At 46.0% G+C, this 144,179-nt stretch overlaps 1 protein-coding gene across 2 annotated transcripts; it reads right to left on the minus strand.

Moving 5' to 3' along the window:
- Positions 1-21,600: 21,600 nt before the first annotated feature.
- On the minus strand, positions 21,601-106,087 carry PAX2 (paired box 2; the record flags this gene model as incomplete). 2 transcript variants are annotated; one of them, XM_080347753.1, is made up of 10 exons in its annotated part: positions 105,388-106,087; positions 101,493-101,661; positions 100,034-100,231; positions 71,360-71,445; positions 69,155-69,274; positions 47,195-47,370; positions 45,234-45,360; positions 30,222-30,323; positions 24,110-24,196; positions 21,601-22,775 (listed from the first exon to the last, which is right to left on the minus strand). In XM_080347753.1, exons 1-10 carry the CDS (start codon positions 105,428-105,430, stop codon positions 22,654-22,656), a joined length of 1,230 nt encoding a protein of 409 aa, XP_080203879.1. In that variant the 5' UTR covers positions 105,431-106,087. The 2 variants fall into 2 exon arrangements, with proteins under 2 accessions (XP_080203879.1, XP_080203880.1); XM_080347754.1 differs by having other exon boundaries at positions 22,718-22,794.
- Positions 106,088-144,179: the final 38,092 nt, after the last annotated feature.

The raw sequence follows: 144,179 nt of genomic DNA on the forward strand, positions 1-144,179 counted from the left end.
CATTACTCGTGGTTTCTAGGCATTCATGGTTCTTGTTATAAAGAAGTTATAATCTAGTGAAAATTATGTTAATCGAGTGTTCAATTCTGAATATTAGCTGTAACTTGAGAGAATTAGCTTGTAACATAATCCCCATTCTGAATATCAGAAATACTAGGGGTTTAAAGGCCAACAAATGACAATTGTATACCTAAGTTTCACTTCTAAAATCAATTGTTTTCCCTGTCACTTTTCAGATGAAGCACAGGAATTGAATGAACAGAACTAACAGGGATCTCTGGGGTTATTGACTATGGGTTTTTTCCATGGAAAAATGACTGGTTTTTTCTTCTGACTAATACTATATTGTAATGGTGACAAAAAGTGATGGGAGTCGTTACTAATTCTGCATGCATGCTAATACTCACACTGTAGGCAGTTACTTAAGAATCAGTGGTAAAAATTGCAGCAGACTGTACATCCTGCAGATCAGTTAAAACCATTTTTGCCCTTGTACATCACTCATTAGCTGGAAAAAAAAAAAGATTCTTTTCCTCTTCTCACGTGAAACTAAGGAACATAAAATATTTTTCATCTAAATTTCTCTAAGAAATATTGGTTGCTAGAGAGAAATGAATGCTAAGAAGCGCACTTAAAGCCTGATTGAGAAACACCACTACAGTTGATCTTGGAAGGGATTTGTGAGGATCCCATGTGACTTAAATAGCCCTTTGTCAACTGAACTTCCTAATCAGGCTGTATCTTCCATAGCAAACTAAGATTTATCCATTACTGGATAAGTACTGAGAGAGTGGAGTCATAAATAGAGATATAGATGAATTAATAAATACGGATTGTCATTGGATCAGATGTTTGCTTCTTGGCTTTTGTTGTTTGAGACAGGCTTTTTAGAGAGTGTTGGCTTTTGAGAACAGAATAGATATCTCCCCCTGGCTTGTGTAAAACTTCCCTCTTTTAAGGAAACTGGCACAGTTATTCTGGTTTGTCAGCTGGCCTGTGGTGTTGTGGAGTTGTGATCTTGAATGGTTGCCTCTGGAATAGTGATGGATGCAGGAGAGTGTTCTAGGATATCCCTTTGAGGTGTCCTCAAAGCTTTTGAAGGATCTGGCTGGTAGCTCCAAATCAGGAGGATGTGTTTTGGAGTTTGTAGTATTAAACTAAATCTAATGTGCTGGAGGGTCTATCTGAACTGCTAGATCTGTTCTCCCCTATGTGTAATGTGACAGGCAGGGCAAGGATTTCTTGCCTTTTTAGAGCAGACCATGGTGGAGTTAGGAGAGGTAGAGGTGACAGCATTTTGCCACGATAGAACTGCAGTGATTCACCAGCTCAGACTTCTGCTGTGTTTTGTGTGTTCTCATTGTGCTGATAAGCATGGAGAGACAGGTGTGTATGTAGAGAGACATCTGCAGAAGAAACACACCTAAGCCGCGTATTTGAATGCTCCCAATGGTTGGGAAGATCCAGACCAGGAATCCAAACTTTGAAGTATAGCTCTGTGTCTCAAGGCACCAGAGTGAATAATGTGTGGTCTGGAAGCATTCTGACACTGCAGATCTTCACTGGACATCAGTAATGATGTGCAGAGGAAGAGATGTTTCTTCTTCACTAGGCCACTTGAATCAGCAGAGTTTCCAGTGGGAGGGCTGAACTCTGAAGCACCAGTGCAATAGCACCACTCCTGGGATTTCTTTATGTTCTTCAGCTTTTATATGGAAGATGAAGTTTTGGTTCTACTGACCCAATTGGAAAATATGCATTATCTTGGATTAAACCAGAATGCATCCTGTTGTTTTCCAACCAGATAAGAGATTGTGAAAAGCAACCTATGCATCATTTTTAAATCTCTGCCATGTGGTACAGACATATTTCTATCTCTTGTTTAAAGGTGGAAATGTATCTCAAGGCCTGACTTGATGTTTTCTGTGAGGCAAGTGAGTGTATTCAATCTTAAAGCCACAGCAGTGGCCAGTATGGACAGCTGAGGGAATAGAGTAAGGAGCAGTGAGACGCTATCGATCAGCAGGATGGGCAGTACTCATAATACATCAGCAGCCTAACTGCTGTCAGGTTTTTGCAAGCATCATGGCTAAGGAGAATTTGAAGGAGGATAATGAGGAAGCTTTGCAAATGAAATCTCCAGGCTCCCACCACCTCTGCTCCAGAGCTGGGCAGCAGTGGGATAATGATTTCCCTCCCACCTCTGGCTGTTCTCGTGTCCCTGCCCAGCGCTGCCCACTCTCTCTGAGGGCACAGGTGGTGATCCTGCAGACTTGCTCCTGGCCTGCGCTGCGGTAGGATGGCAGGAGACAGAGCCAGGAGAAGGCCTGGCTCTCTATCCCACATGCTGTGGGATCTCTTCCAGTGACAAGAAGTAAAGTTGATGAGTCGGTATTGAGACAGTGAAGTGACCCCCGTGCTGCTCCACATAATTAATAAATAAAGCACTGGGGGAGTTTTTGCCATGCCGGCTGCTATGACAGGGCTGTCTACGGTGCACTTAAGCATTAAATGACCAATTTCTGTCAGACTAACTTCCCAAGCCTCTCTCTCTCTTTCACACACACACAAAGCTAGCTTCCTCGCTCCCTGCACTTGGAGTTTTTCAGCAACTGATGGCTCCTGGTTCATTTCTGTGGAATTAATTGGTCCCTGAATGAATTCTGTTGACAGGGCAATTTATCATGTGTTTGGGTTGACAGTGTTGGATACCGGTAAAGGGGGGGAGTGGTGTGTGAGTGGGATGAGGGGAGATGGACAGGGTGGGGGTGGGTGGGAGGATGAAGAAGAGGAGGAGTAGAAGAAAGAGGAGGTGGAGGAGGAGATATTGAAAAAAAAAAAAAATTAAAGAAGAAAAATTCTATTTCTCTTTGGCTCTCGCCAGTCCAACTCAGTGCAATGGAAAACGCACAAGAGGCATGGGGAGAAGACAGGGGAAGGAAGGAAATGCCACTTGTCTCATGATGGGACTTCGGATGTTGCTTTTCTCCAATTTGCATCATGGTTTGGGGACAAACAAACAAAAAAAATCAGTAAAAGCTAGTAGTTGTTGTGTGGTATCTGATGTGCAGCCAGAAGCCTCCATTTGTAGTGCCCACATCTCTACTTTTTCCTCATACCAAAGTGAGTGGGAAGCTGGGGACAAATCCGGTTAACCTTCAAATTGCTGATACGTGCCCATACATTTCAGTAGGTACTGAGTGGTGTCCAGCACCTTCCAATGTGTTGGTATCTGCCATTGTGTCTACTAGTCAGGGACATCCAAGAAGGAAGCACATATTCCAAAACAACATCAGTGATTTGGGTTCCCGGTTTCCCCTCAGTGTGGGTCAGAAAGGGGTGTGTGCCTCCTCTCCTATGTGCCTTTGGCAGTCTCAGGTTACATCATTGCATATTGTCCAAGGTAGGGACAATGAAGGACTTCCCAATATAATTAAAATTACATTACAATTACATTATCATTAAAATGTTGTGACCCTGGCTTATGGATTCAGTTTCTAGTCAGCGCAATCTAGGTGATCATTTTAGTCCCTCTGGCTTCACAACTTTTAAATGAAGAAGTGTGGGTATTTGTGCATGTACTACAGCATGGGTTGTGTTAAAGCAACCAAAGCCAGAAATAAATTCACTTTGGATGAAATTAAAGTATTTGAATAAAGATTAAATAGATTTTTAAAATTATGTATTTTTCTAGAAATCTTTGAGTAAACTAAAGAGGTGTACTGAAGACTCGGTCAGAGGGAGGTATGTCTGTGAAACGTTTGTTGCATGCATGTGCAGAAGACAGACTCCATGACTGTCACCTTCACCTCTGTCTCCCCTCCCAGCCTTCCCTACACCTCACATGGGATGTTCCAAAATACTTAGTGCTGAGACCAGAGTTACCAGTAGCTTTCCCGGTGAACTCACTGGGAACAACATTAAGTCAGAGCTCAGCATTTCTGAAGTTGCCAGCCAGAGCCTTTCTTTAGCTGCAGGCTAGTGGGACCTGCCTTTGTTCCTCAGGGCACTGTGGCTCAGTTTACCATCATTCAGTCATCATCTTCGCCTTGGGATGAAAGGTTTCATCAATTCAGTTGACAAAACAAATGCCCATATAGTAAACAGCCTGGAGACAGAACTGAACTGGAGGGGCAGGCCCCAAACTAGGGGTGGTGAAACACGAGTGGTGCGGTGGTAGATGATCTCTCTGTTATTTTGTTCAGCGAGATATAATGAAAATGCAAATATAATGCTCATCTGGTAAAAATGGTGCAACTGAGCATCAAAGAGACTGATTGTTTATGGTTGTTTAAGGTGGTCTTTACATTGTTTTTACGCTGGGTTGGGTCAAACCACTAGCCTGCATCCTGCCTGAGAACATCTGAGCATCAGATGGAGCAGATGGGTGAGGAGATATAGGAAGCAGAGAGCTGGCACAACCGAAGGACTGAACTGCAGAGGATATAAGAGGAGACATTTTGTAGGACCCTCAAGTTTCCTGCCAGTTAAAAAACCAAATAAAGTTACTGCGCTAAGAGCAAATGTACAGGAAAAGACAGCCATGCCAAGTCATACTGGGTAGCGGGAAGATTTATTTTCAAATACTTTTATTTTCCTTCTCTTAGTACAATCACTCCAAGGAAATGGTGCAGGCAGCGCCTTGTCAAGACTTTTGTAACAGGCTTCCATTGTAGTTACTCAGGTAACTAAAGCTGAGATCCATCTGTAGTGCAGGAGATCAAATCTAGAAATACTCTCCTTTTTTGATGATCAGATCCAAAGTAACAGCTGTGACTTGAGATAGCAGGTTTAAGGAGAAAACATGAGTGTAGGAATTTTTCATGTGGGATCCTAAACTGTAAGTTATTTGGGGTGAGGACTTGCTCTTTGCTGTAGTTTAAGACAACAAATACAAATACGTATGGGAACTAACATACACAAATTTACAATGGTGGCAACAATAACTGAGCAGTGATTTTTTTTCTGGATAGAAGTCATGCAAACAGGCAGAGCTTAATCAGAAAACCTGAGACACGTATGTGGTGCTTGGAAAGGACCAGTCTGAACTGGGGGTATTTGTGAAGGGAGACCATGGTGGGTTACAATCCCACAGAACAGAAGCACGATTGTGGCTAATGAGAAGGCGCTTGTATAGGAGTTGAGTGTATTTTTATAAAGAAGGCTTCCACACAGAGGTAGGAAGTCTAATTACAGGTTATTTCTAAAGGATTTTCTTCTAATTAAAAAGAAGATTAGTAGTATTTCAGTTTATTAATGTGGACCTGAATGAAAAACATAGAGTGTGGTAGCAAAGACTTTGCTGCATAGCGTACAAAGATCCGACAAGCACCAGCATCTGTAAGTTGATAGTGGGTAAATTCAACCAGAAATAATGTGCGTATTTCCAACAGTGCAGGTAATCACCTGCCAGAATATTTTAGCTAGGGCACTTGTACCTTTATACCAAATGTTCCTCAGAAACAGGTTCCTCTAGCTCAGCCTCAGCTACTGGACCCACAGCAGGAATTAATTCAAAGCAGTGCTATGGGTGTCTCATATCAGAGGCCAGACAAGGGGATCACAGTGCTCTAGGAGTCTCATCTGGGGTAGCTGTGGCAATGAACTTGAGAACAGCTATCTTAAAAGTCACTGCCTGATTCCACTTTCACTTACACACTGTTTACGTGAGTGTAACTCTTTGGACTTCAGGCTTCTGACTGACAGTGGTGGATACAGAAGGCAAATTGAGCTTCTGAGAAAAATGGTTATGATCAGGCTGTCCTGAGCCAGCCAGGCGAACATGATGTAGGACATATTAATGGAGTAAATGGGCATATTTTCATTTATGTCACTGAACCTTTGGGACAGAAACACAAACATTTTTATAAGAACATTTTTATAAAAAATGTTCCTAAAAATTGAAGAGAAGATAAAACCTGAAACAATACAAATCCTTCTGTATTGTGAAATGAAGATGAAAAATCTCTTGTGGTTAAAAAGGCAATCATTCAAAACTGAAATCTGCATAAAATACTGGAGACGAAATGGACCAAAAGCAGCTCCAAGCAGGTTGCATTTAGAACTAAGCAGGATGCAATAGGTAGCCAGTGAAGACGGCAAGATAGACGACAATGTGCATCCGCTGCAGCAGTGGCTATGATTAGAAATGTAGGCCAGAGTTGCAGGCTGAGTTTCCTCACTTTTAATGCCAAATTTGTGGATTTAGGAGTATAGGATTTGTAAGACTGGGGCAGGCTCATGTTTTATCTGGTCTACCATCCCTAGTAGCAGCCTCAACAGACTCTTAAGAGGAAGGCAGAAGAACCGTACACTGAGTAGACATAGGAAGCATCTGCAGTTTGTTGAGAGCTCAAGTAATCTGCAAGCTGGCTTAATTCCAGAAATATTCACGTCTTTCCAGAATGATCATTGAATGCTCTTAACTCTGGGGTTTTTTAATGTATAAAACTGTTCAGTCTTTTCTGAAATCTTGGTAACTTCCTGTGGTTACAAATTCAGTTGGTCAAAATACAAACTATTGGTGAAAAATTTTAATGAGCTTTGAATTTGCTACTTTGTAATCTAATCAAGTGTTCTCTTTTTCTTGTGTTCTTGTGACCTGCAGGGTCTGGCTCTGCTAAGGAAGCCTCTGTCTTGCCTTCTGGGGAGCATTCAGGAGCCATTTTGATGAATTCCAATTAGTAGTCTTCCTGACACCAAGGCATGGGAACGTCAAAGAGTGACCTGAGCAGCACAGCAACATACCACATGGAGCACAGATAAAGGTAAGAAAATGGCATAATTGCAAAATAGAACAGAAAATTCCTGGAGACATGAAAGGGATTTGAATTGGGAAGGATCTTTGAGTTAATGGTTCAGCTAAGATGTGTGCCTGAAGCCTAGAAGAACTTGATAAAGATTCTTATATACTTGGTGGAGAATGTACACAGTGAGTCATCTGGTATGGAAGTTTACAGAGAATTGTAAGTGGTCTGATCAGAACCAAGAGCTTTTTCTAGTCATGTGAGATTTGTAAGGAAGAACTGTTGTGGTTGCTTGAATATAAGAGATCCCTCTGTGCCTACTGTGTGCTTGTGATTTCAGGTGAAGATATGGGAAGTCTGTTGCTTCTATAGATCCTAACAGAAGTGTTCTAAGACACAACACCAGTGCCTGGTCTTGGGAGAGAAGCAGGAGAACTTGATATGTTGCTAGAGCTGGCACTAGTCTGTATAGCAATTTGTATTTAACCAATTCTGTATATGGCTAGTAAAAGGAAATTCAGGGGACTAACCTCCCAGCCAAGTGGATACTCAGTCATGAGCAAAACTGACAGATTTTCACTGACATTTGCGGAGTCAATCTCTTTCTTTAACACAACACAAGTAACTTGTATCAAGATGGTAGCATTAACTGAGCTAGATGAGAGCTCTCCAATGAGTTTGAGGGACTTGACCTCAAGGTAGGTAAATATCCATCTGGCTGTAGGACTGAGAAAAGGTAGTGACCTTGGACAGAAAGGTAAAATCTCCTTCCTCAGATTGAGGACCATAACTGAATGCATAAACAAGTTGGTTGCTGTCCCTATTTGTGTATTGCAAACACTAGAGTCATGCTGGCATTCACAGCAGAAACTATTATCATGTGAGCAGTAGTCTACTACTATGGCAGCTCGGAGAGTAGCATGAAGGAGCTCATTTGCACCATGTTTATTGCAGGGACATGAAATCCTCCAAGGAGGAGGTATAGGTGATGTTCACAAAAAGGTGATGACTTGTGCTTTTATTTTCAGATTGTTTCCATCTCTCCTTCAAAAGACTGTTCTCTTCTCTCTTTGGCCTCTTCAGTCTGGGCTGTATTTAGGTGACTTGTTCAAGTATTTGAATAAGAGATGACTGAGAAAAATATCATACAATGGGGATAGATACAGAAACAATATTTGTTATTATTTTGGCCCTGCTAACTGAAACTAGAATCCTGCTATTTTTTTTTTCAAGGTTGATCAGTTTAGGAGCAAGCCCAGACCAATGGCTAGCAGCATTAGGAAAAACCTTCTCCATCCTTGCTAGGCAAATGAGATGATCAGTGACTTACAGATTCACTGCAGTTTTGCCCCTTTGAAATTGGGTAATAAGGTAAAGTGAGAGGACCTGCAATCACACTTGCGTCTGAGGAGAAGGAGCATAAGGAAATCTGCAGCTGTATGGTTTTTGTCAGTATATATCTCTTCTGCTAGCAGCACAGGGAGTTTCAAACTGAGAAGGTTCTGTTTTGGCAAATTAAGAGCATGAGAGCCCTTCTGCTGTTCTGGAGCATAAACCAAACTCAGTAGTAAGATTCCAGCTGGCTTTTGAGCCTTTTGGTTGGCCCTTTAATGTATGCTCTGATGCTCACTGTTGTAGTACACAGATACATATTGCACAAAAAACACACATGCAGGTGTGTGCATATGTAGTCAAGGAATCCAGGTTTGACTTCTCTGTATTCTGAGTGGCTATGCAAGGGAAGAGACACATCAAAGCCTTTGCTTTTCTTGTATTAAAATCCTTGTAGTTCAGAGATGACACAAATTTAGTACCTTTGCTGTTGTATGACTCGCTCAGAAGGAAGGGCTCCAAAAGGCCTTGCCTCCTTTCCTTCCTGTCACCTTTGAACGGAATACAAAAGTAATGAAGCCCAGCCCTGTGATATAACCACATAAGCATCTGCCTTCCCCTGCCATATCCTTCACCACATGTCCCAAATGTTCCAGCATTTCTCTCTCTTCTGAGAGAACATGTGATATCTGTGCTCAGTCTCAGTTTGTGAAGACAAACGAGTCTCAGAGTCAATCAAAATGTTATTGATTTTTTGTTTTTGCTATACCAGCCAAGCAAAATACATATGAAGAGGTAAAACATATGAATAAACAAGCAATAATGGGTCAAAATAGGCAATCCATACTAAAAGATAAAAATAGAAACATACACAGGATAATATGGGAGATATCAGTAAAGACTGTGCCAGGTTTCCAGAGTCAAAGACTGTTCTGAGTTCCCTTTAGTTTTGTTTACACTCTCTCTTCTCCTTTTGGTGGGAACTTTTGTGACACCTTGACCCCAAACAAGATTCTCTAGGAAGTCAGTAATGGCAGAGAAGTTGCCTCCGAGGAGAACAAATGTTTGACATCACCAGGATGCTTCCCAGGAATAGTACTTTGTGACCTTAAAAAAAAAAGTGCTGTTTATAGTTTATTTTTGTGGTAGCTCTTTGAGACTGCTGGTCCGATCCAGGAGCCCACTATGTTACCTGCTGTGCAAACACATGTCAGTAAGAAAATTCCTGCTACAGAGATTAATTACCTTAATCTAGAGGGAGTGATCACCTGATACAAACAGAAGGGGGAGCACAATGAAATAGTTGGAACAGAGGGTATAATTTAAGTCCCTTCTGTTTTATAGTAAAACTTACAAGTTGGATAGTGAATATCTATCATAGCTGGGGAAGATTTTTCCTAATGAACTTAGAGAAGAGACTTTTCAAAGAAGGGCAAGGTAAAAATAAATAATTTAATTAAAGCTCAGGTCTGATTAGACACTGAAAAAATGATGGATAGATTTTCAGGGATCTTTAGCAACTGTTGTTACAAAAATTTTGAAAAATAGTTCAGTGTGTAGTGTACAGCTGAGTGTCCCAAACACATACCGAGCTGTATATATTTACACACCTAGTTCACATTTGAACATTTTGAGGAACAGGTCACCACTGTAGAAATTGAGCCTTTGGAATATTCTGACAAAGGTGAAGCTAAATAACAAAAGATTATACAGTTCAGAATACTGGCCAGTTTCTTATGGTACTGGCCGGTGAATCTTCAAAGTAGAGTGCTGGAATGGGAATAAATTATGGAAGGAAATCTCCCTCCATTCCTGAGTGCATCTGCAACAAACACAGATGCTTATGAACCAGGAAAGTGCTGGGCCGTCGGTGATTTGGGAAAGTTGTGGTGATTGATTAGATCCCTGAATGCAGGTTAAATTTTTGAGAGCTGCTTTTGAGAATCTTGGCCAAGCATCTCCCTGTATTAATAGCTTTATGGCTGTTCTTTGGGCTGTTGGTGTGTGTCTGTGAGATACCTGTTAGCACTTTCTTTCTCCCATGTAATATTCTAAAGTTTCTCTTCTATTTTGTCACAGTATTTGCCAACTCATTTGCTTAGGCATTCGTTACATTCTGTATGTATTCCTCTGCCAGAAAAGGATGCAGTAGGTAGAAAACTTGTGTTGAAGATTCATTGTTTTTTCTTTCATTTACTTTCTCAAGAATCCAGCAAAACTTTCAAGGTATGTCAGTGAGGTGGGTCTGAGCAGCCACCTCTTGTCTTTTCCCCGAATGTGAGTGCTTCCCAGCATCCTTCTGCCAGGGCTAATTGGTGGCAGCCCCCTTTGCTTTTATTCATAGCTGCATAAAGGGCAGGAGGATCCGACGTGCTGGCACGGCTGGTGAGGTTTGTGTGTCACTCCCTTTCTGTCAATAATCAGGTGAGCAGCACTGAATGACTCACTTCCCCTGTCTAATGATAAGTAGGTTGGTCAGGACAGGAATGATGTCTTACTTTGTACAGTACAGAATGCACAGAGTCATCGTCTCGGTATCTCTAGGTGATGTTGTAATATGGTTTGTAATCAAAATACACAGAGACTGTAAGGATTCCTTCCATGTCTGTAGCCTGTGGCTATGCTACTTTGTGTATTTATTCAGTATCCCTTAAGCTGTCTGCTATAAGCAATCTTTCAGCAGTCCTTTCAAGACCCCAAATGATGACGTACAGATTGTATTTTGACCTTATATGTGTAGCCCAGGAAATGTGTATATGAACGCTAACTAGCATCACCTGGTCAATATTTTACTAGATTCATGTCTCACATGAAAACTGGTACTTTGTATGCCCAGTTTGGCAAGTCTCAAACACACAGTAAGGAAGAATTGCTTTCCTCCACCTGCAAGAATAATGACATGAGCTTAAATGTCATAAAGAAGGGGTTTTGCTGTTTGTTTTTAAGTTCTTTGTCTCTTTTTTTTTTTTTTTTTTTTTTTTCTTTTTGGCCTGTAATTGGAACTGAATGGTAGAACTAAATTAACTCACAAGTGTTTTAGGAAGGCTGAGATTTTCATCTTATGTACTCTGTAACTGAAGCAAAAGCACTTGTGAGGTAACTGTGAGGATTAGTCATGCACCATATTCTGGTTTTGAGAGAGCTGGCTGGCTACTGCACTGCCAAGATGATTTCATTGATACCTGCAAACAATGTAAGTGACGTGATGGCAGAGTTCTTCTGAGCAAAATAAAGCAGAAAGAGAAAATGCAGGTGCCTGAGATGAGTTTTGTGATGGGATGCTCAAGAGGCAACATAAATCTATCATCAGGCAGCAGTTCTGTGGAAGAATAAGATTCTTCAATGGTTCAGTGGCAACCTAATGCAAATATGCAAATTACTACACTTTGAAAAATTAGGTTAAATTCTCTTTTTGAATGCAAAAGAAACAATTAATTAAAATTTGGCACCCTTCTTTGGGGTAGACAGCAGAGTTCAGAATTTTCCAGTGAAAATGGGGCAAGTTGAGATGTCCCCTGAAGTCTCATCTCTCTGGGGGATCTTTCCCACAGGTATCACCAGCCCTTAAGTGCCCCAGCTCCTCTCAAGCACCATGGTGTGAGCTATTGCTTTTTGCTGTCATTTTTCTTCCTCTATTATGCCATTATAAAATATGCTTCCCTTGACACGCAAGGCCTCATTCAATCAGTCTGTGATCCCCTCCTTTCCTAGGAGAGAGGTAGAAATACCCTCTCTGCTTCTCCTCAGTGGGTGACCAGATATGCAGAGAGATTTGGAAAGGGGTTTGGAATATATCCTCTCTCTTTGCTGTGGTATCATGGCTCACACCCTAGAGCCCCAGGGATGTAACATGTCACATTTACCACTCCTACTACATCCTTTCAGCCGCCAGCAAACCTGTGTGCTTTAAGAAGTCAAAGCTTTCATTTAAGATGTGAAAAAAGCACGTCCAGAACAAAAGGTGATGCCAGTTCCTTGCCTGTCACCAGAGCCGTGAGGAAAGGACCAAGCTGCAGATTGTGTTGGAAGTGAGGAGGGTAAACTCCCCCTTCCTCCTTCCCATCCCAGCCCCAACCCAGCCCCCAGTAAGGCTTCATCTCCCCGTGAATGGAGTCCCTCTGAGCACGATGCTGAGCCGGAGGAGTGACAGGTGCCTCCTGATATGCCTAAATGAGAAGAACCAATCGGAGGAGCCTGCCCAGCTTTTGTTGTCATCTGGCTTTGCTCACGAAAGATGAGTTTGATTGACAGATGCATCAAGGTTCACAGTTTATTGGTTTTTGCAAAAGAGCCAGATCTGCCAATTTAGACAGGGGAGTGACACAAAACTTTCCATCTAAATGGACTAATTTTACCACAGGGAATTCCCAGGCAGAGCGCGCCAAGGCAGGCGCAGTCCTGTTTTATTTTTTAACAAGGACTGAATGACAAATATAAACGACAGTTCTAGGCTGACGGAACATCAGCATTTGACACTTCACAGGGGAGCGGTGAAATAAACAATAGGCAGAGAAATTGAATTAGAATCAGATGAGAGTCAGCTAGAGAGGGAGAGGAGGGCCTGATTCTCTACCGAATCATTTATAAAAGAGCAAACTGAATACTAAGTAGGTACAACATGCTCACATCCTGGTTTATTAGCAAATTTAACCTACTAGTGTGTTACACTTGCGTGATGTAAATAGATCTCTAGACAAAGGTGAGTGTTAGGGGAGACCAATGCACAGGGAGTGGGAGCATACAAGGGTTTTCTGTTCGTGGTGGTGCAAACCTCTTGTGATAATCTCACCCTGTGTTACTAATAGACTCTACAAAGTTAAAGAGCAAAAGGTATCACAAGTTCCCTCCTGTTCCCTCTGTCACACTGCCTGCAGGGTTCTGCCCAGCCTTCCTGTATTGGGGTGCTTGCTGACTTCTGGGTACCCAGCGTTGCAGCCTTGGCTCAATTATTTTACTGCTATTTTTCTCTCTAGGACTTTTCAGTTTAAAACAGGCAATTCATGACATCTAAGGAGAAAAATTCTATGCAGAGTCTGTCTCTGACTTCTGAGTGTGGACCATGCCTGCTTGAGATAAAAGGTTGTCTCAGCTGAAAGCATTAGCAAGATAATATTGTATTTCTACTCAGCTTTAACAGGGGGGATAGGAGATATAAACTTTCCCAATGGGTTAGACAGCTAACTGTTAGCTAGACATTGCTTGGTAGAAATTTGGATTCCTGGATTTTATGTCATGCTTTGACATCTGAAGCATATCTAGAGAAAGATTTTCAATCTTCTTCAATTAGCATATGGTAAGAACAAAAAACAATCAGCAGAAGAATAGCTGCCAGTATAGTGCATCTAGGTCCATAAACTCACTTTTGCAGTTACTTTAAAAGCATTTTCCTTAAAAACAGACTAGAGATTTTGAAAACATAAGTTAAAAACTACTGGTCTTAATGTTAGAGAAAGGGGCGTGAAAATAAGGGGCTTTGGATTGATTTTCTTGTTAATGATGATTTGACTTTCATATATGAGTCTGGCAAGTGCATATGTGGAAGTTGCCTTATTAGCTAGGCACTATAACTAACCATTGCTTGTGTATTAAGGAGGTACCAAATGCAAGTTTGTAGTTAAAACTGCATTCTGATGGAGGCTGAGATGAAGAAAAAGTACTTCCTTCTTGTGTACACAGAGGTACGATCTCTGTGTGAAATTTCACAGTGTTCAGTCTTATACCCTTTGGGGTTTTGTATAGGTTTTGTTTGTCTTCCTTTCATAAGTGTTCAACAGGATGTGTTTGAAATTGGTCTCAGGCTGAAAGTCATTACGTTTGTAATATTTTATTGTTGGTGTGCCTCTTTAAAACAGAATGATTCATCTCCTTTCGAACAGGCACAGGGGCAAAGCCAGCCTAATTCTGATGCAAATAATATGTTTTGAAAGGAGATAATTTAGAAGTGAAGCCATTTTTGTTATATTTCATAACAGAAAGCTTATCCTTCAGCAAAGACTAGTGCAGTCTTTGGTGGAACCGTGGCCATGCATTGCGTTGCATCAAGATGGTCCCTCATGTTTGTCCCCCCAGGGACAGGAGCCACAGGCAGTTTCAGCTGGTCAGCATTTACTCACAAACTGCAGAGGCAGAAAGTTAGGCTGCCTGTAGTAAAGATGGATGTTGCCTCTGTCCTGCAACCTGGTGTTCCTGTCAAAGTAGTAAAGGGGACTGTGGAGAGCAGCAGGAAACAATAAGGGCAAAGAAGGTCCTGTGAATGTGTGGGGAAAAGGGGTGTGCAGAGAAGCCAGCAGTGCCTGAGCAGGGGATGTGGGGTGCAGGGTGGTCTCCCCAGTGTGTATGACAAGGACGGTATGAGGGTTCAAACCTAAGAGGGTAGAGGGCAGAGAAGCAGGAAAGGGGATTACAGAGAATCCGTGTTTTCCATGTGAGGGGCGATGCCAAGGGACAACATGCCTGGGGCAGGAAAACTGGCAAGACATTGAGAGGGATCTTGAAGGGAGGGGGTGAAGAGGTGAGAGGCAGGGTTTGCGAGAAGTGGCCAGGGCTGACCGGCGGGGATTCTCCTGCTATGGAGGTGAGGAACAGTGGACAAAGGTCCTCTCCAAGCAGCTGCTATGGAATGAAATTGCAGATAGAGTTTTGAGCCTGAAATGTTTAAACATACTTTGGATGGGCAGCGTCCACCAAAATGTCGTGCAGCAGGAGGCAGGAAAAAACCCAAGTTTTTGACAAGCTTTGGTATTGCGCCAGCTCTGTCAGCCTTGCCCGGAGTTACAGGGCCATTTCCAGATCTTGTGACGTTTGAGCTGCGTCTGAAAGCACTAGACCACAGTGTCCCTGCAATGTGACAAGGTGCTCACCTTCCACTAAAAGAAGTGAATTTCTGACTCTGGCAGTGAAAGAGGCATAATTAATAACGTTGCTATACATGTCTTGAGAACACTAAAATTAGAAGTCAAAAGTTACTTTGTTTTTACTTTATATACATGTATATAAATATACATATATACAAAATGGTATCTGGGGTGATATACCTATTACATTATTTGTAGTCAATCTTGTCATTCTTTTGTGTACTTGGTTCTTGATTTCCAAGTATGAGGGGCTGACAATACAGACGGTAACAAACTTCATTTGCTTGACTGCAGACAGCTCCTGAACCACCTAACTGTCTTGAGGTTATTCCCAGGTCTTTTTCTGCAGCAGACGAGAGTGTTTATTGTGCATATCTTCATTAACCACTGCTTGTTTAGTGAGCTGATCCTTCCCTTAATATCTTAAAGTATTTTCCTTTGGATACAAGCATCATTGTTTAGGTTTACTGTAGTTTTCAGGATCTATTTTTTCCTTTAAAGACTTGTAGTGCCATGTTTGCTGTTCTTCCATTTTTGCCATTCCTGAGGTCCTTACAGTTTTTCAATGCTGATTATGCATCCATTGAATTAATCTGCTACCTCATTTAGTACCTTCAGATGTGTATTAATATTATCTTTACTTGCCTACACTACATTAAAGAACATATTTATGTTTAAAGAAGGTTGTCATAATCTCAGAATGTTTAAGCTTTTCTTTATTTTTTCTTGTCAAAGTAACCATAAAGAGAATTTCTTTACTTAGTGTTGCATAATCTCTTACAGTATCATTTTCCTCGTTAGGAGACAGATTGTGGTGCCCTTTTTAGTTTTATCACACAACATTTTCACACTGAGAACTGCCATTGGTTATGCAGGATTATTAAAGGAACACAACATAAATTGGAATGGTAGAAATAGTTCTTTCATGCAGGTATTTCTTTTTGCAAGATACATAAGTTCTTGGAAGCTGCAAGAGTTTTGCTATAGTTCTACTATCAGTTATGAGACTTAGCAGGAATGTCAGAGTGCAGTTCTCTGTATTAAGTGTGATACAAATGAGATGATCATGCTGGCTTCTGCATCTTCCTTCTAAGATTATTTTATCAGGATGAATTTTGAGAAAAAAAAATTTGCTTTCTTCTGGCACATCTACCTGTTGATTTGTAGCCTTTCACTTCTGACAACAAATGTACGTTAGTAATTTCCTTTTGTTTTGGTCAGTTTAACATCCAGGATCTCATTTGTTAGTCCAATATTTGACTCTTATCACCTAAACTTTGGTAATCAAAGATAATTCTGATGCATAAATATTTCATAATTTTGGAATCCAGTTTTGTTCCAATTTCGGGTACAAGCCTATCCCTGCATCACATCCCAGGTCTGTCTGTCTTACAGGCAGCGGACCCTGGAAACCTGGGGTCTCTGACTTCAAGATAGTTGCAAGGCAGTTTTGCTGCAGTGTTGTGAAAACGGAATTGCTTTTACAGACTGTTTGGATTTCAACAAATTGACTTTCACTCATGGAAAATGCCCCGTTGGAGGATTTTCAGCCTATTCTATTAATACTGCAAGGGAAAAATATTAACTGAAACAAAAGGAAATGTTTTAACTCTCTGATGAGCAAAAGCTTCATGAAAGCATTTGATTTCCTGGCAGCATTTCTGCACAGGCTTTCCTTAAGAGACACACCAGCAGAAAATGTGGCCCACTGGCTTTCATGAGCTGTTGTGAAAATGACTAAAAATTGTCGAAGCAAAATTGATTTAGGCCAGCCTGACTCCTTGCTACATTTTCACTCCGCCTCTGTGACCTTAAACTGCATCTGACTTCCTGGAGAATTAATTCTTGACTGAGGAAAACTTGAGTGAATACCTCAGTATTTGGTACGTTTATAGCATACCTGGATATAATGCCTAGCTCTGTGTTAGGCAGAGGATGAATAGCTTGCAGAATGGCTTATTAATGACTTTGCATTTGGTTTTGCCCCCCCTAGTTGACCAAGACAGATAGAGATTAAGAGACAGCAAGCTATAATAAAACATCCGGCTAACAGAATTCCTCTTGTGAGTATCCGGGGTAATACCTGAGAGCTGTCAGCCACCCTCCTTTTACTCAGACCTCACACACAGCCCCCATAGGGCTCTGATGGAGCATCAGGGCTGGTAGTGGAAGAATTAAAATCCTCCTGGAGGCCCGCTGAGCGGGTGTTGCTCGTCCCTGCTTGGGGCTGTGAGGAAGCAGGCATCGAGGGGAAAGGGACTGTGGGTTACGCCACATCTTTCTGATGTTGCGGCTACCTAACAGCATTTTGATTTTCTGAACTGCCAGGGGACACCTGATGCGTTATGGATCATTGGGAATCAATTGAGTGAGATCGATAAAAGAAGAATTCCTGCTGGCAGTGAATAGGAGTGGGCTGGTGGCTGGATTGCACTGAAGGGTGTTTGCAACCATATGCAGTGCCTTCCATCACGTGGTGTGGCGGTTGTTAGCAATCATGGTGGTGTTCACATGGTGCCAGAAGGGTGCTAGGTGCAAGAAATGTAACACCCCAGAGACCTCAAGGGGAATCCACTGGAGAGAGAAGCACTGAGGGGAGAGAGAGAGAGAAGGAGAGGGAAGAGAAACAAGCCAGAAGCCACAAAAATAACATACAAAAAAAAAAAATTGTTTTATTTCTTATGTGCACAAAAAGATAAAATAAAGGAGCCAAACAGAACTGAAGCGATGAGGAAAAGCCAAGAGTGGCTGCAGCAGCCTAGAATGGACATGACCCTGCACCTGGCACTGGCCCCTTCCCCTCCACAGTCCCATGTCTGGCTTAGCCTGGAGAGCATCGGCAGGGCTGCTTACAGCTGGGTTTGTCGTCAGTTCTGTAATTGTCATTGTTTGATCCCTCCTTCCTGCTTTGCAAGTTTGCCACCATCCTGGGCCCAGCCAAGTAGCACACTGTGGTGTTTGTGGGGTCCCTCAGAAGCCCTCACTCTGTCAGTGCCAAAGAGGGCAGCTATGATGCTTATTTATTTTCCCTTTTTCTCAGGGACAAAAGGGTGGGTTTTTTCCAGCAGTTCAGCAAACCAGAAATTCCTTTAGGAAAATGTTTATGTGCATATATAATTACACACTCAAGAGGAGAAAGGAGTGCAGGGGTTTTTGTTTTCCTTTTGTTGTTTAACATCCTCACATTCATGTTGTGATTAATTCTGAAGTCTTACTCTGAATTTCAATCATCGCTACTGACGGGTCAGAAAGCATGCAGGCTTCTCCCTGTTTCCACAGCAGGGCTTGTTGCCACCAGCCCTCCCCAACAGATTTACAAGTTGCAAGGGTGTCAGCTTTAATGCATCTGACCCATGCAACACTCCCCCCATCTTGCCCCATATCCCGTTGGGCCAAAAGGACATGGGACCTGCAGAGAACAGGCCTCAGTTTTAAATGCCATGGTCCCTATTGCTTCCAGTGAAGCATGGCATTTGAGAACTCATGGGATTCTTCCCTCATGAAAAAATGGTGACAAAAGGAGATCCAGTCACACAACATTTCTGCTTGGTCCGTTAGATAAAGCAAATGTAGCAGCAGAGCTATGAATGATAGGAGAAGAAGGAAGTGAAGGAAGAGCTAAGGAAGAAGAATAAAGAAACAAAGAATGATTTGTGAGAAAAAGGAGAAGAGAGAAATGTAATGGAAACTTTAATTATTATTCAGAATAATACTTAAGACTTTGATAGAATTTTCTTTCCAGGATCTCAAAGCACTGAGCCGGTGCTAATTAATTCAGCTGTGCAACCCCCCTGAGAATGAGGAACTATTGTTATCCCCATCTTATAGAAGATTGGAATTGAGGCATAGGGGGGAAATTGGACTCGACAAAGGTTCTCTAGAGCCATGAGAAGAACTGGGGAGTTTGGGCTCCCAGATACCTGCTCTGATATCAATAATGCTGTTCCCTCTCTGTATAGAAAGTGCATTGGGAATGAAGAATAATAGAAGAGAAGGTTAGAAATGGAATGGAAAGAGTGTGAGAAAGAAATGAGAGAAATGGAAGAGACAAGAGAATGTAAGAGAGAGATGTGAATCAGAGACTTAGCTGGATTTTGCATAGTGATTTCTTCTCCAGTCATTTTTCACTTTTTCCTGTAAAACTTTTTAAAGAATCATGAAAAAAAACCAAACAAACAACACCTATAACAAAGCAACTGTTGACCTGTTGGGAAAGGGGTCCTTCCAAGGTTTGGCTGTTCCCTCAGGTTCTGGATTTGTGCTGTGCTTTATTGAACACATCGTTTTGTTTTCAGTGAGCACAACGAGACTTGCACAGTACAGACAGCGTGTTCCTTATCTACAGGATGAAACGAGGCTGTTTTAATAACTACCATGATGAAGATGGAGATGAACTTATATACAAGAGGAGTTGCCTTCACATTACACACATTATCTTCCTACAAAGCAGCAATTGTTTTTGCAAATAACATAATATTAAATAATTGGTAGAATTTTTGCGTTTCCTGCATAGTCCAGTCTAATGGAATCTATATGAATATTGATGGTTTTCTTCTGCATAATATCACCACATAATTCCCCGTGTCAGCTACTAGACTTTAGCTATAATACTCCTTTACAATGCATCCACCAACTGTAAATCAAAACAACCAACACAAGAAACTCTTTGGCAAATGTAATTCAGTACATTCGCATGGGGGTCTACAGATGGTGGTGGAAGAGGATTAGGCTGCCCAGTCTTTTGCATAATTCTGCTTTCCTTTTAATTTTCCTGGTCAAACTGCATGCCATACTTATGAACTTTCCAGACCAGTCCAATGCCTGGTGGAAATCCTCTTTTATCATTGGAGTTACACCAACAATGGATTTGGCCCTCTGAGGGTCAAATCAAGCCAGCCATGAGTAAGCCAACTAAATCCTGCTTTCATACCCTAGCTCGTGTCTCAAGTTTAGTGAAATACCATTATAGAAATAAGCATTTCTGAGCTGCTAGCTTCTCTTGAGGTGGCCCCTGGGCTGCAGGTTGCCATGTATGAGGCGTGACAGTCTCCTTTTCTCTCGCCTCCTCAGGAAGTTCTCCTTGCTGCTCCTGTGATTCACTACGTGTGCCCCGACCACCTGCTGAGTAAACCTGGGTGGTGCACAAGCAGAGCAAATGCTGTACTGGGAGACTGAAAGGGAGACTTTGCTAACAGGGTCCAACAACTCCTTTGGTGTCTGTCGAGGAAAACAGAAGGAGTGATAAAAGTAAATTTTTGGAAATTACTCAGAATTTTCTTCTCATATAGAATAAGACAAGATAATGGGCCAAATTCTAGTCCTGTTGACAGTGTAACAACTCTGCTATTTGCAGCAGGTTACTCGGAGGTGAGACGTGCAGAATGACACTTTTAATAGATCAGGAGTAACCTTTGACTTTATTCTGTACAGGAACAGATTTTACTTCTACATCTTCTATGTAAACATCCCTCCAAATACCGTTACCATTTGGGCACCCCATTAAAGAAGACACAGACCTGTAATCAGCTAGAGCCATGCAAGGGCTAAAAGTGTCAGGTGAAAGGGGCCTTTGGGATCAACACAGCTGTTTACTGATGATGGATTTCATACATACAAGTTAAACTTGGAGACAGAATAACGAGTCCACAACCACATCTCCTCTGAGGCTTGGAACTTTGGATTTTATACATAATGTTGGCTGTACAGATTGCTCCGCTGTTCACTTTTACGCCCTTTAAGGGTTTGATTTTCAATCTTGTTTTTTTCCATGGACAGTAGCCCACGAGTTTTATCTGAAACCTCTCTAAAACAACAAGGATCTACTTTGGCAGACTTGATGCCCTAGGGACAGGCTATAGCTGCCTTCATGTTTTCTTTGAGTATTTTTTAGGAAGTGTCAGTGCAAGGTACAGTTTATGAGTTTGCTGACGATACAGGAGTAATAAGCATTTCTATTGACAGTTAGTCTTTTGCAGAACAGTGTTTGCCAGTCACTTGGGAACAAAAAAGAGCAGAGAATCCCTAGAGAATCATCAAGTGAGCATTTGGGATAAGGGGTAGATATTAGGGTGCACAATATAGGACTGAAGATGAAAAGATGGGCTGTATGTTGGGACTGGCTAGTAGGATGCAGGCATATGGATTTGAATGGAGGCCTATAGATTAGTAAGTATATGAGCAGATGGACTGGGAATTGACAGGGGCCCATATAGCAAGGCTATAGTGGTTAGGAAATTACGTGTCAGGCACAGATGATGAGGTGGTTGTCACTGGCAATGGGGATCTGGAGAATGGGTATTGGGCACATCTAAAATTGTGAAAGTTGGGGTGTGGGTGAACTGAAGTCATCACAGGTACAGGGATTAAGGTAAAAGGAGCAGAGGCTAAGGACTAGGGAACCAAGCAATAATCCCAGCCAATCCTGAATTTGTCCATCTCAGTCTCAGCTGTCCAGGGGGCAATCAGATGGGCCCACATGAAGCCCCACACTTTCCACCACACAGCGCAGTTAGAGCGCAGCTGGGCTTGTTTTCTTTGTTTGCCAACCAGTGACATGGAAAAGCGTTTGTTGACTCAGAGTGCTTTTTTGTCGACTGATGTGTTTGGTAACTTTGTCAGATGTGACTTGTCCACACTGCTCCCCAGAGACAGGATTTGGGAAAGGGGGAGGAGGAGGAGGCGACAGGGGTGGAGCTGGCATCCAATCCTCTCCAATACCACCATCCCATTGTAGTGCAAAACAGAAAGGAAACAAAACCCTGGAGTGAAAGAGGAGCATCAAACGTCAGAGGAACTCGTGTGCCATTCAGGTGGCAGGGAGGGATGGGACTTGGAGTTTTATTTTTGTAGGGTTTTTTAATTATTATTTTGGTTTTTTTGTTGCTTTTGTTTGCTTGGGTTTTTTAGAAAATTGGGGGATTTGTTCTTTTTTTTTTTTTCTTTTTACAGACCTTCATGACAAAGCATAAAAACACAGTTATATTTATATATCTATTTATATATTTCTTCATTTCGTCGGTTGGTTTGTAAATGTTGCTCCATCCTCCTGTCTGAACTGATTGTGTGTCACAGAATTTGTGGGTGTATATGTGAGGTTCCTCCCGACTGGCTTGCAAAGTCACCATGCGTGATATGCAGCCAACTGTGGGGGAAGCCACGCTGGAGGGTGGGGATGAGGTGCACAGAGAACCCCTCGTGGGGTGCAGATAGTTACTTGGTCCTTTTCTTCATTGCCAGATGGGCCAGGTCTCTGTACTCCCATCTCTGCTCTAGTCAGGCTGTTCCCTCTGTCCTGGGAAACAGGGTGAGCGTCACAGATTATGTGTGTTGAGGAGTCCACCACAGAAGAGCATATCTTTGGGGAACAGTGTTTCGTGAGCGGCATTCTCCCCCGCTTCCCCCGGCCCTTACCGCTCCCAGAAGAAGGGCGTCCTGTAAGGCAATGGTTGCCAGCTGCATTGCTTCCCAGTCACCCTCAAGTCCTAGAAGCCAAGGGGACTTTGTGTGGCGCGGTAGAGGGCTCCTGCAAGAGAAGCCACTTGGCCGCAGGTTCTTCCCGGCGTGGAGGGAGCGGTTGGGGCAGGGGGAGGGCGAGGACGGGAGGTCTCAGTCTGGTGCGGTGAGCGCTTGGTCCGGTGCCTTCGTGGTGAAGAGAAAGGAACTGGACTGTTGGGAGGAACGGAGAAGGTCTCTTCACCCTTCCCAGGGATGGAGGGAGGTGATCAGACAGGTACAATGTGGAGGCCTAAGCTGTCGCCCTGCAGTTTCATGTGGTTTCCATGGTAACTAGTGGCGGTCATAGGCAGCGGCAGCAGTGGGAGGTGCGGAGCCCCGGGATGTGGCACTATAATAATAAGGGGAACCTGAAAGTTAACACAGGAGAAGAATGGACTGGTTGAAAGGACAAACAGTAAAAAAAAAAAAATAAAATAAAAAAAATCAAACGAAGAAAGGAAACAAAGGAGAACTGAAAAGGAAAGGAAGAAAGAAAAGGAAAGGAACCAAAAGAACAAACTTGGGGAATCAGCTCTTAATGGGATTAGGAAACGGCAATCAGTGGAAGCCAACCAAGGGCTGTGTGTCAGTGGAAAGATATTAATGTGGTCTCTAGCTCTTAGGCCCCTCTGTGGGAAGGCAATCGTTTTGCTCCTTGTGACCATCAGGAAGTTGCCGAGAGGGAAACCTGTGAGTATTCCCGCAGAAATACGCCACACCTGTTCCACGGCCACCAGGAAAGTGTCAGGGCCAGATGTTCTGAGCATACCTGACAAGGTATAGCAGCTCACTTTTAAAACCAGGAGGGGAGAAATGAAACTAAATTATGATATTTTATTATTTGAGATTTTGGTCACATTTGGCCTGAAAGCTCTCTAGGTGGTTATTGAATGTGTGTTAAATAGTGATTGATTATTAAGATCACATTTACTGAGGTTTAACAACACTGGAATAAAATGTGCCTCTATTATCTAGTTGTTAAACCTCAGTAAATACATTGGTAATAATCACAGATGATTTATTTTACATATAATCTCTTCCTATTACCTTGCAAAGAAATATTGTGTTAGAAGATATGGTCTTATGGGAGGTTTATTCCCCTTTGAAAAAAACTTGACTTTCTGAGCATATTCGAGTCACTGGTGATGGACATATCCCTGCAAGAAAACTCTGCTGGCTATTGTAAACCTAGTGATGCAGCCTGTCTCCCACTCTGAACACTGTTCTGACTGGTCTGATAGGAAGAACAACTGTGAGATTTCCAGATCCTCAGGAACTGACTGTGGGTTTAACTTGGGAAAGGAGTGAAACCTCATCTGGATTTTTAGAAGACCTTGAATGGATGATGATCACAGCCTGAGAGAGTACCAGAACCTGAATTTTACTTCTGATCTCGTCTGGAATGAACTGTGGATGCAGGACATGGAGAAGACAGAGTTGGACTGAATTTCTGAACCATCTCATGGAAGAGAAGTCAGCTTCAGAACAGATACAAAACAGACATGAAGTATATATCCATCTAGACACTGGACTGGAGAGTCAGGAAAAAGGCCTCTCACCTGGCCAAATACTTGAAAGCCCTCTTCAGAAACAAACAAAAATAAATAAATACATAGATTAAAAAAGAGTGACAAACAGAAGGAGCGCGAGGCTGGGGGTGTGCTGTGGGAAAGAGGTACTCACTTAGTAACGCAGGGTTGCTGAACCGCCAGGCCTCGTTGTAGGTTGTGTACTGAGGGTGGCTGTAGGGATTCCCTGAGAACTCGCTCCCTGGAAGAAAGCAAGGGAGGTGTGAAATGCAGTTAGGAATGAAGAATTACTTTTATTGTTCCATCAAGCTAGTGTTCGTGTCAAATTTGTATGCAGCAGGAAAACTAGCGTATCTAGCTTCCTTGCCCAGCTGGGACTGTGCCCTTCGGGACACTGTAGTGTTTGCTCAGTGCAGTGTTGCTTACCCATACAATTAAAAATTATAAGATTGACCTCTTCAGAATCAAGAAATTAGTTTAACATAATGAAATTCTGTAATACAAATAAATAATTAAACTGGTTTGTTCTTTGTTGCCTTCTGACTTCTGATTCTCAGGTTGCAGCAGGATTGCATATGTGAGCTTTTTCTGCAATTAACTATCAGCTTTCTTTTAAATAAAAATCTAAGGTTCTCCAGTTGTGTCAAGACAGCAGGCATGGGAACTTCATGGGATGAACTCACAGTAAACTCTTTGGAACCAGCAGTGCTGCTGGTGGTGATATATATTGCTAACTTTTGTTTGTAGGGTACTGAGGGTGATGATGTATTTGTGGAGAAGAGTACCGTTTGTTATTGGATATGTTCTGAGGGTGGACTTAAGTATAAAACAAAATGGAAAACATATTAATCACTTTCTCTATATGATGTTGTTAGTCAGAAAAGTGATTCATATATGATGAACCCCACCTTTATGCTTAGTTAGTGAGTAACAGAAAAAACTTGCTGTATTCTAGTGGCAGAAAATAATTTTCTAATGATTAGTGCTTTAGGTGCTATTCTGAATCTGAAAGACAAGCTGGGCTACAGCTCCCTTTATCACATTCAGTAAAATGAGCCCAACCAAAAATACTTGTGAGCTTTGTGATCTAATAAGATTCCAAGATTTGAAAGTTGTAGAGTCTTCTTAAATATTCAGTTTTATTGTGCATAAGGAGCTGAGTCTCCTTGTTTTATAGAAGGCTGTGCAGGGCTAGGGGAATTATATTTGGTTATTGAGGAGATATGGTGCTGCATTCAAAATAAATAAATCTCCCCAAACTTAAAGGTATGTAATTCTGTTAAGTAAAAACATGCCGTTATCTGATCATAACCTCAATTTAATGCAATATCAACAGGCTGGGGACAATTAGTACCATCTGAAAGATATCGTGCTTAAAAGACAGTGAAAGAAGTGTGATCGTTAACTTCTGCTCAGCCCTGAGGTGGGGCTGGATTTGCTACAGCAGAAGTATTGGGAAAGCACCTGGGGTTCCTGCTAGATACCATGGAATATGGAAATAAGGCAATGCAAGATGTGCCCATGGAATATGGAAATAAGGCAATGCAAGATGCGCCCATGGAATATGGAAATAAGGCAATGCAAGATGCACTGGATGCCTGTGATACAATTACCAAAGAAATGTCAATTAATTTTACTGTAATCTCTGAAAATCTCCCCTCACTGGAGACTTAAAGCCAAAACCACAGAGTCTCTAGATGGCGGAAATGAAGACTGTTGAAGTCAGGGGCTTTGCACTGGTTTAAACTTGAGGAGAATTTGTCCAGACAGGGTTTTTTTTGAAGACACTCAGGGTAATAACAAAAACAGTCAGTACAAAAATGTATATGTATCAAAAACAATCACCATCCAAAGGTATTTAAGTCACAGTAGTTTTTAGTTTTAGCATAAAGCCTCATTTTGTGTGACAGACCTTATTACATACTGTTTTAATGATAACCTGGCACGTTTCCATACCTAGAAACATTTTGCACTGAAAATCCTGACAGCTAGCTGGGAAGGAATAGGTAAAACCTGCTAAGGTGACCAAGATGCTGTGGGGTAGGGCACAAAGGCAAAAAGCAATGCATAGTCCAGATTAATCTCTACTGAAGTGACCTATCTGTGGGATATACTGGAGTGAGTTTGCCAAAGAAGGAAAAAACTATACAGATGAGATTTTCTGTTTTGAAATGCCTCATATAAACATCATTTCTCTGCATGGAGAGAAGTTCTGGTATCTTAAGGCTTCTCTCTCAGCCTCTTCTGAGTTGCCACCCTAAACTGTTTACAGCATTCCTAAAGCATGGGTTAAGTAGAGAGTAGGGAGAAAGAGCCCCAGCTCCGGAGCGCTGGGGAGGAGGGAGGGCAGCCACTGGAAACAGTGTTTATTGACGAGGAGTGAAAGCATGCATGCAGCAGGATAATGAGCTTTTGAGCTCAACTGTGACCAAGAGGAACTGAGCTATCGCCTTCCCCGATCACTAATGAAACAAGTGTAATTTCCTCATCAACATTGGATTCTGTTTAACGACTCCCTGCCGTTGCCATCACCAGCCCTCCTGTGCATAAACCGCAGTTCCCTTCAGTGGGTGCTCACTTCACCAAAACAGTGCTGAAACTTGATGGCGTTTCTGGGAAAGAGGACGAATTGAGGCAGGGATCAAAGGTGCTGTGTTACCTGTGTAGGAAACAGCTCGCAGACATGTAGGTTAAGTATAGCACGATACCTGATTCATGCTTCTTTGAGTGACTAACCCCTGCTTTTTCAGGTGTGTGCTCAGGGACTACTGGCTTTCATCCACATCTACAGCCTGGGACCTGAAGTTATAGGTGAGGGCAAATGCAGGATATGTTTCTTACCACATCATCTGCAGACATCTCAAAGATATCTGCATGCATGACTGACCATGTTGCATGGATGTCCTGCTACTGGAGACAACTCTTCTCTAGGCTATACAAGTAGAAGTCTAGTGAGAGGTTGTCATGGATAGAACAGATCAGCTTTGGTTAGCACTAGTCAAATAATCTTCTCAGAAACAGTTTTCCATTGGAAAATGCTGTCTCATCAAAATGAAAATGTTTGCATGAGCTTGTCAGTTTCAATGGTGTTTCAGAAGGAAAAGTTCTGAAATGACTGCAAATTGAAACAAAGTATTATGTTTCAACTTTCTTGTTTTGTTTCATTTTGCCTTTCTCATCTCATTTAATTTCCTTTCAACTCTTTCATTATTTTAGTATGTCTTGACATCTAGAACATGTTGACATTATTGAAATGTTTCATCCTGATGTTTGCAAATTGAACAATTTCAAGATTCTGACTCCTCATTCCAATGCAAGATGAAAACAAATGTCAAAAAACAGAGAATTTCATGGGCTTGAAATTCTGCTTTCTGACCAGTTCTAATTTTAGCTCCGCACCTTTATTTAGAGAAGACAGAGCCTCTTTTTCATATTCACTCACATCTAGACAATAAAGTTTGTTTGCATGTCAGTATGTTTCTTAAAGATACTCTCTGAGCGGTCATCTTGCTGGCTTCTTGTTTCCAATGTAGTAACAGCACTGGTCCTTCATCTTTCTTGGCCCAGGAGCATGTAACAAACCATTGGCGACATAATATTGTTTTCTCTGTTCAACCTGGACTCCTAACAGAGGTTGCAAGCAAGCACAGAGGATAGATCTCAGGAGACCTATATTCTGTGCAATCTGTGCTCTGGGAACCTTTACTAACAGTATTTCTTGGAATCTGTATTTAAATCTTGGCATGTTTAGTCTTCTAATACAGAAACCATGAGGCATGAAGTGAGCCTAGCAGGTGGCAGGTCCAGAACAAATAAGGGAGGTAGTTTTCACTGAATATGTAGTTAAGCTACAGAACTTGCCATAGATTGCTACAGATGTTAAAGGCTTATAGGGGTTCAAGAGATACTGTTTAAGTTTGTAGAGAAGAAACCTATCAGGGTGTTTAATATTAAAAAGAACGATACTAAGTCTGGCTTAGGAAGCCTCTGACCTGCAACTTGTTGGAGTCTGGGAGATCTTTTGAGAAAGTACTGATACATGCTTGCTCTGTTTTTATGCCCCTTGCCCGGCATTCACTTTTGGCCCCTGGCAGAGAGTAGTGGCTGCAGAGATCTGCAGTGTGATGAAGGCCAAAGCCAAGTCTCATGTTCCTTCCTAGGAAGCCTCTTTATCTCCATCTTGTTGGCTTGAGTCACATTAGAAAACAGGAATAGAAGGGCTGCCAGGCTGGGCCTGACCAGTGAGGTATGACTGAAACAGTCGGAACTTGATGCTCTGTGGAAAGATGCGATACCTACTTCAGGATGCCCAAGTAGGCCACCAGAAAAACTTCCTTTAATTGAATGTTGACATCAGATTTAATGTGAAGATATCCATTTGAGTTTGATAATCTTTTTTTCTTTGAAGCATAACTCAACCTTTTTTGTTTATCATCCCGGTTCTTTTATTTTTGAGGGTTTTTGTGTGTTTTTGAGGGCACTGCTGTCTTGTGGATAAATAGCCTCCACATCAAGGAGCTGAAATACCCTCTTCTTGTATAAGTAACCTCTGTGATTAGGGGTCTTAAAATTCTTGTCCCAGTTTAGATGCTGCTATCATCATTGTGATGAGGATGCTAAACTTACATAGCAGTCACTGAACTATGGAGAAGCTGAGAACAGTCAGAAGTTGAGAAGAGCCTGCTTTATAGAAGTACGTATTCAAAGAGCCAGCTATTTTTGTGTTCTTAACCATTTCTATATGCCATGACCTTCTATAAGTTTTGACCTATAACTAACTTAAATGTTGGCAACTTAGTCTACCTACTGTTACTAGGGGGGGGGATTTTAATTGATTTATATTGCCTTGGTGCTTCTCTGATTCTGGAGCCAAACCATCCCCCTGAAATATTCAGTGTAGAAGGAAATGCCTTAAAATTTGCCAACTCCACATCACTCTAAAAATTCAGCCAACTGATCAACCATGTCAAGGGACTAAACTGGGGAGATAGGGGACCAATCCACTGTCTTTTCCTGATCTGGAGGTCAATCACATCATCTTCACAACATAGCCTGAGATTTTGTTGTGCCTTAGTATCATTAGTGGTAGGCAGCTTGTTAGCTCTGGAATGTGACCACAGGTATTAGCCAGTACTTCATGGTATATGTATACGCAATGATTTGTCATTTAAAGATGTTAAGAGTCTGACCTGCAAACATTTCCTATCAGTGATGTTTTCACTGTCCTCTCTGCAGTGTATGTTCATTTAACTGGTTGTTCTGAGATTTGAATGAGGCTTAAGTTAGGTGTTTCATATCATGGTGATTTAAGAGCTTTCTGTCCTCAGCTTTCTGCTGCATCTGTTCTGGAGTCATGCCTCCAGTAGCAGAGGTTACAGGATGGACTGTGTACCTGCTCATTAGCCATTGTGACCCAGGGAAGTAACATAAACAGAAATCAGTGCCAGACAAAGTTCTGAGCTACCGTGGCTGAGAAACAAAAATCCTTCCTCTTCTTTTATCTGCTGGGAATAACTGTCATCAGAGGAGTAGGGAATAGAGCCTGAGGCAACAAACTCTTCAGTTGCTCTATGGTAAATGGTCCTCTTTTCTCCATAAACACTGGGAGAATCCATATGCCAAGAGAAGGTACTTCTCCAAAGGCAATGGGTAGCAAAGAAACAGTTTGCCTTTGGACATAGGATTAGGCAGATAGTTTCTTGGCTTGGAGGCACTGTCTTACAAATAGGAGATGAGTAAGTATTTGGCTGTTGAAAGTGAATGTTTAGTTTCTCTTGAAATGCTGTTAATCATTGCTGAACTCTTAGCTAGTTTAGGCTGTGATCAGTAGGTCTCTGAAAACTGCAGGTATTAAATTATCATTGATGATTTTCAGTTTGATGCCCTGGCTTTAGACAGAAGTTGTTACCCAAAGTTAGCGGGTAGCTGAATATCCTGAGCCATGAGCAGTACATAATAATCTGTATGGGTCATTTGAAAATAATTACATTAGTTAATGAACACTAAGGTTAATTAATTACTAATTAATTGCCACAGGTTATACATAGCTAGTTGTCCATAGCAGCATTGAATCAGTTACTAGAGAGAGATATGTTACAGAAAGCGTTGTTAGCTACATTAGTTTTAGGCACCTGATGATTTCTTTATTAAAAGAATAGGCCTTACTATCAGCGAAGCAATAGCAAAACCAACTGTGAAAGCTCTTACAATGCTAGTATACCATTCAAACATATGTGCACCATTACTGAGTCTGGAGGCTGACTTACCAGGAACCATTCCTGCAAGAGTTGAGGTTGGGTAGCTGCCTTGTCCAGTTGGGGGAACATGGGGTGGGTAGCCAGGCAAGGTGGTGCTTGCCATATCACGACCTGGAAATGGAAAGAATCAGGACAGGTGATCAACAGCGACAAGACCTTTCAATATTGATTTGATATCACCTTTTGTCCCACTCTCACATGACTAGCAGCTTGATAGGCAAGTGCTGTGCAGCCTTCTCTTACATAAGTGCTGTCCATCCACTGAAAATTTGGGGGGAAGATTGTGGCACTTTTGATCTCACACTGTACGGATGGATGTTAAAACTTAGCTTTGTGAGGCTAGAAATAATTTGGTTTGTTTAACTGTAGATTTTGAATCTATTTTAGCTAAATCAAGATGGCCTTGAGCTGCATGGAGAATGGCAGCATATTCACTGCCAGAGTAGCTGAGCTCCTGTCTACATGCAGTGGATGCAGATCCAAAACTGTGGTGATGTTGCTTTAGGGTATGATCAATGTGCAAGGCATTGGAGAGTGATCCCAGGGTTTTCTGTGCCTATCTCTCTTCCCACCTTTGCTGTTTACCTGCTGCTAATTTTAGGCAAGTCACTTCACCTCTCTGTGCCTCTTTTTATGCTGCAAACTCTTTGGTGCAAGGGCACACTCTTAGTACCTTTGCACAGTGGTTAGCCTGAGATCAATACTTGTTGGACTCCTTCCAGGTGCTAGTGTAATTAATATATATAATCATAGGATCATGCGAATTAGTTTGAGTCCCACTTCATTTTTATTACAGGTGCAAGTTTTTGTTAGTAACACTTAAAGTTGTGATATCTTTTATCCAGCAAAGAAGTAGAGAGGGATGTGGACTGGGTGGATGATTGCAGTTTATTTTTCATCTCTTAGGAAGTGCAGCTGGAGGCTTCTTGGCTGATGCCAGAGGCATTTCCTCATTTGGACTGGTTAGCCTGAAAATGGGCCAGCCAGAAGGGCATTTGCTGTTAGTGCTTATTGCATTTAAATGAACAAAAATCATCTCAGAAGCTGCTGGGAATTTCAAGCCAAAACCAAAAAAAAAAAAGGCTAAATAAATTAAGATAATCTTTCCCCCACAGCTGCTGGGAGTTTACAGCTCAGCCTCCAATGCTGCCTACTGAGATCTCAGCCTGTTCCAAGCATCTAAGTCTTTCACATTCCCTAGATGAACTGTGGTTCACCAAGAATTTTGTGCCATTTGTTGTTCCTTTGTTAAATTTTATCTCTCCTGTCTGTTGTAACTGGCGGGCTGGAGTCTGATTCACCTTTAGAAGTGACAGGTTAAGTGTGGCCCATCAACACCACTGGAGTCACTGTAACTATGCTGGGATATGCCAGTGAAAGAAGAATAAGAGTTGGTTTAGGTCTACTAGTGGCAGAACAATAACTGATAAAGCGGGTCCTGGAACAAGCATGAACCTTGCCTGGGAAATTAGGAATAAATTATAGTTACACAGCAAAGCAAAAACTAATCAACATGGAGCATTAACCTGAAAGGAGGAAGTTTATCTGGGATGAGGTAGGCTAGACCGGTGTCATTGCTTTCATAGGTCTTGACTGAAAATTACTGAGGTGATTTACTCAAGAAAAAAGAAATGCAAGTTCCTTCTTTCTCCTTGAAGAGGTTCGTGATTAGTGCCTGATATTCCTAGCTCACCTCATCTTGGATAATGGCACAGAACTACCGGACAATGGCTGAGCTGTTTTCCAGCGACTCCCCAATATTGATAAAAATAAATATGTAATGCCTCAGGGATTTATATTCTCTGGTCTTCTACTTTTTATCACCATCATTCCTTTAGTGATTTGTAGCTGTGCGTTAAGCTGTATGATTAACACCTACTAGATGTAGTTCTTTTTTTCCTCACGTTCTTTTAAGCCAAGAAAGTTTTATTCTTAAAATTAATGTTCTTTTGGTTTCATTTATTGACTAGCCTGAGAAATAACAACAGAAGATGAGTGAGAAAACAGTGTCACTGAAAAGTTAGAGAGAACATTATGTAGCAGCAGGCAAAATTAATTCATTTTGACACTTCCATTCAGGTGGGAACACATACACACTCACTCTGCTATCCGATCTATGCACATATGCCCCTGTGTTTTTATTCAAACATGAGCATTCAGAAGCTGATGTTCAAAACTCAGTGTGGAAAATTCATCGGGAAGTGATCATCTGTCAAAATCTCAATCTTGAAAAAGAAGATAGCAAACAAGTACAGTATCAGCAACATGAATACGAGTCCCACAGAGAGACCCTTAAAATGCTGTTACGTACAAGCAGGCCCCTTCCATTACCTCCTCTCATTACCAACAGGTAGGCAGCATTATCAAACTACTGAATTCCAGGGCTATGGCAAAGCTAGCACCTGTCCTGCTCATAACATGCTTCCAACTCCAGTTATTCTCCCTTCTTGAAGAGCCTTCTAAGTGATGAACAGCACCTTCATCACTGTGGTACTGAGCTTTTGAACTCTTTGTCTCATTTTTAATTCTCCATAAGGCTCTCAAGGCAAGTGCCTCTCCTGAAACAGTGCCTTCTAGGCTAGAGTGTGGTCACCATCCCCAGAGAGATGTATTGTTGCAGAGAGTCTGTCAGGAGACTCCTTGTCTTAGGAAGTGTCCAAAGCTCAGAGGCTCTTACTGGCTGCAGTAAAACTGGAGCAAGACAGTGTTGTAAACACAAAAGTCTTCTCTACTGTTACTTGCCACTTTCCTACAGGGAGGTTTAGACAAGGTCTCCTGACAAGACAAAAGGAGGATGTTAGGTCAAAAGAGAAAAATAATACAGGAACATGAAGGAGGCAGAGGTAAGGTGTGTTTCTTGAACATTTGGAACTGTGGTCTGCACTAAGACTTTGTTCTGGAAAAGCTCAAATTACATTATTTGACAGCGGAGTGACAGCAGCCTCAGTAGTCACCTAAATTGATACCTGTCGTTTCATCCGAGCCACGCCTGAGCTTCTGCAGCAATGTTGCTTCAGTCACCTTGCACAGGAGTTTCCCCTAGAACCTACCTGAAACTTCTCCTTCCTCCCCTTCAGCCTGCTGCTCCTAAGTGCTGCCATCTTCTGCAACCTATTTTCCCACTTCTGTCCTTCCCTTAAAGGCCACCTACCTCAGGTCCGTATTCCTTTGGCTGTAAGACATAGTATCTCACCCACCCTTCCTGGTCTTGACATTCAAACGTGATGCCCTGTTTCTTAACTACTTAGTCTGCTGTGTGAAGGCACCGGCTGACATTGACACTGCCAAACCAGGCGACTCAAATATTGCTCACAACATAGCTGTGTAGGCACTGACTGCCTACATATTTATCCAACTCAGTAGTTCGTACAACCCATGCTGAACGACCCTGTCAGTCCTAGAGCTGGCCCGGTTATTCAAACTGCTATCACCCACCTTAGGCCAGCACACAGGACCCTTGCTGGGTCTTACAGTACTCAGGGGCATTATGGATGTTGAGGCAACACAGGATTTTGCTGTACAAGTGTTTCTATACTAAGTCCCAGACCCATCCAACTGGGATACCCTGTCATTTCTAGGTAGTTACAGCTTCTTTTCCCATTTTATTCTACAAGATGAAAGACAGGCATGAAATCTTTTTGTGACTCTCCACGGAGCTGAGAACACATGCTGCATACACAGAACTGGAACATGGTTGCTCTGGTTCCCACTTGCACTCAAAGAGCTTGCAGCATTTACTGGTCTCCCCGTCTGGTGAAACTGAACCCCTTGCTTGCAGCATTCCCGCTGAGTTTGTGGCCAAGGCCAGTTACCTGCTATCAGAGGCTGGCTGCTGGACTGCCCAAAGTGGGCACCATGATGAAGGAAGGCACTGTAGCAAGGCGTGGACACATCGTCTGAAAGGGCCATGTGGAAGGGCTGAAGATCAGCCTGCCCAGAGCCGACCGGCGTGGTGGGAGTGAAAGGGGTGAGAGAGGCTCCATGAGGCTCTTGCTTTATACTGAGGGGAGAGGAGAGGTTTTCTGTGGTAGGGTAAGGGATGGACACAGACAGACACGGGGAACAGGGGAAGGAAGAGGAGGGTGGGGAAGGGAGGAGAGGAAGAACAAAATGGGTAAATGAAAATGGAGTGGTTAAAATCTACAGGGAAATTAATTTAAAAACAAAAATAAAAATAAAAAGGTTAGAAGTAGATCAGAGGAGCCAGTGCTGAGACAACAGCAGTAACTGCACCCGGGGGCTGGGCTCTGACTGCAGGGGCAGCGGGAGATGGGGGGAGTGGAGTGCGGTGGCAGGTGGGAGGAATGGGATGCAGGACAAGGAGAGGTGAGGAAGGGGACATGCAGGAGAGGGAGGACAGGAAGAAGCGTAGGGTTGGGAAGGAGAAGAATGCTCTGAAGCTTCTGTACTCCCTTTCCTGCTGCTTCCTCTCGCTGGCCGAGGGTGCATGAAGATGCTACACTTACACAGTTTGGCCCAGGGAATTATACCACTTTGTTTCTCCGAACCCAAGGTAACCTTCCCCAGGAGAGCAGCGTGGTTATTAAGCATCTGTTAAACAGGATGCTTGGCGTAATGGCCAAAGCTTCTCAAGCCAAACTCTGTACAAGCTTTGACAAAAAAGGCACAGCTGAAGTCTGAAGCGGTTAAAATAAAAATGGGACTGTGCAATTAACAGGTGGACAGACAGATAGACCAATCAATTGTTCTTGTTCACAGTGGCACACTTTGGAGTTTTAACCATAAAAGCAGTCAGCACTGACTGTTGTTCCAAGAGTATAGTGTTGCCAGACAGATGCCTTGACAGAGAGATATAACGGAGGGAAGGAAATGTGGGAGACTTATAAAAGGTCTTATTTTGATCGTTGTTTGCATTGGGCCTCCATTTCTGATGTGCAGATTTGCACAGGCACAACAGATACAGCTTTGCAACTGCTCCTAACTTGGCTGCCAGGCAAGAGGTTTGGGAATTGGAGGACTCTGTAACCTAAAGCACCGGTACTCCAGAACACCCACTGTTGTTGGGTCAGCAGTAATAGAGTCCTATATTTGAACATCTGAAAGAGAAGTATGGATGATGTGATCGGATCCAATCCAAATCATATAGCAAACCATCCACCCTCAGGTAAACAAAGTAAAGCCAATAAATGAAAGCCATCTCTCTGCTGTGATGGCAAGTGTTGCCAATAGCCTATGAAATAAGTTAGTTCTGATGCTTTTGATTTATACAGAGAAATATAAATGTGACATATAATGAGGTCATAAATCTGACTTCATTAATGTAGAACTGGCTTAATTAACTCTAGGCACCTTATTGTGAGGCTGCAATGCTCACCTAGACAATAAAGGGCTGGGCAGTTTCTATCTGTGAATGCTGTTTATCCTGAGGCATTTGTTTCCTAAAGGTTTGCGACCTGGCAGAAATGATAGTTTGCCATCTGTGTTCTCTTCCAAGTACCTCTAAGCTGGATGGTCAGTAAACGTCTCTGAACACTGGGACTCCTTTGTGGCAAAGACATATGTTCATGGTTCATTTGACTGGGAAGGATCAGTCCCGGCCAAAAGATGCACAGTTCCTCTTTATTTAGTTTACTTATGTGAAGTCTCCAGTATGCTGAGTGAGGATTGTGATTTCTTCTCCCTTTTTGCTATAGGAAGGTCTGTTTGGTGAGGATATGGGAAATAGAGGCTGGACTATCTGGTTCTTGTTGCACGGTTAATTAAAGTCAGCAGAGTAGGCAGCACATTAGAACCTACTTTCTGCTTTTTACAACTATTTAGTATCCTAAAATCTTACCAGTGAGCCTTCATGTGCCAGTGCTGGTCTCTGTAGATGGAGAACTCCCAAAGCTATTTTGCTCCTGCTTTCTTTGTCATCAGGTGGCAAGAAGTGCACAGATTTACCTTCAGGACAGACAGGCAGATTCACCACCAGCAGTCTGGGAGTGCTGAAGCCTTTATCCAAATAATGTTGATACTAGATAATTTGGATGAATAGATCTATCTGCACGCAGAAGGCTCAAAGTTCCCCTGGCTTTCAGGGGCTGCAAATGAAGTTATATTTTTCAAGGAAGCCATTTGACAGTCATACCTAAATAAGCCAGGGATGCTTTGGTCCTGGGCATTTTCTAGGCTACTTTTTCAGCTCTCCATGATGTGCAAGAGAGAGCAGGTGTGGGGAGCTACTGGGGAGGAAGGGGCAGAGAAGTAGATGGACATGGGAAGCGTGGGTGGGCAGAAGCAAGAGGTGCTATGGGCAGAGGTTAATCCTGTTTGCACAGCCCCCAGGCATGGTGGGTTTCCTAGTCCCTCCCCTGCTTTATTTCTCTTTTAAAGCATGGAATTTTCAGCTATAATCCTTCCTAAACCACAGCATTTTTCAGGTGCTCTGTGTAAGTGAAACCATAATCTCTGGTAAAACAGACCGCTTAAGCTGCTGTAGCATTAGGCCAATCTGATCCAGCCCCTGGATTTCCGCTCTGCCCAGCCACCACCGAGAGGATTTCAGCCTGAAAGACTGTCTAAAGCCCTTGCAATGGCAACAACAGTGCTAGGCCTTGCCTTGCAAAGCTGAGAAGGGTTAAGGGACCAGGAGCTATTTGTCCCGGTGCTTTGAGGCTGTTAAAGCCGCTGTCAGACTCACCGTGGAGATGAGCCCAGCCCTTTCTTGAACACATCAAGGCTTATGAAGAAAAATTCCTTGCACCTTCCAGAGGCAGCACCACTTACTCAGTGCAGGGGAATAAAGAAGTCAACAGCAACATGGCAAAGAGACTAGGACACAATAACACTAAACACTCTTCTCTCTAAGAGTAGTGGAGAGGAGGCGAGGATAAGGTCAGACAGTGAATGATTGCACAACCGAAACTCAGACTTTTTATGTGTCTATCTGTCTATCCCTCTACGCTCTGCAACTGCACAGATATAACTTATATTCCATGTATCTTTACTGGTGGCTGGCATTCACCAATTTTTACTCCTTTGTTGTCCAACACTCCTCTGACTAAAAGCACCTGAATTCTGTCTCTGATATAACTCCTGCCACTGCTATGCTGGAATAATTGCCCCAGCAATGAATTATAGCTCCAAAGTCTGTCAGTGTAGATGAGATCAACTGATCTATCTATCTATCTATCTATCCATCCATCCATCCATCCATCCATCCACCTGTGAATGGCACAGTCCCATTTTTCATTTTAACCACCTCAAACTTCAGCTGCACCTTTTTTATTTTCACATCTGATTTTCTCCATTCTCTAATTCTTTTGTATTTGTGATGGAGAACTTGCCCCTTCCTATCCCAAGTCCTGCTAGTGCTGGTGAGCTGTGGAGCAGTGCTGTACTGGCTCATCTGTGTCTTGGGGGTGTCCCTCAGAAAGGCTGCATCAGGCAACCCCAAGGTATCTGTCAGTGAATGTCCTGAGGCTGGAATACCAACCTGTAGTGAAATGGAGGGTGGAATGAGTTTGAAACCACCCCAAAGCAGCAGAAATCTATTCCAGTCCCAGGCTCCTTTCGTCTTCTAAATGGCAAATGATATCCTTGTTTATAAGCAACAATGTCATGGTGGGGCAAATTTGAAAGGGTCAGCAGGGTGGGATTAGAGATGGAAATATAGCAGAGGACTACATATTTTTTGCATCTCCTGCTCCTCTCTTTTCAACTGTACTTGCTGAGTTATGGCTGTTTTTCTTCCTTTCTAACCCTCTCCTCTGTTATCCTGCGGAGAGCTAGAACTGGCGATCTCTGGCTTAAATTCCCCCTGCGAATTAAGGGATTTTAGCCAGACAGGGTGAGAGGAAGATTCACAGCTTTGGGTTCCTACAGAGACTCATCTCAGCTTTTATCGTGCTCTCTGCTGCTGAAGGGAAGTAGGGGTGTTTGCAGGACTAGATAAACTGCTTGTTTTTCATTGCTGGCTTCCTGGAGGATAAGCTACCTGCATCCAGTGCTCCTTTTCTTTTCAGTAAACAAAGAATATCAAGATGGCACACCCCTGCATAAAGGATGGTTTGTACACAGCCAATTAACAACACTGCTCACCCTCTTGACAATCTTTAGTGTTCTTCATCATTTCCTGGGGTCTCTATCAAATATTTATATGACCCCAGCACTGCACTCTTTAGAACAGATACCCTTACAGCATCCCTTAGGGATCGCTCTTTTGTCTGTGAGGAACTGCTGCCAGAGAAGATGTACTCAAGTTTGTGTAGGAACCCTGTGCCAAAGCTGAATGTTATCTCAGTAGAGTTCATATCCTTGTCCCCTTTCTTGAGTCCCAGCCCATCAGGTTGGGCAATTACTTCTGCCTTAAAGTGTATTAAAGTATTCCTTGGTGGGTTGAGACTTGAATGTTGCCCCTTAAACAAGATGCTTTTGAAATATATACTTGGAAATGTAACTAGAACATGTTAGTTTTTCACACAGTTCTCATTATAGGTATCTTCAAGATTTCATCACAGTTATATTCTGCTGGTTGTAAGATAGGGTAGATCTTCCTGCGTAGCCCATAGCAATACTAAACCTGCAAAGAAGGGCCAAAGATTGCTGTAAGCTCTCCAGTTCTCTGAAAGACCGCAGTGGGCAATTTCAACTGTACAAGCAGCTGGCCTGATTAAATCCAGTACAGCTGATGGGCATAAAAAGTTATTAACACCTGCTGACAGGTGTTGCTTAACTCAGATATAAAGCATAGTCTTTGCTGTCAGTGGGAAAATATCTACATCACAAAAATTTCATCACAGACATACTTGTTGGAACCTTCATTTAGCCTCAAAAGGAAAGGCAAAAACTGAATTGTTGGAAAGACAATATAACTATTTTATCTTAAAACGTCCCTTTTTGTCCAGCAGCATAGAGTGTGGTAGCCTGACATACTGTCCCCTTGCTGAGGGAAATCGGACTGGGAATGTCAATTCACTGCTATTGTAATTACATGACATTATCGTCATTCACTGCTATTGTTCACTTAAAAGCTAATTTAAGGAATGTGAGACATTATTTCTTTTGGGCCCATCAATTTCTGGGTTCCTCACTTGAACATGATTTTCAAGCCCATGAGCCACCTTCTTCAGTATCATAAAGTTATTTTCAGTGGAACTTCCATTGTGTGTATGGAAATTGTTATGTGATTCCTCTCCTTCCTGCTACTCCTATCTGTGCCAGGGATCATTCATCTGACCATCCATCACCCTTAGCCATTTGGTCCTGCAGAAGACTACTAACACCTTTTGCCTTTCCAAATTCCTTGACTAGATAAGAAGATACTATCTCTTCTTAGGGATGGGAAACAGTTGATGAAATTTGGAGGTCCTGCGGACTTCTATTTTTGCCAAATTGCTCATCTTAAATAGAGGAGAGGCTTGCTCACAGAAAATACCTCCTTCATTTTCATGAGGCAGGATAGTAACAATCTTGCAGCAGCCACACGAATGATTGTCACGTTCCCTTTTCAGGGCATTGGGGCATCCAGGAATGTTCCCAACAGCCTGACTGCTGGTGGCAGCGGCCAGGGTGCAGTGCCGCAGGGCATGGGTCTGTGTATGTGGGATCTGCTGTCACCAAAGCCAATCTGGGGGCCCTAGCAGTTTGTTGAAGAGGTTTTCTTAAGTCAGCTCAGCCAAGCCCTGACCAGGGCTATTGCTCCCTGGTGTCAGATACTAAAGTAGATTGGAGCAAGGCAGGAAATTTTCACCAGTACGAACAAGGACAAGGGGAAGGAAGTGCTCCTCCCCTCAGAGTAATGATATAAGTACAACTTATAATGGTCAGTTTTAATAATGATTTAAAACAACAAGCTGTATCAACTTGTTTTACATTTCTAAAAGGTTGAATTTTATAGCTGGTAACAGATATTTTGTCAAATACAAAATTTACCCTAAATTTGGTTATTTCAATTTTTGCGAAGTAGATGAGCTGCATCTGTGCACATTTATTTAAGCAATTATGTTGTTTAATATAATTTGTCTTTACATATTATTATATGAGAAAACAGTGAACGATGAGTCCATATTATTATTTTATTAGATTATTAACTTTTTACTTGTGATCTGTGTCAAGTTATATTTGGATAGAAATTAGAGTTAAATTAAAAACACTATTTGTAATTATTCATGCTAATTAAATAAAATGACCTCAGGTTCCCTGACTTCCTAAATATACCAGAACAGGAAAAACAAGCTAAGCAGGTTTTGCATTAAAAATGACTTATTAAATGAAGGAAAAAAAAAAAAATATATATAAGGAGGAAATGGAGCTGATTTTAGAACCTGATTTTATAACTAATAGATCTGATCCTTTCACCACAAGCTTAATTCACTCACCAATAGAGGAAAACAAACTTTTTCAAATCCTAGTTTGTTTCTTAGTTTTGAATGACCTGGTTATTGAACTGAACAAAATTCTCTTCAGTTCGCTCACTACGCTGAAACAAAGGAAATAATATCTTTTCATCTGGCAGGAGGCTGAAGTTCTCAAAAGATAGTTTATCATTTCAGAAGAACTTCAGATCCAGGTGTCCAGCCAGTGACTTCTCTGTGCTTAGCATCACAAATGTCTTGAAAACTTTCACAGAAATCAGATGCTGTTTAAGTACTGTTTTTGTATATCTTTCAGACATAGTAAGTAGACATAATGTAAGTAATTATATATATATATATATTTTTTCCGAAACACATTCATGCGTGAATTTGAAAAATTGACTTAAACTGAAAAAAAATCTAACCCCATGCCAGGGAGTGGAGGTCTGGTGTAAAGTGAGATTGATGGGGTTTGTGCTTTTTTGATGCCTTTGACACATCTTGAGTTGTCATCAGGATTTCTCACTGTAGATGATACCTTGTTGCTTTAGGGAAAAATGTATTTCCCAGAGAAAAGAAAACATTTTCTATACAGGACCTAGTAGTTGTTTTGGTGGGTGATGACAATTTTAAAAGTTACCTGATCCTGTTAAGAGGTGCCAAGCATAGCACGGAAGTGCTCAGAACAGAAACCTCCGCACAGAAAGAGAAGGGGACCCGTCCTCCCACTTCAGTCAACAGCAGAAGTTGCTGAAGTGATTTTTTTTTACCCTATTTTTCTTAGGCTTGTCTTTTCTCTGCACTGATTGTAGTGGGCTGGCAAACAAGTCTATTTAGTTAAAACTACTGGGATTCAATTAAGGGAAGTTTTTCTTTACCTTTGCTGTAATTTTACAATCCCTCTAGTAGGTAAACCCTCCCCTTTAGTAGTCTGTTAATAAGCAAGTTTCAAGCCATACATGAAAAGCCCATTGTGTTTTATTTTGCATAGTGCTGCCTCTCTTTTGGGTAACTTCTGGGCTAGACAATTGAGTTGGAAAGGGCTCTGCTCCTAAACTATGAACCTAAGTCCCTGGAACTCAGAACGTAGTTTGAAGACACACCACTTCTTTCATGCATTCTTATTCCCAAATATGTGACTTTTGATGGCGCTTAAAGAAGGATCTTAACCTTTGCTCTCAAAGGATTCAAAGCTTCTGTGAACAACCCTGTGCTTTTAAAATACTCCTGTTGCTAGTGCCAAAATCTTGAGGTTCTCCTCCGCTCACCTTTTTGGTGTTAGCTACTGAGTACCTTCCAAAATCAGACCTGTGGAAACTACTGAATAAAAGAAAGCTATCGAGGTTCTCTGTGTTTCCTTAGCCCTGTGCAGTTTTGTACTCATCTGCCTGAGCTGTTTGCCTTCAATAAAAATAATTGAAGTAGAACATCTCTGAACAACAGAATTCTTGTCCTGGTGTTCAGCTGCATATACATGCCTTATCTTGGTATGTTCAAGCTTGGATCTTTGCTTCTAGGAAATCTGATGTGTGTCCAAAGATATTGTCCAAGAAACTGTCAGGGACCTATGCCAATCTAGCTCCGATGGCCACGCGGCATGGAGGCAAGATGTAGCTGGCCCACTGGCCTGTGTGTGAAGGAGGAGCTGAGGTGGTGTTCTCAGACAGCTTTTAAGAGCTTTCTCTCTCTGATACTTCATAAGGAAGTGGCAAATTTCTGCACTGTCTGTTCTATATGAAGGACAGCAGGACCATGTTTCCTAGCCCGGTCCTCAGCTCACCCTGAAGCGTCAGCTCATTCTTGGAAATTCCTTGCAGGTACTTAATTGGAAGAAATAAGGGTGACCTGTCTGCTCCATAGTAAGAAAATGTTTTTGTTTACTTCGTTTAGGAGATGTGAATAATAAATGGACCATTTAAGATGCACTAGATAGAATAATTGTCTGAAAGGTGGTGTTTGATATTGGCAGTACTGAGCAAGGCTGTGCTGTATGTAACTGTGGTGCTAAGTGGTACCTTTGGATAGATGCCCAGAACTTTGGGAAAGGGCTTCCTCATGTTGGGAAGGTGGCTGCCTGTTTTGCAGCATTTCTAGCTCTTCAGTTCCAAGAAGCTCACAGATGGACAGCAACATCTGTACTTGACAGTCTCACTACATTCCGAGATTTTAGGTAGCTACATATTGCTGAAGTTTTGATGGCTTTTGGAGGTGTATATTCTCAGAATGGTGTGAGCTGAAAGAGCTTGCTAAAGCAAGCTAGTTGTGACCCGTGGAGAGCAGGACTTTCTCTGAAGTCTTCAGAAGGGCAAGAATCCAGTGCCAGACAGCTTTGGTCTGGAAATATCTAGTGATAATGTCTTATGTTTGGGAAGACTGAGCTGGGGAGACTTTCCTGTCAAATGAAGCTAAATCTTATATGCTGAAGTGACTGCACACAGAGTTTGTACCCTGCTTGGGTGGTTTTATTTCATGTTAGTTCCAGATATCACCTGGGTTCACAGACTGCCCTGGACAAGAGCAAAGAGGCATTTCAAAGATGACAGTGTTGCCACAGAACAGGCAGCTGGCAATTCAATACTTGCTATTACTCCAATATCCTTTCTTGGAAGAGGGATCTGGGTGACATCAAAGACATCTGCATGCTTCCAGCCTCCTCCTTAATCTCCTGGCCAGGGCAGATGAGAGGCAGCACTGAGTTCCTCACCTCTCTGGTCCTTCCTAAGAGCATTGCCCAGCCCCACAGCAAATATATAATGAATCATTCATCTTTAATAGATTATGCAAATTGAGGACATCAGATCAATGAAGATCAATAACTGCAACCATTTAATTGCCAGCAAAAACATTTTACGAATGAGCATTATCTGAAGTCCTTTCTTGGGTAATGGCACCATTAATCCAAACATTGGATCCTGGCCTAAGTGCAGAGGAAAAATTCTCTGCCCCTCTTCCCCTGTTGCCTTTCAGGGTGTTGAGGGTTTTTTTTTCCCTTTTCGTTTCCAGTTTCTGAGTTTCCCCATCATTACCACCAGTGAACAGCTCCCAACACTAATAGTTCTGCTTTTGTTACTCTGTGCTGATTGAAATGTCGCATACAGATTGAGATGTTAGTGCTAAGTTGCCACCTGGGAATGTCAAGCTGGGTCTGAAATGAACTTTTCTCACTCTTGGATCCAGATGGATCAGATGGGGATGTTCTCGAGCTGAGATGGGAGTGTTGCAGGGAATAGAGTGAGGATGGCACAGGGTGGGGGAGACATGAAGACGATTTTCTGCCTCAACCCACAGCCACTTCTGTGAGGCCAAATCTGTCTCATGCCATCCCCTTGTGAGAGTCATGTCCAAAGCTTGTGCAGCGTCCCCAGCCTTTGGGAATTCTGCTTTCATATTAACAGGCTGGAATGCATCCTCTTCACTTAGGCAGAAGGACTAAAAATAGTTATTTTAATGGCCCATTTGAACCTTAAACTCTGATTTTAGGCACCTCACCTTTACATCCAGCTATGGGGATCTGCCTCCCATGAAGGAGGGACAGTACTGCTCTCCTACTGGCTTTGCCCTCCAAAGACAGGAAAGTGTTTCCTGTAAGAAATGCAGATCTGCTAAATGGTAGGTGGACACTGGCTGAGTTTTCTTTTCCATATGCAAATACAATGAAAGATGGAACAATTTTGCCACAACTGAGCCATTTTTTTCTGTCCGGCTAAGAAACTGCATGGCTACAAAGATCCTGGATCAAGCCTGATAGCAGTAAAAGCCATGAAAAAAATCTGAGGATGTCACGCTTTCTAGACACACTCTAAACATGCAGTTCACCTCCCCATGGTTGTCCACAACATTTTGCAGACCTCACCCTGGATATCCTCTGTATTTGAGGTAACTGTTACTAATCCTGCCCCGGTCCCAAAGTTCCTGGTAGCCCAAAGTTGTGTACAACAATATGCCTTTGCTCAGTGTTTATTGAACAAGCAATGACTGACTGCCTCAGCCACGAGCTGCTTCGACCTCCGAGGCTGTTTGCAGGGGCTTCTGCAGGAAAACATGGAGACACAACCTCCAGTGCAGCTGCTGCAGAAATTGCCTCCTGCTTCTGTGAATCTCGATTCCTTTACTGTCTTGCATTTGCTCTCATTTCCTACTCTCCCCGACACTCCTGAGGTTAATGTGCCCACACATGAGGGAAGGGGGAAAGCTGTGAACAAATTTATTTTGCCAGCTGCTGTTAGAGACTCATGGGCTTAAGGAAGAGGGAGTTTAGCTGTCACAGTTCATCAGAGCTCAGTATTTAGATTGCCAATGCCCCTTCCAAATGCCAGAGCTGAATAAAGCTTAAATTATTATTTCTCTCCAAGAAAACCAAGTGGGTCATGGGTCAGCCACGACCTTCCTGTTCTCAGACACAAAGAAAAAAATCACAGTGTGTATTTGAACATATTTGTCCTCTACCAACATCCATCCCTAAGCCCCATCTGGGCACACAAGTTCCTGATCCACACCTGGGTCTGCCTGTTTGATTCACACCTGGGCACCTCTAGGTGTACCCAAAACTGCCAGTACTCTGGATTTCAAGCTTCTCTTGAGCCCTTACGTCCTCCACACTCTTTCTGTCTCTTTCCATGTTTGCCACAGAGGGATCTCTTGCATTAGCAGAAAAAGCAGAAGCTAATGGTGATGAGGGAAATAAATAAAAAGCTTGGTTCTGCTGTTTGGTCAAGCAGCTTACCGGTCACCACAGGGTACGTCTGGGGTCCTGACACATTTGTCCCCAGGTCTGGGTTAGCAGAAGTGGATAGACTTGATTTGACTTCATCGAGACCAGGGGTCAGAGCTGGGAGGGAGTACTCATTACCCTGGGGAAGAGAGGAGAAAGACAGCTCGCTATTGATGCGCCAGGAGAAAGGGAAGGGTGTACAGATGAGGGGGAGGAAGAGGAGAGATGCAAACCCCTGCACAGATGGAGGAAGAGGAGGAGGAGCATACGGAGAAGATGAAGTGACAAGAGGGTTGCGGGGCAGGGGGTGGGTGGGGGGAGGTTTCCTAGGATGAGCTATCCCACCCGCCTCTGCGCCACTGAGAAGGGGAAGCGGGATGTGGGATCTGGCCCATTATCTGTGGTGTGACTGAGCCTTCGTTCGGTGTGATAGGGATGGGGATGGCTGCCTGTGCCACCCCAGGGGAGAAGACATGGGAAATCCACCTCCCCTCCTCCTGGCTGAGATGTTTGCCCTGGTGACAAGGACAGCTGGGCAGAGGACTGCAATGACGTGACTGGGACAGGTGGGCTGCAGGAAGCAGACAGTGCTGGCCCAGAGTAGCCAGGCTCTCTGCTGGGTCCTCTGCCTCCCCTCTGCTGCTACCTCTGTCCTCGCTCTTTAAAAACAAACAAAGAAGCTTCATCCCCTGCCTGTGTCACTCTGTGCACTGGGGTATGAAATTGGGGAGGGGGGAGGCACATGGCTAACAGAAGGGTGGGAGGGGGAGAGCCATTGAATCTGAAAGGGTGTCCTGTCCGAAAGGCTCTGGTAATTGCCTTTTTATTGTGGCAGCCTCCGGACCAGATGCGGGAGCTGGAGAAACCAGGAAGGCTACAAAACAGCAGGAAAAGTTGCTCTGATTAATATTACGTTAAATTAAAACTGATTTTCTGCTCTTTCTGCTCTGTTTTTTTTTTTCCATGCGCTTCCCCAACCCCCTCCCCACGTCTCCCCCACTCCAGCGGGCTCCCCACACGCTGCCCCCTCCCCGCCCCTGTCCCTGCTTGGCTAGGACTGCCTAGTCATTTCCAATTCCTTCTCGTATTGATCTTCCTGTAGAAATCAGTTTTGTAATTAGCTGCAAATTAGGCCTTCTACTGGGGGTGAGCCTGCCCCCTGATTTATCACCAGAGTAATTCGCTGTGATCGGAGAGAAATTAAAATGAACTCAATTAGGCTTCGGATTTGCTTTATGGGCCCTGCTCAGAGTTTCAGGGGGAAAAATGACTGTGCTGGTGCTTAATAGTCTAATGAAAGTAAATAAAGGTTATTCATTGTAATAAACCCAGGGACTCTGGGATGAAGGGAGTCCACAGCCAGCCTCTCCTTCTCTTCCTTTGTTGGTTTATGGCTTGGGGCGGTTTAAAAAGACTTTTGATTTTCATTTTATTAAGACAAACAGCTTTTGGGATAAAAGGCCAGGGGAGCAGGGGGGTAAGGGAAAGGCGGGCAGAGCTACATAAGTGCGGAAAACTAGGTTGGAGATGGGAGTCAAGTCTTCAGCTTTGGACCACGATGGAAAATGCTCCGTTAAAGCCTAACCCTGTGTCTCGCTGGTCACCGGTGTGATCTGAGGGTGCAGGAGTTTCCATGCAATGCTGTGTGCCAGTGAACGTGTATGGCAGTGTTTGTGTGTGCATGGCAAAAACATGCCACATACCTGCAGGTTCGTGTGCAGAGGGAGAGGCGGACATGGGGATTTAGGGAGAACACCGTGTGCATGTTCATGAGAGGAGGTAGAGCTTGTGTATATGTGTGCATCAGTGTGGTGATGTATTTACAACTAGAAAATATTGGGACAGGTAAATGTGATGTATGTGCAGTAACAAGTCAGTGGGAGAATATTGAGTGAAGAGGGGGAGAGTGATTTTGGTGAGGGAATCTCCCTACCATCATTCTGTGGGTCCCCATTACCAGGCCAGACCCTCACCTGCTCAGATTTGATGTGCTCTGATGTTTGAAAGACGTCAGGGTAAGAAGGACGCTCAAAAACTCGATCTAAAGCTTCCAGCTGCTGCTGGGTGAAAGTGTCGCCACGAAGGTGCTTCCGCAAAGTGTCCACGCTGCTCTGGGAATCTCCATTGGGAACTGAGCCCTCGGATACATCTGCAGGGCACAGACAGAGAAAACAGGGAGTTAGCACCACCCTGGCTCGGATCAGCAAGGGATGTGGGACAAGGATGGAGTGGGAAAGAGTGGGGCCCTCCGCCTCCACCCAGGGAGCTGTGTCCCTCCTGCAGGACAGGGAGGCTGCGGGGACCTGAGAGGAGCCACCTCCTGTCTGCTGGGGCAGCCGGGCTGCTCCCATGGCCTCGATGGGACTCTCCTCCCTGGGATGAGTGAGGCTGTGAAGAATGGTGCTCAGCTCGGAGATGAGTTTCGGTTCCGCTGATTTTCAGTGTTAAAAATTGCCAAATCTCCATTGCTGAGCATAAAATGGGAGCAAAACACAGCGATTAGCATCGCTAGGAGGCTACTGGAGAGGCAGCTCACAGAGAAACCAGTGTTGAGGATGGACCTGTACTGGAGAGGGCTGAGGAAGCCTGGAAGGAAGAAAGGGCTCTCTTACAGCTTGGAAGGGAGTCAGCCTCTCCTGGAGCTCCCCAGTCCCAATAGCAGTTATAGCTTTCTTGTAATTTCCTTCTCATCTGATCTTGTCCTGTTATACCCCAGATGTGTCTTTCATCCCCTCTAGATAACAGGAATGATCCTGTTTCTTATTCCATGTTTCACCAGGGACAAGTCTCTCCCTGTGGAGCATCTGTTTCATCCTAAATACGTTGGTTTCTGTTAAGAGCTCTGTCCCATTCTCCTACATGTAGCTTGTGATTTATCACAACCCATAACTCTGTTATAAAACTCCCTCCAAAATGAGAAGAATCTTTGTCAGTGCCCCTTCCTATCCAAAATGAATTATTGTATTACAAAACCTAGTCCTACTCAGTGGGAATCAACCTTCCTGGTATTCCTTTGTTCTTACTAGGAAAAAAAAGCGCTTATTTTTCTGGTAGAGGCATCCCCAGAAGTGCATCTCTGTCCCTGTAATATCCCTCTGACAGTGCGGTCTCACTGCACTGCCTCCTGCTGTGTTCCAGGTGTGTCCTTCTCTGTTGTGCTTTCCCACGTCTCTTACAGCCCACTCATTCCCTTAGAGGTGAGTCCATTATAAATGCCCTGCCTCATCCAAACTGAATTGTTGTCTGTGATAAACCATCTTATCACCCACCTGTTTTGGTTTTGTGTTGGGTGTGGTGGTTTGGTTTTTGTTTTTGTTTTTTTTTTTCCCTGTTATCCCCCAAGTCAAATGAGGTGCATTTATCTCAGTTATAACCCCTTTTTATCTGAAGTGAGTTTCCTGCTATTAGCATCTGTCACATCCAAGGTGAGTCTGTCTGCTATAACCTCCTGTCCCAGCTGAAGTGAATCTTCCTTTGTCATAATCTCTCATCTCATCTCAGGCAAGTCTGCTCATTATAATCTTCTCCAACTGTGCTGAGTATCTTTCTGCTGTCACCTTTTAGCCTAACTTTGGTGAGACTGGCTATAATCCTGTCTCATCCGTGCTCATATACCTCCATACCTGAATCTCCACCTACTGTGCTTCATCAGGCACAAGTTTGATGGTGTGATAATCACCCCGTCTAACCTAAGATCAGATTCTCCCTCTTGTACTGCAATTACCTCACTGCTTATTCACTTCTGTTCCTCATACTTCAGCCTTCTTGGTGGCTTCCAATCTGTGAAACTCAGAAACTTACTGCCTGTCAAGAAACTGGTTGAGTGATCTGTATAGACCTTTTCCCTCCCCAGTGCAATTGCAAGGTGGTCGTGGGCAGCCAATGCTCCCGGGAGCCTGGAGTGGCATTCACTGTGCAACAGCCACAAACATGACAATCCGCAGCTTCATCTTTTAGTTCATGAATGGTGCCAAGATGAGTATTTTCCTGGCACAGTTATTGCCCAACTGGTGGCCTAGAGTTATAACTGAGCCTGCTGCCTTCTGGCTATGAGATATATCCGTTTATAGGTGATTATACGATATGATATAATCAATAGTACATTATATACAGTAACGTAGTACAGTACCACTTGCAAGACCATAGAAAGTATTACATATTGATTTGTCCCAGCCAGCAGCCTTCCCTTGAGTAGCCTCTTCTCTCTTTTTTTTTCACTCCTAGCCAGAGCAGGGCTGTTTACTGGCACTGATCCCTGGCATTTTCTCCTCTCCTCAGGCTTATTTGCACAAGGGAAAATTCTCAAGTTCCTGAAAGCTGGAGTTCATGACACATTTGACTACAAGAAAACAAAGCAAAGATCAGGCTTGGTGGACTGCACACTGCAGTTTTTCTGTTCTAGATGGAGTAGGCTGTTATTACAGGGGGTGGCTTTCAGGAGGACTAGGGTAGCTCAAGGCTCATGCTTCCAGTTCCAGTAGGTACTTCTGTCTGGTCCTCCCTGTAGAAAACTGGCACACAACTCCTGGGTCCAAGCTTGGGGAAAAAAAAACAATGTTTGTTCCTGTATCAGCATTTGTCTCAACCTGTCTGCAGCCTGTGAAGCTGTTTGCCTTTCAGGATTTTTCCACATGTGTCAGTCAGTGTGTGTGACTGTGCACACCATGATGCTAATACACATGGGTGCTTTTGCTGGAGATCATTATTCTGGTATTCTTTAGATTCTGCATCACTGTACATGTCTGAGCAGCCATTTGTCTGTGGCGAGTGGTTTAGGCTGTATTTGATTTTCAAGGATGGCAGCCCTACACTATGTGTGGTGTTTGGTGCGAGTGGACAGGTGTTCATGTATATGGCAAAACTTCCATTGATTGTCATTAAACTGGATTTTACCCTTAGTGAGTTGCCCTGCATGGTTGCACAGATTAGTGCACACATGCACATGTGTTTGCAATTCATGTCTGCCTGCAGACACGCGTGTCTCCCATGTGTGCACAGGCCATGCCTTTGTGTGAAGCAGCTGAAACCACAGCTTTCCCAAGTCGCTGTAGGAGTCTCTTTTCCTTCATTTATTCCGAGGCCCTTCAGATCTTGACAAATCTGTCACTCTAAATTTGCGAGAGATTATGGTGCTCTCTCCCTAGCATGGAGAGAGGTGATATATGATATCTGCTGCCCCTATTGATTGCCTGATCTGGTGGCAGAGGGCTGGCGAAATGAACTTGAAATGAACATCATGCCTCAACTCATTGTGCGTATAATACACTACTTAATCCCACATTTTTCAGCCGCTATGGAATTCAATTGATCAATCATGTCCCTCTGATAGTACTGTTTTAGGGGTTATTGCTGCTCTGCTCACTGACCTTTTTATTTATTTATTTATTTGTGTCAGCATGTGTGTGTGTGTGTGTGCGCTCATGTAACTGCGTATATGCATTTAGGAAACTCAGGACCAGCTGATAAGAAAGGACCTGTATAATCAGTGGAAAATGAAAGAAAAGGATGATGGGAGGAAAAAGGGAAGGAACAGGGTTAGATAAGAAATCAGAATGATCAAAGCAAGCAAATAGATAGGGAGAGGTGGAAAAGTTGTAAGGAGAAAGGCAATGCTTTAGCTGAGGTGGGAGTTGTGGACATGGGGCACAGAGAGGCACTCTGCCATGGCCTAGGCTTTAAATCTACAAAAGAAAACAAACTTTAGACAGAGGCCTGTAGGCTACCTACAGGTGGACTTTGTGTAGACAGCTTGCAGTACGATTGGACTTAATAATGGTAAGGCACCCAAATCCCAAACGTCACAGAGCAATAATATGAGCTGTGCATATGGATTTTACTTTTGAAGCAGAGAAGGTTTCACAGAGATGATCCTGAAAGACAGATTTATATGTTTTGTGTTGATAATGCTGAGACATTCACCGTCATGGATCATTATATTTTCTTCAAAACCAAAAGACTGTAAATCCCCTGTGTTTGTTTTCTGATGTCAAAACCCATAGAGGATGGGTTTTCATTTTTTCCCTGAAACTGTGAGGGACAGACACTTATACCTGGTCTTAGATCAAAGTTGCAATTCTCACCTAAGTGTATGACTCTGTGAGTTCAACTAAGCCTCAAATATTGTAATACACGAAGTATGGGAACTGAAAACTGCACAGATATGAGCAAAAGTGGCAGTAAGGAGCAGAGAGGACTTTGGGGAAGAGATGGGGACCACTGGAAGACTGTGGGTGAAAGTGAAGGGGGGGCTCATGGGGAAAATTTGGGTTTGGAAAGACAAGCAGATCTCATGAAGAATGGCAATGTGGTGGGCAACAGTCACTTCAACTGATGGAGAACAGTTCAAGGAGTAAAAGCTTAAGGGATGGAGGTTTGCCAAGAAAGCAGCTCTTGGAAGGGGCACTGTGGTGAAGCAAGGCTTCAGCTGCAGGGTGAGTCTGGGGACGCCACCTCGGTAACTGCGCCAGCTGTGCCTGTAGGAAGCATCATCGCCTTTCCCAGTTCCCTTTCTGCTGGCGGTAGAAACTCTGTGGTACTGTGACACAGGGACACCTCTCTCTTAACAAACAGCTTGAGAGGTGAACCATGGCCTCGGTCACCGTGTCCCTCACAAGAGCGCACAGTTGCTGTCAGCCTGATCAGGACTGGCCTTGCACATGTGACAGGAAACATCTCTCCTCTCGAGGGGCTGCCGAGGCAGCGCGCACAGCCACTGTTCAGCATAAACCTTCGACACGAGACACAGAAATGCTCCACGGGTGTCACAGAAGTATCCTGACAGATAACAAGGAAATGCTGTGCAGAGGACACAGGAACAACCTTAACTACATCTGACACAGGGAATATGCCCATTAAATAGCTCCAAAACAAAGAGACATTCCCAGGTCTGGAAGTCACAAAGTCACCATCATGTACAAGTAGCATCAAGCAGAGTAATGCAGTTACTTAGCTGGCTACCGGTGACACAGAGCACCCTTGCACAGGGTGGGAAGGGGCCATCTCAACAAATAATTCAGAAGTATTGCTGACATAGGAAGACCTTTGCGCACAGAAACGCTTAGGAAGGTCATGAGAAGCTGTGCAGCTGGCACACAAACACGAAGATACTGTTTCCTTTTGGGGCAGGGGCTATTACCCCATGACAAGTCTGCCTGAGGGCCCCCCCGATCTCAGCTGGAGCTTCGCAGCATTACCAATAAAAATCGCAGTCATCATAAAAGTGAATGTGACTGGCATGAGAACTGCCAGCCAGGTGACACAGCAGAACCCATCTAATTGTCAAAGCCTCCAAGGGAAACGCATCTGTCTAATGCAATGGTGTTGAGCCGGCTGCTGAAATGTGCCAGCAAGGCCACCCTGTCCTCTCCTGCAGCCTGCTTTGTCACCGTCCCCACTGGGGTGCTTCACTCAGAGCAGCCCTGTCCCACCCTCTGGGCACTCAGGGCTCCGTGTGCTGCCCTTGCCCACTTCAGCCCTTGTGTTAAGACTGCTCTTTCCCTTTATCCGATTTCCCTTCTCTTTTTTCCCCCTCTGATGTGTTCCGGTGTCCCCGCGCAGCCCGGGCTGTCAGGCAGCTCTCCCGGAGGTCCCGGGGGGCCTCTCCCCGCACTGCCAGTTGTTGTAGTTTCAAACTCAATTGTTCTCCTCGGTACTGAGGCAAATGGAGTCATTAATTACCTTCTATCGGCTGGGCCGAGTTCAGAACGCGATCGATAGCCGGTGCTTGTCATTCATGGCAGCCAGCGCTGCGCAGACCCTCACACTGCATTTGGCGTGGGTCCAGGATGGAGCCCACCACTGCCAGACCTGGGCTTCAGACCCTGGCATGGAGCTCCTGCTGCAAATAGTGGACCTCCTGCATCTGCGTCTGAGCCGATCCCCAGCCAAGGGAGAGATCAAGGACAAAGACTTCGGCTGAGAGAGCAGATCACACGTTTTCACAGGGTCAGAAGTGTCTGGTATTGGTGTCCTGGTCTGCACAAGCTGACCCAGTCTGGATATCATGATGTTTCTAGAGACTCTATTTGCATCCTCAATGATTACTAAACTGATGCTGTGCTCCCCACAGCAGGGACAAGGGCAAGGACTGGCAGCCCTAATCTGGCGATCTTTTTCCCTGTGTAACTTTCTTGCCCTCTTCAGTAGGGTTTGGAAAAGGAAGGGTGTAAAATTTACAGGAGTTTACATCTCCTTCCAGAAGAATTTTTGCAGCCTTTTGGGCAGTGTGAGAGGAATCATCTCTAGATGGGTCAGTTCTGTATTGCAGCATGCAGCAGCGCTGCATGAATTGTCAGGGCTTTGATTGCGATAACTGAACTGGTGGGAGGAAAGGTGAACCTCAGATTCAGTGGAAAGGATCCCAGGTGGGTGCAGGATAGAGATGACAGAGCAAGGAAGGGGCTGGAAATATTAAACAGAGCATAGAGAAGAAATGTTACCAGGGATCTACACTGTGATAGTGAAAGAAGGTATGGTGCAAGTTCAGGTTATGTATAGTATGCTGCAGAAACAGGGATATTGGGAGATGAGTGCTGGAGGAATATCACCTCACAGAAGTGTATCAGCCTTTGTGAACTCTGCAGTTCTTCAGATTCCTGTGTCCATTTCCCTCAAGGGAATCCACAAGCCTGAATCTAAGTATGCAAATTGATAGTACTGTGCTGGTCCATGTGTCTCTGTAATTTAAGTGTGTCGGTGACACATAAATTGTGTGTATTTGTTACTTACATGCTCAGGCGCAGAGCAGAAAGGCTCAGAAACAAAGGGATTTTATGTTTCAAGATGTGGATATAGCTCAGATGAGGAATTGTTGAGCAAGGAAGGCTGCTCATGCAGGGAAGTGAGCGTGTCTGACCGAGGATGAGCGAGATGTGAGCTGGTGCCTGGCAGCTGGGGGGCTGCAGAGCCTTCCACACAGGGGTTATGAATGACAGAGCACCTCAGATGGAGCAGGGCTGGGCAGTGCAGCCTTAATGCAGGGCTTACATGAGCAAAATGGCAATGCTCAATGAGAATGTAAATGAAGTGAATTGTGTGTGCAAGTGTGTAATGAAGTGTGTACTCAGATCTGTCTTGGATTATCATGGGAGCATGCAAATGTGCATTTAAAGAAGTAAGTGTGTGTATGCGTATGAAAATCATATGTATTTACTACAGCATCTAAGTGTACAATTGCAAATTCAGCCCAGAGCATCTGGGAAACTAAGTCTATACAGACTTAGATTTGTGCATTAGGTAGTAATAATCAGCACATCCAGCCATACTGAATACACCAGTAAAGGCCTTTCTAGTTGTTAAGCCGGAAACAGCTGCCTCACATGTGTGTCCAACATGTACTACAGCTTGTGCAGGTGTGGAGATGAGGCATGTTAGCCTGGGTAGTCAAAGTTGGCAGCTTCTGTGTGAGCAGTCACTACAGCTTTGTGACCTTTAAGTATGCTGGACGTGAGGGGACATATCCTGTGCTCAGTCAAGTTGTTGCAAATCCACAATTCTCTTACCTCAGAAGAGGCACTGGGGGGTTATACCATTGTAATGAGGGACAGAGTGTGGGTCCAACATCTTTTACTAGCACTATGAGTCTTGACTGTTAGCCAGATAGAAATGCAGCTGACCCCAGGCCCCAGTACACTCCCTTTGTTTAGGTTGACGGAATAGCAAGTAGAACTGTCACACAGCAGGTCAGATTCTCTAGGGCAGGGGTGTCAAGCTCATTTTCACCGGGGGCCATATCAGCCTTGTGGTTGCCTTCAAAGGGCCAAATGTAATTTTAGGACTGTCTTACATTCGGCCCTTTGAAGGCAACCGCGAGGCTGATGTGGCCCCCGGTGAAAACGAGTTTGACACCCCTGCTCTAATCAGCGTAAATCTGCAAGTCTCTTGCATTCAGTGGTTATACTGATTTACACATCCTGAAATTTACTGGAAGGGTTATCCTGATTTATGCTCTTGTGGTGTCTACAACATTGACTTCAGTGAAGAACCCTCGGGGAGAGCTGCTGCCACTATGCTGTTCCCTCTGCCAGGGCAGAAGATGTTCTCAGCATCATTGGCATGACTTAGCTCCCTCCTCATCTTCCTACGCTCATTTGTTGGGGAGCTACTTCTTGGCAGGATCCCTTTGGTGAACACATAAAAAAGGTGGCTTTTGTTAGCTCCAAAGGACAGCAGCAATGCAAAAAATTACATCGCATGCAGCCCTAACTATGCTTGTTTAGAGAAACTGCTTGCATTTATGAAGTCTTTGGTGCGGAAAGCAGGGTTGCAAATGACTGCATCAGAGCGACAGTAAAGGCCATTAATTTCCTGTTATGTTTTCCTATGTTGGGGGCTTTATTAATTTAATTTTACACTGTCGAACAACAGCGAGCGCTGACACCGCCACACTCAGAGGGTTTTTTTTTTCTCAAGCAGTGCTTTGCCTGACATGCAAATCAACGCTGCTATCAGGACCGCTAGAGATGAGGGAGCACACAGCTGCGCTGTCCACATCCAGCCCCATCTCCCAGTTTCTGGGAGATCCCCAAGGTTCCAGTAGAGCTCACTGGCACCTGAGAGTCCACTGGCACTAGGACTCAGCAGATCTGCATCAGGCCATGGACACCTCTAATGCACAGTCTAGAAAATCCGAATTCCTCTTTAGCCTGCTGGGTTCCATTGGCTTGGTCCCCCACTAACATGCCACTTAATACCTCCTTTCCTTTCATTTCCCTTGCTCTAGACTCTCCCTTCCTTTCATTCCACTGTATTTCCCCCTCATGCACACTCTACCTTAACCTGGCAAGTCAAAGAAGGCTGTGCCTGCCCCTGAGGCAAATGCTAGTGAATCATGTTATTGGAAGCTCTTCTGAGTCAGCACTAAACCAGTGCTCAAGCAGAGTGTTTTCAGAGCTGCCATTTTTGATGTGCCATAAAACAAAGGCTCCAATCACTCAGAGTCATTAAAATTCCCATGGCATTTTTTGCAAGAGTGCAGACATTAACCTGGCTGTCCTGAACAAAATCCAGCCTGAGTGATTACCCGCAGCATATCTTAATTCTCCTGTGGTTTCATTTGGACATGGCACAGCAAAATTTCACTGTTGTTGTATTGTTCAACATCTGCCATGGTCCACCCAAGAGTCAGCTACGTTTCAGTAGTAAATGAGATCTTAAGAATTGGAAGGTTAATAAACAATATATAATACAGGATGGGTAACTGCAAAATGCCATGCAATGAAAGAGCTACAGGCTTGCAATATGCAGCAATCTGTGTGGTCTGTCACCATGCAAACTCCTTTTTTTTTAATGCTGATTCCTATAATAACTATAAATCATTACTAAAGTAATTTGGAATCTCTCTGCATGAGCTCCTGTAAAGGCCTTTATTGGTATATGAAGGAGCCTATAGTGATATGACATACATGACTGTAATGTTTCAAATTGTAAGAGGTAGTCCCCAAACAAGAAGGGACCCAGTCATGGGTAGCAATCAGTTTCACAAACAAGAGAGGGCTGTGCAGAGAAGAGCCATAAGTATCTTTGAGAATCAGCTAGTGAGGTGGTTTTTTTTTAATTTGCTGGGATTTAGTAAAGTTGTTCCAAACTCTAGGATAGTTTTGATCTGCTTGCAAGGTCAACTCTTCTGTTCAAGGCCTCTCTCTTCCCACACTAGATACCAAAAGCCAAAGCAAAAAAACCCCAACAACTCCTTTGGGAAACCAAGCGTGGAAGTGTACCTAACCTTCCTAACAGCCTTTTCTAAAGCATCTAAGAGAGGACTAGAAGACAGTCAAGACTTGATGGACATTTCATACACAATAACCACCTCATTAAGGTTTAATCAGATGCCTACAAACCTGTTATGATGCATATCCCCTAGCTTAAAAGCAGAATAACACCTCTGAGCCCTCATAAAAGGCAGAGCCAGTGAGAGAAAGAAATCCTGACCTACTCCACATCCAAACAGAAACAGCAATACCCATGACCTAGCTCCTGTTCCAACACTGTGCTCATGTGTGTTTTCCTGGAGCTGTTGACCAGTGTGGGAGGAGGACTTTGTTCTTTGAACCTGACGGGATGTAAGCAGCAGGATGCTTGGCTGGTTGAAGGGAAAACCAAAGGAGAAATGTAGACCTAGGCATTATTTTTAGGCCTCTTGACAAAACCCTGGCATTTTAAAGGGCCCTAAAATGGACATGAGTTGTATCTGACACCTATTCAAAGTGTCCTTTATTTTATCTGAATGATGCATGAAAAAAATCACCTTCAAAGAATTACGGATGTCTGCTCTTGTCTCAATAGATAGATATCTGTAGCTACTTCTCTGAGGCCATCTGCTATTAACAAAGTTGCCTTCCATAGGCATGGTCTTAGAGTTTCGCCTAGCCTGTGCAGGCCCACACAAAATGCTGTTTGTTTCAAGGCTTGCTTGGCAGCCACAGATGCAGCTGAAGGAAAACCAGTACTATCTGAAAAAGTTTTAAAATATTCACAAACTTCACTTTTCTTTAGTGCAATTTCTTGTGGCAAAATTAAGCTCTGGTTTTTTGTCTCTCTCTCTCTTTCCACTCAAGTCACCTCCCTGTCCCTCATCTATCCAGCCAGGATTGTCATGGGCTAATCACCTGCTGAGATCTTGTTGCTTCCCTCTGGGATCCAGTGAAACAAGGCTGGAGGATCTGATGCTATCACTTGGGGAAGCAAAGAGCTCCTGCTTTCCTTCCAAACAACAGCAGCCCCCATTTTAGGAGGAGGAGGGGCTTCTATCTGGCCCTAACTGAGTACAAGGTGCTTAGTGTTTTCCTTTAGCACAAGATGACATGCCTCTATAGGAATGATTTACATCTATGAAGAGCAAGCGATGCTTAACATTACATTGATGTAGACTTGGGAGTGCAGAGGTAGCCGAATTAGGAGCTAATTGGTGCACTGGGGATTGACTGTCGGGCCCCCCTGGCTGCTGGGATGTGATCAGAAAGGGAGAGGGAGAGAAAGAAAGGGAGAGAGCGGGAGCCGTCCTCTGCTGACGACTCTGCAAAGGTTGGGATTCCTGAGGCCGCTGCTGTCTGGTGCTGTCAAGGTCAGCAGGTTCAGGTTCACTGAACGGTCAGGATGGTTTGAATTACTGGCAGTGCCTGCCGATGCCTCTGCTGATCGTGATCTGTCTTCCAGCACCGGCTGCGGGATGCTGCTCCCCGGCCATGTGCTGTGCATGGCGTGGGGCACTGGGAATGTCGGAGAGGCAGATCCTCTTGTTTAGAGGACAAGTTTTAAGGAGGATTTAAGGAGCCAAGGCAATGCCAAAGGAGGGCACACGATCCACACGCTAAGCACATGGAGACCAGGCTTCCAAAACCAGCAGTTCTGCTCTGTTTTACCTGGAGAACTGCTCCCTGCAAGCTTCTGCCTTTCATGAAAGTTGGGAGAATGGCTTGAACAGGGCCCATCAAACCCTTATGGGGTGAAAAACTTCTTGGTGAAGATTTCTGTCTAATTTTATGTAGGTAGAATTCTTAGTGAGAAAAGACTAACATGCAAGTCTTTATGTAAAGCACGCTGCTAGGTCATTTTCTCCTCAAACACATGTAGGTGTGTGACCAGGTTAAAGGGCAGGGTAGCCAGGTGTGTTCCTGCAAGGCTGTCTGCAGAGAGCACCAGAAGATGCTCAGAAAGCTGCCTGCCAGTGTGCACCCCAGCAGCCAGCCTTGGAGCCACTGAAGGGGACCTCAGCCGGGCAGGTGGGGAGCAGCCGTGTCTGCAAGGCTATGAGTGTGCACAGGCAGGCTGCTGGTGTCACAGACGTGTGCCTGGGGTGACATCAGTGAGCGGCTGAGGCCCTGCGTGTGTGTGTCTACTGTACACACGTGCTGTCCAAGCATCCATAACAGCAGTGGTAGCTGAAATAAGCATGTGAGAAAGAGTATGTCAGGAGAGAGCAATAAAGGGAATCAGAAGGGGACTGGGGGCTGTGTGGAAGTAGTGTCCAGTGTTTGGCAAGAACATCTCCACAGGCATCACTGACTGGCTTTCAGAGGAGCTGCACTACAGAGGAATCTGGTCCTCTCAGTTCATAAGCTAGAGTGCTTATTTTTGCTTCTTATCCTGAGGTTTGTCTTGTACCTGTGTGAGTCAGTTAGCAGTAAGCTACGTCTGCCTCTAGCAATGTATACACAGCTTTTGTACTCATACCTCTGCATGTGCCTACCACATGCATTTCTACACCTGGAGGAAACTCAGGATAATGCTGAGAATTGAACTGCAAGGGGCTGCCCAGACCTGGTGCCATACCTGATGCCTCTTGCACAGCACTTTCAGTGCTCACCAAGACATGAAGGAGATCAAGGTTAATGTCATGCAGTCTCTTCTGTAAAAGGGAAGCCCTCATCTCCTCTAAGCTCAGCACAGATATTCTAAGCAGGTTCTCTGTGTGTCGTGGTCCCTATGCATTAGGAAGTATGTTGTGCCTACCATCACCTCTGCTCTTGGCTCCTCTCCCAGTTCCCTCTTCCACTGCAGAGCAATGGGCTGTGGCAAGAAGGGTCAGGGACAGTGCCCAGTATCGTGCTGGTTTACATTAATGAGATACACATAGTGTAATCCAGCAATGGAGTCAGCTCTACAAAAGGAGGTAATAGCAGGCTGCCATGAACAGAGCAGCTCAGGTAATTGGTTTATCTATCTAGAAGCAGTAGTAGCAATCTCTGCACAGACAGAGTAGCAGTAAAGTCTCTTCCTTAAGGCTATTTCCTTTGTCTTTTCAATTGCTTGCACATCCATGTGAGATAGAGAGAGAGAGAGGGGAAGTGAGAGAGAGCTAGAGAGAGAGAGGGAGAAATGTTAATTTGTGAATTAATGGCTTTTCTCAGCGGAATTGTAAATTCAAATGTCACCTCACAGGGTGACACTACGCTGCTGAAGAAGCAATGATAAGATCCCCCCCATCCCCATGCCGACATATACCCATGCCCCTCCCCTCCCTGAAAGATAGCTATGAAGTGGAACATGCTACTTTTAATTTGCAATAACACCACAGCAGAGGGATGCAAGAATGACTGCTTTCTGACCCTCCCTTCCACAACAAGCTGGGCCACATCTTTCCCATTCCACCTCTACCTCTTTCCACCCCCTCTTCAACCCCTCCCATTTTTAAACTGAGTCCGAGACAACACATTATCTCAACTCTCCCCAACCCAAACTAATAAAAAGATGAGCTAAGGGAGGGCTCTTTAGAATGGATGCCTCTGCAACCCTCTCCTCTCCTGCAATAATCAGGTGAATTAATGACCCTGAAGTTAAAGTGAGCGCTGATACTCAGGCGTTGTGCAGCGTAGGGGAGAAAGCCTTCATTGTTTTCGAGCAGGAGGCGGGCAGCAGCAAGGGAGATTCATGGATGGAGATTGAATATGCAATTTTCTTTCACCTTGCCAAGAGCTGCCCCTGGGCTGTGCCTGGCCTAAATTTTTTTTTTCTCTTGCCATCTCTGCCTTATCCGGCCCTCCCACCTCCCTTCCATTCTTTCCAGAAAATTACCTTCAAAATTGATTTCCACTTTTACAAACAAATATAATGGGAACATGAGGGGGGAAAAAAAATCTTGGGCTGTGATGAATTAGGGCTGTCAGGTGCTTCCAAGTCTCCTTTGTTTTTGTTTTACTGCCCGTTAGGTTCTTTGTTTTTCCAGCAACTGGGAATTGTGCCCCTGCCCACGCAGTCCCTATGGTCCATGGCTACCATCACAGGATATGTCCATCACCTGATGTCATCACTGTGTTATCCCTGCTCTCCATCCCTGTGATGCAAACAGCCACTGTTAACAGACTGCCCCTGCCCTTCACACCGCAATGCAAGTGATCTCCTCGTGGAGACACTGCTTGTCCCATACGGACGGTGACCTGGCTCCTGCAGCCACAGTACAGGTCCCTTGGTTTGCCTGATCTTCTTCACCCTGCTCCTCCCATTCTCCTTTGCCTTATTCAGCTGACTCTTGATGGAGGTTTACCAGCCGTCCCTGTTCTGATAGATCAGCCTGGGTTATCGGCATGTCACTTCGTTGTGCCTCAGTGACATGTCACCTTCAGTCCATAGCTGTATTGCCCTTATGTCTCATTGCTGTGTCACGTGACCCCAAACAGTGCCATCCCTGTCTCCCCCTGTTATGGCACCCCCATCCACTGTTGCACCAGTTGCCAACAACTCTCTAAAATACCATTTGCCTGCACATTGCCAGCTCTTCCTGATCTCTCTTGGAGTTTATTCTGTCATCCACTGTGCATGAATCTGGGATTCTCATGGGTCCAGGCACCATGCTCCCTCTGGCTCCCATATACTTTACGTCCACAAACAATGTAAGTCACCCCCCTGAATGTGGGCAGACCCAGTGCACAACTCATCTGGGGTGGACAAGGAGCTCCAGGGAGAGACAGGCACCAGCAGAGTGAGGGAGCAGCCTCTGCGGTGGTGGACACGAGCAGGCAGAGACACTGGGAGGACTTGTAGCTGCTGACACATTACCTGCAACAGCCCCTCCCAGGAATGAATCAAAAAGTGGAAGGAGATCTAACCACAGACTAGGTACCCATAAGTAAACAGTCAGACTAGCACACATTCACGGCACTCACACAAACTTCAAGAAAAACTCTATGCATAAGACTCACAAAACAGCCAATAACATTTAAAGACACAAGAACGCAAACTGGGACACAAGAAGGTACTAATGCAGGTGCATGTCAATTAGATGTAATTTCTGAATAAACAAATAACTTACAAAAATATACATACACTAGCTAAATGAAAACCTGGAACTCAACGCAATTTCCTTAAGTTCACATGTACAAAATTAAATTATGTAAACAAATACAAACTATTTACATAAATAAACAGCCTTCACACAGGCAAGAACAACCAATATATATGTACAGCATACACACAAATATATAACCCCAATGCAAATACACATCTGTACAAACTATATACAGAAGTGCACAGCACCAACAGGCTACATATTCATATCCAGCAGCCACAAAGATACAGTGAAACTCCAAGTATGTAACAACACATACACACAGAATATACATACAAATATACAACATTCACATATATGCTCAAAATGTGAGTACAAATACCTGTCATTCACAGAAGTACATAGCACTAATACTGAGCTGTATGTGCCCAGATATCGGTATGATCCACAGTATGCATTCTCCTATTAGGCAACATTATACATGGCTTAACATACACATTTTTCCAGGTGTCCATAGGCATGCACAAAAATACGGGTCCAACCTGCCACTCACCCCAGTACATAAGCACAGATAAGTAGAAACCAGTGATCCTAACACAGAAATACAAAAAACCAAACAGGCGAGCATTCCTAGAGACACAAATACACAAGCAGAGATGCACACAAATACAGCTGAAGCCAGACCAGCTTGTCTTCAGATAGTACCAAACCCTGCCAAACTCAGCAGCACTATAAGGTTTAGAAGCAGAGCATTCTGTCCAAACTGCTCTCTGTGATGTAAGCTGTTAACCCTCCCTTACCTGAAGTCCTCCTGAGCAAGACGTACCCCCAAACTCCCAGGGTGTGTGCAGACACACACACACAGACACAGTTTCTTTTGCTTACAGACTGACCTCCAGATTTGTGGTGCAACAGCCCACATTTCTAACAGTGCTGTGCTACTTATGCATTGTCCTCTACTTTATCCAGTTTTCCCCTCCTCTCCTTTTCCACACATACTCTCTCTTTTCTGACCATCCTCCTGCAGTTAATTTAGAGAGGTGCAGGATGAGTAGCAGGTGCCTTTCTTATGTCCTCCTAGGAGTCTCACCAGCCAAAGACCCCCAGGAGGGAGATGTGGGTGGCTGCTGAGAATAAACTCCCTCTTCAATTTACATTTTCATCTAGAATGGGGGTGTTGCCTACACTTATGCGTATAGACACAATGAGCCTGGAGGTCCCCCATAGCCATTGCTGTTTGTGGTGATATAGCATCACTGCAAGCTGACAGCCACACTGCATGAAACAACACAGTCCCAGGGAAGGCAGAAGACACTGTGAGAGCACGAAACACTCCAGAAAGTGCTTACCCCATGTGCAGAGCCATAAACTGCTGGGTGCACATCCTACAGCTGTGTGTGATGGTTGGAACATAGGGTTAGCACCTGAGGCCATGTAACTGCATGTGCCTCCAGCGTCAGTGCCTCCAGTGTTAAGACTATTGCTGACCTGCAGTAAAGCAATTGCTTAGAATAATGCAAACACATCAGCTGTGGTGACAAGAAATCACAGCAGGAAACAAAGCAGCCACACCACAGACAGAAGTGCTTGTTGTGTCACCTGGGGGGATCCCAACACACTCTGTTGTCTTCAACAACACAGCAGTTTTTGGAGAACAGAAATACACCTCATATTCCCAGAGATGAACATACTTCAGGTGCCGTGATACAGTCTAGTGGAATGATTCACTCATGCTCTTCGCAAATATATGCAGGCAGCATAGGAAAACAAATGTATTTCCCTACAGGACAGTTAAAGGCTAGACCTCTCTGCACTAGCACAGCATTGGGAAAGCATCATCATACTGCAGAGGACAGCATAAGCATGCTGCATGTCCTGAAACCACCCCAGTATGCTGTGGAACAGCATGGTCATACCTTGTGAAAACACACAATTCTCAACACAGTGCTGCAGTGACATAGCCATATTGACTTCACTTTCATGGCCAGGTGACAGTCTGTTGTCAGTCAACACATTACATCAGCTGCAGTGACAACTATATGAGTTGAAATGACAGCACAGTACAGCCTGCACCGATGTGCCAACAGTTACTGCATTGAAACAACCTTACGGCATGTGATGATGCAGACAAACCACCAGAAACAAATCACAGTCACCTCTGCGAAGAGTGTAATGGCCTTGAGTGGGCTGGGGCAGCACAGCAAGCAGTAAAACAGTTCATCTTATCACTAGTGTCACAAGCCCCCAACCTACAGTGTCACAGTTACAACAACATGATAACCACAGCCACACTGCCTGCAATCACATATTGATACCACTGACAATGACACAAAGTCACCTGAAATGTCACAGCTACGTCTCCTAAATTATATCATCCTTGCCATGCTGAACAACACAAATGGGATCGTATTTGCAGCGGCACACTCAGCTGCTGTATATCTGCTCAAAAGCTCAGACCTTCTTGCACACATTACATATCTCTCTTCTCTGTGTTACTTTCCACTTAAACAATTAACTTCCAAATTTTCTTCAAGAGAGTCTTTGTCCTGGGGCAGTATCTAAAAAAACAGCTTTCAGGACTGGAACTCTTGCAGGTGTCCCTGCCTCACCCGAAGAAGGCATTTCTGCTTTCCCAGTAGGAAGATGAGATCGTGGCCATACAGAAAAATCCCCAAGCTGAACACAGTCAAAACCCTGCCCTGCAGAGTCCTCCCATTTGGAGTCAAGGAAGTGAAAACCGAACCACCTGTAACAGAAGCAGTGCTTCTCAGTAGAGTGTGTCATGGTAAAATCATTATGCGTGCAGCACCAAAGAGACAGTGACGCTGCCCATCCTGCAGCCATAGGACCACAGTGCAAATGCTTTGCTGCTGGTAGGCAGCACCCTGTTCTGCGTAGCTCAACCTCCTTGTGAAGTCGGTGAACTGCCTGCACTGGTACAGCTAACACTCTTTGGAAAACACCACCAGACCTGCCAAAATATTGGTGACCCTTTATTGTCTCCCTGCACTGACACAGCCCTGCATTTCTTACTTCAATGTAAATCACTCTAATCATCAAAATGACAGGTGAAGAGGGGAAAGGAGGAACTTCTATCTTCTCAGGTTTGCTCCTCCATCTCTTCTGAGGATTCCTTTACTGCAAACAGCCCGAGTATTATTGCCATTTACAGTAGAATTCACTCTGTCCCCTCCTCTCCCACAAACCTACTGCTGATATTAGCACTGAACATACTAACAAGCCTGTGGGTTTTATTACTACTGATACTAATAATACTGGACACATTACGTTTGGTTCTGCCAATAACAGGCTGCAGATATGATCCCTGCTAATGCCAATAATACTGGGGGATATTATCTCTGCCATTGTCAGCACTGCAGATATTATTGCCAGTAATGGTGTCAAATACTACAGATATCGTCAGGGACCAAGATTAATAATGCTGAGTGTTACAGCACCAGCCTTACTGGAAGACAAATCCTAAATGAGAATTTGGGTCTATAGAAGAAGACTGTTTGTGGCCTCCTATGAAGAGAAAGAGCTGTCTCTAATAAGAGTGGTTTTTTTTGAAGACCCCAAAAGTTTCACCTAGCTGGGGATGCTGTGGTATGCAAGATGTCTATCTATCTATCCATCCATCCTTCCCTTTCTCCCCATCTCTCCCTTTTTTTCCTTATACAGTGCTCAAGATACAGTATGAGTGATACTAATTTTTGTTACTGCCTCTGGTCACACCAATTCTCTTCCTTTTAGCTATCAGTCGGGAGGTTATGGAAAACCAGAAATATTTGCATATTATTTTTCCCCTTTATAGTACAACATTAGGACCATGAAGAGCTAGGAATTACTGCAAGACCCTCAGTGGTCTTGAGAAAGTCGTCACATGCTGCAGGGCCACTTCTGCCGATAGAAGATTGTGGGTGTAAGTGATGAGGAAGATCAGAGGGAAATTACAGCAGCACTGGGAGTGCCCATAGACTGTGAGAAATGGCACACACTGTTCTAGACAAGTGGTGGTGAACTTTTTTAGCCAAATTATTTTAAAAATCGTAGGAGACCAACTCTCTGCTTGGTCTTATCTGTCATGAGAGTCAGAGGGTTTACAATCACTGGTCAAAAGCTGAAACAAAAGGAATACATGGACTTAACAGGGCAAATCCCTGACCATCCTGCCTAGGCACTCATCTGAGGAAGACACAGTGAGTTTTGGGGAAAGACTTGTGATCTGACAGTTCCTTGTTGTGACTAGTGGACACTCAGAGCTATGACCCTGCTCTCTCTCTCAATGCTATAGTCTTCCCAGGCCACACTTGCAGTTGCAACCAACATATTTGCTAGGTTGAGATTTCTCTGCTTCCCTCCAACTCTCGATGAGTGACACTCCTGGCTGTCAGCGTCCGTCACTGAGCCCACCTCATGCATCTGTCTGACTCCTTCTGTCCAACTCAGGAGTTCTGCTACATCATCTTGACACATAATTATCTCTCCTCTTCTTAATCATCTGTGCTACTGTCTAATGCAGGCACCAGCTGCAGCAAGGAGGACCTGGGGGAGGGGGTGTGCTCAGATAGAGGGTCCTCTGTATCTCTCCCACCCTGTTCCCCCAGCCAGCACAGAGGTTGCTAACAAGGTTTTCAGAACCGGGGATTCAAGAGCAGCTTGGTACTTCCCCCTTTCTGCCGAACTGCATTCCTCACAAAGGAATCCTTGCAGCACAGCTGGTCCAACAGAGCGGAAAGAAAGCTAAAGCGGTGCTGCTGCTTCTGTCTCCTCTAGGGAAGAGCCACCCCCAAAATGCTGGGAAAGTAGATGTGCAATGGGAGCTCATAAGGGCTTTTCAATGTGAGAATAAACCCTGCAGTTAAGAAACTGCAACAAAACAGTGCTCAGAAGCTCTGGAGAATACTGAGAAGATGTATGCATCCAGCATGAGCATGAAAGAAGTACTTGCACTGGATTTCTTACCAGGCTTTCCTAATCTCCATCTCAGATAGGGAGCAGTCAAAGCCCCAGGGGAGATTGGCCAGGAGTGAGTGCACGTCACTGGCTGTGCAAAACCTCCCCTTGGACCCAACCTTGCAAAGGGATGATGTCTTTCAGCATTTCTTAAGGACCATGTGAGCCCAGATAACTCAGCTCTTGGCTAGGAGTGTTCAACAGCTGACAGGGGGTCCCATGTGAGGTTTATATGGGACAGGAGTACGACATCTCCCTGCAGCAGGTATCTGGGACAGCAGGCTGAAGGCTATTTTCTAAAGCAGTTGCGTCTGTGTCATGTAATTGCCACCTAAAATTCTGAGAGCTAAAGACAAGCGATGTTTCCAGGATTGTCTGGTACCTTTTTGATTCCTAGTATCACATGTAGGCTCTTGGCCAACAGCAGTGTCGCTTGCCCTTCAAAAATCAAACCTGGGCTGAAGTAAGGACAAACACAGACAGTTGTTCTTACTGTCAGTATATCATTGTGAAGTGTCACAGTCTTAGATGGTTACTTGGTTGTAGCTGAACTGCTCCAAGAAAGCTCAGGTTCTGAGGCTAGAAGTGACTGTGTGGCTGCATCTAAAGCAGATGATCTTTCCAGGTATTTGGAAAGAATAACCACTAAAGCCAGATTGAACCACTTCATTTCAAAACGAGATATGGAGGCACCATGTTGAGAGCTGGTGATTACCACAGTGGGCTGTATGAGAACAGGGTTGACAAAAACCCCAAATAACTTCCAAGAGATTTGCACAACCATTACAGAACGTTGTCACTTAGTTTGATATGTCACTATTTCCTGTATATGTAATGATGGGAAATGCTGGAGGGGTTTGCAATGTTTGCAGTGTCTTATACCTGACATTTTTTGACTTTGAGGCATTGACTCAGCCCTTCCATTGCTACACTTTTCTCTTAGCTAGGCCCTACTGCCATCTAGCTGGGAAATGGATCTTCCTCTGGGGCCTGATCCAATTTCCAATGACATCAGCAAAACTCTTCCCATTTGCTTTAACAGGAGCTGGATTGGGTCCTTGCCTCTAATTTTACTTCATATTAGAGGAAGAGAGGTCACAATGATTGCCTTTTTCTCTTGGGATTATTGTTTATTTGGATCAAAAGCTTACAGATGTGAACCTCACCAGGAATGATGCTGAGAAAATTACTAACAGAACTCCAAAATGCAACATCTCTCTCAGGAGAGCTTTCTTTTCTCACCATGTATCACAGAGAACCCTCGTGTTCTCTTACACCGCGCAGCCTTGAGGTTGCAGTACATGCAGCACACTGAGACACCTGTGCTTCTGAGGGGTCCCCCACGCAACAGGCAGCAGTGGAAAACAACGTACTGAAGGCAGGGCTGAACCAAACAAACTGGATCCAGGCACTGGATCCAGGCACTACTCTCAGAAAAGTTCACCTCCTGGCCCACAATTTTTGAACGCAGCAAATTAAAAAGCAAGAGTTAGGAGAAAATGTTTACATAACCACTGTAAGAGCACCAAGACCTTACCCACCCCTCCTGGCTCCGTCTATCTAGACCTGAGGCTCCAGCTTTTGGCTCATTTAAGGATTCACTTTGCCCTGAGTTCTTCCCGGCAGGTACGGAGGAAAAGGAGACAGCTTAATCCTAATTCCTTAGAGCTCTAGCGAAAGGCTTAGATAACAACCTTAGGGCCACAAGACTCAGAAGACCTGTTCTGCTTTCAGACTGCTGCAAGCATGGCAGTTCTGCTGTGGTAGGTGCTACGCATTGAAAACTGGGCCCTTATGATCACCAGCTAATGTAGCTCATTACACGTCACAGGGCAGGAACTTGTTTGCAAGGGGAATGAAAGGCAACTCCTACATTGCTGGTGCTTCTCCGAGATGGCATTTTGTTTGAAAACGAGTGACTTGGGGAAACCACGTTTACCTACAGTTCAAAGTCCAGGCACCTGCTGGCACCTGGGGAGTTCAGTTCCAGCCTTTCCAGCAGTGAATGAACTTGGGATCAGCTCCAGCAATGGAGACGGCTCTCTGCCTGCCGAGCAGATGTCTGTAGACGCAGCCTGTCATGAAAAGGCCTCGGAAGAAGAGCATTCCAAGCCAGCAGGGCAGTGGCGGGGAACTGGTCTCTGTTGCTAAAACTGATCTAGCCCCTGGAGCAGCTGCAAACCTTGGCCTGAAATTGGAGCCTGTACGTGGGGACAAAGAATATAAAAGGGAGGATGAGCTTCTCCCCTCCCCCTACCTTCATCACGTTTCCTCTTCTCGCCATTCGACCGAGGAATCCCCAGGATCCCGTTAATGGAGTAAGAGCCCACTGGATCATTGGAGGCACTGGAGACAGGAGGGGATGCTGTGCTGGGCACTGGACAAAAGGAAAGGGAAAAAGGGCCATGAGGAGAGCAGCACAGCACTCAGGGATCCCCCAGCTGAAAGCTACCCATGCCACCAGTCAGATAGGAAACCCTGGGCACTAAGCAGGCTCTCAGTCCCTCAAACTGAATGACTCATACTCGCTCAACTGCTAGTGTTGCTGCATCCCAGCTTTGCCAGTCCATTCCTATACTGTAGCTCCACAACCTTCCAGTACAGGGGCGTTAATAACAAGCCAGTGTATTCCGTCAAGAAGCTAAACATTGTTGCCCTATCCTGGTTCAGAGCAGGCTTCCCAGGGCATGCTGTGATAACTGAGTGCAATGCTGCACAGGCCACAGTCTCTAGTGACTTCCTAGTCCATCTGCATTTTGCCAGATCATTTCCTCTCAACAACCAGGAGCGCAGTGTTCTGTCTTAGCCAGACCAGCCTCCTACATGTCCACCCAAAAGACTTATTGAAAAATTATCTTCTTAGCATAGATCAGAAGTACTTCAGTGCTGGGCTAGTACTTCAGTACTTCAGTTCCTTGCTAGAACAAATGGTGAGTTGGTGATACATACTCCAACACAGATTAACAAAAATATAATGTTTTCCTTTTGTACTGACCAATGTCAATAGGCAGACTCCTCCTGCCCCTCAGAACTGTCCAAGATTGCTCATGATTTTCAAATATATCAGAAATGACAAGCCATCCAAATTAGAAATTATCATTTAATGATAATCAGGCCTTTAGAGTACAGAACAAGTAGAGCTCTGCATCCAGTAGGCATGCCCATTATGTACCAGCATGTCCCAGTGATGGAGAGGATATCCCAGTTTTATTATAGGCCACTACCCATCATTCAGCTCATAAAGTACTGACCTGAAGCAATCAATACCTCCAATACAAGCCTTCCAGGATGGAGCAGAACCTATCAGCACTATCTGATGTAGACTCACACTTCCCAGTATATCTCAGGGCAATGAGGGACTCCAGTAGCAAGGCTCATGATCACTGTCCCAGCTCAACCAACACATTCCCTAGACACTGCACTACTTTTCCAAGAAGGAATAATATCTGCTAACTCCGTCTGTTGTGGTCAGTGATTCCCAGTCCTGTGAGAAAGTCCAGATTAAAAGGGCAGCCAGAAATGCTCTTCCACACTGGCCCATTAATTCCATTGTGCTCCTAAACACAATTTGTGTACGGGACTATATCTGCCAGCTCTGTCCCATGTAGACCAGCACTTTCCAGTAAATCCTTGTATAACAGCTGATTGTCAGTAACCAACAGTATCTAAGACAGTGTCTTAGGCCACAAATAAGCCACTGCATTTCTCAGTATCCCAGAACACTGCATGTTTTTTCCTGCTCTGAATCATTACTGAATAAAGCTATGCTAGCAACAGCAGACATATGTACCATACAGCCTATGGAGTGAGAAGTACCTCCTCACACATCTAGCACAGTATCTTTAAAAACAACAGACTAGAAGACATTTGGTCATTTTATTACAGTCTCCATCTTCTGCTCACCTCAATAAACCCATTACCCCCAGCAGAAAATGCATTTTCTCAATGAAATACACCCATGAGATACCTGTCTGTGGAGCTAGAACAATGAAGAACTCAGTTGTGAGGCATCAGGAATATCTTACCTATGTCTGTGTATTGCTAGCTCTAAAAAGTGGACCAGTTCCAGCAAAGGGAGAGAAGAGGAATCAGGAGAGAGAGGGGAAAAGAGAGTCAGAGTAAGGAGACAAAAGGTGAAGAGAGGTGCTTGGACAGGATAGCAGTAAATACTTCTCCCTAGGGAGGTGAAGGAGAGAACATGAACGTGAAATGGATGTTAAGGCAGAATCACTCCAGGCAGACCTCTGCCGTGGGCTGGTTTCTCTGCCATGGTTCCCTTTTCTGCAATGCAATGAGGGAAATGAAGAACAGAAACCTCTGATTTCCACTGAGGTTTCTTTCCCCCCACGCCCTCCTCCCTTTTGCTCTGCTTAGCATCTGCTTGTCACACTTTGCTCCTTCAACTAAGCTTCGTCCTCATTTCCACTTATCCTGTCACCACCCCTCATGCCAGTCTTCTTACCGATAGTATGTCCTGGTGCAGTCACACCTGTCCCGCTCCCATCTGGTGTTGGGTGAAAAGGTTGCTGAACTTTGGTTCTGATGATCCTGGAAAAGAGCAAAACATGTTCAGAACTCAGCTGCAACTTCTCTGTGCCTTCACATTCCCACAATCACAGTTATCAGAACCTGAAGGTCTGATCTGAGCACTGGGTACAGCAGAGTGACTTCTTGCCTTCTTGTGGTCCTGACTCTACTGATTTAATGGTCCAGTTCCTGGAGAATTGTCCTCACTCTGCTCTGTTATCAGTGCATAACTATGGTGCTCAGTGAACAAACTCATATCTCCTGTGTGTCAGCAACTGCGTTATCACTTATGATCTGATTTACCAGCATGATCGCAAGGCAGTCTTTGCAGCTAATAAAGCCACTGCTGAATTTACAAATGGTGCAGATTTAATTTTGTCGTGTACCTAAAAAGTACCTTTCTGACACAGAACTGAGTGCTTTGAACTGATGGAAGCTTGCCCAAAGCCCTCGCCCTTCATAAATGAGAAGGCGGGAGTAGAAGGCATCTGTATAAAGTGGTGATGGATAATAGATCATCAGGGAAAAGAAGGCCCAGCAAAGAGGGCACAAATTGGTGTTTATCAGGTGGTGAATGAATGCAGCATGGGAGCTCAAAAAGGTGTCTCAGTGAATGCCACAAAGCTCATAATGCAGCCCAGAATGAAAATAAACTGAACTGTAATTGTCAGTGCTCCGTTTCTTGTTACATGAAATCTTTCACCTCTGGGTCACTGGTTTAAATCCAGCTGAGGTCAGTGGTGAAAGAAAATCACTAGCACCTAGTACTTGACGGGCAGGTTCCTGCCCACTGGCAGATGCTGGGTATCTGTGACTCAGGGACGACTGTCTCGCCAAGGAACTCGGCAAATAAGCCATGATCTGTGGAGGCCAAATTATTTTCTGAGATTAAAATGAGCCTCTCCAGTTAGACTGAAGGCTGCAGATGCTCTTCAATCTAAGTTTCTGGAACTCTCAGCCCTGCATTGTATTAGCTTTAACTTCTCGGAAATCTCTCCAGAAGGTGAAAGCAAGTAACACATTCTCCCTGCCCACCCAACAGCTTCCCTTAAAGATTTGTACAAAATAATAAGTTGGCAAAACTTCAAAGAGTGAATGTGTGGCTAGCAGGTATTATGGCATGGGTAGAGGTAGGCAGTCACGTTGAGAGGGCATTTTTGAAAATGCACAGCTCCTGAGAGCGAAACCTTCTTAGGAAAAGAAAGGTATTTCAGACCATGTCACCTCAGCTTTTTAGGAAATTCGGATACACACATGATGACACCTGGGCAGTATCTGGAGTGGCAGAGAAGCTGCTTGGGATGCAGCTGGAGACAGGGAATGTCAAGGTTTTAGCTGGGGATGGAGATCCACATCCTCACCTCATATAGGTCAGTGGTACCAGGAGCTGCTGAGGACTCTATAGCTGCTGAGAACTATGCAGAAGGTGTCCGAGGGCCTCAGGGCCAGATTCTGAGGTCATGCTGATTGACACTAGCTAAGGAGCTGATCTGAGAAGTCTGTGCTAGGGCAAATAATACAACTTTTTTCTTTTCTGTTTTTTTCTTTTTGTTTCTCTTCTCTCACATTCCCCCTAAAATGCCCTGAAGTGCCACTCTGCTTGTGTGAGTTTATTGATTTCCCCCAGCCCAGAGAAACAGAAAGAGAGGATGGGGTGCAGGCAAAGGGATGGAAATAGAAAGCTATAAATTATTTGTGACAGGAAAGCAATAGTGCCAGAGTGCTGAGCACAAGTCCCGTGTCACTATTAGATTCCTTTTAGCCTGATGACACTGTAAAAGAGGTTAAGTGTCTGATGGAATCGTACACCTTGGGGGCAGGGGCAGTCCAGGAGCAGAACAAGCCACAGAGAGCGGGTATATCAATTCTCCAGGCCAATAATATTCCCCTCATTGATTGCAACACAAAGTTCAAAAATCTCATTATAGCCAGGCAGACCTGGAACTTTTTAAAAATCAATACAGTGATATAATGTATGTATACTTTGTATAAATGTATCTATCCATCCATCCATCCATCCGTCTATCCAAAATCTGCCTGAGGGTTTCTAAGTTAACCTACACATTATACTGTGTTATGTTCTATTGTAGTGTAGCGTAGTGAATGGATTAGAAGATTTCCCCTGCAGCCTTATGACATATTAGAAGAAGTCCTGTTAGCACTGAGGTGACATCAGACAGTTCCATTCATACTGAGGTATGACATCAGATTCACCATTCATACAGGGAGGTGGCAGCAGACAGCGCAGCTTTTACTGAGGGGAACCACAAGATGAGCCTAATTATACTGAGATGGCTGATCAGGTTGTGCTGAATCATGCTGCGTGAAAACTGCAAAGTTTCGAAAAGCCATTTGGAGTAAAACCAGACTGTGAAATGATGGTGGTATAAAATGCCTGTCCATAATGCTTCAAAAACCCAGGCAGGGCATAAAGAGGAAGGTTCAGTTTCCTTCCCCATTCAGTTTGTGGCCTCTCATCTGAGAGTGCCAGTTAGTGCCAGTTGTGACTGCGTTTTCTGAGATGTGTCCATTAGGAACTGGAATGAGACTCGCCAGCTCATTTCACCAAGTAGCTGTCAGCTCATAATGATTTTCGGTCACTACCAACCAGGGCCAGATTTCAGCTAGTGACCCAGAGGTGAAAGGCTCTGTTCAAAAATGTTCCCCTCCTAAGAATGAAACTGGTTTTATGTCAAGAGGAAGTGTCTGGAAACAGTGAGCAAGGGGGAGCAGTTCTGGTTGTGCAAACCCCAGTGGTTTGGGTCAAATAATTCTTAGCATCAAATGCACAGCAAATCTAATGAGGTGTCAGGTAGAAGGTATTTTCTATGGCTAACAGAAGAGGCCGGTCATGGAGTGGCTCTCCCCAGAAGTGCTCCTTTGCCCTACAGTCACGAGCGAACTCTAGTGCTGTAAGGAAAGAGGAGAAATCTCAGCACCCTAATGCTCAGTACAGAATACAGCAGTGCATCCCCAGGGTTGATTCATTTAGGGACAGTGATGAACAGCAGGATAGCCAAGCATCACTGCTGCTGCTTTAACAGGCTTCCAGTGAGCCTGTCCTACATGAGACCACCTAATGAAACAGCTGATGAAAGATGAACAGAGCTGACCTGGGCCTGTAGCAACAGATGCAGCATAATAATGCTGTCATTAAACTTGGGGATTGCCCAAAGCTTCTCACCCTTACCAGGGACTAAAATACCTACTAAGCCAGGTCTGCTGCCTCAAACCTAGGATTTCAGGATTACTGCTGCGTAAGACGGAGCAAAGCCTTGATCACCTCTTGCCGCGTTTGATGGCTTGTTCTTGCCTTTAGACACTGGAGAAAGACAGATCTTTCTGCAGAACCCTTCCTCAGCCCTTCCCAGAAGCAGAAGGGAAGAAATCCTGGCACATCAGTCAGCAGTGCTGATTTCTTGAAGGAAAGGCCAATATTTTCTAATGTCTTTTCTCCAAAAGAAATTGTCGCTTTGGACTAAATTTATCCCTGCTCTAATTCCATCATAGTCAGTGACTCCAGTAACAGCATTTGTGTTTAATTAGGGACATAAACTGGCACTTACTGTAAATTCGCAATTTTTCACTTTCCAATAGGAGGTTTTTGCCCAAGTTGTCTACTTTTAGTTTTGGAGAATATACAGATACAATACATAACCTTTTGAAGTTTCAGCAACAGGATGTTTATAGATCTTTGATTGCAGTAAAGCAACTGAACTTCATTCCACAATCTGAACTTAATATCCGATATTATCTTAAGTAATGGCATATAATATCATTACAGTATATAGTATCATACTGTGAATTGTACATACATTCCTGGAATTCATGAGTTACCATAGTTGGCCTGTAGTAACTCATTCTAGAGTTAATACTGCATACAGCTCCAGCTGAAACCAACTGTCTGTTTACAAATGCCTTTGACTTTCTTAAATGTTCAGCATTAGAATATGAATTTCCAAGGTTTGATTTCTATTTCATTATTTTCGGCAATTTTAATACAATTCCTTTTGCTGATTCTGAATAGAGATGGACAGACAGAAAATCCTCTCTCCTAGTATGACAATTGTAATAAGGTCTAATCAAATTTGGTCAAGAATATAGAAGAAAATACCAGAAGTTAAAATTAGCAGAGCCATAGTCCTTTCTGAGAAGCAGAACTTTCTTTCACTTCTTGTAAATAAGCAAGCAAAAAATCACTTCTAAACCTGTCCAGAAATTATTTGCTAAAAGAATGACAGATCATAGAAAATGTCCCTTCCTTCTCTGACATTTCTATCCGAAGTCTCTTATAGCCTGACATACTCTGTGGTTTCTCCTCTCTTACATTTGCTGGCAGAGTCTTTAGACAGTATCTGAAATGAAAAATCATACTAGGGCTGATCAGAGGGAGATGAGGTAGGTCTAAATAACTTGGAGTCCCAATCTAGCAATTCTTTTAATCCTGGAAGAACAGAATGAAGTTGCAATAAGGGAAAGAGTGGTATGTCCTGCTGCCCCAAGGAGAACCTAACAGATTTTGGAAAGTACTGGTATCCTCACTTTGATCACATCCCTTTGTCATGGATTATTTTTCAGAGTGGAAGGATACACTCAGCAGAGCACCAAACTCCTTCTAATTGTTTTGGAGTATTCATATTTTAAATGCTCCATATTAGAAGCACATTACAAGACCCCAGGGTGTGCATTACTGGGCAATTAAAGCAGTTCTTGGAAGGCTAACATTGCAAAGCTTCAGCCTTTTCTCTGCAGCGTGTCCAAGGGAGGCTGCGATGGCCAAGGAACACATACCCTGCTGTGCTGCACCGCTTAATTAGCGCCGGGCCGCACGGCTGAGCCACGGGCTGTGCTGGCGATGGGGACTGCAGGGGACAGCAGCCTGCTGGGGACCTGGTGCGGGGCTAAGTGAGACACTGAAGCCTTGCCTGCATCAGATTGCTTCCCACAAAAGGGCTCCTGACCATCCCAGTGATGCTGGCATCAAAGCATGCCTGAGGAAAAAAGGGAGAGCGTGTGGTGGGAAGTCGTAGCTTTGGGCTCCTTGGTGACAGTGCCCATGGAGTCAACAGTGTCCCACCTGCAGACTGGTGCTGTGCAGGCGTAAAGAGCTCAAAAATGGCTTTGGTTCAAATAGGACAGGGTCTTATGTTTCTATGCATGGGTCGAGACACAGCTGAATTCACAGCTGAGCAAAAGAAAAGTGGGGAAAAATGTCTTGTTTGCACGAAGTTCAAAATGGAAAGCAAGCTTCATAGCGTGGTGAGGAAAAACAACCAAGGGATTTGGGGGTGAAGGAAGGGAAATAGAAAGTCTGATAGTCAGAGGCTAATCCGACTTAAGGAAAGGGCTTCAGTTCCTTGCTCTGTCATGGACCTCTCATCAGGACTTTGGACAAATGGTATTTCTCTCTGTGCTCTGTTTCCTGCCTGAAGTGTGAAGATAGGAGCATTGCTGTGCCACCTGGGGCACCGTGAGGACAGCTGGAAGGAGGAGTGAAGGGCTCAGACTCTCTAATAACAGGGGCCAAGTAAGTGCTTCAGCGAGCTGTAGCACAGTATTGGCTTTGTTCCCCTGCTTGAAGCAGGAGTGACATGTACCCTGCTGACAGTGGCTATATGTGACGGGAAGGGAGGTGGGCAAAGGCAACAGGAGCTGTATTTCAGCTGCACGAGCTTTGATGGTTGCATTTGGCTTTGCAGCAGCAGATGTAGTTGGGAAGATCAGAGCTGCAGTTGCCTCCCAAAAGCCACAGCATAATTTCCATTAGGATGCGTGGGGGGCAGTAACTTCTCCTACTGCTCTCAAAATCTACTGCAACACTTGCAGCCCTCAGAACAACAGCTGACATTGGCAGGAGCAGCAGACTCAGCTTCCTTGCTAGCTGGCCCGAGGCTCTGGTGCTCCCTGCCAAGACAGCAGAATGCCTTCAAACTCTGCCATATTTGGGGGCCATGAGCAATATTCACACATTCAGGCTCTCTCCTTTCATGAAGATCGTGTTTCCTTCTCCTTACCTTTTGGAAAGGGAGAGAGAAGGGTGATCATGTATGACATTAGTATATAAACCCAAGTACAACAGATTAATTAGATTGTTTAGATAGACAGACAAATAGCCGTAAAAGGTGTCTGAAGAGGAATTATCTATTTTTCTGAAACTTCCATATATATGAGATGTCGAAATAAAGATGCCTTACATATCTCAAAACACAATCCCAGCCCTTCCTGAGAAGATTTGAGTCCTTATCTGCTGTTAGTCTGTGTAGGTCCATCAACTTCAGAGGAACTACACTGATATAATGCCTGAAGACACAGTGAAAAAAGTGCCACTTTGTTCCCAGTTTGCCTGCTCTCTCCAAACACAAGAGAAAGCCTGATCCTGCCTTTTTCTCTCACTGCATTTCTTGGCTGTACTCTGAGGAGAGGCAGAATTCACAGCAGCAGTTTTACTATGTGAAGGGCTTAGAGAGGAGCTAGGGTTTTTTTGTTGTTCTAAATCAGTGACCCATGATGACACCATATGGTTTTATTTCATTTAATTTGAGCAGAGCATTAACGTTCAGCTTCTAGCAGATCTCTGCCCATTCCAGTTCTGCTGCGCTACACGGTACAAGTCCAGACGTAAGGAAAAGGGGTGGAAAGAAAGGGAGGTGAGGATGCCTGCCTTCTGGGAGCGGGGAGGACTGCCAGGCAGGGGGCTGCCCTGCCAACTCATTCTGCGGAGCGGTAACACACAACTTCACACCACTGGTACTGATGGGGTTGGCAGCGGTCAGCCCTGTGTGTATAGGTCGTCTAGCCTGACCTCCCAGAATAAATTGCCGCATTAGGCTTTCAGCAATGTTGTCTCATTCATCCAGGTGGACTTGTGTTAGGGTGCAAAACCCACCTGGGAAGGAGAAGTGCACTTGAATAGTTACTGTGTAGTGCAGAGCTGCGGCTATAGAACCATCAGGACTCGGGCTGGCTGGCTTAAAGCTAGCTACTGTATATCTATATAAGCTGCAGTCAAGCAGTGACTGCAGCATAGAAATGTCCTCAGGCAGGTGCTTCTACTTTTATTGCACTCAGTTCACATTTGGAAGGCTTTCTTTGCAGTCAGGAAAGCCAGAAATTCATTAAAATCCGAACATCTAGAAGATGTCATACAGTTTACAAAACATTGGAAGCAAACTTGATCCTGGGTGTAGATGTTTAACATCCTGGATTAAGGTGAATTAAGGAAACCTTAAAGGACTAAAAGAGTTCTGCTTGTCTTGGACATAGAAACACAGGCCACATAGGTCATGAAGTCCAAATTCTGATATCGTAGGCAACCACAGAGCAGATGTTCAACTCACAGCATCCGTGAAAGTACCCATCCCCACAGCTACAAACCCGCCATTCCCCCTCAACAAACTCATCATATCTGCGACAAAAGACCAAAAGCTTCGAAAACAACAAGCCACAGGAAAAGAGCAAGAGAGAAGTGTTGCTGGTGGCTAGGTGCCCTTCACTAGCAAGAGATTTCTGTCAGGAAAATGCCCAGATATTTTTGAGCTCTCGGGAATTCCTAATTTTCTAAGAGTACACCTACACTGTGATGATTGTCGTTCAAAGCGACATCTTCCGTCACCTATGGAGTGTGTGGCGTGGGTCCGGCAGCACGGGGCCGGCACTGGGCGCAGCCGGCACACCGGCGAGCGCCACACAGCACGGGCCCAGGCTGCCGGAGCAGCGGCTGTGCCAGCAGGGGAGTTAAGGAAACCTACAGAAACACACGGGCTTGCCAAGGTTAAATATCTTAATCTGGAGCATGGGAACTTTTAATTGAAAGCTTTGCTTTGAGCCCATTTCCAGTTATTAAAATTCAGGAGTCTGTGCTGAATTCCTTGTGGACATTCATTTTGATTAACAGAAGACATGTGTGTACTAGGGAAGGAGTCTTGAACTGGGAGGAATCAGATAAATGTAGATAACATTCTCAACTCTCTTGCAAGTTATGCCATACCTGGTATTTTGTGTAAAATGTCAGATCTTGAAGATAAGCAATTATTTCAGCTTTCATTTAATGCCACAGTATTTCTGGCTTTCATGGCTGCAAAGACCAGGTGGAAGTGGGTCCTGGCTGCCTCCCAAGGGGCCAGGACAGGAGGCAAAGGAAAAAAAGCCCAAATATATTCTTATTTACAGCCTTGTGAATTTTATGCCAGTCTCTTTGTTTTGGAGGGTATTGACTCAAGAGTTTTTAACTTTTGGGCTTGGCAGCATTGTGTATTAGCAGCATATTATCTCTATATCCCTTCGAATGCTCCACTGCAGTATGAGCTTGGCGAGGCGGGAGGAGTAAGTAAATGATTCCCGGTACAGGGCTGTCATTGTGTGTGCCTCACTTGCATTAATCAGAACTGGTGAAAATTTCATAGTAAACTCCTTGCCAGTAAAATATGTTCACCCAAAATTGAAACAAAAACAGTGCTGGTGATGTGTCAGTTTAGATCTAATGTTATTTTTGCCTTGGGTTTTAATGGAATGAACAAAATTGTAAGAAAAAATTAAGCCTTATCAGAATGGACTTTTTTTTCCCTTGAAAATGACCTTTTTAGGGTGAATGAGAAACTGTTCTAAATATATATATATGTGCATATATATATATAAAATAATGTATTCAGATTTTATTGAAACAGCAAGTTCCAACTACACTGAAAAATAGCTGTATAATTTTATTGAAGTTATGATTCAAAACCACATTGAAAAGTTGAAAATTTCCACAGGAAACCTGAATCTTTCCCTTTCTATTCTAACCCTCACTCCTCCAGGTATTATTTTATCCTTGCTCTACCATGCCACCCAAAGCAGTCAGGCATAGATGAGCACTTCAGGGTGTGGGTGCTACACAGGCTCCCAGCATAAAATTGGTGCCCATCTCAGTAGCTATATATTTATTTATGTACCTTTATTGTGTTTGCAAATGCACTAGTGTTTGTCTCTTAGTGTGTTTTAATTGACCACACAACGTGCATACTTGCTAATCTTTGCCTGTAGGTCTGCATTTATAACTATGGCTATATGGAGTTAGACATTTGGGTCACATATTATATATTCAGACCCCATGAAGAATTTAATAAATATTTATTCAACCATTACAGTTTTCAAAAGAGTTTAATGGGCACATAGGCTGTTCAGATCTGTGGCTTGTAACCACCACCAGCTAGCTATATGGAAGTTATTACAGATAATAAGTCATAACCACCTAGAACTCATCCGTAACAAGGCTATAATATCCATTATGTAATATCTAACATATCTGAATACTGATACATAATTAATGTGGAACCTTGCTGTATTGTAAGGCTCATACCTGTGTGCACAATTGCGTAGTTGTGCAAGTTTGTGGCTGCAGATCTGCTCTATTTCTAAATTGTGTGTCCAGCACCCATCTGACTAACTGCAGAGCTCTGGGATTCTGTGGCCCTTCAGCAACCTCTTATTTCTATCCTTTTCTGTTACCATCGCGATGGCTGATAGAGAACACTGGACTATCGGGTGCCCTTTTCTTGACCCCTGTATAAATACATTCTCTGTCCATAGGAGTTAGCAGTCTAAGAGTTTACCTACGGACAGCTGTGCAAAATAACTAATTTGAATTAACTGAATGTGTGGAATTAAAATGGTCTGGTTAAAATACATTACGTCTCTGACTCCCTTGTTTAGAATTAAGGCAGCTTTAATTTGGTTTATCTTAATTCACTTTGGAAATGAAGTAAACTAAATTCAATTTAGGACACTCAAGTTTTGAATAAGCATCCGAACAGTGTTTTAATACTTTTAACCAATGCACTTGCAAAATTAATTCAGATTAATTTTCTTGTTTGCCCTTGTGTAAACAAGCCAGTCGCCTGTTCCTTGTCAATGAAACCACCTCAGCTGAGATTCCTTGGACAACTGCAAGGTGACAAACAGCCTCCCAAGAGCAGCAGTTTAAATGATCCTCCCACATGCCCAAGTGATCTTCATCCCTACATCTCATGCAGGCAACTTTTCTCCCTGCGAGCTTTAGTGGCTGACACACTGAGCCAGGCAGAGCCAGATAGGTAAACACAGAAGAGATGCAGCAATTGTTTAACACTATCCGAAGACCTGATTTATAAAGATTTAATTGTTAAAATTTTGCAGTTTAGACTTTTGCAGTAGAATACTGTGTTGCAAATTACAAGGTATTCTTTCTGAAAATCATTATATTCTAGAGAATTTTAGTGACTTTATCCAGTTCCATTATTACAAAACCTGATCCCCTTAATCTGAATTAAGTACTTGTTCACCTAATGAATCAGAATACCTCCATCTGTAAATTAGCATGTATTTCGTTTTTGGATCTAACTTAGATTAGACAAGATCAGATGCAACCAGGATTCAATGGCAGAAGAGTAAAGAGGAATATAGGTGATGGTATTTGAAAAAATATACTAACTTTACATTTTTTGTTGAGTATATTATTGCCTAAGAAGACAGGAGGTAGCATAAGATGGCCCAAAGATTCTGCCTTGCAATTTTTAAAGGGCAGTTGTAAAATCAATTGTGAACAAAACACTCTTGGAAATAACACCAAAGCATATTTTAATGCAAAAATATTCATCTTATTTAAGCATCACTATGGAAATTTCAAACTTTTCATTACCTTGCTAAGTTTTAAAACCACATTGTATATTTGGTCAAAAGACGTCCTAAGAGGAAAATGTTGTCAAACATTATTTTTATCACAACGCAAAAAAGCCCTTTAAAAATTTCCTTTTGGAAAATCTCAACTCAGAAAAGCACCTGCCCTTAATATTTGCTAAAAAGTCAACCAGACAAACAGAAAATCAAACAAAGCAAAGAAAGCACACTTAAATATCCCAAGCCATCAACTACAATTTGATTAGATGGTTAGGCTATATTTTTATGTGCTTGTTTTTTATGGAGTTAGTGCTAATGAATAAATGTTGTTTGATGGCTACTACAATCTCACATCTTTGACTGGTAGAAAATTAGCATAGTTTCACTGAAACAGTTCCCAGGATAATATAGTAAGGAGACAGTCCTATATATTAATATGCTTGTGCAGAATGCATTTGAGTGTGTATGGGCATCCATTTATGTGCAGCTAGCTAAAAAGATACCACTGTAAGTAAAATCTAGGTTTGTAGCAACACATCAGTTTGTATGGCTTTTTCAGTGTGGATATACAGGTACCCGAGGCTTTGCTGATGTACCTGTATGTGTGTGTGTGTGTTTCCTCGTGCATTTGCACTCACATTCATTTGCACGTCTGTCTGTCCGCAGGTATGTTTCTATTTGTGTGTGTAATCTGGCTGTGGTGCTTTCTGAATAGCAATGAGCTCAGGAAAAGCATGTACGTATTTATATCTGTGCGCGCATCTATCTGCATATGGATGGGCTTGCATGGTGTCTACAGTTGCATTTCTCCTTGTGTGCTTTGCATGTCCCTCTGGTGAGAGGGTTTGTGTGTCCCGTCTGCAAGAGGGATGATCTTGGTCACTCTGTGTGATTTCATTCCTATAAAAGGCAGTGTCCTTCTGCAGCAAAAACACTAACTGGGCATCAGGAGACCTGGATCCTGATCCAGCCATCCTGTTGATGGGCTCTGCGACTGAGCCCATCTTTTAATTCACTCTGTGCCTCAGTTTTCCCTCCCATCTTTTTTTTTTTTACAAAGACTGTGGACATGCACTGTCTTCTACCACATGGAAATGTGTAATGCCATATGTTATGGGATCTGTCTAGCTCAGTCAAAACTCTGGGTCCTGAGAGTCTCTTTCTACGCCAGTGCTTACAGTAATATTCATCACTGCACATGCCTGCTTTCATGTGCTGGTGTTTGGGTGTCCATCTGTACTTCGTGGCTGCCTGTTTTCTAGTTTTTGAAGAGTTTATCTCCCTCATGTACATACACAGCAGGGGGAGGTGGAAAGGAAGGAGTTATTAAATGCCAAGCGGATATGCAATAAATCCCATTGATTTTACAAACTCCAACTTGTCTTAAATCTCTTTCCATTCTTTATCCTGGGGGCATTGCAACAAAACCCTATTTTAAATACCTTTTATTTCCCTTTCCCCCTCCCCCCTCCTCCCACTCCCCAAAAAAGTGTCAATATTTTATTTGGATTTTTAACTTCGCTCCATAACAGTTGTTTGACCTCCTGACTCATGTGAGTCACATAAATTCTGGGACTTTATTCAGGAGCCATGTTCCTGCTATTGAATAAGCAATTTGGGAGGGTGAATTAATGACTTGTGCTGTTGCTGGAAAGTCCCTGAAGAAATATTAAAATTGCTTGCAGACTGAATCAATACTCACTGAACACCCAGCATGAGGACCTGGGCTTTTTAATGGCTACAAGCAGCGGCACTTGGTAGAGGAAGGGGAATTCCTGTACACACGGGGCACGCAGGCACACACAAGCGGGAGCAGCCTTCCCACAGCCTTGCTGGCATTTTCAGTAACAGCATATTTTCACACATGCAAGCTGGTACGAGCTGATGCCTGCTGTGCCAGGGACAGGACTTAGAGTCCAGTTCCCCTGTCTCCTTCCTGAGAAGATCATGCAGGATTTGTAAAAGTGGATTCTTTGGGCCTCGTGTTAAGCGCTGGGGTTAGCATGTTCTGGAACAGTCTACAAGGCGCCAGGAAGGTCAATTATTTGTGGCATTATGAGCATGTTTTATGTGGGCACTTTGTTTTTTTCCGCTCTGAAGGGAAAAGACACTAGTGCTGTAATAGATTTGTGTGTGCTGCTGTGGTTTGGGAAGAGGATTGGGGGGGTTTGCAGAGGTGCATTTGTGAAATGGTTCTGTTGCTTTGGGTGCTGAACAGCATTTGCATCTGTTCATAGCACTGATATGTTGCATTTCTGATATTCAGTAGGTTTTGCTTTCTTATGTTAGCTTGTATTATGGTGAGTCTTGAATGTCCTGCATCCCTGCCTGTGTTAAGAGTGACCGCTTTTGGTCATTGAGCAAAGGTGTCACTTCACTGGATCAGCCTACTTTGATGGCTGTGGGTACAATCCTACATGGTCCTGAGTTCCCTGGAGGGTCTACCAACCCCATGAGGACAGGAAGGTACTTGGCACACACCTTGCTGAGGCTTTTACTATTTGTTTCTCACTAGGCTGACAACAGCCAGATTTTGCTCACACCCTAAGTTTTGCTCTACGCGCCTTTGGCCAGGGTGGGTTTTGTTGCCAGAGTTTTCAAGTCTCCTTTGAGAATGCAGCCCTGTGTTTTGCCATTGTGGTCATGAATGGCTGTTTTGTATTCGTTTGTTGGGCGGCTGTTATTGTGTATTAACACCAGGGTGGGTGTGCTTTGTATGACCGCATGTCCATCTCATTGATTCCATCAGTATTATTTTGTAATCGTGTGTCTCTGTGATTGAGTTAGTGTGCATTTCAGGGCTCCTGTGTATTGAATAATGATGTCAGGGATTGGGTTGTTTGACTGGGTAATGGCCTCTTTTCAGTGTTGTAAGTGAATGTGTCCTTCTCCTGTTTCCCTGTCTCGGCTGGGGCAGATCATTTACACTAGGTGATTCCTTAAGATGCTCACATGCACTAACAGAACATCCCTTTGGCTCCGAGCTCTCCCTGCCAGTACCATGTGCCGAGGGTTCAGCGCTCGCCTGTGTGTGCGTGACACATGGGGTGGCACGTCTGGCTCGTGCTCAGCCACATGCTTCAAGGTCTGTGGCCACTTACTTGTGTGTGTCAGTGTATTTCTAGGCTATGTGGGTGTGTTTACATGTGTGTGCACCTTCTGGTTTTGCTAAGACTTTTCAGTCATGGTTTTGGATAAGTCTCTATATCCTGGGTTTCTCCACAAATGTCTGCAAGACTATACTGTGCAGTTTTTAATAGATTTGACTGAGTCTGTGAAGGGATCTAGAAATTACAACATCTGTCTACAGTGAAGGGCACACCTGCCTTTGCAAGGGTCTTTTTGTGTGACAGTCTATATTAACACATAGAAGGGCATCTGTGTCAGTTAGCAGATGCCTTTGATCTGTGTGTGACTGCCTGATGATGTCCTCATGTCTGAGCTGACCTGGGTCTCTTATATATGTAAGAAAGAATGGGATTCTATGTCAGCAGCATTTAGCGGTAAATATATGTGCTAAGAAATTTTAAACGTACAATGAATCTCTGGGTTTGTGCAATGGCTTCTGACTTGTGTGGATATTGTGCGCTAATGCCCTAAGACAGTGTAGCCACATTTGGTCCCTTGGAAATGAACAAGAGAGTTCAGTTATTTTTCAGCTGATGATTATGTGTCATTGCCTCATGGATTTATTTGCTCTGCGCAGGCAATGTGTCTGGCATTGGTCCTGTTCTGTGCTTCCTCAGCCATCAGGATTTGGCCCAGCAGCAGCCGCAGCCAGAAAAAGTCTATGAAAAAGGCCATGAAAGATCCAGAAAACTTCCCAAGAAGGCTCTCAGGTGTACCCTCTCACCAAAACACCCCATCAGGGAAAGACCTATGACCTCTCTCATTCGGGTCATCTGTATGGCTGGGATTTAGCAAGCCAGTGAATTTGGCATATATTTGCCAGCGAGGTTGTTAACAGGTAACTCCTTACTCCTCCTTGTGTTATCTCAAGCCTTGTTACTTCCCATGCATCCTTGTTTGTGCTCTCCCACTCTTTTTCTCCATTCCTCCTCTGTATTCCTGCCTGCATTTGACCTTGAACAGTTGACACCGTCCTTAGCCCACCCACTGCTTTACCAGCTCCCACCCCTCATACTGGGGCATCAGCATCAGGGTAATAGAGGGAGGGAAAAAATGAGGGAGTGAGGAGGGGAGAGGGAGAGGGAGAGAGAAAGAAACCTGTTCGAAAGTAATTGGAGGCTGTTAAACAGAGGAGCCCAGCATATCACTCTAGTAATGGAAATAAATTCCATTGTATTTGCATTTTAATTTTCCACATAAACAAAGGCCTGGAGTGTGCTGGCTTCGCCAGAATCACCGGCCAGAATTTAATTAGAAATGAAAAGTTTATAGGGTCCTCTTTAATGCGATTAATGCACAGTTAACATTTATCACATACATATGCTGGAATCGCCTTTTTTAAGCAACCACCGGCCATGAAATGAATTTCTTTTCAACTTTTTTAGCGTGCGTGAGGAAGGCTGTCTCTGGTGAGGCGGTCCAGTGAGCACACTCCTGACAGCTTGGTAAACTGCAGCCCACAGAGGCTTAGTAGCCCCCATCCTCACTGAGGAAAGTTCAAGGTGGCTTAGAGGGAAGCATGGTCTAGTGGTTAAAGCCTGAGGTTGGGAGTCAGGGGATCTGGGTTGTATTCCCAACTCTGCCACATGCTCACTGCATGACTGACTTGCTCTCAGCGTCTGTTTCTCTGGGTGTTAAAAATAAAAGAGAAATCAGCTGGAAGAAGATATCTCAGCCCTAGACCCCTCTGTGTCTCAGGCTCTCCAGAAACTTTCCCAGCCCTGCTGTATGGGATCTGGATTGGATCCTACACCATGCTGACTGCTCAGCTCATCTCCCTGTGCCCGAGCATCCCTACTCTGGCTGTGGGGACAGGAGAGCACCTGCAGTGCTCACCTGATGCCAGAGGCTGGGCCTTGCACAGGGACTTCTTTGCACTATCCCACTTCTCTGTGCACACCAGGCAGCGATGATCCCTGCCGCATGGGTTTGTATGGATCTCACACTGCTTGTGTGAGATGTGCATCCTTCTGCCAAGGGGCATGATGCAGGAGGGGAACAAATGCTGCCCATGCAGTGTGGGAGCCTTGGCAGCCCTGCTGCGAAGGGACCTGTATTCACTGCTGAGGCACTCCGTGCTTCTTAAGAGGATCTTCTAGTGCTGCTTTGGTCCAAAAAAACACTAAGAAGGACTTGTTAGATACAGGGGCCATCAAGCCTGAACCTCCGAACATAAACCTAATAAGGAGCAGCTACTAGCTCTCCTTGTGGTAGGGGTAATTATAACTCACTCACCCTGAGGAGCCCTGAGAGGTTGCCCCGTGAATACTTGTAAAAAGCTTTGAGCTTGTCTGCATGGGAACCCTAGGAAAAGCAAGTCTAAATCTAGACAAATTATCAATATCCTTCCCTTGCAGAGCATGAGATAAAAGGCCAGAGGTGAACACCTCCCCTGTGAGCCTGTGCCCCTGCCAGAACCAGGAGGGCATCAGGCTTGTCACCTCCCTGCCTCCTCTTGGCTCTCAGAGGAGACTGTATTGCCGCTGGCATCCCTGTTGTCCCTTCCTTATGCCCCTTCCCCTGCTCTGTCTGTGTGACAGACAGGGACTACAGGCCCCCTGATCCCACGCTTCCTTTCCAGGCTTGCAGACAAGCAAAGCAAATAAACCAGGCTCATGGACACGGAGCGTTAGCGTGTTAGGAACACAGCAGGGGAAGGAGGAACATGAAACCTCTATTGATCCCTTGAGGAATGATGTCCCTTCCTTATCTTATCAGATTCTCTTCACTCTTCAATTATAGTCTGTTGAAATTGGCCTCTTAACCCAAACAAGATAACCCGGGTAATGAGGACAAGAGTGTGAGGGGAGGCGGGAGAGAGAGGAGAGCAGAGTCCAGTGCGTTAAACTATGGCTATCACTAGAAATATCTCCTTTAACATACCCCACTCTTACCCCGCTGCCCCCAGGTATCCCCTTCTTGCATCATGTATCAGATTAACGAGCACACATTCACTCCCTGACAAATATATCATGCCCTATACACCCTTCCTTCCCTCAGATGCACTAGGTGTCCCCAACAGGCACGTGTCCCCACATTGGTATGTGGCATCTCCGTGTATATGTGTGCCTGACCTGCTGTATGCCTTCTGTGTTCACATATCTCAGTATGTGCCGCCCTGTCATGCACACACTTGCACACGTTTGTGGTACTGTTGCTGCCCATCTCACCAACCTCACGCTCCTTGGCACATTGGTGGTATGGCTGCCATAGTACCTTATTGCCAGGTCTACTGGAAAGAACTGCTGACAAAGATATGAGCACTTCTAGGACCCCCCCATGCATCTGTTCAGAGACAGAGTTCGTGAGAGCATTTACACGGCTGCCTTGCCATGGGGAAGCAGAATCCTCTGCAGAGCCCCACAAAGCTAGATAGGCTTCCCAAGATGCATGTTGCTGTGCCTTTGCTCACCCCTATAACTCCCTGCATGTAACTGCAGAGTTACGACATTGTTTCCATAGATAAGACTATTCTCAGTTCTTACACAGACCAATAATATCTACTTGCTCTAAGTCTATACTCGCAGCTGGACATATTGCCGTAGTGCTATTAACATGTCCACACTCTGCCTTGTACACATGTCATGGGGTATAGGACACGTCTTGCCCAAATATCCATTACAGAGAAGATTGTCCGGTGGAACAGTAAAGACTCAACAGTCTATCGACACAAATGCACCCAGGTTTCCATGCTCGAATTACTTCACTGTGCACAGAATCACGCAGGACCACATTCAAATGGTGCAGAAGGTGCTTTCATTTGGGAAAGCTGGTGCTCTAAGCAGTACAAAGGCTTCGTTTACTGAGCTGGTACCCTCCTCTTGCACTCTTCTAAGGGCTATTCCCCAGGATCACTTTATCCCCTGCCTTTTGCTGTATCAAGGGCACTTCCTTGTCTACACATCTGCCTGAAACAGGCAACACTCCCTTCCATTTCATGTCTCCCTGCGCCACCAGCTCTGCCAGTTTTACTCACTTGGGCACCAAGACCTGTGGGGGATGTCACTCATATTTGCAGGTCACAAAAAATTAATGTAATCTGCAAAAGGGAGTTAAAATCATGGCAGTTACCTTCTTACAAATTTACACTGCTCTCTCATGTGCAAGCACGCAAACTCACCCACGCAGTTCTTCCCCGCCCTCCAGCTTGTGTGCCTCACAAGAATCCGCACACAACCACATACTGTGTCCCCATCCTTGCTGCCTCCATATGCACAGACCCCCACCTCAGGCACACAAGTGGCCTGAAATTGTTAGAGCCGCCTAAGGGAGTCGGATGTCAATACTGGATGACCCTCTGCATCTCGTTTGGCACAGTGGCCAAGACTGCCTTCTGTAAAACCACAGCAGGTCTGGGTTTGACACTATACAAGTCAAATCTGCCTTGGCCTTTCACTCCATCCTTATCTCTTGCCCTTCCACCCCCCAGCCCCACCCAGTTGTGCTCACCACCCGCTCTGGAAGCTTTGTGTTGTGACTGTCTGCCAGAGACAGCACCACAAACATTGTCTCTTCAAAACTCTAAATTTGCTGTTTGTTCCATGGGGAGAAGGAATTTGTGACACTATCCATTTTCCACTCTGCCTCTGCTTGCGCAGCCTTGGCCCATTTGTACATAGCACGTCCCAGGAATTCACTTCCCCATGCACTCACAGGATCTCCTTTTCTTCAGAAATATTATTCCTTCCTTTCCTTTTCTACATCCCCTACATTCTCTATTGATTTTATAAATGTATATTAAAAGTGTATATGTATTTTTGGTGTATGTATAATTTATGTATAAATGTGTAGTTTTTCAAGCTCGAAAGTCTAAATTTAAACAACCAAGAAAGGGCCTAAATTTAGGCAAATATTAACAACAGGCACTATTACATAGCTACATTGCACTGCAGTCTTTCTTTTTAAAGAAAGATAACCAAAAATTGTTCTTAACACAATTTGAAGAGAAACATGAGTGTGTTGAAAGGCAATAGTCCCTTTAAGAAGTGCCCAAAGACTCTATTGCAATTTTAAAGTGAGAGCTTGAAAATGGGCAGTGAGGTAAGGATGTTGCCCTCATATTTCAGCTCAGCTTGAAGAAAATGAGGACTAGTTCTGGGAATCAAAGGGCTCCCTGACCAAACAAATGGGTACTGCTAGAACCATCCAAACTACCCTAAAACTAGAGATGGTGCAGGGCAACTGGTCTGACAGATACGTGAGGTTCTTCTTTTGTTACCTGGTCACAGTCTCTGCTTTTCCTTTTGTAAATTAACAAACAGACATCAATCTGCATTGCAAAACATGGATGCTACCCCTCTTGACTGAAATACAGTGATGGGCATTTTGAGCAGAGCTGATCATTGTTCTTGATGCAATTTGCCTCCCAACCAGAGATGGAAGTTTAACCCTGTACCTTGGACTCTGCAAAGAGGGGAGGGTGCTTACTTTGGAAGGAAAAGGAACTGTTCAAAATGGAGCCAGAGGAATAAATATTAAATAGGGCCCCAGGACAGAACAATTAACAGGGGCAAACTCCAGCATATCTGTGTGTGTATGCACATGTGTGTGTGTTGGGGGAGCTGCTGGAAGCCTGGGGAGTGATATGCTGTGCAGATTTTAGAAGTGCTACATGAACTGCAGAGCTAGGAGATGACAGTAACAAGAAATGTACTACTTCTGTTTTTCATACGGGGAGAGACAAGCCACCAGAATCTCCCTTTCTGATTTAACAGTGAGGTTTGGGTTTCAGACACAACATTTTCTGGGAAGCGTATCTGTGAACTCACAGTCCGTTAGCTCAGGCTTTTGGCACATCACTTGTTCTCCTTGCTGTCAAAACTGGTACACACATGAATCCCAAGCCAGACAGAGGACAAAGGAATATCCTTCCCCAACCACACTGAACTCCCGCATATGCTTCCTTTAGCCTACCAGCATTTTGTGTCACTGTCTATGTGCCTGCCCAGAAATGCATATTCCCTACCATATACCAATGCACTCACATGTAGTACCCAACCTGCAGGTGCATTTGCCCAAAGGCACCTATCTGCATTGCACTCCCGATCCCATATAAATGTCCTATAAAAAAATGCAGTACAACTCTGCTTTTTCCTTGCCTATACCCACCTCTGAACATATAAAACTTTCAAATTTGCCTGTTATGTATATAAATGTATGTTCTATGCTCCTCCTATCCCACTACTATTCCTCAATATCTATATAGACAGACATAGTCTATCCATATGTCTCAAAGACTTCATGCATACATCTTGTCATTCTTCACACCCCAGCCAGAGCTATTCCTCTCCTATGGCTCCAGGATTGAACTATTGTGTTGTCCATTTCCCAGTGACAAGGGGTCTAGTTACAGGGTTATTGATTGGTTTTCATGCAGACAGATGGATCTGCCTTTGGTCTCCCCTCCAAAATCCACCTCTGTATGGGCTGATTGTCACTGCTCCAGGGATAGGATTTCACCAGGAGACCACCCTCCATGCAAACATCCTTCACCCAGGCCACGGATGGTAATAAATGGAGTCAGGCTGAGCCATAATAAAAGCAATTGAGTGGGTTACCTGTGCAGACATGAGATTTATACCTCCTCATATTTGATGTGATTGTTTTATTGAGTTCTCAGTGCAGTTAGGATGCCGTTTATTTATTTATTTATATGCCTACTTATCAGGGAGGAGGGGGGAGGCTGTCTCAGCCTAGCTAGTGTTCAGCCTCCGTCTTGTCAGATAGGAGCCCGAAGAATGGGGCTCTCCAGTTTTTCTGTGAATTTCACCTAGACTTGGGCTTGGTGGGTGAGCCCTGGCCAGATATCTCATTTCCTATAACAAACAAAGATGTTTGTTTCAGGATTCCTGAAACCTTGAGGACTGATTGAATTATGAACCTAGTAGAAGCTAAGAGGATGGCGTAAAGAAAGACGCATGTATGTACTGATTTTCTAAAAGAACCCCTCGAAAGAAATTCCTATTTACGCTGTGCCTGTCTTGGACAATGGGCTGTGATCTGTGCACAGAGCCTCTTTATGCTATTGCAATAGAAATAGTAAGCAGCAACATTGCTTCTGCCTCTGTCATCACATGTGAGTGCTGAGAAATATTAGCAGGTGCAAATTGATTGGAAATGAATATTTGTAAGTGCACTCTGAGGAGTTTGGAAACCAAGTGATTAGATTTGTGATTTTCAGCTGGGTAGATAGCCATATAAGTGCTACAAAATCAGCTCTCAGTCACTGGCACTAGAGAAAATTGGAGGCTAGCGCTGAATATCGTACTGTTTAGTATTTCATCACAAGCCTAGCAGTGTTTGTTGTGGGTTTTCCAGATCCTCTAGACAAGTGATAGCATAAGAATTTCAGTCCTCATTTAATAAAGTATATTTCCAATGCTTGTGGAGGATTGAAAAGGGGCCTGTCAGCTCTCTGAAGTCTCAAAGGACTTCATTGTTAAGGTGTTTTAAAAGTCATTTAATAGGAGTCAGATGTCCAAATCCCTTTAAAAATTTAAGGTAGAAAAGAGAAAACAAGTAAAAACAAACCCACATTGTATTACAAGTACTTATGATTTTTATGCCGATTGCATGATTTAGCCCCTGCCCTGGCATTCTTAAACAGTAAATATGGCCATGTGTGTATGGGCTTCAGTAGACTGACTGGGATTACAGTGGGAAAATCATAATTCCTGTTAGCTCTCGGTTTAAAGAATGATTGTTTGGTAGAAAAACTCAAACCTTTCTGATGTCTTCAGGAGTAGTAATCATCAGAGACATCTACCCACAGATGGGATTTCCTAAAGCCCTAGTTAGCCGCATGGATGACAAGCCAATGACAAATGATTTTGAAAACCTCTGCCTTTCCATGTATAGAGATCTTCCCCAAAAGTGGAATCCCTAAATGTTTTGCTGATTGTAAGTAGCAAGCCTAGACTCCATTTGAATTTCAACATGCCTTAATTAAAGATGATGGCAAGTTATTCTAAGTGAAGCTCAGCCTTTTTCAACTGTTTTGAAGTCATATCTTTTTATTTAAGTAATATGGAAATCTTTTGTTTCAATGGACTTTAGAATCAGAGATGGGGGTGTGGGGATAGTTGATATACTGCTGAAAAAATGACTTTGTTTTGTATGCATCATGTCATCATATCATAAAGGGTCCAGCTGGTCTGCCAGAGCATTATCTATCTCTTTAACCAACGCCAAGATTATTTCTTATTATATGTTTGCTTGTTATGAATACCATCTAGTTATATATATTCCAAGAAATCAGGAATTCCTGTGGGATGCAATTCCACAACTTAATGGACCTCTCTATCAGGAGATTCCTTCTGCTACCGTTTAAATGTTTCCTTTCTTATTTCCTTCCCTTCATTCCTGGCAATGCTGCTTTGTTTAAACGTGAATAATTCCTTTCCTGTTGGAGGGACTGTGCCCTTCAGATTACTATATTGTTCTCACCACTTCATCATCACTTGGCCAAGCCACTTATATTTTCTCCTCTTTTCTCCCAAAGTCAAATGAGTTTTTCACATAATAGTGATTCTGGTAAATGAGGTTTAGCTCCATAAGACTCATTCACCCAGCACTGAAATGCAGCTACCTCTATGGCAGAATGCAACAATCATTCACTAGATGCAAAAGCTTGAAAATGTTTAACTCCCAACAAAAATCAAGCTTTCTGTACATCTATAAAAAAATAAAGAGCTGGGATTTGGGGGTGATAAAGAGACCAATGTCGTTCTGAACTTTGAGGTTCACAGAACAAGGAGCTCAAAACTTCCCAGGCACAACCAATTTTACTTGCTAACTGTCTCCGTTGAGCTAATATCTCTGCAATATGAAAATTAGAAAAAATGCAGCTAGCTTATTGTAGTTCCTACCATACAGCCTTCCAGTGGCCAGATATGAGGAATAAGACAAAGAGAAATGCTGTAAGCATTCATTTACTCTTTCAGCTGCAGTAACATTGTCTGTAACCTCTGCTTTATGAGCCTGTCCTTTATTTGGAATGATAAAAAGAAGATAATACCAGGTTTGTGTCTGATGGAAAAGAATCCAAATTTAAAGGAGTATATTCCTTATAATGAAGCCCTGTGTGACCCGACGGCATTCTTTGCTCAGCTGAAAGCAACTGGCAGTAGAAGTCTTCTACCTAGAGAGCATCCCCTGATGCAGGAAATTACATGGGAACCTCAGACTCAGCATCAACTCACTGAGAGGATCCCTGCTAGGATCCCAAGTTTCTTCTGTGCAAGCTAAAAAGAGCTAGATTACGAGACCTGGTAAACTCTGTTGGGTGCTGTCAGACGGGTTGTCTTCACCCATGCTTTGCACCAACCTATGTCAGTCGGAGGCTAATCCAGTCTACAAGGCCAGTCTAATCCTTGGCCTCTCTACTGAGCTGGCTACTAAATACTGATGCTGGTGGCAGGTTTCTGACACGCACACTTGCCAGTTAAAACTGTGCAATTCACCCTGTGTTCACTGTGGACCATGCAGTTGTCACTACTTTTGGTCGCTGTGAACAATCTGCCATTAGAGATACTTGGTCCTCTTCCAACTTCTTCCAACAGGGGTATCAATCCCATTTTCACCGGGGGCCACATTAGACTCGTGGTTACCTTCAAAGGGCTGGATGTAATTTTAGGACTGTAGGAGTAGTTACATTTATACAGTCCTAAAATTACACTTGGCCTTTTGAAGGCAACCACGAGGCTGATGTGGTCCCTGGTGAAAATGAGTTTGACACTCCTGCCCTAGACTCATTACCTGTCCTCCAGGAATTCCAGATTTGCTTGATGGGAAAGACACGGAGAGATTCACCAGTGACTTTGGCCAGGATGTTCTTTGGGGAAATTCTCAAGTGAGGCTAACAAGAGTGACTCAGAAAGCTCTGTTTGCATAACATTGATTTCTTCCTCATATGACACAGCCCCTGCCCTAGTACGCCTGCCTTTTGCCAGACTCAGTTGTTTGTCTTGAGATGTTATGTTTACTTCAATTGAGATTCTGTTCAATTCTATCTCCCTTGCATGGGCTAAAGCCTCAGTTGATGTAAAACAACCTAGCTCCAGTTTTGAACCTCTTCTCATTATGTGTTGAATTCCATGGGCATTTTTAGTGAAAGGTCACACCGAGTTTTACAAAGATAACTAAATACTGTTATTTTCATTTTATAGATGGCAAAGCAGCCTCACAAGGAATCCATGTGACCTGCCCAAGATCAACCAGAAAGTTAATGGCAGAACTGGTAAGAAAAATCTGATCTCCTAATATGCCATTCTTTGCTTTAAACTACAGTCTTGCCTCCAGCCACTGAAATTGGCCACATGCTCAACAATATTTCAATGTACAAGTATATTTCACTGGTCATTATAACCTGAGTCAATGTGTGTGACTTCCTATATGTATTTTTGAAAAGCACATAATTATTGGAGACTTTAACTAGGAATCATTAGCCAATTGTTATCTAATGAAACAGGAAACATCTCTCCAAACCAAGCGCTTAACTCTAGAAAAAATATCTAACCAGTGGACTGAGATAATATATCCACTAAGCTCTATTCTCTACCATGAGGTTAGTTAGGTCTGCTTTCAGGAACCCAGGGTCCAAAGTGTATCCAGAAGGCTGATCGAACTCTGTAATGCTTTGGCTTCAGCATTGCTTGGATGAGGACTAACTGGGAGTCCCTAGTACTGAACCCGGCCATAAGAGAGCTGGGATAGAGGAACAGACTGGGTGGCAGGGGGGATGTGTTATTTTACTTTGCCTTTCTGGACCTATGAGGAATAATTAAGAGAAACAGGAAATACTGCTTAAACTACAATGTCTGTTGCATCCCTTGCTGCGTAACCATGAATATGTGCCCGTGATGTGCTCCATCCTGTTCCTACTAAAATACACTGTCTAATTCAAAAGATTTTTCTGGAGTTATTATTATCTCATGAAACCTGCATTCTTAGGCTAATTGTACGTGCTGCAAAACAAAGGAAAAATTCTCGTTGACATCTGCCTCTAAGTTCATACTTAGGAGACTGCCGCAAGGCTTACAGCAGTGCCTAAATCCACCTGAAATATGCCAACCCAAAGTGACCAAAGATAACTAGTTTATAGACATATGATAGATGGAAATGTTCGGGCTGGCAGGATGCTCGAGAAGCAAGGCGCTCAAGTGGTTTAAAGTAAACATTAATTGCATACCAAAGAATTAAGAGCTTCTGTCACTTGCTTACTTCTCAGTTACATGCACTGTGTACATGTGTGTGTGTTTACATATATGCATGTATAATACATGTGTGTATAGATATATGTGTATGTACCTATCCACACACAATAGTTTTATACTGTATAGTACCTATACAGCAGGAACAGGAAAGCTCCCGCTGCAGAGATAACCGCTCTGTCTTGATCCTGCCAGTTCTGTTGCACTTTGCTTATTAACTAGTAAACTCTCTAGACTTTTCTTCCATAATTAAAGGAAAGCTACTGCATAGCAGAAGACTCTATTTTTTTTTCACAAATCTGGACAGGGTGGTTGAGTCATGTTTTTTACCAGAGTTTGTATCTAGCCTTCCTCTGCATAAGTTTGATATGAACAAGTTTCTGATAAATCTCAACAGTGAATTACAGTTCATCCCAAATGGGTCCTGATATTCTTGATGCAATACTGACAGATAAGTGCAGTATAGGCATAAAAAATTCATAGATCACAAAAAATAATTCATGGAAAATAGATTTTAAAATCTTTTAGGGAGACTTTAAACATGGAATTGAAACTGCCTTGTTTTGTAGTTGCTCACCTGAAAGCCTTCATTAATGTTAGACTAATCCCCAGAAAGAAAGAAAATGTAATTCATGAATTTTTGGAAAGTCTTATAATCAAAAGTAATTTTTTCCATGTAGAAGGAGATCTCCGTTTTGAAGTATGGTATTCACAGTCTATCTGGGCACATAAGTAACTTCTATTTCTGTAAATGCCTCGCTATAGTGTCAAGATGTTAAACTGCTCATGAATGTAGCTCTAACGGTTCTGGACACTGGGCCAATGCTTTGGAAACTCCACATTTTGCAAACATACAAAGACAGATATTTCTAGAAGTCTGGTTTTAGAAATTGTCATCTATCTGAAGCTGCTCAGAGAGTGTTAGATTAACTCCAGTTTGTGATCGTACCGCAGGTAAGAGATGTGCTGTTACAAAGGACTGACCCAGTTCTATGGGTGTATTTTGACAATGGAGAGGGAAAAAAGTATATTTAAATTGCCAGCTTAGTCCTCTCTCGGTGTTTTGTGAGTTTTGTGAGCTGGAGTCACAGAAGTCACCGGAGTGAGGAAGTGCACGCTAGACTCCGCAGCACCAGGATTGGGCCCTTGCATACTTGCTATTTCCTATTCCACTGCATTTTTTTCCCAGCTCACTGTCCTGTTCTTGCCTAGTAAAGACTTGCAAATTTTATGCCCTGTGATATGATGGGCTCACTTTACTCATAGATATGAGTTTTGGGGAGCCTCATGCAAAGGTGAACAGTTGGAAGTTGAGCCTGAATTTTTAAAAGGAACGGGGAAAGACTTAATTACATGAAGCCAAAATCCTCATATGCCTTTGTGACTACACACGCAAATGCCATCACAGTATGAATCAAACATGGTGGGTCACAGCTGAGCCTCTTTAATGTAATAATACTTAACAGCTACAAAGCACTTGTCCTGCTCAAAGCATTTTATAAGCACAGTCTGACTGACATCTGTTCCGATCAGTTGTTTCCAGGGTGGGGAAACTGAGGTTCAAAACCCCCAAAGCCCTACTCCAAACTGGTAGCAAAGGTGGGAGCAAAACCTGGCACTCAACCTTCTGCCTGGGACATCACAACCCAGATACAAGGCTTTGTGTCCGGCGGGCAGAGGGGTGGCACTTCAGTGACATACGGATGTTGACATGCCTTGAGCTAGCTGAAGTATGCATGTGTGTTGGGTCCATACATGCTATTTCTGCAAAGACCCCCACAGGCCTCCCTCTGGAGTCCCATACTACCAGTTTAATTCCTCCCATGGATAGCTGACTGTCCTTCCACAGCTGCCTTTGTAAGGTGTCTGAATGTCAAATTGATATTATTTCAATACCTGACTGAGAGAGTAACAGAGACCTGGAGGATTTTTAGGAGGGTGTATAATTAGCCGATCAGTATTATGTTACCCTGTTCATAACTTAATAACCATTTTAATACAGATGGCACACACAGGGATAATTTCCTAGGGTAGCCTAGCAGTATATTACAGAGACAGTGTGTCTGAGGGAATCTTTCTTAGCCAAGGTACATTCCACTAGCTAATTCTACCTGCTGTTTTCAAGATGATTTGGGATAATTCCATATCATTTGCAAAATATTAAAACTCATTTATATAGGATGCCAGATTTAGAAATACACTGTCTGAGTTATTAGACATATTTTGATAAATCTGCCATGAAAAGCGCAAGATAAAAAATATCACTGTGTTTTCCCTGCTGTTTGTTTTTGCTTCCCTTGCTATAAATACATCAAGTTTAAAAAAAAAAAAAAACCAAAAAACACAACTGGCTAAACTTGTTATATATCAAAAGGGCCAATATACTGACTTGTGTGTTTTTGTCTATGCAGACCTACAAAAGCCTGTGCATATATTTACATATACCCTATATACATTTATTCGAGTGGGAAGCACCGTATATTTGGGGTTGCGTGCAAAATTTCATGTATTCTTACTGCATCAGTGGGGTATTTCGAGCCTATGTATGTACCCTTTGCAAATATCCCTGTGTTACGCTGTTTCTAGAGGTTGTATTACTGTGGGCATAGTCAAAATATCGGTACATACATTACACTAAAACAGTATAATTACTTTTAGTGTGTGCATAAGAGTGTTGTGTGTTGCCAAAGTGTGAAGATCTGGTGTATGTCGGGTTTGAATTTGCAGGCATTTGAACAGCCTGAGTGCTTCCAGTGTGATAGTCCTTGATTACATCTATCACCGGCCTTTTTCTCCTGCATCGATCCTTTTTTTTTGTCTGTCATATGGTTATTTTTGTCACCTCAAACCTGACCACCAACAAGAGTCGCACCCTAGCAGCTGAGGGAGGAGAAGAGGGGAAAATTTTCGCTAGTGGTGAATTGATCCTGCTGCTTCCCAGCCTGCTGCCAGGGCAGAGATCGGCCCGAGCCAGGAGCCGCAGGCAGCAGCGCTCCTCAGCCGAGGGAAGAGACCACCCTGCAACTTCAGCCGTTCCCTCGGGTTAGCGAGGTAACACAGTAATAGTGGGTGCGAGAGAAGCCTTCCTCCAGCACTCCGCGGCTCGGGGCTGTGAGCCCGGCTTGGCAGCGGGTAAAGGCAGCTTTTCGGCTCAGAGCCCTAATACCCTGGCAAGGCTGGCGGTCATTTACACCCCGGGAGGGAAGCTGAAGAATCAGGGAAAAACCCAGCTCCGTCACCCCTCCAACACGAACAGCTCCCAAACATTACGGCACCGCCGGGCTGCTCGGCGGGTAGCTCATCTGCTCTCGCAGGAGCGCTGCCTGCCCCGGGCCGCCCCGGGCAGGCGGCAGCCGCAAGCTGCAGCGAGCCCCGGAGCAGCCCCGCTTCCCCGCTGCCCGGGACTGCGGCGGGGACAGCCGGCTCCGGCCCCGCTGCTCGGGACTGGGCTCGGCGGTCACGGCGGGGCCGGAGAGCGCCCGCTGGGCCATGCCTAGGGGTCCCGCTGCGGGCGGGGGGCTGGAGCAGGCGGAATCTAACCTGACCGAGGAAGGACTGGGCCGTCCGCGCTGTGGAGAGTTTTATGGGGCCGTAAAGAGGCGACTGGGCCCCGAGCAGGGCTGCGGGGTCGCTCTTACCTGTTTATGGAGGAGACGCTGGGGACCGTGTCGTTGTCACAGATGCCCTCGGCCAGTAGCCTGTCCCGGATCTCCCAGGCGAACATTGTCGGGTTTTGTCTCTTGTACTCGGCGATTTTATCCACTACTTTAGGGGTCGCCACTTTGGGTTTGGAACCGCCGATCACGCCAGGCTTGATGCTCCCCGTCTCGTAATACCTGCACAAAGGATGGTTAGTGACCTGCCGTGCCCGGCACAGTCCCACCGTCCCTAAGTACCCGGCGCCCGTCAGCCTCTCGAGCTCCCCGCAGCCCCCGGCCCCGCTCCCGGCCCCTCGCCCCACCTCAGCTTCGGCCCGCCGGTGCGCGGCGTCGGGCCGCGGCGGCTCGGATGCCGCATGGCGCGGCTCTGCGGGGCGCCGGGCCGCCTGGGGCTGGCGGAGTCCTTTCTCCTCTCCAGGGCTCGCTCCCGCTCTCCGTTTCTTTCACTCTCCCTCATCCCCTCCCTTTTTTTTTTTTTTTTTTTTTTTTTGGTGTGTGTGTGTGTGTCAGAAGCGAGGGGCGCTGGGCCGTTCACTGCCTCCCCCTTCCCCCGCCTTATACGAACACACTCGTTTCAGGCCCGGGGATGGAGAAACAAAACAGAAACCCTCTCCCTGATGCCGCCGGCCGGAGGCGAAGCCCGGCGACTGCGGGGCCGAGCCAGACGGCCGCGGAGGGGTCGCGGGCCGTGCCGGGCTCACGCCTCCCGGCTCTCCCCGCCGGCGTGCGCAGCTCGCCGTCCTCGGGGGCTGGCCGGGCTGTGGGTGCGAGAGCGCGGTTCTTTCGCCTCCCAGTCCCTCGTACGGGGCAGCTCCAGCCCGTCTCCCAGCTGGCCACTAGCTTTGCTCGCGTCCTTTGCAGAGGGCACGGCGGAGCACACACACACCACAGGCACAGGCGGCTGGGGCTCTGCTGCCTGCGGACACCGCTCCGCTTTCGAGTGGCCGGGCCCAGGGACTTGCCTCGGGCGGTATTTCACACCGCATTTGGCAGCGATCGGTTACTGCGGGTATTTATTTATTTATCTGCCCCATTGTTTGTTTATTTACCCGTGTATTTTCTAAGGCCGCTCACAGATTGTTGTGAGTTGGCGGATTTTGTTGTTGTAGCAGGGTTTTTTTTGTCGGTGTTTTTTTTTTTTTTCCCTCTTCCCCCCGTCCATTCTTTTTCCCGCCCTCCCGCCCACCCCTCGCAAATTGTTTGTCTTCCCAGGAGTTTCCAAACACTGCCGTGGGGGACGGGAGGAGCACGTCCTTCTCGGCTGGAGGAGGGGGCCCTGGTCAGCTGCGGGCTCCCACTGAGCGGAGGTGCCGGGGCCGCTCGGGGAGGTGGCGGGGAGAGCTCGGCGCCGCGGGAAGGGCCAGAGGTCACAACGGAGCGGGGAAGGGATGCACCGTTGCCGTCCCAGGGGAGGAGAAGGAGCTGCCTCTTTTCTTACCTGCCCAGGATCTTGCTGACACAACCGTGGCTGACCCGCAGCTGCCTGGAAATGTCACAGGGTCGCACCCCCTGGTGAGCCAGCTCCACTATCCTTTGTCTCACCACGTCAGGTAGGGGCCTGCCGTTCACAAACACCCCCCCAAGCTGGTTGACACCCCCGTGCCCTGCTGGGGAAAGAGAAAAAAAAAAAAAAACAACAACACAACAACCCACGCACACCAGAAACAAGCCGTTAGTTGTGGATTCTTCACGACTCGTACTGCAAAATCTCCAGTCACTACAGATGGATGGAGGTGATTATGGCGGGGGTCGAGAGGGGGAACAAGACGGGGCAGGGGGGGAGAAGAAGGGAAAAAGTGAGAAAGAGGAAAATACGGGGAAGAGAATGAGAGAAAGATAACGAGAGAAAGAAAAATAGAATGGAAAACAGAAAATGAAAGATAAAAAGGGAAATAAAAGAAAAAAAAAGAACACAGAGGATAAAGAGCGCGCGAGAGAAAGAGAAACAAATAAAATATAAAGGAATAAAGAAAGAGAGAGGAGGAAAGATAGGAAGGAAAGAGAAGGCAGGGTGAATTTTCCCGAGCCGGGGACTGTTCCTCCCGTACGCCGTTTCCCCTCCCTGGACCGGAGAGCATCTCTCCCTCCCGCCGTCCCCGCCCGGGACGCCGGAGCGGCGACTCCTCACGACCATCGCGGTGGGGCGAGGATGCAGACAGTGCCCACTCCGGCTCCCCTCACAAGAGTTGGGGAGAGATGCGCTCCCAAACTCCGGAGCTCAGCTGTTTAGCGGCTCCAGGCGGACCCTGCCGCAGTCCCCCTTCTCTCTACTCTTGGGTTTTTCGTCTCTCCTTTCATTTTCTTACCGCGATTTTCTATCACATTGTCAATTACAGTTACTGGCGAACCCCGCCCTCCCTTACCCTGCGGCATGTCTCCCGTGCAACGCGTTATCTCCCGTTATTTTCGGATGCGAGTCGAAGGGATTCGGAGAGAAAAAAGAGAAAGGGAAAGAAATGTAGGGAAAGAGAAAGAAAATACTTTGTGTCCCGCAGTTTGTTTACAGACAGACCCTCTCTTTCCTCAGCTTCCGATCTTTAAATGAAAAATCCTACAGTTAAAAAAAAAAAAAAGGAAAAAAAATCTGAGAGCCTCTTACGGTTCCATCTTTTTTTTTTATCCCCACACAAATTTAATCCAGGGAGAATTTAAAATGCTCCCTTTTCCTCTGTTACTCTCTTTCCAGGCAAAAACATGCTCTTTCCCAGGCAGGACTGCTAGAAACGCTTTTTTCCCCCCGAAATTTCAGTATTTCGAGAAATAACTTGGGAAAAAAAAAATAAGTATGCACCTGCTAAGCATGGGCAGGAGGAACAGGGTGACGGAAATAAAGGGAAACATCTCCTTTTGGGACTCAGCAACACAGGCGGTTGTGAACCGCTTGCACCTGGGGAGGTCCGCGTTAGAGCCAGGAGCAGTTCGCCCTTGCCCGAGCGTGTGGGTAGATGCGGACTCGCAGGCGCTGGCGCTGCTACCTGGTTGTCTCTGTCTCTGGAATATCCAGCTGATATAGCTGTGGAGTGCACACTGTATTAAAGCTTTCCTTTCACACAACCCTAACCTCCTGTATCTTCCTCGCCAAGAGATCTTAGTTCGTTTTGCAGTTTGCTGAAAAATGATCTGTTTGTATTTTCGCTTAGGTTTTTTTTTTTTTTTCTCTCCCCTGCTTCTGACACTGACTTATTGGCTCTGAACTTAGTGGAAACTCTCATTGCCCTGCGATCGATCCAAGTCCTTTCGCACAAATAGAGTTTTTTCCATCCCCCCCACCCCTCCAGTAACACCTCCACATATCCCCTCCCAGCCGCCTCGGCCAGGGCGCCGGCTGGCTTCCCTGTCCCTTCCCCAGTGAACCCGGGTTATTTGTTGCATTCTTTTGTTAGTCTTTCTTAAAATATATTTAGGATTTGGGGGGGGGGGGGGGGGGGGAGGTATTTATCCCTCCACTAAAACCCGAAGGTATATGTTGCTGTGTGTTTTCTTCATTTGTTCAGAAGCCCTTCTGCACATGTTGCCTCTAAAGTTACAAGACAGCAATTTCTTCGGCAACTCCATGATAAATAATTCAAAGCACCTTTTATAACTCGCATTACAAAGTATTAGAATGCAACAGATGCAAAAAAGATTAAAAATTAATAATTCAAATTATTGCAGCCCGGATATTTTTCACACGAGTTTGCTTTGCTCTGCTCCGTGTTTTTCTAAGGTTGCTTCTGTCAGAGCAGTAAGATATTTGTGTGTCGTTATCTGCGTATAAGTGCCGACGTCTTTATATATATATACCCAGCCAGTCATACTGCTTTTGTACGGATCGTGTCTGTGTGTCAGGAGCCCGTGCCCGTATGTATTTTAATTGCTAACTAATACCCAGGTCTGTAGCTCTATAAATACATTTTAGGGAACAAATCAAATGTTGATTTTTACTTTTTTTAATCGGAAGGCAAAATTATTGACGAATATCACTAGAGTTTTTTAAAAATCAGAGGCAGCGAAGCGCCTCGTTCGGCTGCCTATATGTTCCGGATCGTACCGGAGGCAGAATTACTGCAGTCGCGTCTGAAAGCAGGTCGCAGCGCTGAAAACTAAAAATAATGTCCAGTGCACGGACTATTTTCTGTTAAAGGTTTTCGAAAATCAAACCCTACGTTTTAAGCAATGTATCCGGGAAATTATTTGGAAACAGAAGGACAGTTACCCACACCCATATTTGGGGATCTGCTTATGGATTTGTATTTCTGTGCCTTCTCGGGGCAAAATCGCGATTTTTTTTATCTTCAAGCATTTCAAATTTTTATCTTTTCGGTTTGTTTTTATGCAGCAGGCAGGGCGTGTCCTTAAAAGTTTCGGTGTCAAAAGTTACAAATTGCTCTTAATTATTCATTTCCTGACTCAAGATGCTCTCAATCTCGGCTTTCTATTTGTATTTTTTTCTTTAATTTAAATCTCAGAATTATTTTCCCTCCATGCGATAAAATTAAAATCCATCAAATTCCTGATTAAAATCCGTCATAAAGGGGTCTTTTCGCTTTCTTTCATCCCCCTCTTATAGAAGGGTCCTTTAAAATGAAAATATATCACGAACGCACTCTCCTCTGTGCCAGGAATACATTTAAAATGCACATCGGGGATCTGGTAAATAAACCAGGAGGGATCGCGACTTCTCGGGAGCCTCCGAAGCTGCCAGATCTTTCAGCCATACAATTGTCCTATTTTTCCTGCAATCCAGCCTTTCACCAAACCAAACCGAAGCACGGAACAGCCACCGACCAACCCGCCATTAATTTTAAATTGTCCTCTCCCCTCTCTGCCGCTGAAATCCGAAATCAAAACAAACAGCATCAGATCGCGGGGGAAACCGTGGGTTCAGAGCCACGCAGTGTTGCGGGAAACCCTGGCCTGGCGGGGCAGCGACAGGGTCCAGCACGGTGCTGACGCGAGTGGCAATAAACTCGTGTTGTCTGAGGGGCGATGGGGAAAGTGCCTTTGCGGAGGAGAGATCTGTTTCGGGAGGGTGTTTTCTTTTGCACTCACACGGCAGGCAGCACAGGCACAGCCGCACACAGCCCCCTGCCCCCCGGGCTGGGGGTCCTGGCCCCCGCCCCACCACCGGCACGGAGCTCTGTTCCCCCCAGGTCCGGGGCTGCCCGGGACCGGCGGTGCCCGTCCTGCCTGGTGAACGCCTCTCTAAGCCCGGTTTCGGCCAGGGGAGGAGAAGCTGGCGCTGAAAGGATGAACCTGGAGAAGGATCAGGTGAGGAAGAATGATTTGGAAAAGAGGAATGGAGCGAAGAGAAAGAGGGAGAGCAGCAGAAGGAGCCGGGCTCCAGTACTCACGGTGCATTGCTGAGAAGGGGTCTGCCTTGCAGTGCATATCCATGGGGAGGCAAAGGAAGGGGAAGAAATCGGCTGAAGCCGCCGTGTCGCCTCTAAAACTCAACTTCAAGACTTAGGGGAGAAAAAAAAAAAAAAAAAAAAGGAGGAAAAAAAAAACAAAAACAAAAACCAAAACAAAAACACAAGGAGAGGAGAGGAAGGGAGCGGCGGGGTGCGCTGGGCCCCCTGCCCGGCGGAGCGGGGAACGAAGTACTTTCCGGGGGGCGGGAGAGCTGCACCGGCTCTGGGGGCCGGAGCGGGGAGGCCGGCGAAGTCAGCAGAGTCCGTGGGAGCGAGGGGCTGGCGGCGCCGGGGGGCAGGTGGGTGTCATGGCTGGGAGGGCTCAGAGCATCCCCAGCATCGGGGAGGGGGTGCCCGAGCAAGGTGCGGCCGGCGGCCAGGCGGCAGAAGGCGCAGGAGGACGCGGCTTTCCCTCCTCCTCCCGCGGTCCGGGGCTAGTTCATTTAAGTTCAAAGCGGAGTAGCAATCCCCGGGAAAGCTGCGAGCGGCGGACGGGCGCGCCCCCTCCTCTCGGCCGAGCGGAGGATCCGGCGCCCGGCGGACTTTCGCCCGAGGTGGGAAGTGCTTGCGAGGAGCCGGGGCCGGAGACTGGAGCCTCCGCTCCCGGTGTGTGTCTCTCTAAAAGCCGCAGCGCCCTCAGCCCCCCGCCCGCCTCCCCGGAGATGGATGACTTGTCAGACAAAGGCAATAGATTCCGACACTCTCTGATTCGCCAGCGCGCCGAGCCGAGCGCGGCCAGGAGAGGAGAGGAGAGGAGAGGGGAGAGGAGAGAGGAGGGCCGGGCCGGCGGCGCTCGGCGCGGGGGGGCCGCCGCCTTCGGGACCCGGCGGCGGGGGAGCCCCAGCCGCGCGCTCCGGAGCGCCCTGGGCCACGCGTGTGCGGGGCGGCGGCGCCCCTGCCCGGCCCGTGGGAAGGGACGAGGGCCCGCTTTGTTGTCACTTGCGGCTCTGGAAATTTAACTCCCTTATTTAACACACGCACGCACGGCTTGGTAGTTTCGTGTCCCTACGCACGCCCCGCTCTTTTTTTACCGGAGACTTTACTCGGAGTGAAACGGGAGGGATGGATTCGATACACATCTGGTAGAGTGGGAGACGGACGGGGAGGAAAAGGGAGACAGGAGGTGAGAAGAGGAGTGGAAAAGGAGAGAGAGAGAGGGAGGAGAGAGATCAAGAGAGAAAGACATGAAGAAGAAAAAGAAAGATAAATAAATAGAAGCTAGAGAGATAGAAAGCCAAGAAAGACAGAAAGAAAGACAGAAAGACCTTCTTGCACCTCTTTGAACCGATAGGTTGGGCCCATTTCAGTCATGGCAAAGTTTCCCTTCGCGCGCTTTTGGTGAATTAGCAGCAAATCGAACCTCTCAGTTTCCACATCTCTGTTGCCCTTTTTTTGTTTGTTTGGTTGGGGAGTTTTTTGTTTCTTTCTTTTAGATGCTAGAGTGGGAGTTAAAAGTCATTTGACAAGTAAGTCTGCGACTAAAATAGACGTGGCTTTCACGTAGCACAGCAACAGAGAGCGAGGGAGAAACGCCTTCTTAGGTTAATAACCAGGGGTAAAACGGCAAAATACAAATTACTGTGAGCTCAATTTTGATTTTCAGACTGTGAGTTTATGATCGCCTGAAATGAATGTGCTTTCTTCTGCTGCTCTTTTCCTCCTTCACCTTCTACTATCCCTTTGCTTGTCTGTCACGAAACAGCCCCTTTGTTTTCTAAGTGCTTTAAGTAAAGAATCTCTGAGAGATCTCTATGAAATACTTTCCACTGTCTCATAAATCATTTTGGCACTTCAGCTGATGTTTTATCTTTCTCTCCCCCCACAGCCCTTTCTCTTTCCCTTGTGTGCAAAAAAGGATTATTTGAAAAGAAAAAAAAAATTACACCACCGACGGTTACATGTAGCGTAAAACAGCGCTCAGCGCTCGGGTTTGCGCTGCGGACAGGCACGGCGGGCACGGCTGAGACGCCGGTGTCAACCCCCGACAGCCCCCCGCGAAGGGGGCATTTGCCGCAGGAGTGGGGGTCTCCGCCGCCGGGTCAGGAGCGGCGTTCGCTGCCGCCCGGCCGGCGGAGGCGTCTCTCCGTCCCGTCCGGTGAACTCTCGCCTGAACGCCAAGTTTGCGAGCGGCCGCTGCGCTACGCAGGCAGCCCCGCCGCCAGACCGGAGGTGCCCCCCTCTCGGCCGCGGCCCTGCCCCGGCGGCCGAAACTCACCCGACCCGCGGCGCCCCCAGCCCACACGCCGGCTCCCTTTATCAGCCGCTCTCCCCTGGCAGCCGGGGCCGCGGCGGGGACGCCCCCCGCGCAGGGGCGGAGGGGGCGGCCGGCGGGCGCAGGTGCGGGGCGGTGGTGGCGCTCCCCGCCGTGGCCCCTAGATGGCGCCCTCCGGTCGCTTGGCGGCGCGGCGGGCGCGGGGAGCGGCGGCGGGCGCGGCCGGTGGCGGGGCGGCCGCCAGCCCCGGCCCCGCGCACGCACCTGCCGGCGGGACGGCAGAGCAGCGCGGGCCCGGTGGTCGTTGAGGCCCTCGAACAACAGCAAGTCCGGTTCGCGGCGGGGCGGGCAGCGCGCTGATCGCCGCTGCCGTTAAGCCAGCTGCCTCCCGCGCTGCCTGTGGCTGGAAACGGCCCTTTACAGCTCTCCTCCTGCTTTCTTGTCTCCCTCCTTTCATCCCTTCCACTCCAAGCAGCCCCGATCGCCCCGCGTCCCTCGGGCAGGGCTCAGGCATAGAAGAAAGCAGAGGCTGGGAGGTGACGGTGGGACCCCCAGCAGTACTGGTTGGGGAGGAAGGGTTCGTCCTCTGGCGTTGTATCTGCCTCACCCCATCCCCAGGGCCTCTGCTTTCAGGGAACTTCCTCATTGCCTCTCTCACTGTGCAGTCATCAGCACTTGCGGAGTTCAGATTTGTCTTTCTCAGAGATGCTCTGTGCCTTTCTAACTGTTGATTGTACCATGAGGAGATAACAGCTTGGTGGTGGGCCGTGGCGGGGGTAGCCGGCGGATCCAAAAGCTCCTCCCGATAATGTATTTTACTGTAGTTTCCTCACTCCCTGATGTTACCCCATCTTACTGAAGAGAAAAGCAGAAATAAAAGACTCGAGAAATACACAACGTGAGTGCTCTGCGAAACGAAGGTTGTGTCCCACGGCGCAGAGATAGCCCGTGTAAATGGGCGAGCCCCGAGCCTGGTAAAAGAAGACGGAAAGAAGGAAAGGAAAGGAAAGGAAAGGAAAGGAAAGGAAAGGAAAGGAAAGGAAAGGAAAGGAAAGGAAAGGAAAGGAAAGGAAAGGAAAGGAAAGGAAAGGAAAGGAAAGGAAAGGAAAGGAAAGGAAAGGAAAGGAAAGGAAAGGAAAGGAGGAAAAAGGAAAAAGGACACTGTTCACTGTCCCCTTCCCCCACCACACATACCACAATATCACCTGGTGCCCCTTCCTACACGAGACTTCCTGGAAGAATTGCTTTGTCAACATTTACACACACCGAACAATTTATGTCTACCCAGATTAAAAATACCGGCCTGTCCCGGGGCCCTGTGTGCCCTGTGGGACCAGGTGAGGCCGAGACCACGGGCCTCTTCCCGCTCCCACGGCTCCGCACCCATCTCCCCAACCCATTCCCACTTCACCAGCCCTTGGTACTTTTTATCCCGTGCTACTTGAAATGAACCTTTCCGCCTCTATTTTCCCCTTTTCTTTCTTCCCCCCTTCTTTTATTTCTTTTACTCTTTCTCAAAGAGGATCTGAGGATCTCCCCTTTCTTCGCTAGCCCAGCCCCCCCGCAAGCTAGAAACATTTACACTTCAAAAGAGGCGACCGCCTCTCTGCGGAAATTTCAAGAAAAATAAACTTTTGGGGGTAGTTGCGGCGATAGCTGTCTTTCGATGTGCTTCATTATCCGGCTTTCTCCAGCTGATCAAGCCGAAATCTTCTCCATTTATCCTGTTTCCCACCCCCGGCCCCAATACACATAACCGCGAGGGCCCTGTCAGCTCCCCTCCGAAGTCTTTCTAGTCTCCCGTGCTGCTTTGGCTTCGCCGACGCTTTGCCGAGGTCCCCTGGTCCCTGGGATCGGGTTAAACAAACGTTCCTCTCGGCCATGGCCTCCTCTCCTCCGCGGCCCGCGGGGACGGGAGCTCTGCCCGGGAACAAAAGGGGTCGGCGGCGAGGGGAGCCCCTTGCAGAAGTCAGGCCTGGAGCAAAATTGTTGTGTCTGCGATCACCGCTGCCTTCAGAGCTACGACTTGTGCCCACGTTGGCTCCCAGTTTTCTATGGGTTGTCTGTCGCTGATTACACTGGAAACCAGTTAAACGCGACCTGTGGCTAGCGGGACGGTGAGCTGCGGTGGCAGAAGTTTTGTATTTATACCATCTTGAGATGCTGCTGACTCCTCGGCTTAACACACCGCCTGTCTTCCCCTTGCTGAGCGTGCGAGCGCTTTTAGCCTAGATTTTGGTACTTTGGAAGCGGTTTAGCTCTCTCCTTAACAGTTCCCAGCGCCATATTTACGAATTTACAGGACAAATCGGCGCTGACCAACCATATGTATTTTTGTGACCTGCGACAACTAATTTCTGAGTGGGAATGTTGAGGGTGAAATCCCAAGCTGTGAAATTATAAAGAAAAAAAGAAAAAAAAGGAAAAAAAGCCCAGGCAGGAATGTGAGCGTTTAAGGAAAGATGTCGGCGTGTGTGTGAGTGGTCTTCAAGGAAGGGGGCGCTTTCATAAAACCTTCCTGGGCGAATTTTGGGGTGCTTTGTCTGAGGACAGAGTGATTTCTGGCCTGAGTAGACATCCCACGGCTTCTGCCCAGCCATCATCCAGAGAAAAGGGGAGTCCAGACCAGGGATCACTCATTCGATGTAGGGGTGCTGGGATGTTATCTTCTCCGTTGGGGAGAGGGCGATGGAGCAGGGCCAGAGTGCCGGGCAGCAGCATAGAGATGTGAATCAAAGCTGCCTGGGAGGTTTTTCCCGGGCCGGGCAATGCTGGGCAGTGCAAAGGGAGGCAGATAGGGCCCTGCTGACCCTCCAGCCACTCTGCTCAGGAGACCCGAGATTGCTCTTGGTGGCCCAGTTTAACAAATAAACAGAAAGTTAGGTTTTAAACGAACAATTAATAGAAATAGAGCGCGAAAATAATAACAGACCTCCATCCTTCCCCTCCCCCTGTGTCTTCGAGCCCCTCTGCCCCTCTCCCTCTCTTTCCCTCTAAGCACCTCTGGTCACGTTGGAGGATGAGTTTTTGGAGAGCTTCTGGTACAATATGGAGCACCACGGGCTGCAATTTCACACTCCACAGCACATTCCCCCTAAAGCTACTTTCTTTTTTTTTCCCGTCTAAGACCCCCTCATGTCTCCCCCTCTTTCTTTCTCTCGCTCTTTTGTGAGCCATGGGTGGGTTGCATGTCTGGGGGAGGCCGGGGCCGCGGGGAGGCCGGCGGACGGGCCCTGCCAGCGGGGCGGGTGCGTGTGTGCGCCGGGGGGGCCGCGCTCCCCCCTCGCCCTGCCTGCTGCTGGCTTTTCCCTTCTCTGCATTTGTTTGCCCTGAATGGTAATAGCCCACGTGTGCTGCTCTTTATTCAGCCACCGACACTTTAACCTCTCCTCTTTACAAGAGAGCGTTTGCCACAAAAACGAGACAAGCCGGAGACCTTTTACAGCCTCATTGAGGAAAAAAAAAATGAAAGAAAGAACGAGGGAGGGAAAAAGCCAACAATGTGAAGAGACACTTCTGCAACAAAGCCGCCTCTTAGCGCACCGGGCCGGCCTAAGCTGGGGCGAGTCTCCAAGCCTCCCGGGCCACAGACATATGGGGACGGGGACAGCCTCGGCGCAGATCGCCCGAGCCTGCCCCCTCCCTCCCCAGACAGGTACGCAGGGAGTGGGCACACGGCTCTCGGCGCCGGGCTTGAGCCTCTGTCCCCTGCCCCCGGCCTCGTACCCGGTCCAGGAGCTGGGGGAGCCCTCGCGGAAAGCGCGGTCCCTGGACCTGGCTCCCAGCGAGGCGTTCTCGGTGGGCCGGCATAGTCCCCTTTTCCCAAAACCTCTGCCACGCTTCTCCCTTTTTGTCTGTTCCCCGGTACGCGAACCCCTCGGCCTCGCCTGCTCAGTTCTTTGCCCCCGAGCGGCGGAGCGGGGGGTGGGGTGTGTGGGCAGCGGGGCCGTGCTGCTCCTCTGACCCAAAGGAGCTGGCCCATACCCTCCTGTCCCTCTCATGACGGGAGGCCGCGGTACTGGCGAAGCCCAGCTGCCTCTTCCCTTTGCCCTGGGCTGCTACTGGGGTAGAAGCGTGGGAGCCCCCCTCTGCTGCCTCCTCCCCCCGCGCTGGAGATGTCTTTTTTTTGTCCTGCTCTAATTTCTCCATAAAACTCCCGATGAGTGAATTAGACGCTTATTAAAGTCTCCTTTTAATCAGCAGTAATGGGAGACCCTCCCTCCCTCCCTCTCTCTGCCCGTCCAAGGTTAGTTTGCCTCCGGGCCATTTGCAAATGTTAGGATTTACAGTTATCACACGCAAAAACATTTATATAACCCCTAACTATAATACACCCATAAAAACGGGGAGGGAGCGAAAACTGCTGTTGATCAGCGAAAAACCCTATGGCTTGCCCATTAAAGTCCCTGGAAAGGGTAATTCCAGCAGTCAGAGGGGCCAAAGTGTGGTAATGACTGCCTGGGATTCACAGCTCCAAAAATGATCGCACAAAGACACCTGACGGGGAGAGGGATGGCCACTGCGATCCCCTCCGCTCCCTCCGCAGGGCCGGCGGGGGAAGTTTGGAGCAGACTTCTCGCACATTCGTTAGAAAGTGATAGATATCCCTCGATATCGATATATATTCTTTCTTTCTTTTTTTTCTTTCTCTCTTTCTCTTTCTCTCTTTCTCTCTCTTTCTCTTTCTCTCTTTCTTTCTCTCTTTCTCTCTCTCTCTCTTTCTCTCTTTCTTTCTCTCTTTCTCTCTTTTTCTCTCTTTCTCGCTTTCTCTCTTTCTCTTTCTCTCTTTCTCTCTCTCTTCCTCTCTCTCTTTCTCTCTCTTTCTCTCTCTCTTTCCCTCTCTCTTTCCCTCTCTCTTTCTCTCTTTCTCTCTTTCTCTCTCTCTTCCTCTCTCTCTTTCTCTCTCTTTCTCTCTCTTTCCCTCTCTCTTTCTCTCTCTCTTTCTCTCTTTCTCTCTCTCTTTCTCTCTTTCTCTCTCTCTTTCTCTCTTTCTCTCTTTCTCTCTTTTTCTCTCTTTCTTCTTTCTCTCTCTTTCTCTCTTTCTCTCTTTCTCTCTCTTTCTTCTTTCTCTCTCTTTCTCTCTTTCTCTCTTTCTCTCTCTCTTCCTCTCTCTCTTTCTCTCTCTCTTTCCCTCTCTCTTTCTCTCTCTCTTTATTCTCTTTCTCTCTCTTTCTCTCTCTTTCTCTCTCTTTCTCTCTCTTTCTCTCTTTCCCTCTCTCTTTCTCTCTTTCTCTCTCTTTCTCTCTTTCTCTCTTTCTCTCTTTCTCTCTTTCTCTCTCTCTTCCTCTCTCTCTTCCTCTCTCTTTCTCTCTCTCTTTCCCTCTCTCTTTCTCTCTCTCTTTATTCTCTTTCTCTCTCTTTCTCTCTCTTTCTCTCTTTCCCTCTCTCTTTCTCTCTTTCTCTCTCTTTCTCTCTTTCTCTCTTTCTCTCTTTCTCTCTTTCTCTCTATCTTTCTCTCTATCTTTCTCTCTATCTTTCTCTCTATCTTTCTCTCTATCTTTCTCTCTCTCTTTCCTTCTTTTCTTCTTTTCTTTCTCTTCTTTCTTTTATCTTTTCTCCCTTTTCTTTCTTTTCTTTCCCTTCCTCTCCCCTTCACGTTTGCCTTTCCTTCTCAGCCAAGCTGAGCCCGGACAACTTCTATACACACACGAATCCTCCTCCCCAGAGAAAGTTGCCCCGGTCGCGTTTCTGGCAGCGGTTCCCAAGCCCCGTTGAGCCCTGCCTCTACCCCCACTTCCCTCCGCCACGGAGGGCTCTGTGCTCCGAGGGGATGCGCCGGGAGCTGGGTTGAGGAAGGCAGGCTCATTTCCACGGCTAAACAAAGGCTGGAAACGCACAAAGGACCTGGCTCGGCCCTCTGCCCAGTGCGAGAGCCGCAGGTGAGGGCTGGGGCTTGCCCGGCCGGGTGTGGGGGGACTGCTTGCCAAGCAGTGCTTGAATTGGCGAGGGGGAAGGCGGGAGCTTACAGGGCTTCAGGAGAACCTGGTCGTAAGTTGGTGGGGAAACTTTCTCCCCCCTTCCCTGTTTCTGGGAAAGCCGGACGATTTCGGTTCTGTCCTTGCCTGTCCCCTTCACACAGAGGGGCTCGCTCCTTCCCTTCCCCTGACTGGGAGCCACGAAAGCCCAAGTTCGGCGCCTAATTAAAAAGACTGGCAGGAAGAGTCATTTCTCTTTAACATCAGTTGTTAATGGCCTCGGAGTTTAGTGCATCTGAGGAGGAAGACACAGAACGAGAGGCAGGAGAATGGAGTATGCGGGTAAACGGAGGGGCTGAAAGAAGGGGAGTCTCTAAGCGTGGTGGAGGAAGAGAAGGAGAGAATAAAAGAAAGAGAGAAACGGAGAATTTCAACTTAAAAAGAGAAGCTAGAAGGGGGCGGGGAAGGACTGAACTGTGAGCAGACACCAAATCTCCCCTCCAGCTCCCCTGGCTGCCTCGGCTGGGCAGACTGGGGAGAGGGACAGAGTCAAGGAGCAACTGTGCGGGCGAGGGAGAGCGGCGCGCAGCCCAGGAGAGAGGACGAGCGGATCCGGGATGGCGGGATGGAGCTCTTCCGAACCGCGGAGCGCTTTTGCTAGCTGCCTGCCTTGCCTTCGCCTCTCTTGCACCCCGATCCCTTCCCTCCTTCCTCTCCTCTCCTCTCTGAGGTTTGCAAACCCAGCGTCACTAATCAATACGAACCCCGGCTCTGTGAGTGCGTGTGTGCGTGTCTGTGCGTGTGCGTGTGTGAGCGCGTTTGTTGATCCTGACCTGCTGGACTTCAAAAATCTGCCGCTTCCGACTCCCTCCCAGCCTGTAAGTTCAGAATTACAACCTTCTACATCTATGCAAACTTTTATTTATCGGAGAATTCCTTTCTCTAGGAGAAAGAGAAATTGTCACCATGTGATCGGCTAATTTCTGACACACGGGGCTTTAGCCCTCCCCCAGAGTGGGAAAAAAAATGTCTCCCGTGGATCTCTTTGAACAGTGCACAATCCATAACTTTGGCAATGTATATACAGCGTTATTTCTGCAAGGCAGTTTTCCAGGGTTAGGGGAGGTGGTTGCATTCTGCTAAATGGATCCTTTGTGGTGAGTGCAGATTTATGCCCAGTTTTGATTTATAATTAAATTAGCTTCTAATTTGCAATATGTGTGTCTGTGTTTAAAATGTATCTAATCTGTGAAATTGAGGACGGGGCACTTTAAATGAAAATCTACCTTTCGCCTCAAGGGTTTCTTTATGAAGGGATAGCCGAGAGGGCAGCGTTCAGCAGGAAAGCGGGGCTGTAATTTCCATTAGGAGATGTCAATCAATCCTTCTTTTCAATACATCAATTAATAAATCCGATTGGTGCTGCGGGCTGCTCCCCCCGGGCACTCTTTCTGGCCAACTGGGGAAGTGTGAGGAGAAGGCAAACTTTGGCAGGGAAGTCCTCGCAGGCAGTGTCCGGCCCGGTCCCCCGCCCACCCCCCGCTCCGGCCCTGCGCTGGGCTGCGGGATCGGCTCCAGCCCGGCTCCGGCCCGACGCGGCCCTGAGGAAGGCGGGCGAAGCCGGCGGGACTCTCCCCATCGGCTCTCGGGTTCTGGCAGAGCTACATAAGCACAAGCTGGTGAGGCACGGTCGTTTTTTTCGCCCGCACACGCTCGCCAGAGACACGGCGCGGCGGTGGGGGTGTGCACACGCGGTTAGAGCCGGGCCTGGGACCCGCCGTCTGAGCTGATTTATATTTAGGCTTCACTTATTTAGACGACACCCCCCTCGCCGCACTCCGTCCCACCCCACGCAGCTCTAACCCGGGCAATAAACATCATCATTTTGTTCGGTTGTTTTCCAACGGAACAGCAGCACCCAGCTTTCATTTTTCACAATTAAAAGGGGGCCCGAGTAGTGGGGAACTCCTCCAACCCGACAGCTCGCCCGAGCTCTCTATGCCGTTAACGTGCGCTCTGCACCAACAAATCAGCGGGGAAATGTGGGGAAAAGGGTATTTCTTTATTACTATATTTTTTTTCTAACGGGCAAATATAGGAATTCCGTGGTCTCTCTCTAATTTAGCAATGACACCAATTCCTTTTTCTTTTTAAGCGGTGCTGGTGGTTCAGAAGAGCCCCATGGCGGTGGGTACGCGCGTGGCTGTGGGCAGCCTGCGGGACGCCCGACGCGGGGACCCGGTGCCGCCCGGGGAAGGCCAGCCCGGCAGGGACGGGCAGGTCTGTGGAGGGGCTGGCATGGGGACAGGGCGGCACCGAGGTCCTCCCGTTGGGTCTCTGCCCTTAGAGCTTCGCAGGGTCAGGAAAACCCGACAAACAAAACTAATTCAGTGTGTCGCCTTTCCGTGCCAGCGCACACACGATATTTTGTAGAAATCCAGCTAAAGAAACGGATGAGTTTTCTGAAACTCCGACCGGTGGAAAAGAAACACTTAAGGGAGGGAGACCATCCTCAGACTACTCTGTAGCCACCACCATCATCATCATCATCAAGCCCGTCCGTTTGATATAAAACCAGCACGATAGGGAACACGCTGTCACTGAACGCTGTCTCCCCAGCTTCCCTTTTTTTACACCCCCAACCATACGGCTTTTTACCCTCAGATTTGCGGGCTGCGGTTGTCGGTTTGAATTGCTCTACACAAACGTCTTTTGCGTGTCTCCAGCGAGCGGAGTAACGCTGGGTAAAGACAGGGCTGCGAGTGGGAGCACGGGTAGTCTGGGTTTGCAGGGCTGAACTTCGGGAGAGAAAGAAGTAAAAAGAAGAGAGAGATTGAGAGAGAGTCTCCCAGGCAGCTTGATCCCATTAGCTCCGTCCTTGGGTTGCATATTTATACGGTCTAGGAGGTGAACAGATGGACTATCAATTTAATTCCATCTTCAACACCATCAGAGATTGATTTTCTACTCGCTTTTAATTTTGCCATAATTAATTAGATCATTACAACTGTTTTCTATTGATCTCCCTATTTAAACCTCAAATGCAAAGGGACTTCGGCAGATCCTTTAAAAACACAGAAGGGAAAAGGAACAGAGGAGGTTGCAAACTTTCTGAAGGTTTTTTTTTCAGTTTCGACTTAGAGGATTTTCGGTGCAGAACAGCGAAAAAAAGCCGCTGTGGCCTTTTTCTTTTAGGAGGCCTTTTTCGTAGACTTTAAATTTTTCCTTTACGTTTTAGTGAATATTTGTCGGTTTTATATATAATATACAACATATGTAATAGATTTAATTGGTTCGATTATGAAAATATAAGCTCGCGCATGTATATATGTATATACGCATATATACACGCATACGACATACTTAATATTAAGATTTACTGAGGTGGTGCACATACATTTGTATTTGAGGAATCTATCGACAGAAAAGAAATGTGTTTTTTCGAAGGGCGGGTGTTTTTATTTGCCTCCCGTACGTGTCTCCCTGTTTGTGCACCTGAATCACTCTCTAAACAGGAGATATTTCACACTGCGACTTCACCAGAGACGACAAAAGAAAGCCGGAGCTGCAAGCCCCGCTTCCCAGCGCCCGCCAGAGCTTTTCTCCCCTTCAGCAATCGGCTGGCTGCCGGGGCAGCAGCATGGCTTTGTGCTGACAGTCGGCGACGTTTGCATTTTAAACCTCCATTCAGGTTGCTGTCTTTTTTTTTTTTTTCTTTCCCCAAAATCCCTAAGTTAAAAGCTCCGTTTATATATGTAATTTGAGGGAACCAAACAGCGTAATTGTGCTTTTACCGCGAGCGTCAGCGCCGAGGAAAACCTCTCCTCTCCGGCGGGGTTTGTTTGAAGCTTTGTTTGCAAATCATAAAATTGACGACGGGGAAATGGGGGGGCGGGGGGCGCGATCTGGAGATCCGTCTGTCGGCGGGACAGGTTTCGGGGGGCGCAGAGCCAGAGTGGCGACCCCGCCGCAGCCCCGCGCGGGGGCGATGCTGCCCCAGTCCCGGCCCCCGCCCGTCTTAGCCCCGCTCCCGGGGCGCAGCTGCTCCGCGCCCCGGTCCTACAGAGAGCTACGAAGCACGGGACTGCTAGGGAGCCCCCAGGGGCGGTCAGCACTTGTCCAGAAGCAAAAGAGTCGCCACAGCGAGCAAAGTTTCACGGGGTGGGGAGACGGTGAGATAAGAGTTTATGCTGTGCCCTGAACTTTCTACGGACAGGGGAGAACTCTGGGACTGGGACAAGTTGCCCAAATCGGCGTGTAAAATAGGCCAGGGACTGAGAGCGGGTGGCGGGGGCTTGCACGGCAGGCCCGGGCGCCGGGGGTCGGCGAGGCAGAGCAGCCGAGGCCGCTGGCGGCCGGGCCGGGCGGAGACGGGGCTCTATCCAGCTCTCGCTCGCGTCTGGCGGTTCTGCTGCGGGTCCTTGCGAAGCTCTCACGGTAAACACGGTGGGAATCCGGCCCTTCGAGAGGGGCTGAAAGGGGCACCCAGTAGGAAAGGGGGGCATTTAGCAGGTGAGATGGCAAGTGTTAGACGAGAATCTGGCGATGCAAGGAGGGTGTGTGCGGAGGACAGCAGAGGCAGGCTGCCTCCTGGCAAAGGAGGGAGTTGGGGGTGACGGTCTCATCCCTCCCTGCTGAATATTCAGCGCCCCCCCGCCCTTACCTGCTCTTCCTGAGCTCTGAGCCATGGCTCCTCTGCCTAATGGCCCGTCTCCCCGGGACGGCTGCAAACCAGTAGATCCGCCGCGGCCTTTTCTTCGCTTCTCTCCTCCCCGCTTGGGTGTCTTGCTTTCCCCCGCTGACTTTCGAGATCTAGGCGCAACCACCCAAAACTAAACGGTTTAGATAACAACACACACACACCAGAGCACCACCACCACCAAAAAAAAAAAAAAAAAAAGCCAGAGAAAGAAACGCCGCTCTATTGAGCCGGGACAAGCTAAAAGGAGGGGAAAATAAATAACAATCAAAGCAAATGCAGCGCTGCTTATAAAAGTGGATAGGGACTCACCTGCTCCAGTGTAGCAGGGCTGTGCAGCCGGGGAGGAAGGGGCCTGGGGGGGGTGTTGCGAGGGGGGGGCAGCGCCTGTACTTTGAATCTGCTTCCCCTTGCCCCCCTCCCGTAAAGTGGCTACCTGTAGGGAAGTCTTGTTGCAACAGCAGATTAATTTGTTGTCTTATTACCATAAAAATGTGCTCGAAGAGGGGCTGGCAGGGAATGGGGGACGCGGGACAGAGGAGGAACTTCCTCCAAGTTGAAAAGGGAGGCGGTGGGCTCTGGCTGGGGGGGGAGCGCGCCGGGGCCGGCGGGGGAACCCGTGTGGTGGCGCAGCCCACCCGAGAGCTGGCAGCGCTCAGTTCAGGGGCCTGGGCACCTCCCAGGTGGGGTGGCGGGGACAGAGACTCTCCCGTTTGCTTGGGAGGGGCGGAAGGCAGTCCTGTGAAGTCTGCCCCTCTGAGCGCCTGGCTTTGTGCTTCTGCGAGATTATCTATCTGCCCATCCATCCGTCCATTAATTTATCTGTCCACTCGTCTTTTCCTTGCTGCTACCGCCGCGTTTTAGTAAAGACTTCGCGACTGAAAAGAAATAATAAATAAAACAAAGCTTCAAAGAAAAGAAGAAAAATTCCCAGTGCTAAAGACATCACTGAGCGAATATTTTTCTTTCTCTCTTTCTGCCCCCCCCTCTTCCATCTCCCCATTGATTGAAAGTCTCTCTTAGCTCCAACAAGGAGTCCCAGGAAAAATGAACCATTCTGCTATCGATTCTTCATTAAAATTACATTTCTGCATTTGCTAAATTGGTTTTACAAAGCTTCCCCTGTTATTATTGTCTTGTCAGAGCCGGCGGTCCTGGGCAAACAGTGTTTAAAAGCTTGGGACCTCTCCAAGATGAGGCTGTTGGGGGTTTGGTGTGTGCATGTGTTTATTTTTTTGAAGTGTTTAGGAAAATGTTAACAACGCGGACTGGCGAAAGGCATGCCCCAAACAAGTGAATCATTGTAAAAGTAAAGAAGGTGAAGGGAGCGCTTTTCTCCATAACACTTAAAATTCATCGATTGTCGCTTCAAGCGAGGGGAAAAAAAAAAAGTTTCATTTTAAATATTGAAATGGGACGCCAACAGTCAATAATGGCAGCAATGAATATTTTCCTAAGTCGTTGTCTCCAGGCCGGTCTGCAGCAGCCGCCAGATCTGTCTGAAGCGGTTCCTCACCTCCCTGCAGCTTGAGCCCTGCTCGCAGCCGCACGGTCCTGCCACTCTGAAACGTGCTTCCACGGGAGATGTTTAAATAAGTCCAGCTAACTCTCACACACGCACCAGATTCCTCCGACCCAGCCCAAACAAACTCCACGGAATCCCCCTCCTCCCTCCCCAAACTGGTGTGGGAAAAAACCAGGAGGGGCTCTGGGAGATTTACTTTGAATTCTGCAAATCTCTCTCGAAAGAGCAGGGAAGCAGAAATGTCTTCCTGATGTGTTTATCCCCTAATCAGTTCATTAGTTATAAACAACATGACATTAGAAGTTAGGAGGCAGTTGATATTAATTTTTATTTAACTAGTTGATGTTTAATCCGTCACGCCAGGCTGCTTAGAGAGAGCTGCCTGACATAAACCAGTTAGAACTTCATACACAGCGATGATCGTTCGGGCACCGGGACAAACAAACGGCGGCGGGGGGGGGAGGGGACGTGAGGGCAGGGAAACGGAGGGGAAGGGGGCGAGGGGGAGAGGGGCAAACCCGGGAAAGAGGGAAGAGCAGCGAAGGAGGCTGGAAAATTCCTCCCTCCCCGGGATAAAGAGAGGGGAAGGAGAGGGGAAATAAAAAAAAAGGATGTGACTCGGTAGAGAGAGTGAGAGGGGGGAAAGGAGCATGAAAATATGGCCAGGGGACTGAGCCGAGCGGGCCGGGAGGAGAAGGTGCCCGTGCCAGGCACCCCTGCGGAGCGGGGGGGCGGCCAGGGGGGCGGCCTGGGGGTGCGGGGAGGGCTGGGCAACAGGGACTGCCTGGGGCCCCCCGCGTCCCCGCCCGGCCAGGAGGCGACGGGGGGCAGAGCCGCCGGACGGAGCGGGGGCCACCTCACAGCGAACCCCTTTCTGAATGGAAAGGGGCGCCGGTTAATTAGAACGGGGCTGGCCGAGGGAGGACAGCAACACACGATGGGGCCGCGCTGGACGGAGACTGGGCTTCTCCCGGCTTTCCAGGGTGTAACAGTTCACCTTGGTGTCAAACTGCGACCCTTAACCAAAGAGCACAAGTGTTACTGCAAATAAAAGGAGCGAACTATTAAGGGCGAAAGAGTGGTGGGTGCATTTACGGACACACATCTCTTTCTGCTTTAAGGCCATGCTGAAGTATCACCTAACTTGAGCCTAGAACTTCGCATCTGTAATCTCTCGCTTATCCCTATACAGCAAACTGGCGCTCTACAAATGGGTATAGAGTACCTGTTAGGCTACACGACGAGTCCCTCTTTATATATGTGAATATCTGCTCTTCATTCACCCAGCCTGCCAGCATGTGAGACCCTCGCTCCCGCCTTTTCCCCCGAGATGACCACCGAACATTATCCCAACACCTCCTTTTTCTGCGGCGGGACCCCCGGCGCTTTTCCCCCGCCCCGTGTGAGCACTCCTCTGCCCCCTCCGTGTGTCCTTTCACTCATCGCCGTACAATATGCATTAATGTGAGGTATTCTAATTATATCCACATGTATTTCACAATTAAGGCATTTATTGGCGAACCAGGAAAACCTTCGGCAATAATTCGGTGCATTGCTTGCCCTGGACGCCTCTTCCGCCGTGCAGCTGTGACTACAGGGAAAGCGTGCCTGCCTACGACCAGTATTTTAATATCAATTTCCATATTAATCAATCACCCAATCTATCTGCTGGATAAAGGAAATAGTTCACATTCCGAAGAAAATTGCCTGCTTTCCTGGAGTTAATAGTTAACTCCGGAATAGAAAGTTCCCAGGGAATGCGGAGGCAGAGAGAGCGCGGCTCTCCCGGCGCCCAGCGAGCACCGGTCCCCTCTCCCCTCTGGCCGCGGGAGCGCGGCTGGTCGTAACCCCCCCGGGAAAATATCCGGGTTTATGCGCTCTGGCTGCCTGCGCGTTTTAGGAAAGAAATCGGCACTGAGTGGTTCAAGGAATAAAACTCCTGATGGGGATGTAGGATGCAGAAGGGAGGCAGGCTCTTTCCCCATAGACCGAGACAGAAAGTGGCTGCAACAGGTAATAGGGCAGACACCAGCGACACGGGGAGCGGCGGGGGGGCTTTTCAGTAGCGAGGGGAAATGCTCACTGCTTGCCCGTTTGGCAGGCATCGTAAGGAAATGGGTGCCGTTCCCTTTGTTCGGCGTCTCCTCTCCGTTTCTCTGAGGCAGGGTGTCCTCTGAAGGGTAGAGAGGATGTTGAGGAGGAGACCTGCTGAAAACCTACTAGGGAGATGCAGGGGCAGAGGCTCGACCCAGGCCGGGGGGTTGCGGCGCTCGGAGGCCGCTCCCTGGGGTCATCCAGCCGACAGCTGAGTCCGGGGCAGAACTTTCGAGGTGACTTCAGAGGTGCACGGATGTCTGCCCCGCTGTGACCCCGCATGGTCGTCTTAGTGCTGGGCTGGCTACCTGGTGCCTTTTGTCAATGACGGTGGAGCTGGGAAGGACACAGGGGAAGGGGAGAGAAACAGAGGAGGAAGTGGGCCTCCACTCCGCTTCAGGGCTGTCAGTGGAGGCTGTGGGATGAGCGGGAAAGCTTTGATCTACCAAAGTTGGAGAGATGCTGCGAGCACGGGGAGAGGCTGCCCCTCTGGGGGCTGGACTGGTGGCATAGGGATGGAGTGAGAAGGGATTTGCTAGAGGTGCGGGTCAGTGCCGGGGGAGGCGGTGAGTTAGGGCTGCCCTGGGACGGGACCTGCCCGGCTGCCCGCGAGACACACCCGCAGGGGCTCCCGTTGCCTTCGGGTGTCGTCGACAGGGTATCGGTGTGCTGACTGGGGACATGGACGGGTGGGAGCCGGTGGAGCTGCGACAGGCGACACTGGTGCCGCAGCCTTGGCGTGCAGTTGCTGGCCGCGACGTGGCACGGGGAGAAGCGGGCGGGGCGGACGGGCGTCCCTATGCCGCCCCGGGGCACCAAGCCCAGTCATCTGTGGGAAGCCGGGAGCTCCGGCACTGTCCCGGAGGAAGCCGTTGGGTCCACATCCACGCTGGCCTCCCTGGACTCCCGGCATCCCCGCAGCGAGGCGGCCCCGGCCCCGTTCTCTGGAGGGGGGGCCGGGCCGCGCGTCCTGCCAGAGGAGGCAGTGCCGGTCGGCGGTGCCGGCCCCGCTCCGGTCCCCGTGGGCACGGGCTCCGACCTCGGCCCAGGCAGAGAAGGGGGCTTCCGTCCCATCCCCAGCGGGGGACGGGGAGCTCTAACCCCAGACTGAGATTCCAGAGTGCTTCCCAAAGTGTTTCCACGCGCCCGTCCCGTACTCCCGGCCAGAGGCGGCGGCGGGCAAAATCTCCCAAGTCTGGCTCGGGGCCGGACGCGGGCAGATGGGAGCGCTGTCCTGGGGTTTTGGGAGACCTCGGTGCGATTGTTTCTTCCTTCCCCAGATAGCTCAACACAAGTTTCTAGCGCGCGGGAGGGTCCCGGCAGCCGAGTGGCTCGCGGGTGCCCTGTGCTTAGGGCCAGCCTGGGCTAGCAGGGGCTGCCCGCAGGACTGCGGAGTGTGGGGAGTCCCTTCGTGGATTAGGGGAGGAATGAGGGAGAGGGACACGCAGGCGGCAGACACCCGGTCGTCGTTGCCAGAGCTGAAGAAAAGAAAGGGAAAACAGGAAGATCACTTAAAAAACCCTAGAGGCTGGAGACAGAGCGCGCCCTGTATTAATGTGTAAAAGAAGGGGAAATAAAAGAAGAATGGAACTGAAAAAGAGAAATCAGGATGGATGGATAGACAGAGAGACATACATTGATTTTCACTAATATTAGAGAAAAAAACTGTCTGAATAAAAAAGAGGACATTTAATTTGAAGATGAAAGGAGGATAGATGGATAAATAGACATAGTAGATATAAAATTTTAATGCAGAAATAGAAGTATGAGAAGAGGGAAACAGAAAATGGGGAAGCATTTTACATGTCCACAACCTAACGCTTGTAGACAGAAAGAAGGGAGTGAGGGGGCAGAGGAAGAGAAAGGATAAGAAAGAAATGGGAAAGAAAGGAAGAAAAGACGAGAGAGGAAAAGAAAGAAAAAGGAAAAGAAAGGAAAAGAAAGGAAGAAAAGATAAAAGAAAATAAAAGAAAAAGAAAGGAAAAAGAGAAGAGAGGAGAAGAGAGGAGAAGAGAGGAGAAGAGAGGAGAAGAGAAGAGAGAGAAGAGAAGAGAAGAGAAGAGAAGAGAAGAGAAGAAAAGAAGAGAAAAGAAAAGAAAAGAAAAGAAAAGAAAAGAAAAGAAAAGAAAAGAAAAGAAAAGAAAAGAAAAGAAAAGAAAAGAAAAGAAAAGAAAGAAAAGAAAAGAAAGGAAGAGAAAAGAAAAGGAAAGAAAAGGGAAGATGTTTTTAAGAGCCGTCAAACAGTTGGTAGACATCAGAATTAGAACAGAAAAGTAAAAACATTTATGGCAGTCCGCGCCGAGGCGATTTCCCCATTGGCATTTTATGGAGCTCCTAAATCTCAGGTTAACGCGGTTTTGAACTGTAAGAATTGTTTTCCCCCGCACTTTTCTCTTTAGGTTCACTCCCAGTTTCCATCGCGGGTTCTTCGGAGGGGGGCAGCAGGCGCACCGTGGCGCTCCGCACACCGCCCCGAGAGCAAGTGCCTCCCGCCGAGCCGGCGGGTACCGGGCGCTCGCCCCTCCGCGCCCGGGGGAACACGGAGCTCCCCCGCCCTCCCGCCCCGACGCCCCTCAGCATGCCGGGGTCCCGCGAGGCAGCAGCAGAAGGTGCCGGTGTGAGGCGGCGAGCAGAAGCAACAGTTCCCCGCAACGTCAAGGGAGGGGAAGGATCTGCTCTCTCCCCAGGCACGACTTTCCCTGGGGAGGGGAGGGGGAAACCCGGCGCCGCAGCGCGTCCAGGCTCCCTAGCTCCGCAGCTCTTGCCGGGCAGTGAGCGAGCGTTGGGGAACGGCTGCGGGAACAGTAAGAGAGAGACCTCAAGGTGTGGAGAAGTGAGGAAACGAAGTGTCTCTCCCTTCCCAAGCAGCCTGTCCTTACACGCCACCTCCACGTTGGCGGAAAACTCCGAACGTCGGTGGAAAACTCCAATATCGCAAGCTTTAGTAATGATAAGAGAAGCCATACTGACAACAATGATAACGCGTTTCCGTATATTAAACCCTAGGAAATAAGTGTCCTCCTACACCCGCTGCCTTCACGGTGCCCGGATCTCTGGGATGCGCTGTTTTCAGTGTTCCGGGGGTTGGGGCAGGTTTGGGAAAAGAATATCGACGGGAAGAGTAAAAGCCGGGGGAGATGTAACTCGTGTGCCTTTCACCTTATCCCGAGAACACAACCATTGTCCTTGTGACAAGGATCTCTGTTATGGTCTGGGAGCTGCAGAGAAAAGGGACACTTGCAGGTCTGTCCCCTAACTCCGCTGCGACCAGCACCCTCCCCGCCTTCCCCCAATCTGCCCCGCCACCCCCGGCAGCCCTCGGGCTCTGAACCACTTGATATAAAAGTATGTGCGAAGGGGGTGAAGTTCCAGTCTCTCATGAGGGGAGAAGGCTGCAGGGGCAGAAGCAAGTTAATTTCCAGCCGATTTCTCATTACTCTTCTTAACGCCTATAAGGGAGAGAAAATTAGGCACACAGCACACGTTTTGACCACTTCATAAAAAATGCAGATTTGAGAGATGATGTGAAATGTGCCCTCGAGTCAATGATTAAAGATAACTGACTACATTTTTTTTTCCTGTTTGGACTTGAGATGAGAAATTCCCCTGAGCTCTGTAGGTCCAGGAAGGGTCCTTTAATAACTGGTAAGGTGGCCCAAGAACTCTTTCCCCCCTCTCTGTCCCCTCCACAATCGCACACCGCCGGCCGTCAGGAGAGAGGTACAATCCGCTGCTTGTCTCCCGGCGGTCAACAGGAAACGCTCTCGGGGATTATTTCCCGAGCGGTCCTTATGTGTGCGGATATGGCCGGCCGTGAAAATCCAGCGAGTGGGTGCGAGGGCTGTGGCCACTCCTGCCTTGTCCCACTCGCGTCAGTAACTTTCCCTCCCCACCATCCCCTTAGGTTGTCAACTTCGCCTCCGAGCCGACCGAGGGATGGAGATTTTGGTTCAGCAGCATTAAAGATCTGCGCTTGAAATAATTGTGGGAGGAGATGGCCAGCCTGGAAACAGGTATATCCACGTTCATTTTGGAAAGGGATAAAGTCGAAGAGGGCTGGTGGCAACGGACATCTCTGGCAGTTGCCTCCTTTCCCCTGAATGGCAGCAGTTGAGTTTTCCCGCAAGTTTTCTAAGAAAGTTTTGTCATCGAGGAATGTCCATATAAAGGGGGGCACCCGCCGCCCCCTGCCACGGCCACTCATAAGCGGACAAAGGAACATTTGCGAGCTCTGCCAGGGAGAGGTTTAAAGGCACAGTGGAGGAAAACTGTTAGGGAGAGCCCAGGTCTGTCCCTTTTCCCTGCCAGGCGTTAGAGGATGCAAAACACCAGGGCTGCTGGCTTCCGGAGCTGGGATCGTCTGTGGAAACAGCAGTAGTGAAAGCTCAGAGCTGTCTCCCCCCAAAAACCACTTCAATTTCTGACTTTCTGAAACGCATCCTTCCCTGTGCCCCCCACCGCAAACTTCGGAGGAAGGAAAAATAGAAAGGGAAGGAAAGATAAGAAGAGAGAGGGGAGATAAAATCGAGGCTTTCCAGCCCGCTGGAAGAAGAAATGTGTATTTCTTTTCTCTAAACACTCCTAATTTTTCAACCCAATTGAAAATAATAAAATGTATAAAGAAAGCAGGGATGCAGTTTTCCAGAGCTCAGCTGCTGAATAACTCCTCATCAGCTGCACCGATTTCTTTGATTAATCCCGAGGTCTGAAGTAGAAGCAGTTCCACTGTGATACCTTACACGCCAAGCTGCTTCTGCTTCCCTACTTTGTTAGACTCGTTTATGCGCAATTTTTTAAACAATAATTCCAACTCCTTTCCCCCTTAATAAATCCATTTTTTTGAAGCGGTACCTGCTTTCTAATTGCCCTGAATAAATACGTTTTCCCCATCTCCGGCTCCCTAAATCCCTCAGCACCCGGAGGTCTCAGGCACCAGGCGGGGTACCGGACCACCCTCGCTTCTGGCAATTTCCTCCTGCTCTGTAGCCAGGTACTTATAATTGTAATTTCGTGTGCGAAACGGCGCAGACCGACATTCAGTCTCTTAATGGGACTTAATGTAACTGTACACGATCCTTTATGCAACTATATATCTAATGAGTTCTCTTATTGCTAAGACGTATTGCCAATTCTCAGATTCCCTGCGTAACTATAAGTATGTATGTCATATTCACGACTAAGCGCATATACCCGAAATACATTCGTCTGTGGAGAGGAATACGTGGCAATATATACGAAATGTATAATATAAAACCGAATCTCTATATCAAAATGAAGAGACGTTAATTTATATATATTTTATTGCATATAACCATTTCTTTTTCAGACAGCTAGGGAACATTTAGTATGTGGAAAGATGCACCTGTGCAGAGATTTGAAAGGGAACGCTCCTGTGTGCTTGCACAGCTTGTGTTTATGCTCATATATCATATGTAGCTCCCTCTCTCCCTTCTTGTGCATGTCTAAAATATCAGCGCGGTGCTTTAGAGAAGCTGTGAGCTCTGCACAGTTCTTTACCCTTTTGCCAGATGATGCTGTTGTTTATAAAATCACACTTCTCTGCGAGGCGGTTTGCACCCTCCACACTCATTTACACTATCGAGTCATTTATCCAGCTTTCTTTTCTCCCTGAATTACCCGGCTCAGAGTCAACCAGAAGCACCAAATTCCTGCCTTTCTGATGAATGGACAATATTGTCTGCTCCTTTCAGGGCGAGAGAAAAATAGCTCGGGCAAACGAGACCGAAGCCGGCGGCTGCTCGGCGGCTGCCCCGCAGGGAGCGGCGCGGGTCGGTCCCCCCCTCGCCGGCCGCGGAGGCAGAGGCCGAGCCGCCCCCCGCGCCTCTCCCTGCCGCGAGTGGGTGAGATGTGGGCGCGGCCGCGGGTGGGAGAGGCGGAGGGGCAGGCTCCGGCTGGAGCGGCTGCCCCCGGCTGGGGGAACGGGCTGCCCCCGACCGAGGTGCGCCTGCCCCCGCTCCCCCGCGTGTGTGTGTGCCTGCGTGGGATTTCCCTGGGCTGGCTTTGGGCTGCTTCGCAGGAGGCGCTAATTAGAGTGTAACTGCCAGGTCATTGATTTCATGTTACCAGAGTTGTTGGTGTGTGTTTTGTTTTGTTTTTCATGAAATATCATCCCAGATCATAGGCAGTAGAAGCTGGGCTGAGGATGGTGTCCTATGAGATCCCCCAGACCCACAAACCCTAATTAACCTAATACACGCACACTGCTGGCTTGGGAGTTTCAACCTCTGGACCGGGGGATCTGTCTGTTTTCCCTTTGTTGCTTTGTTGTAAATCTCCTTCTGAAGCCGAGATCTGAATGCAGGGAGCATTATCAATGACTTTTAAATAATAACAAAGGGGGAAAATAAAAAATAATTAGCCCCGCCTCTTCTAGTTTCAATTACTCTAATTAAAAACCCGAAAGGCAATTCCTAGGCAATATCTAATAATAGAATTAGCAATCGGATCCATCATTTCACACGGGGATTTACTTGCAGGGGTACTGTGCGAGCTCTATTAATAATAATAAAAAATCCTGCTAACCCTCTTTTTAAAATTAATAACTCTGTAATTATAATAATTTTATGTGCCTTTTTATAAGAAGAGGTTAATGTTGCCACAGTCTGGGGATGGGAAGGATGAAGTGAAGCGAAATACTGGTGCTTAAACTGACACCTTCCTATTTTATTAGGAGACATTATTATTATCAGACATCTGCAGGTAGAGAATTAAAATTAAAATCGCTTTCAACAATTCAATACACTTTTTATCAGCCATCTATCTGAAAATCATGAACATTCATCATCGGAGGCATTCTCCCTGAAAACAAGAACCCATTCAAATTTTATACAAATTATCATATTTATCATAGTCTGAAACTCTGGAGTAACATCTCCACAAACTGTCTGCTAACTCCCCAGGGAACTGAATTCCACTCCGCAGTCGCTCAGAGCGATTCTCGCTCCCTCTCCCTCTCTCCCGGCCCTTTCACACTCTCTGCTTCCCGCGGCTCCGCAGCCCCCAGAACAGAGGGAGCGAGGGCGCAAAGGGAAGGGGGGGAAAGTTGCGGTGACAAACAACGTTAAAATAACACACAAGAAGGAGAAAGGCCGTCCCCACCTCTTGCAAGGGAAATAAGTTTCGCCGGGTGTAGCGAGACTTTAAAGCCAACCGGCTCTCCGTGCCCATTTTGGAAGGGTGGCGTCCGTTTATCTTTAAGGTTGACGTCTTTGCATGAGAACATCATTATTAGGAGCAGCGATAACGGTAATAATAGTAATAATGGTAATGTCTGCTCCCGTCCTTTAAAAAACAAAAATCAAAAAACCAACAAAAACCGCGGCCGGTGTTGTGCCTTGCAGAATTCAACCGGCGCAGCGGAATATATTGGCTGTTATTTATATGGGCACTTGGTGCTGGTGACAAATGACACGAATCGGTGCTTCCTGTTTGCGGGTTTGGATGAGACAAATCGCTTCCCACGCTTTGCTAATGACAAAAAGTTCATCAGCGCTGAATCAGGGGCTGGAGCCGCGCCGGCTCCACGCCTTTATTTATCCCCTTTGGAGACCGCGGTTCTTTCGGGGAGGCAGCACCAGCCGCAGGGGGCCCTGCCCCCCCCGCCGCCCCGGCCCCGCGCACCCCAGCACCGCGGAAAAAAAGTAGTTCCAATACAATGTTTGTTAACTAGGTTATCTAGGCTGTAGAAGATTTTAATGTTGAATTTTATAGCTTTACCACGCTCTACCGTCCTTGTGAATATTGTAATATTGCATTTTTTACAAGTTACTCTTCTGTTAATGTTCCAGCTAGTAACTTTTATAATCCTCCTCAATGAAATTTTTTTGTATTCTTCCGCACCGTTAACCTCAATGGCGGCACCTCAGCCCCTGGCAGGAGGCAAAGATGAAATGAATTCCTCTTTAATCAGAAATAATAATAATAAAAACACACACAAGGCTCCCTCTGCCTTTTATTTCAGCTTCCCTTTTCGGGGAAGGCGTGATGCCTCAGGAGTCTCCAGCCCCCCGCCCCATGCTGTGCCTCTGGCAGAGCCGGAGGTGGGCCAGGGATGGTGCTTGCCCAGCCCGGGTCACATCACTGGGGATGGGGGACATGGCTTGCCCAGCCCTGGTCCCTCTGCCCCCCAGCCTTTGCTGCTGCTTTCTGCTGGCAGCCTGGACACTGGCTGTGCTGCAGGCGTGAGCTGGCAGGCTTCTCAGAGCTGCCCACCAGAAGGGAAAGTTAGGCACTTATCTTCCTTCCTCTTCAGTTATTCTGTCTGTGTGTGGATTGAGATGCTCTACAGAGCAGCATCCTTAGAGCAAGTCCTGCCGACATCATTCAGCTGAGCTGGGCTCGCTCTCTGGTTTCTATTGACTTTGGCTGGGCTGGAGGTGCCCAAGTCCTAGCTGTTTGTTTTGCTAGGTGGTCTGAAATGGATCTCAAAGAGGTACATATGCAAGAGATGCACTCAGATGAACTTTTAATAAAATATATCCCTGTTGATGTAAATGAGGCTGGAAATCACCTCCCCCTGTGACTCCCCAACCTCTAGATGCCCTTACAAATGAATTCGACTTGCAAGCACAAATGATCAACACCCAGCAGCAAAAGGAATCGTACAGCAGTAATGAACTGAGTGCCCTTTAGCCCAGGGAGTGTATTTTGAACACGGATTGGGTGTTGTTATTTCCCTTGGTCGTTGTTAGCATTTAAGAACTTTGTTCTCAGGCTCAGCCTGAGTCTTGCATGAATGAAATATTGGAGGGGTTTGTGTATTCATTGCAGGGCATGAGTGAGGGCTGCCCCCTCAACCCCATCTACCAGCTACCTCCCAGAAGCTGCCCAGACAGCTTTTGGAGTATTGTTCCTGAGATTATCCTAACAACAATTTCTCTCAGTCCCAGCTCCTGGAGTCAAGTGATTATATGCAACTCACAGTTTTCATGTATTTAGAAAAGTGTCTTTTTAGTCTAATATAGTTGCAAGGAAAAGCTTGGCTCAAACCTTATCCATCAAGTGAGAAGGATGTAAAGTTTATTGTTAATTTGCTCATATCTCAAGGTGTAACTGATTCAGGATTGATACAATGTTTGGGGATGACAATGGAACTCTTGCATATTTTATGAATCAAAACAGCTTCCTTCTTTAAAAAGACACAACAAGCTTTCTGGTAATTTCAGAGTATAAAGATAATTTTATTCTCTTAGAAGTCTACAACTGGACAGCTACATTAATTCATATGGTCCAGGGTTGAAGAATAACCTGAAACCAGAACATGCATCCACAAAGCAACTATTTTTTTTTCTTAATTTTTCAGTGACACTATTTGAACAAGCAATATGACTTCATTGGTATTCCTTTTTAATGATTTTTTTTTAAGGTGAACAGGTCCAATAGGTGCAAGTTTCTCTAAAAAAAAAGAAGTGAAAGAGGGTGATGGGATTAGATTATTTTAACAGAAAAGTTATTATTTTACTAGTTAATACCCTGGTGTCACCTTGTAAGGCAAAGATGTAATACAAACTAGTCTGTGCTGTAAAATCTTGATTTAGGAAAGAATTATTATTCTTCAAAGTACCTATCTGAGAACCTCATGGGAAGCTTTTCAGAGTAAGTACAGAGCAGATAAGTAGGAAAAATGAGTAATAGTATTTCAATGTTACTGGTGAGGAGCAAAGGCAAAAGTAGATGGAAGACACAAAGAAAAACAGCAGCAGAGCTGGGAACCAGGCCATTGCTAATTTAGCAAAGGACTGTTAAACAAAATGTCTAAGCTGTCTCTTCAGGCCTGGACAAAGTCAAGAGCATGTTTGATCTTCTTGTCCAGAGACCAGGGGGTTGCACCAGATTTCCTGAATCCTGCCCAAACTCTTCAGCTCCTCTTTGCAGAAGCGCTCAGTGGTCTCTGAGTGCTTTTTGTGGGGCTGTCTCTGGAGCGGCACAGGCTATGCAGCACTGTGTTCTGAGCGGGGCTTGGATGTTATGCCAGTCACATCCTTTTTGGACAAGTCTATCTTCTCCTGAGGAAAGGGCCCCAAGTGCCCCCATAGGCATTAATGGCCTCAACCAGCCTCACCTGGAGCATCCACATGCCACACTCCCTCTAGCCCATGGGCTGGGGCTCAGGAGCTCCATTTAAGCTCAGACCTGGGCCTTGCTTTGGCTATACTGTAAGCGCACCTTTCCCCTTGGACAGGCTTTGGGCTTGCATTGTAGGCAGCTTGTTTCCTGGGTGCCGTCTTTGTACATATGTTGTGGTTTGTCTCCAGCCACATTTTTCAGTCTGACTTTTGCATGGTCTCTGGACCCATATTATTGTGTTTTCTTCAGTTCTGTCTGGCCTTGTCTCCTTTTGCTCCTGGGTGGACCCTGGAGCTGGCTCACTGCTTGCTTTACTTGGGTCTGTTGATGGAGCCTGCTGCGGCCTCTGGGCTCTGCCTGATGATGAGCTCTTGAGAACTGATGATGCAAACAAAGGTCTGAAGGTGCTATTGAGGTATTACTTGGGGTTCTTGCTGCTGTTTATTTATGACTTGGCTGCAGTCAAGAAGTAAAAGGATTAGCCAAAACCCCATGCTGCCCAGTGTTTTTTCACTGTCAGAGCTCAATAAATGCTTGCAAGGTAAGAGTTTAATGTTTTGTGAGGTGGTGGGTGGGGGCATTTGTCCCAATTAACTTCTGCTGTCTGTGAAATCAATATTTCAAACACATTTTCTAGGGTCAGTGGAAGCTTCTAGGTCAGACAAAACCTGATAGAGACATGAAGAACATTTCCTTTCACCTGCTCCTTCCCTCTTCAGCTAGTATGCCTTTTTTTTTTAGTCAAAACCTTTGCAGTCAGTCCCTGTTTATTGCTGCAGCCTGAGAAAATACTCTGAGGATGCATTGCTAGATGCTCCTCTTGCACAACCACACATGCTCTCTTTTAAGCCCTTATGCCCACAGCCCTGTATGAAAATTTGTGTGCCTCGTCTCTAACTTTAGCATTCTCTTAGCCTGGGACAGCAGCCCCCATTGATGTGCTATTGATGTGCAATGCAAAGTTAACTTGAATTCCTTCATTTTAACAACCAAGCTACAGTGGGGAGCTTTTCTAGTTAATTACTTTCTTTTTTCTCCAAACACACTACTTATGTTGTCAAAACATTCACACTCAGTTTGAAGAGATTTTGGGGCAGGTCTGCTAAAGTGTGTTCTGTACAAGTGCCAGCAGTTTTGGACTTGGTGTCTCACACTTCTCAGGGATAGAGTTAGGAAGAGGAGAAGAAAAGATGTAATTCTGAAACAAATATGTTAATACACCCATTTTTTTCCACTACTAGATCACTGATTTCTGAAGAAAATTATTTTCATAAAAGGTATGAAAAATTCTCATTGGAAGGACCAGAACTGATGAACTAGCAGCTTTGGAGAGAGAAAATATACTTCTGAGCAGGTGAAAATTCAAATTCACATCAGTGATTGTGTTGGTGATGTAAAAGTGTGTCAGAGACCATTATGTCACATGGACATGTCTGATCTGGCTTTAAACTTGCTAATTTGGGTATTGTTCATAGTCTAATTAGTTCAAGCTAGATTCTGTGCTTAATACCTGCTGCACTTCTTGGGAGGGTTTCACAGCTCGCACTGCACTGCACACTGCACTTCCCACTGCACACTGCCACAGCTGCGCTGCTGCTGGTTTCGGTGCTTGCACAGGTCTGTCTGACCATGCCATTGCTCTCTGTGCCCACTGGTGAGAACTGGGTGCCCACTGGTGAGTCCAGAGAGGAAAGACAGTGCGTTCACCCAGAAGCTGGTGGCACAGAGGTGTGTGCCTGGAAAAGTGAGTGAGGGATGTGAAAGGAGAATGCAAGCAAGTGCTGCTCATCCAGGCAACACAGGCCCTACCCCTGTAATTTGCTCTCATGCTACACGGGGCATGGAGAAATTTGGATGTTGGCTATAAACACTTTGAAGTCCGGATCACTCTGTACAGCTCCTAGCACTGTGGGCTCCTCATCTCTCGCCTGGGACCTGGTGCTGCTGCTGTACAAGTAGCAGTGGTGGAGCTGGAACTGACTGTATGCTGGGCACAGGGAGCAGATTTTTTTTTTTGTTGTTCTCTTAAACTGATTTGTGAGGAATTTTTAATTATGGTAACAAATATCTGCAGTTTAAAACTGCTCCATGTTTCTGCCACAATAATGAACTGTGAAGAGACAGATAATTCAGTCTTTAGTGAAGACCAACTCTTCCCCTTACAGAATTGTCATCAATTCGTTTCTCAGTGAGGCTGTTTCACACACATACATGAACATGACTTAAAAATATTTATTTATGTATGTTTGCAGTATATATGCACTCTTTTGCAGGCATGTTCAAATATGCATGTTGTATGCATATTCTTTGCATGTGAGCAGGTAAACGTTAACTTATGTTTTGGCATGTCTAATGGGTATGGGATTTGCATATGATATCTATGCTGAGGTGGATGTGAATGCTTGGGTGGTGAATCTGTAGGAGAAGGACTATATCTCTTTAAGTGAGGGCATCTTCAAACATGCATGCACCTTTATATTGATGTGACTGTGCCTGAGAGGGAGGCGAGAAAGTGTGTTTCTGTAGATGACAATATAGGCACACTCGTATATCCCTGAGCATTTGGTGGATGCTCACGTGCAGGCAGCCTGGGGACTTGTCTGTGAACACGTGCGAGTGTCTGAGTCATGAGCGTGAATGTGTGGGGGCACATGTGAGTGCATGAGTCTGCACATGTTGAACATGTATGTGTGTGTAAGGGAGTGTAAGTGAGCTGCACGTCTCCTCCTGCTGAGTACAAGTACAAAGCTGCAGTGTGAGATGGACCTTGTCTGACAGCCTGGCAGTACCAGGCATATTTGCAGAAGATGAAGCAGAATAGACAACATGAAAGTTATTTTTGTCTATCAGCTGAAGCATTATAGAGACATCAACAAGCTCTTGTCTCATGCCAGCTTAATTCCTAGTTAATCAGCAGTCTGCTTGGGCAAAGGAACTCACTCACATCAGGGGCTGATGATGAGCCAGACTTCCCAATACTGATTTGGGAGCCTGCAAGGAGTCCTCAGTATTGCTCTGCCTGCCTTTGGCTGCATTGCTACCCACTGAGCAATGCTCTGGGAGAACTGAGTGCTTCAGCAGCTGTATCCTGGTAGGAACCACTCCTGCACAGGGAATATGGGTTGGTCCTTTGGCTATTCCTTCCCAGGTGGTCAGCAGAGGCTCATTCTTCGCTATGTCTGATCGGGTGACTTATCCAGGCAAGTTTCAAGTGACTTAAATAATTCCAAGGCTTCTATTCTCTCTTTCTGGGCACTTGCACATGACCTGCAAGTTGACTCTTGCTTGCTTCACTCCTATCACATCTAGTGATACCTTCCTTTGCCTCTGGTGTTCTGTAGAGATGCTGCTTCTTCCTTCCCTCCTTCATGAACTAAACACCACTTTGCTCATGGGACTTGTGTATTGCAGCTGAGAGCCAGCTCACTGTCTTTTCTAACCCAGCTTTCCCATCTGCTTGCTGAAAAGCTGCCTTCCTCCTTGTTTTTCTTCTGTCTGGTTTCTCTGATGTCACCAGAGCAGTGTGGGAGGGCACCTGCCTGCTCTGTGACTGGCATGTGTTTATCACAGACCTACAGCCAAACTAATTAAAGTGCTGATTGCACAGATCCTGGCAACCAGCCCAGTAGCCACTTTCTGGGAGCAACTGGCATGGTGTCCTATTGTATAAATGTCCACAGAGAGTAACAGGGAACAGCAAATTCTCATCTGTGGCTACTTGGGGTTCAACCAAACAAGTTACCATGGGGTGAAAGGAGCTTGGGTTTATCTTGAATGTTGGTTGTTTCAGGCAGCTTCTGTGCATGCCTTTGTCCTCCAGAACTCTATACCAAGGGCAAACACCTCCCATTACTCTGTGCCTTCCACTGCCCCTCCCTTTCCCCTTCCCTCCTCCCTCCCCCCCAAAAAAAGTTTATGGCTAAGCTACCATGAATTTCCTAGGTATTAGAAAGCACCCATGGGCAGTTGTTATGGTATAGATGGTGTTCATGCTCTGTCTGCTTTCATATTGGGATTTTATCATTATTAAGTATAATGTGATTCAACCATCAAGCACTCATGTAACTCCCAGCATGTGAGCTTGCCTTCAGCTTTGCTAGGCAGATTGATCCCTTATCCTTTTGGATGCCGAGCAGGCTGGGTTTTATTTTATTCTTGAAAGGGAAGTGATCAACAAATCGTGGGTGCCTTGGCCATAGCTGTGATAGGAGACCTTACGTGTATTAGGCCAGAGGCATAAAAGGAGTGGAGAGTCTTCACTTGTCCCTGACTCAGTTGCTGAGCTGACAAATGAGATAATTTTGTATAATCCACTATAGTGTTTGTTATGCTTTGCTCTATATAATTAATAAACCTGTGAATTGGCCTGACACCAGACTCAGCTATTCGGTCCCCTGTGCTGATCATTATCGTGTTACCTTACCTTTGTTTTACGGGCCACCAGCCAGGTTTCAGTACATGTGATTGTGCTCTGTGCAAGCCCATCTGGTGTTGCTTTCCTGCTAGGGTTTTGCCAGGCCCTTTTCTTAAAGCTACTACAGTACTACTGGACTTCCCACCACTCCCTCCCCTATGGATACAAGTTCATTTGTGTTCCAGACGTTTCCCAATTCCCCCTTGACTTTCTGCCAATGGAGTTTATCATTGTTACTGCTGTGAGCCCAGGTATCCCAGCAGAGACCAGCATAGCTGTGTGCAAAGTGCTGTACAAACATAGAGCACACACAGTCTAAAGACATTGGAATGGGGGATGTGAGGTGGGTGGAGGGGAAATGTTGAGAGGAGCGCAAAAGGCACTGAGAAGTGGTTTATATTGCTTCCACTGGCACACTCTGATTAAAAGTTTCTCATCTGCATTTGCTAGAAGGCCAGGTTAAATACTTCCTACCTTGCTTTTCTCAACCAAGAGCTCCAGGAGCAAAGACTCCATTGCTACCTGAAGCTCTTAACCAATATATTGCTCACTCTGGCATCTTCCCATGTGACCTCAGCTGCTTTGGCTTGGGAAAAATGGGAAGCAGATCCTGAGAATCCTTTTGATATGAAGAACCTGGCCAAAGCCTGACAACAGGGAAACAGCTGAGGCTGGCAGGAGGAATGGAAGGAGTGATCTGGAAATGGGCTGCTATTCCCGTCAACAGCATGGTCTCCCTGCTGGGTCGCTGGCCTGGGGCAGGTATTCCTCCCTGACAGAGCCAGGCCAGCCAAGTTGTTTCCATGGCAGTCATCTGGGCTGCATATTGTAATGTCTCCATCTTCCCTTGCAGTTTACAGTGCAGACAGCTCTGTGGTGCCTGCATTATTCTACATTATATATTAGTGTGACAGAGAGGAAGGTGTAGGTACACAGTGGCCTGCACTGAAATACTCCAGTTATCTCCCAGGTTCAAATGGGACGTGCCATGTGCTTTCTGGTGAAGCTTGGGGAAAACCAGCGATTAAACCTCAGCATTGTGTCTGGTGTCAAATACCGACTTTCTAAAGCTTGTTGTTATTATTTTGCTTTCAACTCTCCTCATGCATCCTTGTCTATCTCCCTAAGTATAGTACCTTTTTGTTCTGCAGCACTCGCTCCCACTCCTTTTGTTCTGTCTGCCAACCTCAGCTCTTGCTCCCACCCCAGGAAAATGTACAGCAAAGCTATAGAAAGGAGATGAGGAGGACTGAGCAGGGGTAATCAGATCTGCTTCCTAAAACCTCCTCACTGATCTCCCCGTTAGTTCCACAGTGGTGAATGTTTTATGGTCAGTGCTGAGCAAGGGCATATCCCATCCCTGTTCTGCCCTGCCTGGGGTCTCTAACAGCAGTGATGTGCAGAGAGGAGTGCTGCAGAGAAGATCATCGCTCTGACTCTGGCACCCAGCAGACTGTGGCTGTAGCTGCTGGAGCAGGAGTTGAGATTGACGTGAAGGGGAGCTGCATTTCTGCTTCCCTATCCTCCCACCAGGGCCTGACGAATGCTTCATGTATTGTGGTTTGCTCATCTCTTAAACTCATCACATTGATTATAAACAACCCGGGAAGATGTTCTTCACCCAGAAGTGGGTGGGGAAGGCAGAAGAGATTTTTCTTTAGCAGAGTGGCAGGTGGAGAATGTCCTGGTATGTCTGGTTTTGTTCTGTCCATCTTTGTGTCAGATTGAAGGGAACATGTAAACACACTCCAGCTTCTCTGATTGCACCTGCGTCACTCTGGGCTCTGCTCTGGGGCCTTGTTTACTGTCTGGGAAGTGGTCTTTCCAGTTCTCTCTCCCTCCTTGCTGCATCCACATGTGGTCCAGAACTCACTTCCCCTCTGTCAGCCCTAAGAGTGATTTTAAAAGACACACATTCCCTCGGTTTTCTACCTGTTTTTATTGAAGACTTGCCAGCCAGTGGTGAGGAGACTGAGATTATAAACCACTGCTGGCATGTGAAGGGCCAGAGGGCAGCAAGTCTCAGAGAGGCTGTGATGCTGTTCCAAGCATGGAGAGAGCACAGGGTAGTGTACAGAGACAAATTCTGTTGTCAGCTGTAGGTTTCCTGCAGCTGAAGTGAAACACTGGTATCTATCTCTGCATGATTCTTATTCACACCGATACATCCTCAGAGGTGACAATCTCAACAGTAGCTACTGTGGTACTTCTGGCACTTGCAAAACGTTTCTTCAGTGTCTCAAATATCAAGAAAAGTGAGCATACTGGAAAATTTTCCATCTTTTTGCCTCTCATATGTTTTCTGTGAGATGTAATCTGCCTGCTGTGAATCCAAGTGGCTAAGTGGATGTTCTTTTCCTTGCCTTTCTTAAATGAATCATAGTCCAGGCAAGTCTTCCCTTGTCATCAATGAGAGTTTGATCTAAGTACAGACTCAAGGCCATCCTCACTGTAAAAAATCACTGACAGTGGCAAAGAAGTTTCTTGGGGTTGTTGCTACTGCCTGCTTGCAGTAGTGGCCTGTTGTCTGAGCTCTTTCCACCCAGCTCCATAGTAAAAGCCATGCCTGGAACACAAGTGTGTTTTGCAGTCAATCCTTTCTTCCCTGCCTCATCTCACGGTGGAGCAAATGCCAGCACTGTCCTCTCGCTCCCATCTTTAATGACTGCTTCAAACACTTTAGTCATTTGGTCACATATTTAATATTTAGGCCTAAAGCAAATCTAGGATAGAAACATTCAGGAGGTTTGGATCCCATTTGTGGCTTAGCTCAGTGTTGTAGGAAATATCAGCTGAATTTCCTCTGTGTTAGTACCCTGTCTTTAAGACAGCAATAACTGACCTGAAGATCTTGTGAAGGGACCTCCAAAAAGTTCTTGGTGCTGAAATACCAGAACAATGAAATCCATAAAACTATCTCAGGAAAAATTATTGTAATGCTGCCAATCAAACACATACCTCTCCTGAAGAGAGAGGGTTGAGGACTACGGGGAGCTGAACTACAAGCTTCAGTATTTGTAGTACCACAACAAAACCAGAATGAAAGTCTTATAGCAGCCCCAAATATAGGCTAGAGAACCATCTCAAGCCAATTGACTAGAACCAAGTTTAGCTGGACACTAAAGGGATCTCACAGCTGCTGAGTCTTAAATTTCTCTTTACTGTAAGGATGGGCTGTCCTTTGTAATTCAAACGAAGTTTTAGGTTGAGGAAGCCAAAATCAATGTGTTCTGTGGGGTCATCATCCTTAGAGAGATGCCTGGTTCTCACCAAGGCTGATGCCTCTGTTCTCTCTTGCTATGGGGCAGACAGTTCTGGCTATCATGTGGCTTTGGGTCAGAATACACAGATTGAACAGTCCTGTTTTTTACCAGAATCTGCTGGATCTTTACAGTAAGGAAGAGATCTGGTGTCTCTGGACTTCTGTGTCTTACATTCTACTTTACTGTAGAGATGCATGACTTGGCTTTCAAGTCTGGGGTTTGGGCTAGGGTCAAGGCCAAGGCTTGGGAATCATATGAACTAAAGTCCAATGCTTTCTAAGAATAGAAGCTCAGAGTAAGATGAGAGGGGGTAAATTGTTTTCTTGAGATAATGCTGAGTTGTTCTAATGCCATGTTACAATGATATTGGGGGTTAGGGCTAATCACAACAGCATCTGTGAAAGTAACCCTGTCCTGAGAAATCTGAGATAAAAGAATACATTTCAAATCAGGCTCTTTAATCCTTTATGAAAACCTTTTATTATTAGTGCAATCAAAGGAAAACGAGAAAGAAAAGCAGATTCAGGTGGTTTTTTTTTGGTGGTCTTGAAGTACTGTGGAAATTCCCAAGTTGTGTGTTTCAACCTGTGACACTCTGAGAGGGCCCAGAGCACTGGCACAGGGAGGAGTATGATCCTTTCCCATCAGCAGTCGAGCTTCACTCCTGCCTTCCTCCTCCTCCTCCCTGACCGGCACACATGTGCTTTCAGCTGAGACACCCAGCAGTGGGATATCACTCCAAAATGCCTTGATCAACCAGAGCTCTCCAGTGCTGCCCCAGGTCCTGTGGGGACTTGGCAGAAAGGCAGCGTTCTCAAGGACAGCCAGTGCTCAGTCTTTTGATGAATTTAGCTCCAGCTACCGTGGGCTGAGCTCAGTCTGTGGTGCAGGGGAACAGCCAGGAAAGGAGGGAAGGATCAGTGTTTCTCTCTGTGACTGCAACAGCCTGCACATACCTGAAGGAGAGATGGAGGAAAAAAAGAGACAGAGGCAGGAAGTGGAGACGATACCAGTCAGTAACCTCTGAAACTGGGGTTAACCACATTGCTTCCAGTGATGGCCGCATCCTGCTTAGTGCCAGACTTGTGTGAAGCTGGTGATGGCAGCCAGAATGCACCAGCTCACAAACAAACAAGCAGAGAGAGGAATAAAGGCAGGCAGGAAGACAGGTGCCCCTTGGGCAAACACTTGTTAAATTGACAAACTTGTAGAAAATGATTAAGGTTCTTGCTGTTCCTGGTCCAGAGGGGCCCTGAGCTGTTGCCTCGAGCTAAGATACAAAGGTGGTTCCTTGGGAGCCTACAGTGGACAGGGCACAGAGGGAGGGGAAACAATTACTGCCTGTCTCTGCGGTGCCGTCTCTTGTCAACTGTTATTTATGTTTTCCCAAATGTTGCAGTCTTCTTACAGGGAAAGCAGGCCCTGCCAATCTATGGCAAAATAATTGCAGCCACCTTTTCCCCTCCCTTCCTCCTTCCCTCTCTCCCTCTCTCCTTCCTTCTCTTCCTCTCCCTTTCTGGCCATGTCTCACTCTCTCCATCTTCAATTTACCTTGGATTGCTTTGACAAAGAATTGCCAGGTAACCTCCACTGGGAATTCGGATCACTCACAGACTGGTAGGGATCAGTGCTCTCTTCTGCTGTGGACTCTGCTGTGACCCTGCTGAAAGCCACCCTCAGACAAGAGTCCTATGCCACTGCAGCAGCTCTTGCTGAAGGCATTTTGTGTAATGCTTTGTCTTTTCTCTATAAGCTTGCAATCGAGACACTGTAAAAATTTTCCCCATCCTTTGCAGCTGAAATATACTCCTAGCAGCTAAGTTAGATGTCATACACATTGGAGTTCAGCTGTACTGACCTCACTGGGGAGTTAATGATAAGGGAACCTACTTTCCTACTTTCTTGAGGAGTTGCCCATGCTCCTACAGCTCCTGTCTGTTGCCGTGCACTTGATTTTCTCTGGAGGTCTCAGCTGGGGCAGCAAAGAGTCAAACCAAGGACCTCAGACTTGGGGAGCTTGTGCTAATAAACAACCTGAAGCAGCCAGGGCTAGTCCAGGGCTGAGTCTGTAACTCATTAGTACAAAAGTGTCGTCCAGAATTAAAGTTGCAGTGAGTTTTCCTGGAGATTATCTTTATCAGAGGCCTGCTGTCTTCCAGCAGCCCCTGGGGTTTGTTTAACAGAGGTGCCTTCACTCTTCTGTATCAGTGATACCACACAGCCCAGACAACAAAGTAAATGGAAACAAGCGAAGACCTTTGCCATTGCCTTTGGTCTCTATGAGAGCAGGGATACTTTTCAAGGAAAGTCATCAGCACTTGGACATGGTTTCAAACTTTGGGCTTCTCCTCACCTACTGTTCTGTCTACTGTCCCCCATTCCCTTCCTTCCAGATATGCACAGAGCCTGTCAGGAAAGGGTTAAGTGCTGCTTACCCCAGCCAGCTTTGCGTATTTAAAGTGAGTAAAGGTTTAATTACCAAATGATGACAGTGTCATATGGTTTTGGTGATGGCGCGTGGCATTCGATGAATGCAGAAGAGGGGAGGATGTGAGAAAGACACTGAGTGGCAGTGGGGAAGCGAGGAAGCTAAAAATGCCAAAGACAGTAAAACATCTGTAATTTGCAATTCGCTAGTGTTCGCTGATTGCTCATGGATTAAAGATTAAAATCTATTCTCTGGCAGATGGGGGAGAGAGAGAGGAAATTCTTACGAGCATGTTTTGCATCTGCATTTCATTCTGCTCCTCTTTACAATAATCACGGATGAGGAAATAAACCCAGATCTGGGCTGGCAGGAGGCGGGGAAAGCGCACAATATAGGCAGGACTCAGCGTGCTTCTCCTGCTCAGGAAATGCTGAGCAGAGAGGGGAAGAAGCCGACATCAGGATCGCTCTTCTCACTGCCTGGGACTCTCTTTTGGCTGCACAAGGATGAATGTTCCCGTGAGGCTGGGAAGTGCCAAGAGCCAGAGCAAAGTCTTTCTTCTGGTCACCCCAATTCTGCATTGGGGGGTTTCTTTGATGGGAAGGGGACGTTAGCCATCTGTCCTGTCTCAAGGGATGACTGAGTCTGGCTACAGTGTCCATGACGTGATGTTAACGCTTGCAGGCAAACAATACAAGTAGAAATAATGTTTGCAAGTATAAATCATTTTTATAACTTCAGCTAATCAGAATCTGTCCCTTTTATGGGCATGATGAGCTCGCTCTCTCCCTCTCTCTCTCTTTCTCCCTGTCTCATTCTGACTCTCACACAGGGTTTCTCAAGTGTGCAGGACATTAAAAGAAAAATGGATAATAAAACTGCAAATGCAAGGCCTGCTCCTGAGATGCTGGGTATTCATGACTCTGTTTGGCTTCGCTGGAGCCAGATTTCATGGTGAAGCCCACAATTGGAAAGGCGCAAGGCAACCTTAGGACCTGCACCGCCCAGCAGCCTTGCGGAGGTCAGGGAGCTCTCCTTGCCATGGAACAACCTGGTGGTCCCCTGCCTGTGAAGTGCTACTGGCAAACCTGCCCGATCTGCAGAAATTCCGTTTTCTGGAAGGAATAAGGAGCACATCAAGTGATCAGGATAGCAGAAAGGGGCTCACAGCTCCTGGTCCCTGCTCCTCGCACAACTCTTTGAATAGTTCTGTTTGCCAGGAAAGGCACCTTCTCCTTGCTGCAGTATAAGGTAGTACGAGGGAGAAACTGAATCTCATTTCTGCTCCAGGTGCCTCCTGCTTCACAAAGTGCTGGTTTAGCTTCACCCACACAAAGAGTTCTTTTTTCTGTGGGAGTAAAATTTTGTTGAGTGTCTTTGGAGATGTTGCACAAAGGTGAAGATGGTACAACCTATCAATGACAGCAATCGTTTTACAAGCTGGGTGCATTGCTGTAGCATTTATTATACAAACATACCTGTACATAAATTCATTCTCATATGCCCACCTCCATCTTTATGCACATAGAGAGACACCTCAAAATCTCAGTCCTCATCCAACAAACTTAGACTGGGCTGGGCGCAGTTCAAGTAGATATTTTCTCTGAAACTGGGAAATGGAACATGTCCTTGAGGTTCCCCATGTCACACCCCTGTGCCAGCTGTGACCTATCTCCAAGTCCCCCATGCCATGTTGCTGCCTTGGCTCCATGTATCCCCTGAAGCAGCTCCACGGGAACCAGGTTGTTTTGCCACCAGTATCCACATCTTTGTAAAGTGTGAGGATGCACCATGATGGGGGGTGAAAGCTGCAGGCAGGGCACTTAACTAGCCTGACAAGCCTCACCTGGGACCCACACCCACACAGTCTCTGCCCATTGGTCTGGAAGTTTTCATTTCATCTGAGGCCTGACCTTTCGCTCCTTGCTTAACTTGTGCTTTAAGCACACCCATTTTTGGCTCTGTCTTGTGGAAAGATTTCAGACCAAGATCTACTTTTGTCTTCAGTCTTATTGATAACAGTATCTCATGCTGTTCCTGACTGGGTTCTCTGGAAAGACCCCGAGCCCATTTCAACATCTCGTTTCATCCAGCGA

The sequence above is a fragment of the Nesoenas mayeri genome (assembly GCF_963082525.1).
Source record: "Nesoenas mayeri genome assembly, chromosome: 7".
NCBI lineage: Eukaryota > Metazoa > Chordata > Aves > Columbiformes > Columbidae > Nesoenas > Nesoenas mayeri.